Source organism: Hordeum vulgare, chromosome 6H (genome assembly GCF_904849725.1).
Source record: "Hordeum vulgare subsp. vulgare chromosome 6H, MorexV3_pseudomolecules_assembly, whole genome shotgun sequence".
Lineage (NCBI taxonomy): Eukaryota > Viridiplantae > Streptophyta > Magnoliopsida > Poales > Poaceae > Hordeum > Hordeum vulgare.
This window is the reverse complement of record NC_058523.1, coordinates 455,364,185-455,508,363: the sequence shown is the minus strand read 5'-3', so window position 1 is coordinate 455,508,363 and position 144,179 is coordinate 455,364,185. Positions and strand designations below refer to the sequence as shown.

General features: G+C 43.9%; 1 protein-coding gene across 1 annotated transcript; it reads left to right on the top strand.

Annotated features, from left to right (window-relative positions):
* The first annotated feature begins 77,090 nt into the window (after positions 1–77,090).
* Positions 77,091–79,387, top strand: LOC123401682 (pentatricopeptide repeat-containing protein At1g31920). Its single transcript, XM_045095531.1, has one exon. The coding sequence runs from the start codon at positions 77,216–77,218 to the stop codon at positions 79,292–79,294; it is 2,079 nt and encodes a 692-aa protein (XP_044951466.1). The 5' UTR covers positions 77,091–77,215; the 3' UTR covers positions 79,295–79,387.
* Positions 79,388–144,179: the final 64,792 nt, after the last annotated feature.

Genomic DNA, 144,179 nt, shown 5'->3' with positions numbered 1-144,179 from the left:
AAGACTTCAATTTTTGGATCTCTCGGATTCCTCATAGTGATCAGGAGGCGTAAATCCCAAGTGACTCAGAGAATAGAGCCATGCATCCCCGGCAACGGCGCCAGAAAATAGTCTTGATAACCCACAAGTATAGGGGATCGCAACAGTTTTCGAGGGTAGAGTATTCAACCAAAATTTGGTGATTCGGCACAAGGGGAAGCCAAAGAATATTCTCAAGTATTAGCAGTTGAGTTGTCAATTCAACCACACCTGAAAGACTTAGTATCTCCAGCAAAGTATCAGTAGCAAAGTAGTGTAATAGCAACAGTAGCTACGGAGTAACAGTAGCAGCAGCGACAACAATAGCGAGAGAGTAACAGTAGCAGTAGTGACAGCAGTAGCGACAGAGTAACGTAGAAAGCACCAGTAGGAAAAACTCATAGGCATTGGATCGGTGATGGATAATTATGCCGGATGACATTCATCATGCAACATTTATAACACGGAGAGATAATTAACTAGTTCCAGTTCGTCAATATAATGTAGGCATGTATTCCGTATGTAGTCATACGTGCTTAGGGAAAATAACTTGCGTGACATCTATTGTCCATCCCTCCCGTGGCAGCGGGGTCCTAATGGAAACTACGGGATATTAAGGTTCTCCTTTTAATAGAGAACCAGAACAACGCATTAACTCTTAGTGAATACATGAACTCCTCATACTACGGTCATCTCCGGGAGTGGTTCCGGCTATTGTCACTCTGGGTTGCCGGGTCATAACACATAGTAGGTGACTACAACTTGCAAGATAGGATCAAGAACACACATATATTGACGAGAACATAATAGGTTTAGATCTGAAATCATGGCACTCGGGCCCTAGTGACAAGCATTAAGCATGGAAAAGTAGTAGCAACATCAATCTCAAAACATAGTGGATACTAGGGATCAATCCCCATCAAAACTAATTCGATTACATGATAGATCTCATCCAACCCATCACCGTCCAGCAAGCCTATGATGAGATTACTCACGAACGGTGAAGAGCATCATGGAATTGGCGATGAAGGAAGGTTGGTGATGACGATGGCGATTATCTCCCCTCTCCGGAGCCCAGAACGGACTCTAGATCTGCCCTCCAGAGGAAGAACACGAGGTGGCGGCGCCTCTGTATCGTAAAATGCGATGAACTCTTCTCCTTGATTTTTTTCCGGACGAAAGGGACTAAATAGAGCTCGAGTTGGAGGCGGCGGAGCTCCGAGGGCCCCACTAGCCTGCTAGGCGCGGCCAGGGGGGGCGCCTCGTGGGTTTGTCGGCTCCTCGCTCCACCCCTCCGGTTGATTCTTGCGCCAGTATTTTTTATATATTCCACAAAAAATCCTCGTAAATTTCTAGGTCATTCCAAGAACTTTTATTTCTGCGCAAAAACAACACCATGGCAATTCTGCTGAAAATAGCGTTAGTCCGGGTTAGTTCCATTCAAATCATGCAAATTAGAGTCCAAAACAAGGGCAAAAGAGTTTAGAAAAGTAGATACGACGGAGACGTATCACCAGCCCAACTTGGGTGGCAAGGCACCCAAGTGGGAGGGGCCACCCCAACCCTAGTTGCCGCCCCATCTTGGCCGCCGGCCCCTAGGGGAAACCTAGGGCGCCTCCCCTCCCCCCCTATATATAGAGAGGGAGAGAGAGGGAAGCCGCACCACAACTTCCCACGGTGCTGCTCCTCCTTTCCCATGCAGTTCTTCACGTCTAAACATCACGCAGTGAAGCCTTGTTGAGCTGTCACCACCATCACCTCACCACGTCGTCGTGCTGGTGGATGACTCAGACTGCTACTTCACCATCGCTAGCTGGATCGAGGAGGTGAAGGCTTCATCAAGCTGTACGTGCGTTGAACGCAGAGGTGTCGTTTGTTCCACGCTTGATCGGGAGTTCGTGGGACGGATCGTGATCGGATTACGTAGACGTACCACTACATCAACCGCATTCTTGAATGCTTCCGCTTAGTGATCTACAAGGTATTAGATTCAATCTCTCCTCTCGTAGATGTGCATCTCCTAGACTGATCTTGGTGAGCATAGGATTTTTTTGTTTCCCATGCAATGTGCCCCAACAACCGGAGGGGGCAATCATTACCGGAGGCCATCTTCATCATCCCGGCGGTGTCCATGATGAGGAGGGAGTAGTTCACCCTCAAGACTAAGGGTATAAGCTTGGGGATGCCTCGGAAGGACTACCTCTTTCGTATCAATCCATTGGTATGTCACTTGGAGTTACATTTCTATTCATCACATGATATGAGTTTTGCGTATACTATGCAAATTTATTCTTGTGGACTCGTGTTGGACCTCCAAGCGCAGAGTTTTGTAGAATAGTAGCAATTTTCCCTCAAGTGGACGACCTTAGGTTTATCAATCTGTGGGAGGCATAGGATGAAGATGGTCTCTCTCAAACAATCCTCCAACCAAATAATAAAAAGTCTCTTGTGTCCCCAACACACCAAATAAAATGGTAAATTGAATAGGTGCACTAGTTCGGCGAAGAGATGGTGGTACAAGTGTAGTAATGATAGTAGATATTGATTTTTGTAATCTGAAAATATAAAAACAACAAGGTAGCAAGTGTAAAACAGCGAGCAAAACATTGTATAAATGCTTGGTAATAAGCCTAGGGTCCGTACTTTTGCTAGTGAAATCGCTCAACAATGCTAATATAATTGGATCACATAACAATCCCTCAACATGCGATGAAGAATCACTCCAAAGTTTCTACCTAGCGGAGAACATAAGAAGAAATTGTTTGTAGGGAAACCACCTCAAAGTTATTCTTTCTGATCAATCTTTCCAAGAGTTCATACTAAGATAACAAGTTATCCTTTCTGATTTATATATCAGGAGTCCGTACTAATATGACACCATAACAAAATCAGATTCATAATACTCAATCCAAAACAAAGAATTTCAAGTAGCACACCAAGATTTTTATCGGAGAACATGGTATGAAAACATGCAATGAACCCCTATGCATAGATTACCCCAATGTTACCTCGGGAATCCGCGACTTGATGCCATGACATATATCAAGTGAATCACTTGAATACCCCAATGTCACTACGGGTATCTGCATGCAAGACATATATTATGTGCTCTGAAACCTGAAAATTTAATCCAACATAACGAGATCTTAAAGTGAGAGATTCAATTCATCACAACAATAGTGTTAGACAAACACCATATGATCCAACTATATTAACAAGGCCCATAATATATCAACATCATGACATCTCAAGAACACGAGATAGAGAGAGATTAAACACATAGGTACTGGTACAAACCCTCAGCCCCGAGGATGGACTACTCCCTCCTCATCATGGCCTCTGCCGGGATGATGAAGATGGCCACCAGACATGATCTCCCACTTCAGCGAGGTGCTAGAACGAGGTCCCTTTGGTTTTTGATGTCTCTAGAGGATTGCGGCGGCGGAACTTCTAATCTAGGGTTATTTCTCGAGATTTCTATATTTACAAGATTTTTGGGCGTTCGATTCATGCCAAGATGGGCCACGAGATGCCCACTAGATACCGGATCACGCCAGGGGGGCCTGCGCGCCCTAGTGTATAGTCGGCACCAGTGTCGGGACCCCGATCCTAAGCCATAAGAATCCAGCATGTAACACATCGCATCTCTTTGTGGTCTCACGCACGGTTAACCCCACGTCTGCCACCTTACCTTAGCCGGGACCGTTTGCGCCTTTTGACTCACATATGCATTTGTGTCGCTAGCCTTCCAATGTAAAAGAACCTGGGTCGACATAACTAGTCATAAACTCAAGTGGCTCAAGTGTACAGAGACAGGCATACATGACCCAGCAAAGAAGGTGTCCGTCATCAGCGAGTGTAGACGAGTCGTAGCAAGCTACAAGGACTCCATTACAACACATGACATTTCTTCGTAGGGACACACACATCAGCTAAGAAGGATACATGCTGGTCAACCAATGTGTCCGGAGCAGTAGCGAACTACCAAGGCTCGTTGGAATCACAAAGGGGCATTTCTCTGTATAGAGAGCTACTAAGGGCATACGACTAGGTGTAGAATCCCATACACAGTGCATCACACGTACGCATGACATACTCGATATGCATAGATACAATAATGGCATCACAACATAACCATACAACATCACAACATTTATTTAGAAGACTAGGAAGAGTCTTGCATAATATGTTCATACAGGTAGGGGTCACATGACACGACACTCAAGTCATACAAGCAGAGTCATACAAACCAAGCGGAAGCATAAAAGCTGTCTGAGGACAGACAGTTGAAAGGAAAAGTCATAAAGCCTGACTATCTACAGATCCCTTCTGAAAGGGGCCAGGTCGTAGCTGGGACACCAGCTATTTGTCATCATCGATGTCTAGAAAGAACCCACATGTTGGCTCGTGGGTATCCTCTGCAACATTTATTAAGAAAACATGAGTACAAAAGTACTCAGCAAGACTTTAGAACAGATCTATCTACTCATGCACATGCATCAATAAAGGGGTTGTGGCGTTTCATGCAGCAAGCCAGCTTTGACTCTTGGCTAGACTAAACTACAATTTTACATAGTTTTAAACAACTTTGATAAGTCATACACGAGTCCACTACCACCACAACAATACACTATCATGAACTCCTTTCCGTCTCCCTACGGAAATGCCATACATGATACTCACACTTATCTTGATACTTTTATGAGCAGGCATTAAAGTTGTCTATGAACAACATATGTTTCCAAGTAGTCTATATCCGCGGACGCGACTATTCGAATAGATCATAACCCTGCAGGGGTGTACTTCTTCACACACGCTCTCGCCACTTATCGCCATGTGCACGTCATGCACCTCGGCAACCTTCAAGCGGAAGCCCAGCGAGGGAGTCAGCCACGACCGTTAACCACACTAATACCTAGTCCAGGTCTATCGCCTATTTGAGGGTGAACCCGCATGGAAGTCCGGCCGAGGTTTCCGCCACGGCCTCAAACAATGTGCACAGGGTTCCCAAGACCACCATTCGGGTGCCACTTGGTACACCATGCCACTGCCTACCGCATCATAGCCCGCCTCTAAGGTCAGCACTATGCACGGTCTCCAGCATGACTATAAACACCAGAAACTACTTGCAACTCCTGGACCGAGTACTAGGCGATTAATAAGTCGAGTGGGGTCATATTTCAGGGCCCAACATGTGGTAGTAACTAGTCTTGGATTACATACACGGAACTCAGTTCCTAAGGACGGTTCCAATGAAACAACCCGCCATTTACTCCTACATAGCCTTTCGTCGGTACCTTTACCAAACAGGTTCCACACTTATTCTTTGTCACTAGAACACATTCAACTATTCTGGTTCATCACCCACATGAAACACACCTGACACAACTCTAGGCATAGCAAGCATAGAAGGATAAAACACATCATAGCTCAAGCAACTACCAGGTATGCTAGGTTGCAAGGTTTGGCTATTTACTGTGACAATGACAGGTCATGCAAGGGAATAGGTTCAGCTACCGAAGTAAAGCATTTGAAATATTTTGTCCTAATGCAATAAGTGGGAGCAGGAGCAGGAACATGGGATTATATCGGGATGATCAAAAGGGTGTTTGCCTTGTTGCTCAGCAGAGGGATTAAATCCGTGAGTCGGATATTCGGACGTATCCGGAAGGGGAGAGCCTATCGAAACAATAACGACAATCAATAACAATCATATGCAACAATACGATGCATGATCATGGCATGAAATGAATGTAGCATGAGCTAGTGTGGCTATCAAACCTTTGGGTTGAAGCTGATTTGAATTCAAATTCAAATATTAGTTGAAATAGTATATTTATCATATTCATTTAATTGATTTGACTTGATGCTGTTTCATAACTTTATTTATCATGCATGAAAGTAGCACCTTTGTGTTCATTGGAATTTTCTGATCAATTTGCATATATTATTTGTCAAATTTGGAGTTATATTCAATTTTCTATGAATTTCCAAAGTTTTGCACCTATTCCGAAATTGATATAAAACAGAATTAGTATTACTGCATCAGCATGACATCAACAGGTCAATCTGGCCGTCGAAAGTCAAATTTGACCAGTGGGACCTAGTGGTCAATGACTCCCGCCAGATTTTAATTAAACTTTAAGTTAATTAGTTAGTTAACACGGGCTGGCCCACATGTCAGTGTCTGTTTAGTAATTAACATTTTCTTTAATTATTTTTAAATTAGTTTTATTTAACCAGGGGCTGGCCCCACCTGTCATAGACACAGGGGAGTCAACCCACCGGCGCTGGTGGTCAAACCCACCTGCCTTGAGCCGCCGGTGGCTCCATGGATGGCGGAGGCCATCGGAAATGCACCTCCGGCGACCAAATGAGCAGCGGATGGCACCATAGGAACAGCCACTGATCCGCGCATCCATTTTTGCAAGTCACACGGGGGGTGAAACGACCGGAGATGACGCCGGCGATGAGCTCGGCTGCTGCCGGAGCTCGGGCAACATCGAGGTCATCGATCCAGAGGGCAAAAGGGACGGGGCTTGGCTCCTACAACATCTACACGATGCACTGAAGCTAATGGTGGTCTTAGATGGACCAACCCATCATCGGAATATCACCAACGACGAGCTCCCACGGCAGATCTCATCGGGCTCCGGTGGAATCAGGCGCTAGGGCACGGGATTTATGGGGAAAAGAAGGGGGAAACCATCCTAAGCTCACAAGTGTTGCAGAGACGACGAGAGTGGGCTCGGGGACGCCTTGGAGAGGGAGAACGACTGCGGCGAGCTTCGGCGATCCGAGGAGGAAGACGATGGCGTCCGGGCAATGCAGGGCTCGAGGGCTTGCTTCCTTTGGCAGGGACGATGTGCTCGACGAGGCGGAGCGAACGGCGTGCTCAGGGAGGCTTGAGGTGGCCAGGGACGACGACGAGCTCGAGCTCAGGCCCGACTCTAATGGCGGCCGAGGGAAGAGAGACAGGAGAGCGAATGGGGAGAGGGAGAGAGCTGGAATGGGTGTGGGAGGCTTATCCCTCCGTGGCCAGCACGACGGGGAGGCCAGGCAGGCACCGAGGTGCGTGGCCGCGCCGGAGAGAGCGGCGGCCACCTCCTGCTGCCTACTGGCGCGAGGAAGACGACAGGGAGGAGGAGATGGGCTGGGCGAGGGTAAGCGCTAGATAGGTGTTTTCTCATTTTCTTTCCGTTTCAATTTCTGTTAAAACAATTCTAACATTTGTTTGATTTTATTTTTGGCTCCAAACTATTTCTATAGTAGTGAGAATAATGTTGGGGTGTTACTTGGAATATTTCCAAACCCAATTAAAGAATTCAACATTTTATGAAATTCTGAAATAATTGAAATCACATATATAATTGATTCTAGTGGCTTTTGTGTTTTAAATAAAATTCCAAAAGTATTTTTAAAAAGAAATACACCCGTGAATTGTTGTTTCCAATATTTGTCAAAAATGATGAACTTTTATGAAGGCCATTTTGAGTTCATTGATTTATCACAATTTTGAATTGGGTTGAATATAGAGTTGCTAGTGTTTTTCTCTTTGATTTCTATTTTCAATTTTAATGCAATAACAAACATGAGCACAATCTTTCTAGACTTCAAAGGGTAGCTAGGGATGTGACAACTGACCCCCCTCAAAAGAATCTCGTCCCGAGATTTGGAAGTCGTCGGGAATAGCACGGGATACTCAAGTCAAAGACGATCCTCTCTTTCCAATGTGCCTCTTTTTCAGAATGATTTGACCATTGAACTTTAAGAAACTTGAGGTTTCGACGTCGAGTGGTACGCTCAGCTTTCTCAAGAATACGAACAGGGTATTCTCGGTATGAAAGGTTATCTTGGAGATCAAGCGTTTCGTGGTCCACTTCACGGATAGGATCCGAAAAGCAATGCCTGAGTTGCGAGACATGGAAAACATCATGAACCTTGGAAAGATGCGGAGGAAGTTCCAACTGGTAGGCAACTGCTCCTCGTTTGGCAAGAATGCGAAAAGGACCAATGTAATGAGGAGCTAATTTGCCTTTGATACTGAAGCGATGGGTACCCTTCAAAGGTGTAACCCAAAGGTAAGCTTCTCGTCAACTTCAAAGGTCACAACCTTATGATGACGATCATATTGCCTCTTTTGACGAGATTGAGCTGTTTTCAACTTTTCACGAATAATGCGAACTTGCTCTTCTGCTTCCTGGATCATATCCCGACCAAAGAGTTGCCTCTCTCCGGTTTTTGACCAATTAAGAGGTGTTCGACATCTTCGTCCATAGAGAACTTCAAAAGGGGCTTTGCCCAAGCTTGATTGTTAACTATTGTTATAAGCAAATTCGGCGAATGGAAGGCATTTCTCCCAATTCATACCGAACGATATAACACAAGCTCGAAGCATATCCTCTAGGATTTCATTGACTCTTTCTACTTGACCACTTGATTGAGGATGGAAAGCAGTGCTAAAAGATAGGTGAGCCCCCATGGCATTCTGAAAACTTTCCCAGAAGCGAGAAGTAAAAATACTTCCACAATGTGAGTTAATCTCCACAGGGACACCATGAAGAGACACTATTCGAGAGAGATATAACTCCGCTAGCTGGCTCATACGTCTCCGTCGTATCTAATTTTCCGAACTCTTTTGACCTTGTTTTGGACTCTAATTTGCATGATTTGAATGGAACTAACCCGGACTGACGCTGTTTTCAGCAGAATTGCCATGGTGTTGTTTTTGTGCAGAAATAAAAGTTCTTGGAACGTCCTGAAAATTTACGGAGATTTTTCTGGAATAAAAGAAAAATACCTGCACAAAGATCCACCGGAGGAGGTGGACCAGTGGGCCACAAGCCCATAGGCCGCGACCACCCCCCTAGACCGCGTCATGCAGGCTTGTGGGGCCCACGTAGCACCAATGCCCCCAATCTCAGCTCTATATCTTCCGTTTCGCCTGGAAAAAAAATCAAAGAGAAGGTTTCATCGCGTTTTGCGATATGGAGGCGCCGCCACATCCTGTTCTTCATCTGGAGGGTAGATCTGGAGTCCGTTTCGGGCTCCGGAGAGGTGAAATCGTCGCCATCGTCATCATCAACCTTTCTCCATCGACAATTCCATGATGCTCTTCATCGTTCGTGAGTAATCTCATCATAGGCTTGCTGGACGGTGATGAGTTGGATGAGATCTATCATGTAATCATGTAATCCACTATGTTCTAGATTGATGTTGCTACTACTTGGCTATGCTTAATGCTTGTCACTAGGGCACGAGTGCCATGATTTCAGATCTGAACCTATTATGTTGTCGCCAATATATGTGTGTTTTAGATCTTATCTTGCAAGTTGTAGTCACCTACTATGTGTTATGACCCGGCAACCCCGGAGTGACAATAGCCGAAACCACTCCCGGAGATGACCATAGTATGAGGAGTTCATGTATTCACCGCGTGTTAATGCGTTGGTTCGGTTCTTTATTAAAAGGAGAACCTCAATATCCCGTAGTTTCCATTAGGACCCCGCTGCCACGGGAGGGATGGACAATAGATGTCATGCAAGTTCTTTTCCCTAAGCACGTATGACTACATACGGAATACATGCCTACATTAGATTGACGAACGGGAGCTAGTTACATATCTCTCCGTGTTATAGCTGTTACATGATGAATCACATCCGTCACACTCATCCATCACCGATCCACTGCCTACGAGTCTTTTACTACTGGTTCTCGCTACGTTACTTTGCCTAGGCTTGTCCCTTGCTACCAAAGGGATTGGGCCACTTTGCTGCTACTGTCACTAACTTTGCTGCTGCTGCTACTACTGTTCCATACTACTCCGCTGTTACTTGTTGCAAGATTTTGTTGGTGCTGTTGCCTCTCTAGGTAAGTGGCACTTACATCCTGTCAGCAAGGCTTTTTCTGGCACCGTTGCTATCGTACTACCTTGCTACTGATACTTTGCTTGCAGACACTACTCTTTTAGGTGTGGTTGAATTGACAACTGAACTGCTAATACTTGAGAATATTCTTTCGCTTCCCCTTGAGTCGAATCAATAAATTTGGGTTGAATACTCTACCCTCAAAAACTGCTGCGATCCCATACGCTTGTGGGACATCTCTGGCTAGCTGTTATACTCTCACGAATTGGAAGAAAATGAGCTACTTTGACAAGACGGTCAATGACCACAAAGATATCATTATTTCCTTTCTTGGTCCTGGGAAATCGAGTGATGAAATCCATACTAACTTTATCCCATTACCATTCAGGAATAGCTAAGGTTTGAAGGGTACCAGCAGGCCTTTGATGTTCCGCCTTAACTCGACGACAAACATCACAGTTAGCAACGAACTCAACAATTTCGCTCTTCATCCTAGTCCACCAAAATCTCTGGCGTAGGTCCTGATACATCTTAGTACTACCAGGATGAATGGTGAGAGGAGAATCATGAGCCTCCTTAAGGATCAACTGCCTCAGATGTGGATTCTTAGGAACCACTAGACGGTTCTGAAAAAACACAACATCTTGATCATTTATGGAGAATTCCTTAGCGTTTCCACTAAGAATATTCTCCTTGATGCATGATATACCCTTATCACGCTTTTGGCCAGCTATGATTTGATACCTAAGAGTATGTTTCGCCACCAGGTTAGAAAGGAATCCTTGAGGAAAAATGTGGAGGTTTAACTTCTGAAATTCCTCATAGAGATGTGGTTGACCTCATTGTAGCATCAGATTGTTACAATAAGACTTACGACTTAGTGCATCATCCATGATATTGGCCTTCCCCGGGGTGTAAGTTATCCCTAAGTCATAATCTGTGATCAACTCAACCCACCGTCTTTGCCTCAGATTCAAATCCTGCTGGGTGAAGATATATTTCAGACTTTGGTGATCAGTGAATATTTCACAACGATTACCTAGAAGGTAATGTCGCGAGGTTTTTAGTGCATGGACTACAGCTGCAAGCTCAAGGTCATGTGTGGGATAATTATCCTCATGTGGATGCAACTGTCGAGATGCATATGCAATCATTTGACGATTCTGCATGAGAATGCAACCTAATCCTTGTCGCGAGGCGTCGCAATAGATAACAAAGTCCTTAGAGAAATCTGGTGGTAGCAACACAGGTGCAGAAGTTAGGCATCTTTTCAGTTCCTGAAAGCTATGCTCACATCGTGGTGTCCACTCGAACTTTTTATCTTTCTTGAGGAGTTCAGTTAGAGGCTTTGCAACCTTGGAGAAGTTCTCGACAAAGGGGCGACAATAGCTCGCTAGTCCAAGAAAACTCCTAACTTGCTTAACCGATTCAGGTTGAGTCCAATCAAGGACAGTTTGAACTCTCTCGGGATTGACAGAAATACCCTTACCAGAGATTACGTGGCCTAGATAGGTCACTTCTGGTAACCAAAATTCACATTTTGAAAACTTGGCATAAAGGCGATGCTCTCGAAGTTTCATCAATACGAGCCTTAGATGCTCGACATGTTCTTGTCCGTTCTTCGAGTAGATGAGTATATCATCGAGGTATACCACGACGTATTTATTCAAATACTCCATGAAGATTGAATTCATCAAGCGAGAGAAGCTGGCTGGGGCATTGGTTAAACCGAAGGACATGACGGTGTACTCGTATTGGCCATAACGAGTGACAAAGTCCGTTTTTGGAATGTCCCCGTTCTTGATCTTGATTTGATGGTAACCCAACCTCAAATCCATTTTGGAGAAGACTAAGGATCCAGCGAGCTGATCATACAGATCGTTGATCAAGGGGAGCGGATACTTGTTCTTTATGGTGACCAGGTTAACTGGTCGATAATCTACAACCATCCGTCTATTCCATCCTTCTTATTAACGAAGAGGACGGGACAAGCCCAAGGAGAAGAGCTAGGACGAATGAAACCTTTATTCAAGGCCTCATCTAGTTGTTTCTTAAGTTCGGCTAGCTCCAAGGGTGCCATGTTATAAGGTCTTCTGGCTATTGGGACAGTTCCTGGAACAAGATCTATCACAAACTCTACATCCCTGTCAGGTGGAATTCCTTGCGGTTCTTCTGGAAAAACATCCGGGAAGTCACGGAATACCGGAATGTCTTCAAGTTCTAGAAGAGGACTACCATTGAGGGAATAGAGTTGACATTTGGCAACTTGAGTTGAGACATTAACTATCTCACACGAGGGATGGGTAAGCTGAACATTTCTAGTATGGGTATCAATCTTGGCATAATGAGCCGAGATCCAGTCCATACCCAAGATGATATTGATATCTGAGGATTTCAGGGCTATCAATGATGCTATAAAAACTAGCATGTTTACTAGGATTTCATTGTCATAACTTATCCTAGAAGTTTGCCATTTACTACCAGGGGTTTGGACAACTAATGGGATTGGCATATCACAAAAGGACATGTTATGCAACTGCGCATAACTTTCGGAAATGAAGGAATGAGATGACACAGTGACAAAAAGAACAGAGGCTCGGTGATGATTGACAAGGAACGTACCCAAAATGATGTCGGGATCCTCTGCAGCTTCTTCTGCTGAAACATAATTCATGCGACCATGCACAGAAGTTGGCTTTACATAATAAGCTTTGCCCGACTTGCCTTGCCCAACAGACTTCCCAGGTTGCTTGGCAGCTATATTCTGAGGACACTCTCGTGAATAGTGCCCTGGTTCTCCACACTTGTAATAGATCACCTGATTGGCACGTGGGGCAGCATTGCTGGCTGGACCACCATAGGTCTTTGCTGGAGGGTTGGTCTGGTTCGCCTGAGGCGCCACATAGGATGGCCTCGGGGTATATCTTGGCGGCGTAGAGCTATTCGGGACCCACAACCTGTGTTTCGGAAACGCGGAACCGGATGAGGAGCCCGAATCGCGAGAGTGCTTCTTCGTGGCCTCATAGTCGATACGACCAGTCTCGGCACTAATCGCCTTGTTGACAAGAGCTTGAAAACTTGTACATTCATGAAGGCGCAAGTCACGACGAAGTTCGGGGCTCAGACCCTTGCGGAATCTTGCTTGCTTCTTGGCATCAGTTGACACCTCTTGAGTTGCGTAGCGAGCAAGATTACCGAACTCACGGCTATAAGCATCCATGGTCAACTTTCCTTGGGTGAAGGCACATAATTCCTCTCTCTTACGGTCCACCAGACCCTCTGGAGTGTGGTGCAGACGGAAAGCTGCACTGAAATCTGCCCATGTCGCTGCTGGTCCGGCAGGACGCAGAGCTTCAAAATTCTCCCACCACAGATTGGCGGGGCCTTCTAGAAAATACGCAGCGAAGGTCACCTTGTGAGCCTCAGAAATATTGGCAGAGCGTATCTTGCGTGATATACTGCACAACCAGTCATCAGCGTCGAGAGGATCGATGGAGTGATGGAACTTCGGTGGATTCAGCTTGACAAAGTCATTGAGGGACACTACGTCATTTCGCGGCTGACAAGCTGTGATTTGCTCAATACGTTCTAGCAGGCGGTTGGTCTCGCGCTTGTTTCTTTCCGCCTCGAGCATAACCTCCGCCAGAGAAGGCGGGTGAGGCAGTTCCTCCTGTGTTGCCTGACTACCTTTTCCCTGCTCATGGCTAGGACACGGTTCTGTCTGGTGAACACCATCCTGGCAAACAAACTCACAACTTAGACTAATATCAACATCAATACTAACTATGGATTAAGAATGCACTGAACAGATGGAATGCGGAAATGAACATCCGAACAACATGGTAACAAGCAACTGCTATATATACACCATGGTTCATACACACCATTACATAGTTCAGTACAACCTCAAACTGAAGGGCAAACTACTGAAAAGATGATACTACTCATCAGAGGCTTACCAAGCTTCCTATACATTATTTATCTATGCCTCCGGAACTCATCTCACAACATAGTCATACTCCACAAGACACACAGGACTGTGGAAGTACAACTACTACCATACTACTCTTCCACTCACGGGTTCAAGCATCCGCATAAAACATCTCATAAAGGTTGCCTCCATGGCCTAGGAGCTCAACCTGCGGATCAGGAAATACTCGAGCCTGAGACCCCTGGGAACCGTAAGGACACGGGTGTGGCCTTGGTCCCCTGACTGGTGGTAGTAGAGGTCCCCGAAGAGGGGTGACTCCTCCTATAGCAGGCCAGTCAACATGAGCTCGAAGATGAGTCCTAACGGGGTTCAACATCTCCATATCCCCATACCCTATCTGAACTACAGGTGCCAGCTGTGTCAAGGCTGTCCACAAGCGGGCACGAGTAGCATAGAGCTCCATACGAAGGGCACGAGCATCTCTGTCTCTATTCTCTAACATCTCAGCGGTAGACTGCAGCAGTGGATCCTCCAAAGAGGAATCAAAGTAGACCCCAGTGAGATATCCTTCTTCTCCTGGCTGAGAAGCGGGAACATAGCAGAACTCTAAATTCTGCAGCAGTGCATGTCTGGCTCTCATGATGGTCAACATTGAATAGGCAGCATCTTGTATCGCCATGTCAACAGTAACCCCCAATCCATAAGACCAATGGATCGGCTCCTCGGCTCCAGGGTAATCTGGGAATACCTTAACAGTGCACATGTACTGACTCTGGTTGAAATCCCGGTACTGCTCCTCCACTGTATACTCTGGATACCAGCGGTAACCGGCTACTGACATCATCCTCACCAGCATGGCTGTGTGACCCGACACATCAATGCACCTAGTCAGACGGTCCACCTGACGAGAAGGACGGCCAGGCATATGAAAATATAGAGTAATGCAAAGGGCATTAGAGCTCTCGAGACAAAATTGGGCAGCATAACAGCTGTAAATGCTCAAAAACAATTTTGAGACAACCCACAAAAGATAGGATAGCATAACCACTCAACTATCAAGGTCAATTCCATGGTCATCAAAACTTATTTTCCTTTCCTTGGAACAAAAGAAACTCGGATTAACTCTCGAGCCGTTTTCCTACAATCTACCAAATGGTAACGCACGATCCTGAGAGATAGATAAGTAACCTAGTTCTTAATCCCCATAGAAAAGACGAGGATGACCAGAATAGAATGACTTGAGAAGAGAAGCAAGAAACTTACGTTCCCTTCCACAAACAATTCCCTTATATATAACTAAAGCAATTCTAGACTCAACTTTGACCAGTTTGGCTTGGTAATCCTACAGTCAGTCAGGCTCTGATACCAACGCTGTCGGGACCCCGATCCTAAGCCATAAGAATCCAGCCTGTAACACATCGCATCTCTTTGCGGTCACACGCACGGTTAACCCCACGGCTGCCACCTTACCTTAGTCGGGACCGTTTGCGCCTTTTGACTCACGTATGCATTTGTGTCACTAGCATTCCAATGTCAAAGAACCCGGGTCGACATAACTAGTCATAAACTCAAGTGGCTCAAGTGTACAGAGATAGGCATACATAACCCAGCAAAGCAGGTGTCGGTCATCAGCGAGTGTAGACGAGTCGTAGCAAGCTACAAGGACTCCATTACACCGTGTGACATTTCCGCGTACGGACATACACAACAGCTAAGAAGGATACATGCCGGTCAACCAATGTGTCCGGAGCAGTAGCGAACTACCAAGGCTCGTTGGAATCACAAAGGGGCATTTCTCTGTATAGAGAGCTACTAAGGGCATACGACTAGGTGTCGAATCCCATACATATCACAGTGCATCACACGTACGCATGACATACTCGATATGCATAGATACAATAATGGCATCACAACATAACCATACAACATCACAACATTTATTTAGAAGACTCGGAAGAGTCTTGCATAATATGTTCATACAGGTAGGGGTCACATGACCCGACACTCAAGTCATACAAACAGAGTCATGCAAACCAAGCGGAAGCATAAAAGCTGTCTGAGCACAGACAGTTGAAAGGGAAAGGCATAAAGCCTGACTATCTACAGATCCCTTCTGAAAGGGGCCAGGGTCATCATCGATGTATAGAAAGAACCCACCTGTTGGATCGTGGGTATCCCGTGCAACATTTATTAAGCAAACATGAGTACAAAAGTACTGAACAAGACTTTAGAACAGATCTATCTACTCATGCACAAGTATCAATAAAGGGGTTGTGGTGTTTCATGCAGCAAGCCAGCTTTGACTCTTGGCTAGACTAAACTACAATTTTAAATAGTTTTCAACAACTTTGATAAGTCGTACACGAGTCCAGTACCACCACAACAATACACTATCATGAACTCCTTTCCATCTCCCTACGGATATGCCATACATGATACTCATGCTTATCTTGATACTTTTATGAGCAACTATTAAAGTTGTCTATGAACAACATATGTTTCCAAGTAGTCCATATCCGTGGACGCGGCTATTCGAATAGCTCATAACCCTGCAGGGGTGTACTTTTTCACACACGCTCTCGCCACTTATTGCCATGTGCACGTCATGCACCTCGGCAACCTTCAAGCATCATAGCCCACCTCTAAGGTCAGCACTATGCACGGTCTCCAGCATGACTATAAACACCAGAAAGTACTTGCAACTCCTGGACAGAGTACTAGGCGATTAATAAGTCGAGCAGGGTCATATTTCAGGGCCCATCATGTGGTAGTAACTAGTCTTGGATTACATACACGGAACTCAGTTCCTAAGGACGGTTCCAATGAAACAACCCGCCATGTACTCCTACATAGCCTTTTGTCGGTACCTTTACCAAATAGGTTCCATGCTTATTCTTTGTCACTAGAACACATTCAACTATTCCAGTTCATCACCCAGATGAAACAGACCTGACACAACTCTAGGCATAGCAAGCATAGCAGGATAAAACACATCACAACTCAAGAAACTACCAGGTATGCTAGGTTGCAAAGTTTGGCTATTTAGTATGACAATGACACGTCATGTAAAGGAATAGGTTCAGCTACCGAAGTAAAGCATTTGAAATATTTTGTCCTAATGCAATAAGTGGGAGTAGGAGGAGGAACATGGGATTATATCGGGATGATCAAAAGGGTGCTTGCCTTGTTGCTCAGCACAGGGATTAAATCCGTTAGTCGGATAATCGGACGTATCCGGAAGGGTAGAGCCTACCGAAACAATAATGACAATCAATAACAATCATATGCAACAATATGATGCATGATCATGGCATGAAATGAATGTAGCATGAGCTAGTGTGGCTATCAAACCTTTGGGTTGATGCTGATTTGAATTCAAATTAAAATATTAGTTGAAATAGTATACTTATCATATTCATTTAATTGATTTGACCTGATGTTGTTTCATAACTTTGTTTGTCATGCATGAAAGTAGCACCATTTTGTTCATTGAATTTTTGTGATCAATTTGCATATATTATTTGTCAAATTTGGAGTTATATTCAGTTTTCTATGAATTTCCAAAGTTTTGCACTTATTGAGGAATTAATATAAAACAGAATTAGTATTATTGCATCAACATGACATGAGCAGGTCAATCTGGCCGTTGAAAGTCAAATCTGACCAGTGGGACCCATTGGTCAGTGACTCTGGCCAGATTTTAATTAAACATTAAGTTAATAGTTAGTTAACAGGGGCTGGCCCACATGTTAGTGTCTGTTTAGTAATTAACATTTTCTTTAATTCTTTTTAAATTAGTTTTATTTAACCAGGGGCTGGCCCCACCTGTCATAGACCCAGGGGAGTCAACCCACTCGTGCTGGGGGTCAAACCCACCGGCGTTGAGGTGCCAGTGGCTCCAGGGACGGCGGAGGGCATCGAAAATGCACCTCCAGCGACCAAATGAGCGGCGGACGGCACCAGAGGAACGACCACTCATCCGCACGTCCATTTTTGCAAGTCACACGGGGGTGAAACAACCAAAGATGACGCCGGCGACGAGCTCGGCGGCTGCCGAAGCTCGGGCAACATCGAGGTCATCGATCCAGAGGGCAAAAGGGACGGGGCTTGGCTCCTACAACATCTACACGACGCACTGAAGTTGATGGTGGTCTCAGATGGACCAACCCATCATCGAAACATCACCGGCGACGAGCTCCCGCGGCGGATCTCATCGGGCTCCGATGGAATTCTGTGCTTGGGCACGGGATCGATGGGAAAAGAAGGGGGAGATCATCCTGAGCTCACAGGGGTTGTAGAGAGGACGAGAGCAGGCTCGGGGATGGCCTGGAGAGGGAGAATGACGGCGGCGATCTTCGGCGATCCGAGGAGGAAGACGATGGCGTCCGGGCGATGTAGGGCTCGAGGGCTTGCTTCCTTTGGTAGGGACAATGTGCTCGATGAGGCGGAGCGAACGACATGCTGAGGGAGGCTTGAGGTGGCCAGGGACGACGGCGAGCTCAATCTTAGGCTCGGCTCTAATGGCGGCCGAGGGAAGAGAGGCGGGAGAGCGAATGGGGAGAGGGAGAGAGCTGTAATGGGTGCGGGAGGCTTATCCCTCTGTGGCTAGCACGACGGGGAGGCCAGGCACGCACCCAGGTGCGTGGCCATGCCGGAGAGAGCGGCGGCCACCTCCTGCTGCCTACTGGCGTGAGGAAGACGATAGGGAGGAGGAGATTGGCTGGGCCAGGGTAATCGCTAGATAGGTCTTTTCTCATTTTCTTTCCATTTCTATTTCTGTTAAAACAATTCTAACATTTGTTTGATTTTATTTTTGGCTCCAAACTATTTATATAATAGTGAAAATAATGTTGGGGCGTTATTCGGAATATTTCCAAACCCAATTAAAGAATTCAATATTTTACGAAATTCTCAAATAATTGAAATCACATATATAATTGATTCTAGTGGCTTTTGTATTTTAAATAAAATGCCAAAAGTATTTTTAAAAATAAATACACCCCTGAATTGTTGTTTCCAATATTTGTCAAAAATGATGAACTTTTATGAAGGCCATTTTGAGTTCATTGATTTATCACAATTTTGAATTGGGTTGAATATAGAGTTGCTAGTGTTTTTCTCTTTGATTTCTATTTCCACTTTTAATGCAATAACAAAAATGAGCACAATCTTGCTAGACTTCAAAGGGTAGCTAGGGTTGTGACAACCAGGGGGGCTCCTCTGGTGGTTCTTTTCTCTATTATTTCTCTTTTCCTAAAAAACCATCAAAAAGTTTTGTCCAATTTCGAGAACTTTTATTGCTGCACAAAAAACAACACCATGGTAGTTTTGCTGAAAAGAACGTCAGTACAGGTTAGTTCTAAATAAATCATATAAAGTGCATCAAAACCATATAAAAGTATTGTAAACTTAGGCAACCATGGCATGAAAACTTCATAAATTATCGATACGTTGGAGACGTATCAGCATCCCCAAGCTTAATACCTACTCGTCCTCAAGTAGGTAAACGGTAAAAGAAATAACTTATGAAGTGTGAATGCTAGCATAGTGCATAGTTTCGATCATTAATAGTTTCAATCACTTTTCCTAGCGTCATAACAACAACTCTTTCTCACAAAACTCATCATGATAAAGTAGCAATTGAAAACAGAACTTTTGTTGTGGAATGCTACCTATCATATTCATCATATACTCTTTTCTTTATAGCATGGACATATGGACCTGCAGAAGATTCAAATCAATAGTCTATAATTTTACATGAAAACTTTAATACTCAAGCAAATCAAAAAGCAACCAAGTCTTTCAGAATGTCAATGCTAAAGAACGATATCCCTAGCTCATCATGTTCAATCATTGATCCAAAAATGCAACACACCCAAATATTAGCTTCATCCAATGCTCAAGTAGTAAGATAATAGTGTTCCTTAGTTGGTGCTTTATAAGAGAATATGGAGACTCAAATTAAAAATTAATAATTGCATAAAGTAAATAGATAGGACCTTCGCAGAGGAAGCAGGGATTTGTAGAGGTGCGAGAGCTCAAAGTGAAAAATTTAGAGACAAAAATTATTTTGGGTGGCATGCTTTTCCTGTCAATGAAAACGACTAAGAGTTTCCAATATCTTCCATGCTAAAAATATAATAGGCGGTTCCCAATCTGAAAATAAAGTTTATTCCTTTTTCCACCATTCTTTCACACTCCACGGCTAGTTGCATCCACGGGTACCGTCCATACCAACACTTTCCAAGGAATTTATTATTTGAAAATATAAAGTAAATTTCTTTTCAATTTGGGACTAGGCATACCTATTACCGCCACACTCTCGTGTAATGACAAGTGAATAAACACTCATCTTTAGAATAACCTATTTAGCATGGAAGATACCGACCACCCCTCGCCGCTTCACGAGTGGTACGAGCACAGAAAACAAAAGTTTATTTTGAACATTAGAGTTGGCACATACAAATTTACTTGGAATGGAACTGAAATACCGCATATAGGTAGGTATGGTGGACTCATTTGGCACAACTTTGGGTTTAGGATTTGGATGCACAAGCAGCATTCCTGCGTAGTACAAGTGAAAGCTATCAAATAGACTGAGAAGCGCCAAACCAAGGAACGAAAACCATCATAGGCGAACATTAAACATAACTAACACCGAATAATCCAACACAAGTAGGATGCAATTTCATAGCATAACTATTGACTTCATGTGCATGCATAGGGAATCACAAACCTTAACACCAATATTCTTACTAAAGCATAATTACTCATCAACATAACTCACATATCACTATCTTCATATCGCAAAACTATTGCAATGAATCAAGTTTAACATCCAATAATTTTCATGAAAGTTTTTATTATATCTCCCCTGGATATCTATCACTTTGGGACCAATTTCATTTAAAGCAGAATTCAATTGCTAATAACAAGCTCTCGAACAAATATAAGTGAAGAACAGGAGCACAAGTTTCTTTAAAATTCTCAACTCTCAAAATAATATAAGTGGAGCAAGAGAGGATTTCTGCAAAGTTTCTAATAACTCTAAAATAATATAAGAGAAGCATGAGAGCATATTTCTTCAAAATAACAGCACCAATGTGCTCAAAAAGATATAAGTGAAGTACTAGAGCAATTCCATCAAACTACTCTCAAAAGATATAAGTGAAGATCAATGAGTAGTCAAACAATTAAGTAGCTATGTGAAGAATCTCTCACAATAAAGATTTTCATATCTGATATTTTATTTCAAACAATAAATAAAACAAAATACACTCCAATAATAGCACATATCATGTGGACAAATAAAAATTTAGGCTCAACATTGGTTAACCGATAGTTGTTGGTGAACAAAGGTGGGACACTAGCATACCCAAGCTTAGATGCTTGAGACTTCTTGAAATATTTACTTGGGGTCCCTTTGGCATACCCAAGATTTAGCTTTTGTATCTTGTTCAATCCTCTCATATCCCAGTTTCACCTAAGTCTATAAACTTCATCCACACAAAACTTGAAAAGAACTCGTGAGATAGGTTAGTACAAATAAAAGTAAATCGACACTTCATGTAATGCCAAGACAAGTTGCATAATAATTTTCAAACATTAGGTATTGTATACTATCATTTCCATAATTTATATTTACCAACATAAGCTATGGAAACTATAGGATAAGTAGATAACAAAACTATGACACCAATGTGTCTAAACAGAATAGTCTGTAGCAATCTATTTAAAATGTGAAGTTATGTAACTCCAACAATTCTAGAAATTTAGGATATGATAAATAATTTGTATGAAATCAGTGTGTAAAATTTCAGAAACTTTGCACGTTCGAGTAAAATCTGATAATTCAAATATTACAACATAAGTTTCTGTTTTTGTACAATACACATCACACATGTAATTCAAGCATTCGAAAGGCAATTCTTGGAAATTTTTGTTGAAAAACAAGATTATAAGTAACATCTAACATAGGAAAAAAATAAAATGATGCTCCAAGCAAAACACATATCATTTGATGAATAAAAATATAGCTCCAAGTAAGGTATACCGATAATGTTGGAGATGAAATAGAGGATGCCTTCCGGGGCCTCCCCAAGCTTAGATGCTTGAGTCTTCCTTGGAAATTTCCTTGGGGGTGCCTTCGGCATCCCCAATCTTAGGTTCTTGCTGCTCCTTATTCTCCTCATATTTGTATCTCACCCAAAACTTGAAAACTTCAATCACACAAAACTTAATGGAACTTCGTGAGATGGGTTAGTATGACAAATATAGATCATTCAATTAGATACTTACAAGACAACATTAATAATTGTTCTAACATAATACCTACTATATTCTATCATCCCATAATTTATATCACTCAATATAATTTATGGAAACACTAAAACAAGCAAACTATGCATGCAAAACAGAATCTGTCAAAAACAGAACAGTCTGTGAAGATACGCGTTAAAAGCATACTTACCTGACTCTAAAACTTCTGAAAAAATAGGAAAACATAGAGAATTTGCATACCAAAACTGTGTAAAAATTGTAGAATCTTATGAAGCTCCAGTAATACCAGAGAAATTCTGCACTGGACGTAAAAGTTTTTGTCTTTGCACAGAATCAAACAAGCAAGTATCCACACTATCCCAAAGGCTTTACTTGGCACTTTATTGAAATAAAAGGTATAAAACATGATTAATACAGTAGATTAATCATGCTAACACTGAAAAATAGAAAGCGTAACTATTGGGTTGTCTCCCAACAAGCGCTTTTCTTTAATGCATTTTAGCTAGGCATGATGGTTTAATGATGCTCGTATGGGAATAATAGTTGAAACATGCAAGAGAGCATCATGAATCACATGGAAAGCACATTTAAGTCTAACCCACTTCCTATGCATATTGATTTTTCAAGCAAACAATTTATTGTAGCAATAATCATCTTGCATAGGAAAGCAAAACAAGCATAACTTCAAAACTTTGAACACATAGAGAGGAAACTTGATATTTTGCAATTCCTACAAGTATATGTTCCTCCCTCATAATAATTTTCAGTAGCATCATGAAGGAATTCAACAATATAACTATCACATACTTCATTTTTTTCATGATTCACAAGCATATAATTTTTATTACTACCCAAACAAGCAAAATTCTTATCATTCATAGTAGTGAGAGCAAACTCAACAAAACAACTATCATGAGATACTTGATTGATATATTCCGTGTGAAAATTAAAATCATGATGACAAATTTTATGGTTATTATTACTCTTTATAGCATATATGGCATCGCAATAATCATCATAGATAACAATTTTTTTGTCATAGTCACTTGAAGCCTCTTCCAAAATAGTGGACTCATCACTAAATAAAATCATGACCTCTCCAAATCTAATTTTATCATTATGACAATAAGATTTAGCACCCTCCAAAGTAGTGGGATCATTGGTAACTAGAATTGACAATCTTCCAAACCCACTTTCATCAATATAATTATCTTAAATAGGAGGCATGCTTTCATCATAATAAATTTGCTCATCAAAACTTGGGGGGCTAAAAATATCATCTTCATCAAACATAATATCCCCAAGCTTGGGGCTTTGCATATAATTAGCATCATGGATATTCAGAGAATCCATACTAACAATATTGCTATCATGCTCATCATTCAAGTATTTTATGCCAAACATTTTATTGAATTCTTCTTCTATCAATTGAGCACAATTTTCCTTTCCATCATTTTGAAGAAAGCCATGATAAATATGAACAATACGAGACCACCTCAACTCCTTTTTTTATTTTTTTTGTAAATTCGAACTTGTGAACAACAACAAACTAAAAGATTTAATTGCAAGATCTAAAGATATAACTTCAAGCACTCACGTCCCCGGCAACGGCGCCAGAAAAGAGCTTGATGTATACTCTGAATTTTATTCTTGTAGACTCGTGCTGAGCCTCCAAGCATAGAGTTTTGTAGGACAATAGCAATTTTCTCTCAAGTGGATGACCTAAGGTTTATCAATCTGTGGGAGGCGTAGGATGAAGATGGTCTCTCTCAAACAACCCTACAACCAAATAATAAAAAGTATTGTGTCCCCAACACACCAATTACAATGGGAAATTGTATAGGTGCACTAGTTCGGTGAAGAAATGGTGATACAAGTGTAGTAATGATAGTAGATATTGATTTTTGTAATCTGAAAATACAAAACAGCAAGGTAGCAAGTGCAAAATAGCAAGCAAAATGTTGTGTAAATGCTTGGTAATGAGGCCTAGGGTCCATACTTTTGCTAGTGCAATCTATCAACAATGCTAATATAATTGGATCACATAACAATCCCTCAACATGCGATGAAGAATCACTCCAAATTCCTATCTAGCGGAGAACATAAGAAGAAATTGTTTGTAGGGTACGAAACCACCTCAAAGTTATTCTTTTCGATCAATATTCCCGAGAGTTCGTACTAAGATAACAAGTTATCCTTTCTGATCGCTCTATCAAGAGTTCGTATTAAAATAGCAGCATAACAAATTCAGATTCATAATACTCAATCCAACACAAAGAACTTCAAGGAGCACACCAAGATTTCTATCGGAGAACATAGTATGAAAACGTGCAATCAACCCTTATGCCTAGATTACCGTAATGTCACATCAGGAATTCGGGACTTGATGCCATAACATATATCAAATGAATGACTTGAATACCCCAATATCACTACGGGTATCCACATGGAAGACATATATTATGTGCTCTCAAACCTGAATATTCAATACAACATAACAAGATCTTAAAGTGAAAGATTCAATTCATCAAAACAATAGCATGGGACAAACACCATATGATCGAACTATATTAACAAGGCTCATGATATATCAAGATCATGACATCTCAAGGACACGAGAGAGAGAGAGAGAAAGAGATTAGACACATAGCTACTAGTACAAACCCTCAGCCCCGAGGGTGGACTACTCCTTCCTCGTCATTGTCTCCGGGGGGATGATGAAGATGGCCACCGAAGATGATCTCCCCCTTCGGCAGGGTGTTGGAACATGCTCCCGATTGTTTCTGCGTGGCTACACAGGCTTGCGGCGGGAAACTTCTCATCTAGGGTTATTAATGGAGGTTTCTATATTTATAGGATTTTGGGACATTGGAATCACGCCAAGATGGGCCACGAGGTACCCACTAGATATCAGGTTGCACTAGGGGGGCTGGTGTGCCTTGGTGTCTAGTGGGCACCAGGGGGGCCTCTAGTGCTTCTTTGCTCCAGTATTTCTCGTTTTTTTCCAAAAAATGTCAAAAAGTTTCGTCGAATTCTTAGAACTTTTATTTTGGCACAAAAACAACAACGTGGTAGTTCTACTGAAAACAACATCAGTCCGAGTTAGTTCTAAATAAATCATATAAAGTGCAGCAAAATATTATAGAAGTATTGTAAACATAGGCAAACATGGCATGAATACTTCATAAATTATCGATGCGTTGGAGACGTATCAAGTGTCATGTATCTTAGGTTATTTGTGTTTTTATTTTTCCATAATCATTATTTGCTGAAAACACCCATTTGAGAGAGACATAAGATCACCATGATTTATTTGAATACTCTTTGTGCTTCACTTATATCTTTTGAGCTAACCAGTTGCTCTAGTAATTCACTTATATCTTTTAGAGCATGATGGCGTATAGATTTTAAAGAAATAACTGCACTCTCATTATTCCCTTATATTTGTCTGAGAGTTAATATATAGTAATGGTAATTTGCATGGGTTATAAGACTAATATAAAAATAATAGGTATTCAATGGGTGCATACTCAAAACCTTCACGTAGCACATTAAAGAGAAATTGTGAGTTGTTGATATTAATGTGGTAAGGTGAATGAGCATGAGTGAATTATTATTGATTAGTAAGAGTATCGTGAATTAGAGGTTCTTTACATGTTGTTCATCTAAATATTTTTATTGCATGGTGATGATGTGTGGGCATTCTTATTCCATGTTGAAATCCTAGAGTTGTTTATGTCGGAGACGTGCGATGGTTAACTCCTACCAACCTCCTCTACGAGGGCATGCGTGTAGTACTTTGCTTCAAGAGAGTTAATAAAATCTTGCAATAAGTATGTGAGTTCTTTATGACTAATGTGAATGGGCATGCGAGTAGTACTTTGCTTAGAGAGAGTTAATAAAATCTTGCAATAAGTATGTGCGTTCTTTATGACTAACGTGATTCCATGGATATACGCACTCTCACCACCGCATGTTTTCTAGCCTCTTCGGTGTCGTGCATGGCCCATTCTCACCTCAAGGATCGGTGCAACCTTCGATGGTGCATCCAAACCCCGTGACATGATACGCTTTGTTGTACATAAGCCTCATTATATCTTCCTCAAAACAGCCACCATACCTATCTATCATGGCATTTCTATAGAAATTCCAAGATATATTTGTTGGAAATATGCCCTAGAGGCATTAATAAATTAGTTATTATCATATTTCCTTGATCATGAAAATTGTGTATTATCCATGCTATAATTGTAATAATTGGAAACTCAAATACATGTGTGGATACATAGACAAACACAGTGTCCCTAGTGAGCTTCTAGTAGACTAGCTCATTGATCAAAGATGGTTAAGGTTTCCTAACCATAGACAAGATTTCTATTTCGATAACGGGATCACATCATTAGGAGAATGATGTGATGGACAAGACCCAACCGTAAGCATAGCATATTATCGTGTCAGTTTATTGCTACTACTTTATTCATGTCAAAGTATCTATTCCTACGACCATGAGATCATGCAATTCACTGACACTGGAGGAATGCCTTGTGTGTATCAAACGCCACAACATAACTGGGTGACTATAAAGGTGCTCTACATGTATCTCTGAGGGTGTATGTTGGGTTGGCATGGATCGAGACTGGGATTTGTCAGTCCGTATGATGGAGAGATATCTCTAGGGCCACTTGGTAATACATCACAAGAAGCTTGCCAACAATGTGACTAAGAAGTTTGTCACTCGATCTTGTGTTATGCAATGAGTAAAGAGACTTGCCGGTAATGAGATTGAACTAGGTATGGTGATACCGACGAATGAATCTTGGGAAAGTAACATACCGATGGGCAAAGGGAACTTCATACGAGATTGGTTGAATCCTTGACATCGTGGTTCGACCGATAAAGATATTCATAGAATATGTAGGAGATAATATGGGTATTCAGGTCCCGCTATTGCTTATTGGCCGGAGAGTATCTTGTTCATGTCTGCATAGTTCTCGAACCCGCAGGGTATGTACACTTAACGTTCAGTGATGATTTGGTATTGTTGACTTATGTATGTTGCTAACCAAAGGATGTTTGGAGTCCCGGATAAGATCCCAGACGTCACGAGGAGCTCTGGAATGGTCCGAAGGTAAAGATTGATATATGGGAAGTTTGTATTCGAGGTCCGGAAAAGTTCACGAGGAGCTTACTTGCTTAGTCTTACTTTGATTCGACGGTATTGTGGGATGAAGAGGCCCGGACCAACCTTACTCGTCCACGTACGAGATGTTGGAAATATGCCCTAGAGGATATAATAAAGTGGTTACTATTATATTTCCTTGTTCATGAGAATCATTTATTATCCATGTTATAATTGTATTAATTGGAAACTCAAATACATATGTGGATACATAAACAACACACTGTCCCTAGTGAGACTCTATAGGACTAGCTCCTTGATCAAAGATGGTCAAGGTTTCCTAGCCATAGACATGAGTTGTCATTTGATAACGAGATCACATCATTAGGAGAATGATGTGATGGATGAGACCCAAACTATGGACGTAGCATATGATCATGTCAGCTTATTGCTATTGTTTTCTCCATGTCAAAGTATCTGTTCCTATGACCATGAGATCATGCAACTCCCGGACACTGGAGGAATGCCTTGTGTGTATCAAATGTCACAACGTAACTGGGTGACTATAATGGTGCTCTACAGGTATCTCCAAGGGTGCCTGTTGGGTTAGCATGGATCAAGACTGGGATTTGTCACTCCGTATGATGAGAGGTATCCCTAGGGCCCACTCGATAATACAACATCAAAAGAAGCTTGCAAGCAATGTGACTAATGAGTTAGTCACGGGATCTTGTATTACGGAACGAGTAAAGAGACTTGCGGGTAACGAGATTGAACTCGGTATGCAGATACCAACGATCGTATCTTGGGCAAGTAACATACCGATGGACAAAGGGAACAACATACGAGATTAACTGAATACTTGACAGAGAGGTTCAACCGATATAGATCTTTGTAGAATATGTAGGAACCAATATGGGTATCCAGGTCCCACTATTGGTTATTGACTGGAGGGTGTCTCGGTCATGTCTACATAGTTCTCGAACCCGTAGGGTCTGCACACTTAAGGTTCAGTGACGTTTCAGTATTATTGAGTTATGTATGTTGGTGACCGAAGGTTGATTGGAGTCCTGAATGAGATTACGCACGTCACGAGGAGCTCCGGAACGGTCCGGAGGTAAATATTTTATATATGGGAAAGTGGTATTCGGGTTCTAGAATAGTTTCGGGGATTTTCGGTATTGTATCGGGAGTGCCGAAAGGGTTTCGGGGGTCCATCGGTACCGGGAGGGTCACACCCACCTAGAGGGGGGCTCATGGGCCTAGGAGGTGGCGCACCAGCCCCAGTTGGGCTTGGACAGCCGACCCTAAGAGGCCCATTGTAGTGACCCGACTCAAGACGAGTCAAGCCTCTGTGTTTCTGTGCCATCCCTAGATCAGTATGCTGGCACACACAGTACATCAATGTATATATCAAAGTGCAATCACATGTAAATAGCATAAAACTGATATATACCTTAATTATTTCAGCGGAAGCAGTCAAGGGAGTGGAGTCCCAATAAACACCAACGGCAAGTTGAGTGTAGACCGTAACCCTGAATCGTACTCTTACTCGTCGAAGAAAAATATCTGCAACATAAGACGTTGCAGCCGTGTAGGTCAGCATATTGAATATGCCGGCAAGTCACATAAGAGAGGGGTGAAAAGTAATCATCTATACTATATGCATATATGGCAGGTGGGGCTATAAGTTTTTAGCGAAAAGCAAGTTTTCTCCTACATCAAGAGAGGGCTAAAAGCAAAATGTTACTACAAAGGTTGGTTGTTAATGAGATGGTTCCGCCAACCAGTTCTCGTACCCGAGTTGTCAATAATTACCCTCATCAAGTATATATAATGGTGTTGAGAAATCCAGATAACTTCAGTTCCTTTGGCTCAAGTTGTCCATGACCGTGGACACGGCTAATCGATTAGGTTTGAGTACTCTGCAGAGTTTTGCACACGTTCCCCACAAGATTTGATCGCCTCCGTGTATGTCCTCGCACTTCAGGGTGTTTGAAGACCGGATGATCAAAACATGGTCTTTCAACGGGTCCCTCTGAATCCCTGTCGGTGCCCATCCAATCCTACCGTTCTTCTACATCTGCTAGCACCGCCTGTCCAGAGTCGCCGCGTTGTCCAACCAAGCCAGAGCCCATAATGACTTGTGGCTGTGCAGGTAATCCTTGGGTCTTGAATATATCCGTCCGTCTCTTTGAGCCTGGGTGAAGCTTTCCGCAGGATGTCATGGCCGTCCCCAGCATCCCAGGTCATCCACTGGGTTCTCCAGGGAGCCGATCAACCGTCCTTCACCCAGAGTTGCATTGCATCCTGAGGTCTTGAAAATCTTGTCTTAACCGGTCTTGATTATTTAATCAACCTCGCATCACTCGTGTTATGCACTCAACCGAAATCCCGTCTACTCAAGCATAGCAATATGAAATTTGTCGTCCCGGGGCCAAGTATCGGGGTTGCTGTGTGCCTACCACATGATACTACAATCTATACTAAAATTTCCAAGTACCTACTCAACATGCAATTGGGCATAGGATGGTAGAACTACGATGCATAAAACATAGGTGATAGTATGATCAAAGTGACTTGCCTGGTGATGTTTGACGAAGAAGAATTTCTCGAGAAATAACTTGATAGACTACTCATCACTCTCCGATGAAATCTATATAACAAACATATCATTCACATAAGCACTCATACTAGTAATCATTCTAACAATCAAAACAAAAGAGAGAGCGAATAGGAATCCGAAAGAAACTTCAAATAAGACTAGGGAGTCTTCTACTATGTCAAACACTAAATAGTTTTGTCTAACAGAAAATAATAACAAGGAACTAAGATATAAGTTAAACTAAGATAAAATAAAATATTTTTCACAAAACTATTTGAAAGTATTCCCAAACGGGATTTGAAACAGTGCGGAAACCAATTGCAAGTTACTAAGGAACTAGAATTGATTTCATGAAAACAAATAAAAATAAAATAAAAACTTGTTGCAAAACTACTGTTTAACTAACAGAAACAAAACATAATATTTCTGAAATAATAAAGAAAATATTTTAAAACAAAGATAGAAAAGGAATTAGCCGATATCCTAAAAGAGGTGAAACAGAAATTGTTTCACATGAAACAGTGAGCTAAAATACTCAAACAAATCTGCAATTTTTACCACTGATAAATAAGATCACTAGTGATCAGTACCAAAAGGAATAAAATTAAAAGCTATTTTTAAACTCCTGGTATAGGCAAAACAAGGTTTAAACTAAATCTGATCTAACTTATATTTGAAAATTTCAAACATAGACAAATTATATGTTTTTAAAAACTACAGGAAATTTGTGAGCTACTGGAAACCGAATCAACATCATTGGACTTCGGGATCAAAAGGTATGGCCAAAACAAAACAGAAACTTTGTTGTTTTTGCAACTAGAGAGAAATAATTTGCTAACTGACAGGGGGGGTATACGTGGCGCGCTGTGATAGGCTAAGGGGTGTTTGTTGCTAACGTTAGGAGCAAACGGCCGAAGCCTAACAAAAACTTGCTGGCTAATAGTTAAGTGGAATAAAAGCCAGTGCGGTTTTTGTTTAAAAACCGAAGGGGTAAGTTACTCTAATCTACACCATTGAGAATAGATCTAAGGGCAGAACTACAAAATAAAAAAACAGAACAAGTAAAAGAAAAAAAATAGAAGGGAGGAGGGGTTACCTCGTGCTCCAGGGGAAAGCACGGCGAGGGCACTCTCCAGCGATGGGGAGCTCCGGCTGGGTGGGGAAGGGGCACTCCGGCGGGGTGGGGAAGGGGCCGGTGGAGGAGGTGGGGTGGCAGGGGGGCGGTGGGGCTCGAGGGAGGGGAGGGAGGCGAGGTGGAGGGGGGGGGCCTGCAGGGGGGGGCGACGGGAGGAGTTCTGGCGAGGGGAGGAGCAGCAGCTTCGTTGAGGTGCAGGGCGAGGGGGTGGGGTGGGGCGGCGGAGGAGGAGGGGCCGAAGGGGTGGGAGGCGTGGCATGGAGGGGAGGGTGCAGGGGGGCCGACGGGGAAAAAGCTCGTGGCGATGGGGAGGGGTGGCCGACGGGTTCTCTGGTGCCGACTCCGGCGAGGTGGCGCACGAGCTAGAGGCGAGGAGAGGCGGGGTTTTCAACGGGAATGGAACGAGGAGGCCTTGGGGGTTCTTATAGAGGCGACGGGAGGCTCTGGGAGGGAAGGTGCTTCGCGAATCCCGGAGGTGGAGATCCTCTGTCCATGGAAGGAAAACTTGCTGTGACGTGAGAGAGACAGAGGAAGAAGATGATTCTGTGTTGGGCCAGTTTGGAAAGTGTCTTAATGGGCCAGCAGGTGTTACCAAAATAAAGGGATTCCTTTCCTATTTTTAAAACTAGGAAACTAAAACGATAAAAAGGAAATCAAATCAATTCGGAATAAAGAGTTTATATATACTAAAATTATCAGAAAAATAAAATATAGATGATGGGCATTTTTCCACGACAAAAATAAAAACTTCAGAAAAAATTATTTTCATAAAATTGCCTAAAAGGTTTATTTTCTTTTGCAAATAATTTTCAAATGACCCTCTAAGTTTTTGGGTTCAAATAACTTTAAAAATGCCCGTGGGTTTGAGGGTCATGTTCCTCCTCTCTTTTCTGTTTGACAGAATGTATTTCCCGGCATTTCTTGCACGAAGAAAACGAATGGAAATGCAAAAGAATTCAATGCAAATATCTCCATTCAAATTATTTATAGTTGAAGAAGTCATGTCATCTTCTCTCTTTGCTTTTAAAAGATTGAATTTGAATTTACCGGAGATGGGGAAAGTCATTTTATTCCCTCTCATTCAAAAGTTTCGAAAAGTTTCAAATTTCACACAAGTTTCAATCACTCAAGCAAACAAACAAACAATCAATCTAATAATTATATTAACATTCCAAAATTTATAATTTTGGGATGTTACACCCATGCGCCAAGACTTGGTGAAGGAGGTGGAGGAGGAGTCCTCCCAAGGGTGTCCACCTCCCTTGTGGGTGGTGGACTCCTTACAACCCTCCTCCTTGGAGGAGGGGGCAAGGCCAACACTACCTACCCCTTCATCCTATATATAGTGGAGGTTTTGAGGGCAGCCACCACCTGAAAAGTCACGTGCTGCCCTATTCTCGATAGATCATCTTCTTCCTCTAGATTAATTCGCGAGAGTTCCGCGAAGTCATGCCGGATTAGTTCAACATCACCGGCACCACGCCATTGTGCTACCAGAGAACTCATCTACCTCTCCACCCTCGCTTGCTAGATCAAGGATGTGGAGATCGTCATCGAGCTGTACATGTGCTGAATGCGGAGGTGTCGTCCATTCAACACTAAATCATGATTGGATCGCGGGACGACTTGCGATTTGGATCGCAAAGACGTTCGACTACATCAACCGCGTTTCTGAACGATTCTTGCTTAGCAATCTACAAGGGTATGTGGATCCGATCTCTCCTCTCGTAGATGGTCATCACCATCGATAGATCTTGTATGTGCGTAGGAAATTTTTTGTTTCCCATGCAACGTTCCCCAAGTGTGTTCTCCCTCACTAAAATTTCAAGATAAAATTGTGTTCTCCCCAAGTGTGCACCGTTGTGAAGGATCGTCGTTTCGAAGCTCCCATGATGATCGGGTGTGATAGACTCTACATTCGCATACAACAGGTGTACGCTAGTTTTGCACATGCATAACACTTGGGTTAAGCTTGATGAGGCTAGCATGTACAGACATGGCCTCGAAACATAGGAGATCGAAAGGTCGAACATGAGTCATATAGTAGATATGATCAAATATGGAGACATTCACCATTGAAACCACCTAATATCACATGATGACCAGACTTGGGTTGGTGGATTTGGATCAAGTCACACTTAGACAACCTGAGGGATGTTGATTTGAGTGGGAGTTCTTAAGTAATATGATTAATTGAACTCGTTATCATGAACATAGTCCAAGTTGTCTTTACAAAATATGTTGTAGAACAATAGCTCACGATGTAGCTCCCCTGTATTTTTGATGCGTTCCTAGAGAAAACTAAGTTGAAAGATGATAGTAGCAATTATGCAGACTCGGTTCTTAAACTAAGGATTCTCCTCATTGCTGCATAGAAGGCTTATGTCCTTAATGCACCGCTCAGTGTGCTACCGCCTAGCATCGTCTATGGATGTTGCAAACATCTAACATGCACGTTTTGATGACTACATGTTACATGATAGTTCAGTGTGTCATGCTTTATGACTTAGAACTAAAGCTCCAAAAACGTTTGGAACGTCACGGAACATATGAGATTTTTCAAGATCTGAACTTAGGATTTCGGGCTTGTGCCGTGTTGAGAGGTAAGTGACCTCCGACAAGATTCTTTGCCTGAAAGATGAAGGAGAATAGCTCAATCGATGAGCATGTGCTCAAATTGTCTGGGTGCTACAATCGCTTGAATCAAGTGGAAGTTGATCTTCTAGATAAGATAGTGATTGACATAGTTCTCCAAAGTCACCGCCACCAAGATACTTGAGCTTCGTGATGAAATATACCATATCAGGGATGGATAAGATGATCCTTGAGCTATTCACGATGTTTGACACTGCGAAGGTAGAAATCAAGAAGGAGCATCAAGTGTTGATGGTTAGTAAAACCAGTAGTTTCAAGAAGGGTAATGGCAAGAAGGGAAACTTCGAGGATGACAAGCCAGTTGTTGCTCGAGTGAAGAAACCCAAGGTTGAACCCAAACTCGAGACTGAGTGCTTCTGTTATAAGGGGAGTGGTCACTGGAAGCGGAACTGCCCTAGATACTTGGCAGATAAGAAGGCTGGCAATGTTAACGAAGGTATATTTGATATATGTGTTATTGGCGTGTGCCTTACTAGTGCTTGTTGTGCCCCCTGGGTATTTCATACCAATTCAGTTGCTAATATTAGTAACTAATAAGAGGAGTTGCGGAATAAATGAAGACTAGCTAAGGGAGAGGTGTTGATATGTGCTGGCAGTGTTTCCAAGGATGATGTGATCACCATCACACGCTACATCTACCTTCGATATTAGTGGTAAACATAAATAAATGTTATTTGGTGTCTGTGTTGAGCATGAACCTTATATTGATTTTGTTTATTGCGAGATGATTATTCACGTAAGTTAGAGAATAATGGGTTATTGCGTTTACATCAATAATATCTTTCATGATCATGCACCCAATGTGAATGGTTTATTGAATCTCTATCGTAGTGATACACATGTTTGTATTATTTATCCCAAAAGATACAAAGTTAGTAATGATAGTACCACTTACTTGTGGCACTGCCACTTAGGTCATATTGGTATAAAACACATGAAGAAACTCCATGCTGATGGATCTTTGGACTCTCTCGATTTTGAATCATTTGAGACATGCGAACCATGCCTATTGGTGTACAACGGATGAAGAAACTACAAATTGATGGATCTTTTGGACTCATTTGATTTTGAATCTCTTGAGACATGCAAACCATGCCACATGGGCAAGATAACTGAAGGCCTCGTTTTCGAGTGAGATGGAACAGGCAAGTGACTCATTGGAAATAATACCTTTTGATGTATGGAGTCCAATAAGTGCTGAAGCATGAAGTGGATATCATTATGTTCTTACTTCACAGATGATTTGAGTAGATAGGGGTATATTTACTTGATGAATCACAAGTCTGAGATGTTGAAAAGTTCAAGAAATTTAAAAGTGAAGTTGAAGATCATTGTGACAAGAGGATTAAATGTCTACGATGTGATCGTAGAGGTGAATATCCGAGTTACGAGTTTGGTATACATTTACGACAATGTGGAAATTGTTTCACAACTCAAGCCACCTGGAACACCATAGTGTGATGGTGTGTCTGAATGTAATATCCGTGCCCTTATTGGATATGGTGCATACTATGATGTCTCTTACCATTTGCCACTATCATTTTGGGGTTATGCACTAGAGGCAACCACATTCACTTTAGATAGGGCACCATATAATTCTGTTGAGATGACACCGTATGAACTATGGTTTGGCAAGAAACCTAAGCTATCGTCTCTTAAAGATTGGGGTTGCGATGCTTATGTCAAAAGACTTCACGCTAATAAGCTCGAACCCAAAGCAGATAAATGCATCTTCATAGAATACCCAAAGGAAACAGTTGTGTGTACCTCCTATCTCAAATCCGAAGACAAAGTGTTTTGTTGTTAAGAATGGGTCATTTCTCGAGAAAAAGTTTCTCTCCAAATAATTGAGTGGGAGGATGGTGGAACTTGATGAGGTTATTGATCCGTCACTTCAACCACAGAGTAGGAGGGCACAGGAAGATGTTCGTGTGGCGCCTACCCCAGTTGTAGAGGAAGCTAATAATGGTGATCATAAAGCATCAGATCAAGTTACTACCAACCTCTTAGGTCGACAAGGACACGTATTACTCCAGAGTGGTACGATAATCCTGTCTTGGAGGTCATGTTGTTGGACAACAATGAACCTATGAGCTATGGAGAAGCGATGGTGGGCCCGGATTCCAACAAATGACTAGAGGCCATGAAATCCAAGAAAGGATCCATGTATGAAAGCAAAGTGTGGACTTTGGAAGAACTACTTGATGGTCGTAAGGCTATTAAGTACAAATGGATCTTTAAAAGGAAGACAGATGATGATGGTAAATGTCACCATTTAGAAAGCTCGACTTGTCGCAAAGAGGTTTACAACAAGTTCAAGGAGTTGAATACGATGAAATTTTCTCACCCATAGCAATGCTAAAGTTTGTTGAAATTATGTTAGCACTTTCTGCATTTTTCAATTGTGAAATGTGGTAGATGGATGTCAAAACATCGTTTCCTTAACGGTTTTCCTGAGGTAAGGTTGTATGTGATACAAGGAGAATGTTCTGTCGATCCTAAGGATGCTAAAAGTCATGTGAGTTCCAGAGATCCATTTATGTATATGTGCAAACATCTCAGAGTTCGAATAAGTGCTTTGATGAGTGATCAAAGCTTTTGGTTGATACAGAGTTTATGAAGAAACTTGTATTTACAAGAAAGTGAGTGGGAGGAGTATAGAATTTCTGATAAGTATACGTGGTTGACATATTGTTGATCGGAAATGATGTAGAATTTCTGGAAAGCATATAGGGTTGTTTGAAAGGAGTTTTTCAAAGGAAAACCTAGATTAAGCAACTTGAACATTGGTCATCAAGATCTATAGAGATAGATAAAGATGCTTGATAAAACTTTCAATGAATACATACCTTGAGAAGATTTTGAAGGAGTTCAAAAGGGATCAGTCAAAGAAGGAGTTCTTACATGTATTGTAAGGTGTGAATTTGAGTAAGACTCAAAGCCCGACCACACAAAAAAAGAGAAAGGACGAAGGTCGTCCCCTATGCCTTAGCCGTAGGCTCTATAGTGTGCCATGCTGTGTACCGCACCTGGTGTGTGCCTTGCCATGAGTCTGTCAAGGGGTACAAGAGTGATCGAGGAGTGAACCACTGGACATCGGTCAAAGTTATCCTTAGTAACTAGAAGACTAAGGAAATGTTTCTCGATTATGGAGGTGATAAAAGAATTCGTCGTAAAGGGTTACGTTGATGCATGCTTTGACACCAATTCGGATGACTCTGAATAGCAAACAGATTCATATAGTGGAGCAGTCATTTGGAATGTTCCAAGTGGGCGTGGTAGGAGCATCTACAGTATGACACAAAGGTTTCTAAAGTACACACGGATCTAAATGTTGTAGACCCATTGACTAAAATCTCTCTCACAAGCAAAACATGATCAAACCCCAGAATTTATTGGGTGTTAATCCCGTGGTGACGTGAACAAGATTATTGACTCTAGTGCAAGTGAGAGACTGTTGGAAATATGCCCTAGAGGTAATAATGAATTAGTTATTATCATATTTCCTTGTTTATGATAATCGTTTAGTATCCATGCTATAATTGTCTTAATTGGAAACTCAAATACATGTGTGGATACATGGACAAACACAATGTGCCTAGTGAGCTTCTAGTAGACTAGCTCGTTGATCAAAGATGGTCAAGGTTTCTTGACCATAGACAAGAGTTGTCATTTGATAATGGGATCACATCATTAGGAGAATGATGTGATGGACAAGACCCAACCGTAAGCATAGCATGTGATCGTGTCAGTTTATTGCCACTTCTTTATTCATGTCAAAGTATCTGTTCCTACGACCATGAGATCATGCAACTCACTCACACCGTATGAATGCCTTGTGTGTATAAAACGTCATAACATAACTGGGTGACTATAAAGGTGCTCTACTGGTATCTTCGAGTGAAAGCACAATTGCTCCTAGGGTGGTTTTGATAATTGATCACAACATATGCATGTTTATCCAAGTATATTTCAGAAAAGTTTGAAAGATGCTTTGGCTAAAGGCTTATGTGGAGATGCCCCTATATGCAAGAAAGGAATATGATTGGCTCAATGTTCAAGCTACAAGACTCTTCATTTTATATTTGTGAGAAATCACTTTTGAGTCCACAGGAAAGCCAATACTATTAAAAGGGGGTGAGGTATTAAAATGAACTAGTTTCTCAAGTGCTCAAAGTTAACCTCCAAAATACCCAGTCATTTTTCCCACATAACCATTATGTCCAATACCACACACTCAAAATCGGTGCCACAAACTTCCCAATTCGGCACCATCGAGTTTGATCTCAGACAGAACCCTAGCCATTCCCACCAAATCGGTGCAACCGAAACCATGTAGGTGCTACCGAGTTTAGGTGACCAACTTTCTGTTTCAGAATCTTCGAGTTTGGGAATCTGTGTCACTGAGTTGTGTCATCTGACCGTTAGCCAACTTCTCGGTGCCATCGAGTTGTGTATATCAGTTTCACTGAGATTCAAAAGTTGCTGCCTTTAGTGCAAGTCGGTACCACTTAGTTAATGACTTTGGTGTCACCGAGTTGGCTACTTTAGGTGTAACGGTTGGATTTTTGGGACTGCCTATATATACCCCTCCACCTACCTCTCATTCGCAGAGGAAGCACTCAGAACACACACTTCAGTCCCAGATCCATTTTTTTCAAGAGAGAGCCACCTACTCATGTGTTGACACCAAGATATTCCAATCCAATCATTTGAAACTTGATCTCTAACCTCCCCAAGTTGCTTTCCACCAAATCATTCTCTCCTACCCATGCCTATTCTTTGAAAGAGTGGTTTTGTGTTGAGGAGACTATCTTTAGAAGCACAAGAGCAAGGGGTTCATCCTTATCCCACATCTATTACCTTTTGGAGGCTGGAGCCTCCTAGATTGGTTAGTTGTCGCTTGGGAGCCTCCTACTTCGTGTTGTGGAGTTGAACCAAGATGTTTGTAAGGGCAAGGAGATCGCCTACTTCGTGAAGATCTACCATGAGTAAGGCTAGTCCTTCATGGGAGGAAGCTGTGGTAGAATAGACAAGGCCGCTCCTTCGTGGACCCCTTGTGGGTGGAGCTCTCCGTGGACTCTAGCAGCCGTTACCCTCCATGGGTTGAAATATCCACTAACATGGACGTACGGTAGCGCCACCTGTCAGAACCATGCCAAAAATCACCATGTCAACCTCATGTGTTTAATCTCCCTACCTTACTCCTTTTCTTTACACTTGCATGTTTTACATTCCGTTGCTACACTCTTAGAACTGCATGTGTAGGATGTACTTGATTTTCCATAACTGCCAAAACTGCCCCTCAACTAAAATGGGGAAAATGCTAAAAAAAATCTTGTCAACTAGTCTAATCACCCCCCCTCTAGACATACTTTCGATCCTACAAGTGGTATCAGAGCTTTGGTTTCATTGAATTGGTTTCACAACCTAGGAGAGTATGGCATCTAGCGAGGGAAATTAACATCGTAGAGGTCCATACTTTGATGGCACTAATTTTGCTAGTTGGAAGCATAAGATGAAGAAGACACATATTCTTTGTTTTAATCCTCACGTTTGGGCCGTTATTCATGTTGGTGTGCAAGGTGATTTCTACGGAGAAGGGCATGAACTGGATCGTGATGCGACAATTGATGAACTGAAGATGTTGCAACTTAATGCACAAGCCCGCGACATCATCTTCAATTGTCTATGCCCCGAAGAATTCAACAAAATCATCCACCTTGGGAATGCAAAAGAAATTTGGGATGCTTTGATCGATATGCACGAATGTACTGATTCAGTCAAGATATCTAAGTTGGATGTACTTCAGAGTCAGCTTGACAAGTTCAAGATCAAGGATGGTGAAGGTGTCGCTGAAATGTACTCTATGCTAGCTCTCATCACCAATGAGATTGTCGGCTTAGGAAGCAAAGAGATGACCGAAAAATTCATCATCATGAAGATACTAGAAGTTCTGGATGGAAAGTATGACTGTTGGGGAACGTCTCACGGGAAACAAAAAATTTCCTACACGCACGAAGACCTATCATGGTGATGTCCATCTACGAGAGGGGATTTCCGATCTACGTACCCTTGTAGATCGCACAACAGAAGCGTTGAAAAACGCGGTTGATGTAGTCGAACATCCTCACGTCCCTCGATCCGCCCCACGAACCATCCCACGGACTGTCCTGCAATCCGTCCCATGATCCGCTCCGATCTAGTGCCGAACGGACGACACCTCCGTGTTCAGCACACGTACAGCTCGACGATGATCTCGGCCTTCTTGATCCAGCAAGAGAGACTGAGAGGTAGATGAGTTCTCCGGCAGCATGACGGTGCTCCGGAGGTTGGTGGTGATCTATCTCAGCAGGGCTCCGCCTGAGCTCCGTAGAAACGCGATCTAGAGCAAAAACCGTGGAGGTATGTTGTCGGGCTGCCGTGGAAAAGTTGTCTCAAATCAGCCCTAAAACCTCCATATGTATAGGTGGGAGGGGAGGGGCCTTGCCTAGGGGCTCAAGGAGCCCCAAGGGGTTCGGCCGAAGCAAGGGGGGAAGTCCTCCCCTTCCAATCCTAGTCCAACTAGGATTGGAAGGTGGAGTCCTTCTCCACTTTCCCACTTCCCCCTTTTTTATTTTCTCTTTGATTTCTTTCTCTCCTGTGCATAGGGCCTCTTGGGGTGTCCCACCAGTCCACTAAGGGCTGGTGTTGCACCCCTAAGGCCTATGGGCTTCCCCCGGGTGGGCTGCCCCCCCCCCCCCCCCGGCGAACCTCCGGAACCCATTCGTCATTCCTGGTACATTCCCGGTAATTCTGAAAACCTTCTGGTAATCAAATGAGGTCATCATATATTGTTGGGGAACGTCGCATGGGAAACAAAAAATTTCCTACGCGCACGAAGTCCTATCATGGTGATGTCCATCTACGAGAGGGGATTTCCGATCTACGTACCCTTGTAGATTGCACAGCAGAAGCGTTAAGAAACGCGGTTGATGTAGTGGAACGTCCTCACGTCCCTCGATCCGCCCCGCGAACCGTCCCACGAACCGTCCCGCGATCCGTCCCACGATCCGCTCCGATCTAGTGCCGAACGGACGGCACCTCCGCGTTCAGCACACGTACAGCTCAACGATGATCTCGGCCTTCTTGATCCAGCAAGAGAGACGGAGAGGTAGATGAGTTCTCCGGCAGCGTGACGGCGCTCCGGAGGTTGGTGGTGATCTAATCTCAGCAGGGCTCCGCCCGAGCTCCGCGGAAACGTGATCTAGAGGTAAAACCGTGGAGATATGTGGTCGGGCTGCCGTGGCAAAGTTGTCTCAAATCAGCCCTAATACCTCAGTATATATAGGAGGGAAGGAGGGGAGGAGGCAGCCTCAAACCTTCAAGGTTTAGCCGAAATTTGAGGTGGAGGAGTCCTACTCCAATCCTACTTGGAGTAGGATTCCACCTTCCCACTTGGAAACTCTTTCCACCTTGTGTTTTTTCCTTCTCAAACCTTATGGGCCTTAGTGGGAACTTATTCCAGCCCACTAGGGGCTGGTTTATCTCTTCCCATATCCCATGAGACCCCTTGGGGCGTGACACCCCTCTCGATGGTCCCCGTCACCCCTCCCGGCACTCCCGGTACACTACCGATGAGCCCGAAACTTTTCCGGTAATGCCCGAAAACTTTCCGGTAACCAAATGAGGTCATCCTATATATCAATCTTCGTTTCCGGACCATTCCGGAAACCCTCGTGAAGTCCGTGATCTCATCCGGGACTCCGAACAACATTCGGTAACCAACCATATAACTCAAATACGCATAAAACAACGTCGAACCTTAAGTGTGCAGACCCTGCGGGTTCGAGAACTATGTAGACATGACCCGAGAGACTCCTCGGTCAATACCCAATAGCGGGACCTGGATGCCCATATTGGATCCTACATATTCTACGAACATCTTATCGTTTGAACCTAAGTGCCAAGGATTCATATAATCCCGTATGTCATTCCCTTTGTCCTTCGGTATGTTACTTGCCCGAGATTCAATCGTCAGTATCCGCATACCTATTTCAATCTCGTTTACCGGCAAGTATCTTTACTCGTTCCGTAATACAAGATCCCGCAACTTACACTAAGTCACATTGCTTGCAAGGCTTGTGTGTGATGTTGTATTACCGAGTGGGCCCCGAGATACCTCTCTGTCACACGGAGTGACAAATCCCAGTCTCGATCCATACTAACTCAACTAACACCTTCGGACATACCTGTAGAGCATCTTTATAGTCACACAGTTACGTTGCGACATTTGATACACACAAAGCATTCCTCCGGTGTCAGTGAGTTATATGATCTCATGGTCATAGGAACAAATATGACACGCAGAAAACAGTAGCAACAAAATGACACGATCAACATGCTACGTCTATTAGTTTGGGTCTAGTCCATCACATGATTCTCCTGATGATGTGATCCCGTTATCAAGTAACAACACTTGCCTATGGCCAGGAAACCTTGGCCATCTTTGATCAACGAGCTAGTCAACTAGAGGCTTACTAGGGACAGTGTTTTGTCTATGTATCCACACAAGTATTGTGTTTCCAATCAATACAATTATAGCATGGATAATAAACGATTATCATGAACAAAGAAATATAATAATAACTAATTTATTATTGCCTCTAGGGCATATTTCCAACAGTCTCCCACTTGCACTAGAGTCAATAATCTAGTTCACATCACCATGTGATTCCAACGAATCCAAAACCCATATAGTTATGGGGTCTGATCACGTCTTGCTCATGAGAGAGGTTTTAGTCAACGGTTCTGAAATTTTCAGATCCGTGTGTTCTTTACAAATCTTTATGTCATCTTATAGATGCTGCTACTATGTGCTATTCGGAAATACTCCAAATATCTACTCTACTATACGAATCCGTTTCACTACTCATAGTTATTCGGATTAGTGTCAAAGCTTACATCGACGTAACCCTTTACGACGAACTCTTTAACCACCTCCATAATCGAGAAAAATTTCTTAGTCCATCAGTTACTAAGGATAAATTTTTTGACCGCTGATCAGTGATTCAATCCTGGATCACTCTGTGTACCTCTTAACAGACTTGCTGCAAGTCACACATCAGGTGCGGTACTCAGCATGGCATACTTTAGAGTCTACAGCTAAGGCATAGAAGACGACCTTCGTCTATTCTCTTTATTCTGCCATGGTCGGGTTTTGAGTCTTACTCAAATTCACACCTTACAACGCAACCAAGAACTCCTTTTTTGTTGATCTATTTTGAACTCCTTCAAAAACTTGTCAAGGCATGCATCTTGTTGAAACTTCCATTAAGCGCTTTCGATCTATCTCCATAGATCTTTGATGCTCAACGTTCAAGTAGCGCAATCCAGGTACTCCTTTGAAAACTCCTTTCAAACAACCTTGTATGCTTTACAGAAATTCTACATTACTTCTGATCCACAATATGTCAACCACATATACACATCAGAAATTCTATAGTGCTCCCACTCACTTCTTTGGAAATACAAGTATCTCATAAACCTTGTACAAACCCAAAATCTTTGATCATCTCATCAAAGTGTATATTCCAACTCCGAGATGCTTGCACCAGTCCATTGAAGGATCGCTGGAGCTTGCATACTTGCTAGTATCTTTAGGATCGACAAAACCTCCTGGTTGTATCACATACAATGTTTGCTCAAGGAAACCATCGAGGAAACAATGTTTTGACATCCTATGTGCAATATTTCATAAATAATGCAGCAACTACTAACATAATTCTAACAGACTTTTAGCATCGCTACGAGTGAGAAAGTCTCATCATAGTCAACTATTTGATCTTGTCGGAAACATCTTTGCGACAAGTCGAGCTTTTCTTAATAGTGACTTATCACCATCATCGTCTGTCTTCCTTTTAAAGATCCATCATTAATCAATAGTCCTATGACCATCAAGTAGTTCTTCCAAAGTCTACACTTTGTTTTCATACATGGATCCTCTCTCGGATTTCATGGCCTCCAGCCATTTGTCGGAATGCGGGCCCACCATTGCTTTCTCCATAACTCGTAGGTTCACTATTGCTCAACAACATGACCTCCAAGACAGGGTTACCGTACCACTCTGTAGTAGTACGCGACCTTGTCAACCTACGAGGCTTGTAGTAACTTGATCCGATGCTCGACGATCACCATCATCAGCTTTCACTTCAATTGGTGTAGGCGCCACAGGAACAACATCCTGCGCCCTGCTACACACTGGTCGAAGTGATGGTTCAATAACCTCATCAAGTTCTACCACCCTCCCACTCAATTCTTTCGAGAGAAACCTTTCCTCGAGAAAGGATCCGTTTCTAGAAACAAACACTTTGCTTTCGGATCTGAGATAGGAGATGTACCCAACTGTTTTGGATATCCTATGAAGATGCATTTATCCGCTTTGGGTTCGAGCTTATCAGACTGAAACTTTTTCACATAAGTGTCGAAACCCCAAACTTTCAAGAAACGACAGTTTAGATTGCTCTAAACCTCAGTCTATACTGTGTCATCTCAACGGAAATACGTGGTGCCCTATTTAAAGTGAATGCGGTTGTCTCTAATGCTTAACCCATAAACGATAGTGGTAATTCGATAAGAGACATCATAGCATCCACCATACTAAATAGTGTGTGGCTATGACGTTCAGACACATCATCACACTATGATGTCCTAGGTGGCATGAACCGCGAAACAATTTCCACATTGTCTTAACTGCGTACCAAAACTCGTAACTCAGATATTCATTTCTATGATCATATCGTAGACAGTTTATGCTCTTGTTACGACGAACTTCACTCCGAAACAGAATTGAACTTTTCAATATTTCAAACTTCTGATTCATTAAGCAAATACTCTAGTATCTACTCAAATCGTCATTGAAGTAAGAACATAATGATATCCACTGCGTGCCTCAGCACCCATTGGACTGCATACATCAAAATGTATCACTTCCAACAAGTTACAATCTTATTTCATCTCAATGAAAAACAAGGCCTTGCTCATGTGGTATGATTTGCATGTCAGTAGTGATTCAAAATCAAGTGAGTATAAAGATCCATCAGCATGGAGCCTCTTCATGCAATTTATACCAACATGACTCAAGCGACAGTGCCACAAGTAAGTGGTACTATCATCATTACCTCGTATCTTTTGGCACCAATATCATGAACATGTGTAACACTGCGATCGAGATTCAGTAAACCATTGAAGGTGATTATTCAAGAAAATAGAGTAACCATTATTCCCTTTAAATGAATAATCGTATTGCAATAAACACGATCCAATCATGTTCATGCTTAATGCAAGCACCAAATAACAATTATTTAGGTTTAACACCAATCCCGATGGTAGAGGGAGCGTGCGACGTTTGATCATATCAACCTTGGAAACACTTCCAACACGTATCGTCACCTCGCCTTTAGCTAGTCTCCGTTTATGTCGTTGCTTTCATTTCGTGTTACTAATCACTTAGCAACCGAACCGGTATCCAATACCCTCGTGCTACTAGGAGTACTAGTAAAGTACACATCAACATCATGTATATCAAATATACTTCTTTCGACTTTTGCCAGCCTTCTTATCTACCAAGTATCTAGAGTTGCTCCGCCTCAGTGACTGTTCCCCTCATTACAGAAGCACTTAGTCTCGGGTTTGGGTTTAATCTTGGGTCTCTTCATTAGTGCAACAATAGTTTTGCCGTTTCACGAAGTATCCATTCTAGCCCTTGCCTTTCTTGAAACTTAGTGGTTTTACTAACCATCAACTATTGATGCTCCTTCTTGATTTCTACTTTCGCAGTGTCAAACATCGCGAATTGCTCAAGGATCATTGTATCTATCCTTGATATGTTATAGTTCATCACGAAGCTCTCACAGCTTGGTGGCAGTGACTTTGGAGAACCATCACTATCTCATCTGGAAGATTAACTCCCACTTGATTCAAGTGATTGTCGTACTCAGACAATCTGAGCACACGCTCAACGATTGAGCTATTCTCCTTTACTTTGTGGACAAAGAATCTTGTCGGAGGTCTCGTACCTCTCAACAAGGGCACGAGCATGAAATCACAATTTCATCTCTTTAGAACATCACTTATGTTCCGTGACGTTTCAAAACGTCTTCGATGCCTTGCTTCTAAGCCATTAAGTATTTTGCACTGAACTATCGTGTAGTCATCAGAAACGTGTATGTCGGATGTTCACAGCATCCACAGACGACGCTCGAGGTGCAGCACACCGAGTGGTGCATTAAGGACATAAGCCTTCTGCGCAGCAACGAGGACAATCCTCTTCAAAGTTTGCTACTATCAACTTTCAACTAAATTTTCTCTAGGACATATAAAAACAGTAGAGGTATAGCGCAAGCTACATCGTAATTCGCAAAGACCATTAGACTATGTTCATGACAATTAGTTCAATTAATCATATTACTTAAGAACTCCCACTCAAAAAGTACGTCTCTCTAGTCATTTGAGTGGTACATGATCCAAATCCACTATCTCAAGTCCGATCATCACGTGAGTCGAGAATAGTTTCAGTGGTAAGCATCTCTATGCTAATCATATCAACTATACCTATTTCAATCTCGCTTGCCAGCAAGTCTCTTTACTCGTTCCGTAATACAAGATCCCGTGACTTACATTAAGTCACATTGCTTGCAAGGCTTGTGTGTGATGTTGTATTACCGAGTGGGCCCCGAGATACCTCTTCGTCACACGGAGTGACATATCCCAGTCTTGATCCATAATAACTCAACGGACACCTTCGGAGATACTTGTAGAGCATCTTTATAGTCACCCAATTACGTTGCGACATTTTATACACACAAAGCATTCCTCCGGTGTTAGTGAGTTATATGATCTCATGATCATAGGAAAAATACTTGACATGCAGAAAAACAGTAGCAACAAAATGACACGATCAACATTCTACGTTCATTAGTTTGGGTCCAGTCCATCACACGATTCTCCTAATGATGTGATCCCGTTATCAAGTGACAACACTTGCCTATGGTCAGGAAACCTTGACCATCTTTGATCAACGAGCTAGTCAACTAGAGGCTTACTACGGACAGTGTTTTGTCTATGTATCCACACAAGTATTGTGTTTCCAATCAATACAATTATAGCATGGATAATAAACGATTATCATGAACAAAGAAATATAATAATAACCAATTTATTATTGCCTCTAGGGCATATTTCCAACAGTCTCCCACTTGCACTAGAGTCAATAATCTAGTTCACATCACCATGTGATTCTAACGAATCTAACACCCATATAGTACTGGGGTCTGATCACGTCTTGCTCGTGAGAGAAGTTTTAGTCAACGGTTCTGAAACTTTTAGATCCGTGTGTTCTTTACAAATCTTTATGTCATCTTATAGATGTTGCTACTACGTGCTATTCGGAAATACTCCAAATATCTACTCTACTATACGAATCCGTTTCACTACTCATAGTTATTTGGATTAGTGTCAAATCTTGCATCGATGTAACCCTTTACGACGAACTCTTTAACCACCTCCATAATCGAGAAAAATTCCTTAGTCCATTAGTTACAAAGGATAACTTTGACCGTTGTTCAGTGATCCAATCCTGGATCACTCTAAGTACCTCTTAACAGACTTGTAGCAAGGCACACATCAGGTGCGGTACTCAGCATGGCATACTTTAGATTCTACGGCCAAGGCATAGAAGACGACCTTCGTCTAGTCTCTTTATTCTGCCGGGGTCAGGTTTTGAGTCTTACTCAAATTCACACCTTACAACACAACCAAGAACTCCTTCTTTGCTGATCTATTTTGAACTCCTTCAAAAACTTGTCAAGGCATGCATCTTGTTGAAACTTCTATTAAGCGTTTCGATCTATCTCCATAGATCTTGATGCTCACTGTTCAAGTAGCTTAATCCAGGTATTCCTTTGAAAAACTCCTTTCAAACAACCTTTTATGCTTCACAAAAATTCTACATTACTTTTGATCAACAATATGTCAACCACATATACTTATCAGAAATTCTATAGTGCTCCCACTCACTTCTTTGGAAATACAAGTTTCTCATAAACCTTGTACAAACCCAAAATCGTTGATCATCTCATCAAAGTGTATATTCCAACTCCAAGATGCTTGCACTAGTCCATTGAAGGATCGCTGGAGCTTCCATACTTGTTAGTATCTTTAGGATCGACAAAACCTTCTGATTGTATCACATACAATCTTTCCTCAAGGAAACCGTCGAGGAAACAATGTTTTTTCTTCCTATGTGCAATATTTCACAAATAATGCAGCAACTACTAACATAATTCCAACAGACTTTTAGCATCGCTATGAGTGAGAAAGTCTCATCATAGTCAACTATTTGATCTTGTCGGAAAAATCTTTGCGACAAGTCGAGCTTTTCTTAATATTGACTTATCACCATCATCGTCTGTCTTCCTTTTAAAGATCCATCTTTACTTAATAGTCTCACTACCGTCAAGCAGTTCTTCCAAAGTCTACACTTTGTTTTATACATGGATTCTCTCTCGGATTTCATGACCTCCAGCCATTTGTCGGAATCCAGGCCCACCATTGCTTCTCCATAACTCGTAGGTTCATTGTTGCTCAACAACATGACCTCCAAGATAGAGTTACCGTACCACTCTGTAGTAGTACGCGACCTTTGTTGACCTACGAGGTTTGTAGTAACTTGATCCGAAGCTCTAATGATCACTATCATTAGCTTCCACTTCAATTGGTGTACGCGCCAGAGGAACAACTTCCTACGCCCTGCTACACACTGGTTATAGTGATGGTTCAATAGCCTCATCAAGTTCCACCACTCTCCCACTCAACTCTTTCGAGAGAAACCTTTCCTCGAGAAAGGATCCGTTTCTAGAAACAAACACTTTGCTTCCGGATCTGAGATAGGAGATGTATCCAACTGTTTTGGATATCCTATGAAGATGCTTTTATCCGTTTTGGGTTCGAGCTTATCAGACTGAAAGTTTTTCACATAAGCATCGCAGCCCCAAACTTTGAAGAAACGACAGCTTAGATTTCTCTAAACCTCACTCTATACTTTGTCATCTCAACGGAAATACGCGGTGCCCTATTTAAAGTGAATGTGGTTGTCTCTAATGCATAACCCACAAACGATAGTGGTAATTCGATAAGAGACATCATAGTATGCACCATATTAAATAGGGTGTGGCTATGACGTTCACACACATCATCACACTATGGTGTTCCAGGTGGCATGAACTGTGAAACAATTTCCACATTGTCTTAACTGCGTACCAAAACTCGTAACTCAGATATTCATCTCTATGATCATATTGTAGACAGTTTATCCTCTTGTCACGACGATCTTCACTCTGAAATTGTCTTGAACTTTTCAATATTTCAGACTTGTGATTCATCAAGTAAATACTCCTGTATCTACTCAAATCGCGAGTGAAGTAAGAACATAATGATATCCACTGCGTGCCTTAGCACTCATTGGACTGCACACATCAAAAATGCATTACTCCCAACAAGTTACTCTCTAGTTTCATGTGGCATGTTTTGCATGTCTCAAGTGATTCAAAATCAAGCGAGTCCAAACGATCCATCTCTATGGAGTTTCTTCATGTATTTTAACCAACAGGTATGGTTTGCATGTCTCAAACGTTTCAAAAATGAGTGAGTACAAAGATCCATCAACATGGAGCTTCTTCATGAATTTGACACCAACATGACTCAAGTGGCAGTGCCACAACTAAGTGGTACTATCATTATTACTTTGTATCTTTTGGCACTAATATTATGAATATGTGCAACACTATGATCGAGATTCAGTAAACCATTGAGGGTAATTATTCAAGCAAATAGAATAACTATTATTCTCTTTAAATGAATAATCGTATTGAAATAAACATGATCCAATCATGTTCATGCTCAACGCAAACACGAAATAACAACTATTTAGGTTTTACCACCAATCCCGATGATAGAGGGAGCGTGCGACGTTTGATCATATCAACCTTGGAAACACTTCCAAAACGTATCGTCACCTCGCCTTTAGCCAGTCTCTGTTTATTCCGTAGCTTTCATTTCGTGTTACTAATCACTTAGCAACCGAATCGGTATCCAATACCCTCGCGCTACTAGGAGTACTAGTAAAGTACACATCAACATCATGTATATCAAATTTACTTCTTTCGACTTTGCCAGACTTCTAATCTACCAAGCATCTAGGGTAGCTCCGCCTCAGTGACCGTTCCCCTCATAACAGAAGCACTTACTCTTGGGTTTGGGTTTAATCTAGGGTCCATTCATTAGTGCAGCAACTGTTTTTCCATTTCACAAAGTATCCCTTCTAGCCCTTGCCTTTTCTTGAAACTTAGTGGTTTTACTAACCATCAACTATTGATGCTCCTTCTTGATTTCTACTTTCGCAGTGTCAAACATCGCGAATCGCTCAAGGATCATTGTATCTATCCTTGATATGTTATAGTTCATCACGAAGCTCTCACAGCTTGGTGGCAGTGACTTTGGAGAACCATCACTATCTCATCTAGTCATTTGAGTGGTACATGATCCAAATCCACTAACTCAAGTCCGATCATCACGTGAGTTGAGAATAGTTTCAGTGGTAAGCATCTCTATGCTAATCATATCAACTATACGATTCATGCTTGACCTTTCGGTGTCATGTGTTCCGAGGCCATGTCTGCACATGCTAGGCTCGTCAAGCTTAACCCGAGTGTTCCGCGTGTGCAACTGTTTTGCACCCGTTTTATGTGAATGTTGAGTCTATCACACCCGATCATCACGTGGTGTCTCGAAACGACGAACTGTAGCAACGGTGCACAGTCGGGGAGAACACAATTTCGTCTTGAAATTTTAGTGAGAGATCACCTCATAATGCTACAGTCGTTCTAAGCAAAATAAGGTGCATAAAAGGATTAACATCACATGCAATTCAAAAGTGACATGATATGGCCATCATCATGTGCTTCTTGATCTCCATCACCAAAGCACCGACACGATCTTCTTGTCACCGGCACCACACCATGATCTCCATCAACGTGTCACCATCGGGGTTGTCGTGCTACTCATGCTATTACTACTAAAGCTACGTCCTAGCAATATAGTAAACGCATCTGCAAGCACAAACGTTAGTTTAAAGACAACCGTTTGGCTCCTGCCGGTTGCCGTACCATCGACGTGCAAGTCGATATTAACTATTACAACATGATCATCTCATACATCCAATATATCACATCACGTCGTTGGCCATATCACATCACAAGCATACCCTGCAAAAACAAGTTAGACGTCCTCTAATTGTTGTTGCATGTTTTACGTGGTTGCCATGGGTATCTAGTAGGATCGCATCTTACTTACGCAAACACCACAACGGGGATGTATGAATTGCTATTTAACCTCTCTCCAAGGACCTCCTTGGTCAAATCTGATTCAACTAAAGTTGGAGAAACCGACACTCGCTAGTCATCTTTGAGCAACGGGGTTGCTCGTAGCGATGAAACCAGTCTCTCGTAAGCGTACGAGTAATGTCGGTCCGAGCCGCTTCGATCCAACAATACCGCGGAATCAAGAAAAGACTAAGGAGGGCAGAAAATTGCACATCACCGCCCACAAAAACTTTTGTGTTCTACTCGAGATAACATCTACGCATGAACCTAGCTCATGATGCCACTGTTGGGGAACGTCGCACGGGAAACAAAAAATTTCCTACGCGCACGAAGACCTATCATGGTGATGTCCATCTACGAGAGGGGATTTCCGATCTACGTACCCTTGTAGATCGCACAGCAGAAGCGTTAATAAATGAGGTTGATGTAGTGGAACGTCCTCACGTCCCTCGATCCGCCCCACGAACCGTCCCACGAACCGTCCCACGATCCGCTCCGATCTAGTGCCGAACGGACAGCACCTCCGCGTTCAACACACGTACAGCTCGACGATGATCTCGGCCTTCTTGATCTAGCAAGAGAGACGGAGAGGTAGATGAGTACTACCGCAGCGTGACGGTGCTCCGGAGGTTGGTGGTGATCTATCTCAGTAGGGCTCCGCCTGAGCTCCGCAGAAACGCGATCTAGAGGAAAAACCGTGGAGGTATGTGGTCGGGCTGCCATGGAAAAGTTGTCTCAAATCAGCCCTATAACCTCCGTATATATAGGTGGGAGGGGAGGGGCCTTGCCTTGGGGCTCAAGGAGCCCCAAGGGGTTCGGCCGAAGCAAGGGGGGAAGTCCTCCCCTTCCAATCCTAGTCCAACTAGGATTGGAAGGTGGAGTCCTTCTCCACTTTCCCACTTCCCCCTTTTTTTCTTTTCTCTTTGATTTCTTTCTCTCCTGCGCATAGGGCCTCTTGGGGTGTCCCACCAGTCCACTAAGGGCTGGTGTAGCATCCCTAAGGCCTATGGGCTTCCCCCGGGTGGGCTCCCCCCGGTGAACCTCCAGAACCCATTCGTTATTCCCGGTACATTCCCGATAATTCCGAAATCCTTCCAATAATCAAATGAGGTCATCCTATATATCAATCTTCGTCTCCGGACCATTCCGGAAACCCTCATGACGTCCGTGATCTCATCTGGGACTCCGAACAACATTCGGTAACCAACCATATAACTCAAATTCGCATAAAACAACGTCGAACCTTAAGTGTGCAGACCCTGCGGGTTCGACAACTATGTAGACATGACCCGAGGGACTCCTCGGTCAATATCCAATAGCGGGACCTGGATGCCCATATTGTATCCTACATATTCTACGAAGATCTTATCGTTTGAACCTCAGTGCGAAGGACTCATATAATCTCGTATGTCATTCCCTTTGTCCTTCGGTATGTTACTTGCCCGAGATTCGATCGTCAGTATCCGCATACCTATTTCAATCTCGTTTACCGGCAAGTCTCTTTACTCATTCTGTAATACAAGATCCCGTGACTTACACTAAGTCACATTGCTTGCAAGGCTTTTGTGTGATGTTGTATAACCGAGTGGGCCCCGAGATACCTCTCCGTGACACGGAGTGACAAATCCCAGTCTTGATCCATACTAACTCAACGGACACCTTCGGAGATACCTGTAGAGCATCTTTATAGTCACCCAGTTACGTTGCGACGTTTGATACACACAAAGCGTTCCTCCGGTGTCAGTGAGTTATATGATCTCATGGTCATAGGAATAAATACTTGACACGCAGAAAAATAGTAGCAAAAAAATGACACGATCAACATGCTACGTTCATTAGCTTGGGTATAGTCCATCACATGATTCTCCTAATGATGTGATCCCGTTATGAAGTGACAAAACTTGCCTATGGTCCGGAAACCTTGACCGTCTTTGATCAACGAGCTAGTCAACTAGAGGCTTACTAGGGACAGTGTTTTGTCTATGTATCCACACAAGTATTGTGTTTCCAATCAATACAATTATAGCATGGATAATAAACGATTATCATGAACAAATAAATATAATAATAACCAATTTATTATTGCCTCTAGGGCATATTTCCAACAATGACACCGTGTGCACATTGAATCAAATGATGCCAAACTACAAAGATCTCAAGCCAACTGAAGTCGTTGGTAGGATTGTTGCTCATGAGATGTCACTCAAGGACAAAGATGAGATGCACAACAAGTCAAGCGGTGTTTACAATACTTCATGTGATGCTTGCTCTACTTCAAAGGACAATCTTGTCACTAATGAAGAGATAAGCCTCATGGTTAGAAAATTCCACAAGTTCTAGAAGACTAGAGGCATATAGAGAAGTTCAAGCTCAAGACATGATGAGAAGTGTTTGTCCAGTCGTGACAGAAACTGCTACAACTGTGGGAAGCCCGAACACTACTCCAATGAGTGCTTGGATCCCTTCAAACGAAGAGAAGAGTCACCTCGAAGACGACGCTCAAGAGATGAGTCACCTCGCATAGATAGAAGGAGTAGATAAGTTCGTTATAAACAAAGACACTCACGAAGAGGCAAGGAATCAGAGAAGAAGCACAAATACACCAAGAGCATCTCAAGAAGAAGACATCAAGCTCACGTTGGTGAATGGGCTTCTGTCTCCGAGTCTGACCACCAATCTGAGAGAGGCTACCACTCCAGCTCCGACTGTATTCAAGATGAAGGTGTTGCCGGCATTGCACTTGTTTCATCCAACTCCTATGACCTATTTAATTCACCAATTGAGGGGTTCGGAAACTGCTTCATGGCTAAAGGCCCCAAGGTATCACACCCTGAGTATCTTGATTTTAATAGTGATGAGGATGACTTGTTAGGAGAAGATGACTTGCTTTTTGATAAAACTAGTGATTGCACTAAAAATGAACTTGCTAATTATCATGCTAGTCAAAATAAATCGAGTGATGATGATAAGAAAGATATTGAACGACTAACCAAAGAATTAAACACTCTTAAATTATCTCATGAAACTACTCTAGAAGATCATAGAGAGCTTGCAAGAACTCATGAGAAGCTACGCTTCGAGGAGCTCAATTTGGAGCAAGAGCACAAGTTCCTAAAAGCAATCAATGATGATCTTCGAAACAAGAGCTCTTCTTACCTAGCCAAAAGATTACTCTTGTCTACTTTTGTTCCACAAGTTAAACCTAAGAACAATAGTAACAAAGGAAAGAAAGTTTCTTCATCTAGTAACAATAATGCTAAAGATAAATCTAATGATGTTGTTACTAGTAGCTCCCTTGTTTCCACTAATGGTTCTCTTATCCAAGTTACACTTGATCAAGAAAATGATTTATTGAAAGGGATTATAGAGTGAGGTGTCTTCAGGAGTCTTGCCGGAATTAAGCAATTTGAGGAAATTGTGCGCAAGCAAGGAGGGCATCCAAACAAACATGGTGTTGGCTACTTCAACGTCAACGGAGATGATTGGGAAGAAGGTCCATATCCCATTCCTAAGTTTTTACCTCAAGAGGAGAAGTATGATCCTACTCCTCCCAAGGGAACAAGCTCACAAGATGGCCTTCTACCACAAGACCACAAGGGAAAGGGAAAGATTCAATATGACATTGACTTATTTGAAGAAGAACCCAAAGTCAAGGTCAAGTGTATTCCCAAGGACACTACTAGCACTACCTCATCTAGTCAAAGTTGTCAGAATTGCGATTCTGAATCGGATCGGAGTTCGGCTGCTAGAATCGTGAATCATAGAATCATAACTATCAGGACCGTAGAAACTTAGATTCTATGAGCAAAACTGTAGAATCGGAGGGGGTAGTTTGGAACGTAAGATCGTAAGATCCTAAGACTTGACTCACGATTCTGACAACTTTGCATCCAGTGCTACCACGGCTCCAAGGATTCCCATCAAGTTGTTGTGGATCCCCAATAGGAAGAACTAGAAAGTTCTTGAGGGGTGACTCCGCCAATGAAATTAACTATCATTCATTTTGGCAAGAACTATATGCAATCAATCTCAACCATATGCATTAGTTCAAGGAGTCAGACATTCCCAAAGGTAAGCAAGGTACAAGTTAATTCACATATCTTTGGACATCATCCCGTGTGTGTCTCACTCATGTTCATAGATATTCTTGCATATGTTCCTTGTGCATTGGGACTAACCCTTGTAGGTGAGAAGAGTAAGAAACAACAAGGATTGCTCCCAACTCAAGATGATCTTCGTCAACATTGAGCATCCACCACTACTTCACCTACTTGAAGTCTTCTACGACAAAACCCAAGGTTAGTTTATCCCTCTTAGGGGGATGTCATATCAAGGGGGAGCTTTACTCTAAATCTTGAGTATAAGCATCTCCTAAGGATATGAACACATTAATGCTCTATGTAAAAGTGGTAGCCCCACTCGTGCTTAACAATGAGTATAACCTATGATCAAGTATTCTTACTTGGCTCCTAAGTTAATATACTCATATATAGATGACTTTGTGATAGCCCGAGTGCTTGATGGATGCTAGGATGGTTGTGCATGTTCACCATATTTTATCTATTAACTTATTGTGTGAGCATGTTGGTCTGCACATTTTTGCTCATTCGAGGGCGTCCAATTGTTGTTATTTTGCTCTTGATTTATCTTTTGTCAATTGGATGGACAAGAATTCCTAGGACCCTCTTCTAGATACCTATGCTATCTCATCTCAAGTTCTATTCATGCTTCATCACAAAACTTGAACAAGCACTTGTCGATCCCTGTGTGCGAAGGAGCACTCGGAGTTCCGTATCATCAAAGGCTGCCTTCCAAAACCTCTTTGTGAATCTCGGTGAAACCAACCCCACAAACTTGGTTCCACCGAATTCCCAAAGTTGATCTGGTTTTTCAATCTCGGTACCACCGGAATCACCAACTCCATTACACCGAGTATCCCTGTCAGCTGACAGCAGAGGAACTTGGTGACACCAATTTTGTAATCTCGGTGACACCGATAGCGTTGGGTATATAATCTCGCGGACCGAACGTCTTGAAATCCACTCCTCAAATGTTTCGTTCCCAAACCCTAAGCTGCCACCGAAGAACCCCTGGTCGTCGCCTTTGCCTCCCCGAGCACCTCCGCCGTTAGGATTCAGCATCGTCGACGGAATCTTCGCCGCCATCGCCGCCGTAGTCGGACCACCACCGAGCTAGGGTACGGTTCCGATATTCTCTTGCGCTCCTTTAATCCGACTCATGCGCATTAGGAATTTTTATCTGCAAGCCACCATGTGCAAACCCCTCCTTCCACCAGAAGTTCTCATAGATCAGTGAACGAGATAATTTTATGTTTAGTCATCCGCAGAACTCATCTCAGTGACACCGAATTGAAAAAATCGGTTCCATCGATTTTGAATCTAGGGTTTCTGAGAATGAACTCGGTGGGACCGAGTTGTCACTTTCAGTTCCACCAAAGTGATGGCCAAGTCTTTGTGAAGTATTTCATTTGTCTCGGTGACTCCAAAAATTCGGACTCGGTGCTAGTAAAATGTGATATGAAGAAAGCTAAAACTAAGGATTTCTTTGTTAAAATTTTTGAAAACCTTATGTATTTTGTGATGATCTATCCTTCTGCTCTTCTTTATCTGCTTCATAGGTCTGCTTGTCTGCTGGTCTGTATGTTGCTTGCTTTGTCTATCAGGATGTTAGGATTTGATGATATCTAGAATGATTTCAGAGAGAACAGTGTTGAGATGGACTCACGCACAAGTCCTGAGAAGATAGACTCTGACCCTGGTTCTTACAACTCCCATGGCTTTCCCAAGGCAACCACCAGGCAGTCGAAGAAGCTTAACTCAGATGAAGAGGACTCAGATTTTGTGCCAGAAGAAACTTCAGCTCCTTAGAAGCTGAAAGAGAAAGCTAGTGTTAAGAAGACTTTCACGAAAGAGTATGCTAGGCCTGCTGATCTTAGAGCCCCTAAATCTTCAAGGAAAGGGATGACACTTTCGCTTGACAATCCTCCTGAGAAGGCTGGTGCAAAGAGAGCCAAGAAGAGGGTGATCCATGTCATTGCAAGACAAACTTCTATGTATGAGGACCCAGAAGATGCTGCTGGAGAAGATGAGATCCCAGCTGATTCCCCTCCTCCTCCTCCTCCTCCTCAGAAGCTGATGGGTGATGCCATGCCCAAGAAATCTGATCCTAAGCCTGTTGCTAAGGCTAAAAAGGTTGTAGCTTCCAAAAGGACTACAAAGGACATTCGTGCAGCTGCTAAGAACAAAGGTCCTGTTTCTAGTACCTTTGTTGCAGAGTAAGAAGATGAGAATGCATATATTCTCAGAAAGCCCTGACCAAATCTGCCAGTGCACAATCCTGCTCATTCAGTAGCTGAAGATATGAAGAAGAGGAAAGATGCAGGTTTGTAGAAATGGAGAGCTGTAGATCCATATGCCATAAGGAGAAGAACTGTTGTTGATCCAAGGTTTCACACCAAGGAACAATAAGACTTTTATGAGACTGTCTTGTATGGCAAAAGTACAGTTGTTAGTGACATGAGATATATTAACTAGTCTTATATCAAAGCCAATGAAAATTTATTTCCCCATGTGCAAGAAAATTTCAAGTCTGTAGACATTGATGATTTGTTGGAAAAGAGATGACCCCATGGAATGATGAACTGATCATGCAATTCTACTCAACTGTTCATTTCTATGGAGATGGTTCTATTGTCTGGATGACTGATGATCACAAGTATGAGTCAACGATTGATGAATGGGCACTATCATTGGTGCCCCTAGCATAAAGAGAGCGATACCCTAAGCATAAAGAGAGTGATACTGATGTATACTCTGAGCCAAAGATGAGTCACAACTCTATGTCCAACATGTACAAGCCAATTCCTCGCAAGTTTTTGGCAACTCACAAGATGGGCTCACTATAATTCTTGCAAGCAGGGTTACCCACAACTAACACCATTCTGAGGCATACCTTGATGCCTAAATCAGGTGATGACAAAATGATTAGAGGTCACTCCATCAACTTGTTGCACCATCTGGACTGTCACACTAGATTCAGAGTGATGGACTTGATAGTAGAGAATATCCGGAGGACTGCTGTTGATCAGAAAAGATCTTGTGAATATGCCCCATACATTGAGATGCTTATCAATGTCAAGCTAGGAAAGCATGCATATCTCCTCAATTGTCCCCATTTACCTCTTCAGCTAGAATATGAAGACAATGAAGTGGTGATGGATGACAATGATACCAGCTCAGTTGTAGCTAGAATGGCAGCACAGGCAGCAGAAGCTGAGGCTGCTAGAAATGAGCCACCACCAGTTCCACAGCTCAGAACTCAAGCTGAGCAAATGACATTTGTAGTTAGCTCTGTCCAAGGTATGGAGAAGAACATCTCACAGATTGTACAAAATCAAAAAAGTTTGGAGAGGATCACGGAAATAAAGTTCCATGATTTGGATGTCAAAGTGACTGAAATATCTGCTAGTGTTGATCAGCTCAAGCATGAAGTTGACGGTGTGAAGACACACAGTTCTACTAGTGATGATGAAGAGTCGCCTCCTCACACTACCACTCGGTTCAACACCAAGCCTAGGTCAGCAGCTCTGCCAGTGTCAAAAGCAAGGCCAACTTCATCAGCTCAGGCATCTGCACCTTCAGCTTCAGCCCCAGCACCAGCACCTCCAGTATCCACTCCTCCAGGTCCAAGACTTTCAGCAGAAGCCTTCATGGATGCTCTTTTGTCGAATCTATCGTCAACTGCCCAGAGAGATGATTACCTCCATACTTTTTGAACTTTTTGGTAACTTGTTGCCAAAGGGGGAGAAATTTATAGATCATAGGGCTTCGAGAGAGAGCATTTGACTTTATTTGCTCTCATTTGGTCTTTTGGATGACATTACTCATTCGTGTGTTTGATCAACGCTTTGCTTGGCTAATGCTACGTTATTATCTTTTAGCTATCTATGTGACGATTATTCACTTATCTTGGTGGTGTCATGTGCACTATTATTCATTCTTATCTTGTATGTGCACCACCAAGATGTATGTGACATGGAAGAGTGACCCATGATCCTAACTGATTGTGCATTTGCATTCAAACACAAATTTTAAATAATGCACAAATCTAGGGGGAGCTCTTGCTTTTCACATACTTCTCAAAGCATCGATGCTAATCATTGATTATATCTTTTGTCGAATCTTTGATATATATGTTGTCATCAACTACCAAAAAGGGGGAGATTGAGAGCACAATTTCTCCCTAGGGTGGTTTTGATAATTGATCACAACATATGCATCATTGGACTAATATGTTTATCCAAGTATATTTCAGAAAAGTTCAAAAGATGCTTCATACGTCTCAAACGTATCTATAATTTTTGATGGTTTCATGTTGTTATCTTGTCAACTTTGGATGTTTTATATAACTTTTATATCTTTTTGGGGACTAACTTATTAATTCAGTGCCAAGTGCCAGTTCCTGTTTTTTCTGTGTTTTTGACTCTTTTCAGATCTAATTTGGAACGGAGTCCAAATGGAATAAAATCCCCGAAATAAATTTTTCCAGAACAGAAGAAGATCGGGGGACTTGAGGTCCAAGGTAGGAGAGCCACAGGGGGCCCACAAGCCGTGTAGCCACCACCAGGGGGCGGCGGCTACGAGGCTTGTGGCCTCCCTGGCGCTCCCCTGCCCTAGCTATTTGACCTATGAATTCCCTAAAATCCCAGAAAAAATCAGGGCATCCACGAAAACACTTTTCCGCCGCCGCAAGCTTCCGTTTCCGCGAGATCTAATCTGGAGACCCTTCTCGGTGACCTGCAGGAGGGGACTTTGGAGTTGGAGGGCTTCTACATCAACATCATCGCCTCTACAATGACTCGTGGTGTCCCCTAGATTTGTCCCACCCTGGGGAGCCCTAGGGCCGCCAGTCCCCTCCTCTCTTCCTATATCTATGTGAGGGGAGGGAGGGCTGCAGCACCACAAGCCATGATGCAGCCTCTCCCTCTCCCTCTAGACCAGTTTCTCCTCTAGTTCGTCACGGCAACGCTTAGCAAAGCCCTGCTGGGACAACTCCACCACCACTGTTGCCACGCAGGGGATCTTGATACGTTTCCAACGTATCTATAATTTTTTATGGTTTCATGCTATTATCTTGTCAAACTTTGGATGTTTTGCATGCCTTTTATATATTTTTTGGGACTAACTTATTAACTCAGTGCCAAGTGCCAGTTCCTGTTTTTCCATGTTTTTGACCCCTTTCAGAGGAGATTTTGAAACACAGTCCAAATGGAAGAAAATCCCCGAAAAGATTTTTTTCGTAACGGAAGAAGATCGGGAAGCTTGAGAGCCAAGGCAGGGAGCCTCAGGGGCCCCACAAGCCCCCACCCCACGGCCAGGGGGGAGGCCGCAGCCCATGGGCCTGTGGGCCCCCTGAGCGCCCTCTGCCCTAGGTTTTGCGCCTATATATTCCCTAAAAATCCCAAAAAAATTAGGAGATCATCGAAAGTACTTTTCTGCCGCCGCAAGCTTTTGTCTCCGCAAGATCCCATCTGGGGCACATTCTGGTGCCCTGCCGGAGGGGGATTCGGATATGGAGGGCTTCTTCATCAACACCATGACCTCTCTGATGATGCGTTAGTAGTTAACCATAGACCTACGGGTCCATAGCTAGTAACTAGATGGCTTCTTCTCTCTCTTGGATCTTCAATACAAAGTTCTCCATGATCTTCATGGAGATCTATCTGACGTAATATTCTTTTGCGGTGTGTTTGTCGAGATCCGATGAATTGTGGATTTATGATCAGATTATCTATGAATCTTATTTGAGTTTCTTCTGATCTCTCTTATGCATGATTTCATATCCTTGTAAATATCTTCGAGTTGTGGGTTTTGTCTGGCCAACTAGATCTATGATTCTTGCAATGGGAGAAGTACTTGGTTTTGGGTTCATACCGTGCGGTGACCTCACCCAGTGACAGAAGGGGTAGCGAGGCATGCATCGTGTTGTTGCCATCAAGGGTAAAAAGATGGGGTTTTCATCATTGGTTTGAGATTATCCCTCTAGATCATGTCATCTTGCTTAAGGCGTTACTCTGTTCGTCATGAACTCAATACACTAGATGCATGCTGGATAGCGGTCGATGTGTGGAGTAATAGTAGTAGATGCAGAAAGTATCGGTCTACTTGTCTCGGACGTGATGCCTATATGTATGATCATTGCCTTAGATACCGTCATGACTTTGCGCGGTTCTATCAATTGCTCGACAGTAATTTGTTCACCCACCGTGATATTTGCTATTTTGAGAGAAGCCTCTAGTGAACACTATGTCCCCCGGGTCTACCCCACACCATATTTTCAACTTTACACTTTTTACTTCGTTGCCTTTCCGCCTTCATATCTCACTTTGCAAACAATCTTGAAGGGATTGACAACCCCTTTGAAGCGTTGGGTGCAAGCTTGTTTGTGTTTGCGTAGGTACTCTGGACTTGTCGAGACCCTCCTTCTGGATCGATACCTTGGTTCTCAAACTGAGGGAAATACTTACTGCTCCTGTGCTGCATCACCCTTTCCTCTTCAAGGGAAAAACCGACGCAAACCAGAGAAGTAGCAAGAAGAATTCCTAGCGCCAAGGAAGGACTTTTGTTACCGTTGCAGAAGAATTTCTGGCACCGTTGCGGGGGAGGAAGATCAAGTCAAGAACTCATCCAAGTAGGTGTCGCAAACTCATCTCTTGCAATTACTTTGTTTGCCAGTTGCCTCTCGTTTTCCTCTCCCCCACTTCACAATTTTCCTTTTTCGTTCGCCCTTTTCTCTCGCTTACTTTATGTTCGTCTGTGTGGGATAGTCTATCCTGATGGATAGATCCACCACTTCGAATGATACTCCCGAGAGCGAAGTCCTCAATTTCGAACAAATTGAGGAAGAGAACTTAAAGGACGCTTGGTATAGGATTTGCAATGCTCAGAGTAGATCCACTCATAAGCAATCCACTACCGTCCTGCTTCGCAGTTTTTATGTGGGTGTTTCTCCTTGGAATAGGTATATTCTTGACACCATCGTAGGTGGAAATTTCTTGGGTAGCCATATCGTTGATTCTTATGGAGAGGTACTAAATTTGGTAGGCTCAACCCCACTCATGGTTAACGGAACCACCTTAACTCTGGAACATGTGATGCGTAGGCTAGACGTCATTGAAAATAAAGTTGCCACGATCGAACTCATTGAGAATTTGGATAAAAAGATCCACAATCAAATCACTCAGTACGGATCCAAGGTGGGAATGGTTTTGAAAAATTTAAAGGAGAAGGAACCCACAGTTAACGAAAATCTAGGTCATGATTCCGCTAGGATTGGCAAACTAGAGGATGTTATAACCAACTTGGGTTCCACTTTTGCCGCTGTGCAGAATACTCCAAACTTTGCCCACAATAAGGTCACCAAATCTGTTTTTGTTCCCAAAAGTAGTGGTTAATCATCTAGAAAGAAAGATAAAAACCTTAAGAGGATCAGTGATCACGCTACTTATGGTTTGAGCACCAAAGACGACGATACGTGATTCTATCACTTTTATGCCTAGCTAAGGGCGTTAAACAATAGCGCTTGTTGGGAGGCAACCCAATGAATTTATCTTTTTCTTTCTATTTTGTTGCATCCACACCATCACAATTCTGTTGTGATTGTGTTTTTTGTGTTTCTTTTTGTGTTTGAGCCAAGCAAAACCTTTATGACTAGTCTTGGTAATGGTTGTTTGATCCTGCTGGAAAAAGACAGAAACTTTTCGCTCACGAGATGATTTTTCATTTTTATTCAGAAAGAGCTTTTGAGTTTATTCTTTTTGCTGCTGGTTGATATTCTTTTTGCACAGACCTTCACAACATTTCAGATTTTTTGAGGAACTAGAAGTATACGAAGTATACATATTGCTACAGACTGGTCTGTTTTTGAAAAATTCTGTTTTTGTTGAGTTGGTTGCTTGTTTTGATGAAACTATGGTTAGTATCGGGGGGGTACTAGACATGGAAAAGTGAGAATACAGTATCCCAACACCAATATAGATAGAATTCAAGTTGCTACAGTACCAAAAGAAGTGGTAGTTTGTTTTCTTGTGCTAATGTTATCACGAGTTTCTGTTTAAGTTTTGTGTTGTGAAGTTTTCAAGTTTTGGGTGATGTTCTCATGGACAAAGAGGTAAGGAGTGGAAAGAGCTCAAGCTTGGGGATGCCCAAGGAATCCCAAGCCAAATTCAAGGACACCAAAAAGCCTAAGCTTGGGGATGCCCCGGGAAGGCATCCCCTCTTTCGTCTTCAATCCATCGGTAACATTACTTGGAGCTATATTTTTATTCACCACATGATATGTGTTTTTCTTGGAGCGTCTTGTATCGTAGGAGTCTTTTCCTTTTGTTGTGTCACAATCATCCTTGCTGCACACCTTTTTGAGAGAGAGAGACATGCACTCATCGTGATTTTGCTAGAATGCTCATAGTGCTTCACTTATATCTTTTGAGCTAGATAATATTTCTCTAGTGCTTCACTTATATCTTTTGAGCTAGATACTTCTACTCTAGTGCTTCACGTATATCTTTAGAGCACGGCGGTGCGTTACTTGGTAGTTGGCTTATGCTATGAAAGTAGTCCCAAATGTGATAGGTACCCAAAGAGGATGCAAAAACCTCCATCTTCATGTGCATTGAGTAGAAAGAGAAGTTTTGATTCCTCTCAATTAGTTTTGAGACGTGGATTTGGTAATATTAAAAGCTATGTTAGTAGGGTGTTGTGAATCTAGAAATACTTGTGTTGAAGTTAGTGATTCCCGTAGCATGCACGTATGGTGAACCACTATGTTAGGAAGTCGGAGCATAATTGATCTATTGATTGTCATCCTTTGTGTTGAGGTCGGGATCGCGCGATGGTTAACACCTACCAACCCTCCCCCTAGGAGTATGCGTTTAGCACTTTGTTTCGATTACTAATAAAAACTTCCGGAACAAGTATGTGAGTTCTTCATGACTAATGTGAGTCCATGGTATAGATGCACTTTCACCTTCCACCATTGCTAGCCTCTCTAGTACCGCGCAATTCTCGCCGGTGCACAAACCCACCATATTCCTTCCTCAAAACAGCCACCATACCTACCTACTATGGCATTTTCATAGCCATTCCAAGATATATTGCCATGCAACTCCCATCGTTCCGTCTCATGACTTGTGCCGTCACTCTCATATTGCTTTTGCATGATCGTAAGATAGCTAGCGAGATATTTCAACGTCATACGCCATGCTAGATCGTTGCACATCCCGGTACACTGCCGGAGGCATTTCCTATGGAGTCATCATTGTGAGTTTTGATCTGTGAGTAAATAAAAGTGTGATGATCATCATTATTATAGCATTGTCCCATGTGAGAAAAAAGAGGCCAAAGAGCCCAAAAAAAAAGAGGCCTAAGAGCCCAAATGAAAAAAAACAAAAGAGAGAAAAAGAGAAAAGGGACAATGCTACTATCTTTTTCCACACTTGTGCTTCATAATAGCACCATGTTCTTCATGATTGAGAGTTTCTTGCTTTGTCACTACCATATGCTAGTGGGAATCTTCATTATATAACTTGGCTTGTATATTCCAATGATGGGCTTCCTCAAAAATTGCCCTAGGTCTTCGTGAGCAAGCAAGTTGGATGCACACCCACTAGTTTTCCTTTTGAGCTTTCACATACTTATAGCTCTAGTGCATCTCTTGTATGGTAATCCCTACTCATTCACATTGATATCTATTAATGGGCATCTCCACAGCCCTTTGATATGCCGAGTCAATGTGACCATCTCCTCCTTTTTGTCTCACAACCACCACACTCTATTCCACCTATAGTGCTATATCCATGGCTCACGCTCATGTATTGCGTGATAGTTATAAAAAGTTTGAGAAAGTAAGAGTGCGAAAACAATTACTTGCCAATTCCGGGGTTGTGCATGATTTGTATTAGTTGTGTGAGGATGATGGAGCATAGCCAGACTATATGATTTTGTAGGGATAACTTTCCTTGGACTTGTTATTTTGAAAGTTCATGATTACTTTGCTAGTTTGCTTGAAGTATTATTGTTTTCATGTCAATAGCAAACTATTGTTTTGAATCTTATGGATCTAAACATTCATGTCATGTGAAAGAAGTTGCAAAGGACAACTATGCTAGGTAGCATTCCACATCAAAAATTCATTCTTTATCACTTCCCTACTCGAGGACGAGCAGGAGTTGAGCTTGGGGAAGCTTGATACGTCTCCAACGTATTTATAATTTTTGATGGTTTCATGCTATTATCTTGTCAAACTTTGGATGTTTTGCATGCCTTTTATATATTTTTTGGGACTAACTTATTAACTCAGTGCCAAGTGCGAGTTCCTATTTTTTCCATGTTTTTGACCCCTTTCAGAGGAGATTTTGAAACAAAGTCCAAACGGAAGAAAATCCCCGAAAAGATTTTTTTCGTAACGGAAGAAGATCGGGAAGCTTGAGAGCCAAGGCAGGGGAGCCTCAGGGGCCCCACAATCCCCCACCCCGCGGCCAGGGGGGAGGTCGCGGCCCACGGGCTTGTGGGCCCCCTGAGCGCCCTCTGCCCTAGGGGTTGCGCCTATATATTCCCTAAAAATCCCAAAAAAATCAGCAGATCATCGAAAGTACTTTTCCGCCGCCGCAAGCTTATGTCTCCGCAAGATCCCATCTAGGCCACATTCTGTGCCCTCCGGAGGGGGGATTCGGACACGGATGGCTTCTTCATCAACACCATGACCTCTCCGATGATGCGTGAGTAGTTCACCATAGACCTACGGGTCCATAGCTAGTAACTAGATGGCTTCTTCTCTCTCTTGGATCTTCAATACAAAGTTCTCCATGATCTTCATGGAGATCTATCCGATGTAATATTCTTTTGCGGTGTGTTTGTCCAGATCTGATGAATTGTGGATTTATGATCAGATTAGCTCTAAATCTTATTTGAGTTTCTTCTGATCTCTCTTATGCATGATTTCATATCCTGGTAATTCTCTTCGAGTTGTGGGTTTTGTCTGGCCAACTAGATCTATGATTCTTGCAATGGGAGAAGTGCTTGGTTTTGGGTTCATAACGTGTGGTGACCTCACCGAGTGACAGAAGGGGTAGCAAGGCACGCATCGTGTTGTTGCCATCAAGGGTAAAAATATGGGGTTTTCATCATTGGTTTGAGATTATCCCTCTACATCATGTCATCTTGCTTAAGGCGTTACTCTGTTCGTCATGAACTCAATACACTAGATGCATGTTGGATAGCGGTCAATGTGTGGACTAATAGTAGTAGATGCAGAAAGTATCGGTCTATTTGTCTCGGACGTGATGCCTATATGTATGATCATTGCCTTAGATATCGTCATGACTTTGCGCGGTTCTATCAATTGCTTAACAGTAATTTGTTCACCCACCGTGATATTTGCTATTTTGAGAGAAGCCTCTAGTGAACACTATGGCCCCCGGGTCTACTCCACACCATATTTTCAGCTTTACACTTTTTACTTCGTTGCACTTTCCGCCTTCAGATCTCACTTTGCAAACAATCTTGAAGGGATTGACAACCCCTTTGAAGCGTTGGGTGCAAGCTTGTTTGTGTTTGCGCAGGTACTCTGGACTTGACGAGACCCTCCTTCTGGATCGATACCTTGGTCCTCAAACTAAGGGAAATACTTATTGCTCCTGTGCTGCATCACCCTTTCCTCTTCAAGGGAAAAACCGACGCAAACCAGAGAAGTAGCAAGAAGAATTCCTAGCGCCAAGAAAGGACTTTTGTTACCGTAGCAGATCTCACCTACCTCTCCACCCTCGTTTGCCAAGGAGGCAGAAACATCATTGATGAAAGGAGCAGATCTCACCTACCTCCCCTTAATTCTTCATTATGTATCCAGGTCTCTAATGTCCTCCACAAAAACCTATTGATCAAGTTCGAGCTTGTTGGTCCCCAACCACGTTGGGTCCTAAGAGGTTAGTCACAATAGGCTTGGCAACCCAAATTGTACTTTTCTTGACACCACTTTGAGTACCAACAAACTTGGCAAACACATTGCCAACCTTATCCTTCCCAAGTGAATAGATATCATCAATAATGATTGGGTTGGATAAATTACCTCTCATGCAAGAAGAAGCGAAGTGACCCTTCTCACGACATAAGTAGCAACGTCTACCGTTTAATTTCTTCCCTATTGATTTCTCAACATGAGGAGTGTTTTCTTGGGTCTTCTTGGGAAGGGGCCTTTCTTCAACTTGTAGTTGAGTATGTGAGTGCACTTGTGGCCTCTTCCCTTGTTGCTTGTGACTTTGGGGCTTCTTCTTTAGTGGGCAAGATCTAACATGGTGCCCTTCAATTTTGCACTTGAAGCAAATAATCTTGGCCGAATTATTGACTTGTTCTTGGCCCTTCTTCTTGAAGCTTTTGGACTTATTCTTCTTGTTGGAGTTGAATCCAAGTCCATATTTGTCATTTGGGGATTTTTGCCCACACAAGACATTGTTGAGTGTGGACATTCCTTCATGACTCTTTTCCAAGTCTTTCTTCAAGGAAGTGACTTGGGCCTTGGGCTCTTTGATTTCCTCTACATGGTTAGTATCAACACAAGTACTAGAGGAAGTATAAGCTTCATTGTTAGAGCAACAAGGCATGGAAAGTAATTCATCACAAGATGTAGCAACATTGTGAGTAGATGAATTACGAGGACTAGCACATGGCAATATAGCTTTTTGACTAGAAGTAGTGCTAATGTCCACATGAGGCTCACTCGATGTTACCTTGGTAGTAATAGCCTCATGAGCTAATTTTAGCACATTATGGGATACTAGAAGATCATCATGAGAGCTTGTGAGCATTACATGACTTTCTTCCTATTTCCCATAATTGCTAGATAGCAACTCAAGTTGAGTCCTTAGCTCAACATTCTCCTTTAAAATGGATGCTTCACAAGAAGTGGAATTAGCAGCACAAGCATCATTATTAACAATAGGAGGAGAAGGCAACTTGGCAAGCTCTTTAGCATATGAAGCTTCAAGTTGAGCATGAGACTCGGTGAGTTCGATGAGCGAACTCTTAATAGCCTTTGAGCCATTTTCGAGGTGCTCATAGTCCTCAACGAGTTTAGCATGTGCAACTTCAAGCTTATCGTTTTTAGTTCTAAAATCATTAGCCACCTCGAGAGCTCTATCATGGGATTCCTTTAATCTAGATAATTCTATAGCAAAGGTTTCCTCAAGAGATTCCTTGGTGGTTTGTTCATTTTCAAGAGCTTGAGATAGCTCCGCGATCTCGTTAGCGTATTCACGCTCATGACCTTCCATTGTCTCAATGGTGGCCTCGTGCTCCTCGAGTTGAGATTCCAACTCCTCAATGTATTTCTTGCCCTCAATGGCAATAGACATGATTTCCAAGAAGTTGGAACAAGCAAGTTTATTATTATAAAGAGATTTAAAAATCATTTCACCCTTAATTTTTAAGGATGCAATATTATCACTCTCTTCATCATTATTCTCATCCCCATTATCATCAATATCATCATCATGAGATATATTGGGATTCAAAGTAGGAGATACCTTTGAAGCCTTAGACATAAGGCAAAAGTGAGTCACAATAGATGATGATGTAGGATCCCTTGAAGCATCATTCAAGGCCACATCTTGTTACATGGAGTGATGAATTTCCTCTACATTGTTAGCACAACAACTCGAGGAAATATATACATTTTGATCATGGCAACAAGATATAGGAAGCATATCATCACGAGCTTTAGTCAAGCAGTTTTTACATGATATGCAAGGACTATCAACACAAGCATGTAAAACATTTAGAGTGCTCGAAGTGCTAATTCCCAAAGATGAAGCATTGCAATAATATAGTGATGAAGGATCATCAACAATAAACCCACTATCATCGTTGCAATGATCACCACTACTCACCATATCATTACCTTGTGGCAATCCACATGTAGGTGAAGTAGATGAAGTTGAGAAGACCGCACGACCGGAGGTGGAGGGAGAACAATCATTCCCACAAATCTTGGACATACCATATTTATCTTGAAGCTTTGTCCACAACTCATGAGCATCCCAGAATGGCATGAGTTGAAATATGACTACATTACTCAAAGCATCGAAGAGCACATTAGAAGCTTGAGCATTGAGATAAGAGTTTTTCTCATCCTCTAAAGATATATTTTGAGAATCCTTTGGAGGAGAAAAACCCATATCTACAATACGCTCTAAATTTGGGTCCAAGACCCGAAAGTGATTAAGCATGCGAATTACCCAAACATCAAAATTTGTGCCATCGAAACTACGTGAAAGGACGTGGATGTCGCCTAGAGGGGGGGGGTGAATAGGCGCTTTAAAATAATTAAGGTTTAGGCTTGAACAAATGCAGAATAAAACTAATGTTTAATATGTCAAGCACAAAACCTACAAACAACTAGGCTCACCTATGTGCACCAACAACTTATGCTAAGCAAGATAAACAACTAAGTGATAGCAAGATATATGACAATAAACAATATGGCTATCACAAAGTAAAGTGCATAAGTAAAGGGTTCGGGTAAGAGATAACCGAGGCACGCGGAGACGATGACATATCCCGAAGTTCACACCCTTGCGGATGCTAATCTCCGTTGGAGCGGTGTGGAGGCACAATGCTCCCCAAGATGCCACTAAGGCCACCATAATCTCCTCACGCTCTCGCATAATGCAAGATGTCGTGATTCCACTAAGGGACCCTTGAGGGCGGTCACCGAACCCGTACAAATGGCAAACCTTGGGGCGGTCACCGATACCCGTACAAATTGCTCGGGGCAATCTCCACAACCTAATTGGAGACCCCGACACTTTCCCGGAGCTTTACACCACAATTATTGGGCTCCAAGACACCACAAAGCTTCTAGGACGCCAAAGCATCCACGAAGAACAATATCTAGGGTACTAAGTACCAAAGGTAATAAGCTTCTCAAACTTCACTTCCACGTATCACCGTGGAGAACTCAAACGATGCAACTAATGCAATGGCAAGGGCACACGAAGTGCCCAAGTCCTTCTCTCCCAAATCCCACCAAAGAAACTAATGCTAGGGAGGAAAAATGAGAGGAAGAACGAAGAAGAACACGAAGAACTCCAAGATATAGACCCAAGGGGTTCCCCTCACTTAGAGGAGAAAGTGATTGGTGGAAATGTGGATCTAGATCTCCTCTCTCTTTTCCCTCAAGAACTAGCAAGAATCATTGGAGGGATTGAGAGTTAACAACCTCGAAGAAGGTCAACAATGGGGGAAGAACACGAGCTAAAGAGATAAGGTTCAATGGGGAAGAAGACCCCCTTTTATAGGTGGGGAAAAATCCAACCGTTAAGCCTCACAGCCCGCACAGAGCGGTACTACCGCTCGGTAGGTTCACCAACCATGCTGATGCCAAAAAGGATGCAAAAACAGTCCGTCGGAGCGGTACTACCGCTCCGGGGGCGGTACTACCGCTGGCACGAGGAGCGGTATTACCGCTGGATACTGAAACTACTGTAACTTTCGCATATGGACTCCGAATTCAACGAAACCAAGTTTGTTGGAAAGCTAACGACATGGGCTAACACAATATTGATATAAATATCAATAAGAAGCAAGTGAGAAAAGTCCCATAAGAAAATGGTGAGAACCCTTCTTCGAATAAGACCGGTAAAAACTCCCAACATCGAAAACATCATAGAAGATGCATATGGACTCCGTTTTCGATGAACTCGAGCGTGTCATGAAGATGACCATAAGCTCTAAAACTGACAAAGATAAATACCAAACAAGAACCAAGAAGTATGATGCAAGGATGCAAATGGTTTGAGCTCTCAACGAACGATACGATCAAGCTACTCACTTGAGAGCCCCCTTGATAGTATGACAATCTATCCTAAAACAGAAAAACCTATCAAGGGAAAACCTATACCTTGCACCTCGTCCTCTTGAGCTATATGACGATGATCTTGGCTTCCTCAAGATGGACCACCTTTCTTGCTTGCGTTGGCTTGATGAAGACTAGTTGATTGCTCCCGCATACACACTATGGGTGAGCCGCTCTTCAGCATATCTTCACAAGTCCATTGCCACCATCCTCCATCACTTGACGTTATCCTCCATGGGTTGTATGAGATATTCCTCTTGACGCAAGCCCATGGAAACACACCTAACCCCATATAGAACTCTCAAGAAGACCATGGGTTAGTACACAAACACGTAATGGATAATGCTTACCATACCATGGGATCACTTGATCCCTCTCGGTACATCTTGTACGCTTTGTGTGTGGATCATCTTGATTTACTCTTTGTTTGACGATCTTGATCAACCTTGTGTCTCTATGACCATTCTTTGGATAATACCTTGAATACCACCTTGGTCATCATATAAACTCCTTGAACCCAGCAGATGGACTTCGAGAAGTGCCTATGGACAAATCCTATAAATATAACTTAAGGCAACCGTTAGTCCATAGGAATTGTCATCAATTACCAAAACCACATATGGAGATATATGCTCTAACAATTGAGCTATACGTGTGATGAACACGGAGGTGTCGTCCGTTCAATGCTAGATCAGGACAGATCATGATTGGATCATGAAGATGTACGACTACATCAACCACGTTATATAGACTTCCACTTAGCGATCTACAAGGGTACATAGATGCAATCCCCCTCTCGTAAATGTTAGTATCCATAGGTTGATCTTTATGAGCGTAGGAATTTTTTTGTTTCCCATGCAACGTTCCCCAACGCTATTGCCATGCAACTTCCATCGTTACACCATATGACTAGTACTGTCATTGTCATATTGCTTTGCATGATCATATAAGCTGATATAGTATTTGTGGTAGAGTCACTGTTCATCATATTTATACATGTTACGCTTGATCATTGCACATCCTGATACACTGCCAGAGGCATTCATACAGAGTCATATTATCTTATCACTTTTTCATACCGACTAGTAAGTAAATAAAAGTGTAATGATCATCATTTTAGGGCACTATCTTAGTAAGGAAAGGATTATGGAGAAAATGACTCCCCGACAAGTCGGGATGAGACTCCATTTGAAAAATAAAAGAAATAAAGTAGAAAAAGGAGAAAAAAGAGAAAAAAAGAAAAATGGAAAAATAAATAAATGAGAGAAAAGAAAGAAGGGACAATGCTACTACGTGTTTTTCCACACTTGTGCCTCAAAGTGGCACCATGTTCTTCATGTAGAGAATCTCTTGTTTTGTCACTTCCATATGCTAGTGGGAATTTTTCATTATAGAACTTGCCTAGTATATTCCGATGGCGGGCTTTCTCAAATGCTCGAGGTCTTCATGATCAAGCAAGTTGGATGCACACCCACTTAGCTTCAGTTGAGCTTTCATACACTTATAGCCCTAGTGCATATGTTGCATGACAATCCCTACTCCTCGCATTGATATATATTGATGGACATCTCCATAGCCCGTTGATACGCCTAGTTAATGTGAGACTTTCTTCTCCACTTAGATACATTTGAAACCTACCATCATATTTTGTTCCACCTTTATGCTATATCCATGGTTCATGCTCATATGTTGCGCAAGTAATAAAAAGCTGAAGCGTGTTAAAAAGTATGATCTGGTTGCGTGACTTAACACCATGGAGATTGACATTTGTATTTACGGGGTGAAGACGGAGCCATGTCATACTTACATGATAAAATGAATAGGGGGATGACCATTCTTTAAGGATCGTATATTTTTAAAATTGATGATTATGTTGCTTATGTTTATGAATATTTGCATGTTGATGTTCATCAACTCATCATTTCCCAATGGTCATACCTACAATAGATTACATGTCCAGTAGCATGACACATCAATTTTTTTTGTTTTTATCATTTACCTACTCGAGGACGAGCATGAATTAAGCTTGGGGATGTTGATATGTCTCCCACATATCTATACTTTTTTTTATTGTTCCTTGCTATAATATTGTTATTCTAGGATACTTTTTGTGTATTTATGTATTGACTTATATTGGTTTCGAGCACTAACCTATTAACCCAGTGCAAAGTGCCATTTGTTGTTTTCTGCGTGTTCTTAGCTTTTTAGGTTTATAGTGCTGGAAATATGCCCTAGAGGCAATAATAAATTGGTTATTATTATATTTCCTTGTTCATGATAATCGTTTATTATCCATGCTATAATTGTATTGATTGGAAACTCAGATACACGTGTGGATACATAGACAAACAAAATGTCCCTAGTGAGCCTCTAATGGACTAGCTCGTTGATCAAAAGATGGTCGAGGTTTTCTGGCCATAGACATCAGTTGTCATTTGATAACGGGATCACATCATTAGGAGAATGATGTGATGGACAAGACCAAACTATGGATGTAGCATATGACCGTGTTAGTTTATTGCTATCGTTTTTTGCATGTCAAGTATCTCTTCCTATGACCATGACATCATGTAACTCACTATCATCGGAGGAGTACCTTGTGTGTATCAAACGTCGCAACGTAACTGAGTGACTATAAATGTGCTCTACAAGTATCTCCGAGGGTGTCTATTGAGTTGGCATGGATCAAGACTGGGATTTGTCACTCCGTGTGATAGTGAGGTATCTCACGGCCCACTCAATAATACAACATCACAAGAAGCTTGCAAGCAATGTGACTAAAGAGTTAGCCACGAGATCTTGTATTAAGGAACGAGTAAAGAGACTTGCCGGTAACAACATTGAACTAGGTATGGAGATACCGACGATTGAATCTCGGGCAAGTAATATACCGATGGACAAAGGGCACAATGTACGTGATTGAATCGGTGACATCGTGGTTCGACCGATAAAGATCTTCGTAGAATATGTAGGAGCCAATATGGGCATCCAGGTCCCGCTATAGGTTATTGACCGGAGAGTGTCTCGGTCATGTGTGCATAGTTCTCGAACCTGCAGGGTCTGCACACTTAAGGTTCGATGACAATTTAGTATTAGTGAGTTATGTATCGTGGTAACCGAAAGTTGTTCGGAGTCCCTGATGATATCCTGGACGTCACGATGAGCTACAGAATCGTCCAGAGGTAAAGATTGATATATGTCAAGTTCGTATTCGGTTTTCGGAAAAGTTCCGAGACTTACCGATTTTGTGATGGAGATTCCGGAAGTGTTCCAGGGGTCCACCGGGAGGGTCCACCTGCCCCAGAGGGCCCCATGGGTTGTGAGAGGTCGCACACCAGCCCATGGTTGGTTGGGCGCCCTCCCACCTGAAGGCCCATGCGGCCAAAGGACTAGGGCAGCCCAAGGTGAGGCGCCACCCCTTGCCTTGGGCGGCAAGGAACCCCACCCTTGGTTGCCGCCCCTCTTAGGGAAACCCTAGGTCGGCCACCTCTCCACCCTCCCCTTATATATATGAGAGGAGAGGGAGGGCCGCAACACACAAGCCGTGTCGTAGCCTCTCCCTCTTCCTCTAAATCAGCCTTTCCTCTAGTTCATCGCGGTAGTGCTTGGCGAAGCCTTGCCGGGACAGCTCCACCACCATCGCCGCCACGTCGTCGTGCTATCGGAGAACTCATCTACCTCTCTATCCTAGCTTGTTGGATCAAGGAGGCAAAGACGTCATCGAGCTGTACATGTGCTGAACGCGGAGGTGCCATCCGTTCGACGCTAGATCAGGACGGATCGTGATGGAATCGCGGGACTGATCGTGATTGGATCGCGAAGACGTTCGACTACATCAACCGCGTTTTATACGCTTCCACTAAGAGATCTACAAGGGTATGTAGATACAATCGCTCCTCTCGTGGATGTGCATCTCCTAGAATGAACTTGTGAGTGTAGGAAATTTTTTGTTTCCCATGCAACGTTCCCAACATATAGTACCAAACGAAGTCCAATTGCCACGAAACTTTTTGACGATTTTTTCTGGACCAAAACAAGACTTGGAAGCTTTGGGAGGAGACCGATGGATGCACGAGGGAGGCAACACACAACATGGCGTGCTAGGGGGGCATGCCCTGATGTGTGTTGCCCCCCTCGGGCGTCTCCCGACGTCCCTCTCTAGCCTATAAATTCTAATATATTCCAAAAAACCTAAGGAGTCTCTCGAAACACTTTTTCCGCCGCCAAAAGCTTATGTTCCGCCGTGTGCCCATCTGGAGCCCTATTCCGGTGCTGTGTCTGAGGGGGGTCGATCATGGAGGGCCTCTACATCATCCTTACTGCTTCCATGGTGATGTGTGAGTAGTTCACCATAGCCCTATGGGTCCGTAGTTGGTACCTAGATGACTATCTCCCTCTCTTGATCTTCAATACAATGATCATCACAACTCCTCTTTGATCTATTCGACGTAATCACTTTGTGCGATGCGTTTGTTGAGATTCAATGAATTATGGATTTATGTTCAGATTGTTCATGATATTATATTGAATTCCTTGCTCGTATTTCTTTACATATGCATGATTATATGATAGCTTCATAATTCTCTCCGATCTATTGAAATAGTTTGAGTAACTAGATTGATATTTCTTCAGTAGGATAGGTGCGTTGTAGTGGGTTCAACCTGGCAATTCTCTATGTCCCATTGACATAGTAGGGGACAAGACACGTCTTTGTATTGCTGTCACTAAGGGTAAAACGATGGGGTTTATTCATATTGATTGAATCTACTTTGTCTACATCATGTTAATGTTCTTCAAACATTACTCTGTTTTATTTAATACTCTAGATGCATGCTTGATAGCCGTCTATGGATGAAGTAATAGTAATAAGTGCACACGGGAGTCGGTCTATTTGCTTATGGACGTGGTGCCTATATACAACTACTGGTGTGGTCAATTTATACATATTTTTCTGTGTTTTATGATTAATAATAAAATACTTTTACTTTCTAAAAATGTTACAAATTTTGAGATTAATAATGAATAAAATATATTTATAAAAATTAAATATGCATGCACCAAAATCTAAAAAGGTCTCACGTATACCAAAAATGTTTGCCTCATTTTTTTGAACCATGAACCATAGAACAATTGTTTGCCACATATTTAAAAATATAGTCCTACATACGAAAGAATGTTCATATTTTTAAAATTCACATGTACGAGTGAATTGTTCGTCTATGTTAGAATATGTGTTTATATAATTTCAGAATGTTTACATATATTCCTCCGAAAGGCAAATAAAAAACAAATAAAAATAAGAGTGTGTCTATGACTTAAATAGATGTGACATTACTATATCACATATAAATAAAACATGAATGAGCAGCATTTCACTGTATGGCACAGTAAGATATTTTCAAAAAGGAGTTGATGTATGTTTTTTTGGAAATAATGATCTTAGTTGATGTTCATAGCCGTTAGATAGATATATCCACTTCCTGTATAAACAAACATAAGACATTTTGTTTACAAAGGTAGTATTTTTCTTGTGACTTTGGTTTCGCACGGAATCTTTAAAGTTAGCCCACATGGTTCTTGGCGTCGAGCACACCTGGACATGAAAGTAGCATTAAACTAATATAAGAATATTTCAAAAAATTATGAAATTTTGGGATATCAAACCTGGTTATCCGCTGTACACCTGTGTCCATTTTGTTGAGTAAACATTGTCCGTGGTACTCCCTGCACTGGAATTACGATATGACCGACAATACATTCAACTTTTTTTTCTCTACATATGGATTTTTCTTGTCTTTTCTACTAGTATTACCATGGGCATCCATTTCCCACGAAACTAAACAGTGTACAACGGACAACATGTTTCATTTTTCAAAATTTCACAAAATTTTGAAATTTTCTAATACTTTTTAGTGCTACATTCATACAGGGGTGTGTGGCACCGAGAGCCACAAATCCTCTTCCCCTGCTTGGTAAGCTACCGAAAATTTGCTACTCATATTAATGACAATGTACTGAAAAACTGAAATAATCATGAAAGATCCAAATCCAAAATCTATTCCAAGGATAGATCTGAGTCCTAAGTAACACGAGCTATTAATCAGACCTTGAGAGTATGGCCCCGGCTGCCATCCTGTCGCAGCGTCGCTGCTTGCCCAGTTGGCCGGGCAATGGACCTTATCCTCTGCCTAATGATGCCGTGACAGCATCGATTCTGCCCATCTGCCATTTGTCCGCTCCATACCCTGGATGACACTCCACAGCCCATGAAAATCCCACCACCGCTTCCCAGCCACGAAATCCTTCCACCCCGCGCAGTTCCATCCCCGCATCGAGTGAACAACGAGGAATCTCGAGAGGGACGTGGGATTTTCACTCTTCGCGGTAACCAATTCGTGTGGACGCCCGAGCTCCATGTTAGCCACTCGTTCGCTGTTCGGCGATGGTACGGTCTCACTCTCATCGCCCGCGCTGTCCCGCACGCCGATGGTAGTGCCATGGTGGGAGGTCTAGTGCTCCCCCAGCCGCAGCACCACGCCGCCACGCCAAGAACCGCCGCCCCGGCGCCGGCCACGACGACGCAGCCGCTGGAGCCGGCGCCATGCTGCGCCACGGTCTCGGCGCGGCCCGTGCGTGGCCTGGACGAGGTCAGGAAGGCGCACGTGGCGAACATCAAGCTCGGCCTCGACCGCTCCCCTCCGCACCTGCGGCCGCTCCTCGCCGCGTGCGCGCTCGGGGAGTGGCCGGGCAGCATGGAGTACGCGGCGGCCATCTTCGCCACGCTCGACGAGCCGGAGGCGTTCGACTACAACACACTGATGCGCGGCCACGTCGTCGGTGGCCGCGACCCCGCGGCCGCTCTGCGGCTGTACGTCGACATGCTGCACAACGACGTCGTGCCCGACGGCTACACGTTCCCGTTCGTCCTCAAGGCGTGCGCGCAGCTCTTGGCATTTCGGCAAGGGAGGCAGCTGCAGGGACATGCCATGAAGCTCGGGTTCCTCGAGCACGACGAGCACGCGCAGAACAGCCTCATCAGCTTCTACGGCAAGTGCGGCGAGCCGGAGCTGGCGCGCCGGGCGTTCGAGCAGATGGAGGCCGGGGAGAGGACGGCGGCGTCCTGGAGCGCGCTGCTCGCGGCGTACACGAAGGCGGGGCGGTGGGCTGATTGCCTCGAGTCGTTTGGCGCGATGGTGCGCGACGGGTGGAGGCCCGATGAGAGCTCCATGGTGAGCGCGCTCTCGGCGTGCGCGCACCTGGGCGCCTACGACGTCGGCCGGAGCGTCCACGGCGCGCTGCTCAGGAATACCGTGACGCTGAACACGTTCATGGAGACCTCCCTGGTGGATATGTACGCCAAGTGCGGCTGCATCGAGAAGGCGACGGCTGTGTTCGACGGCATGGACGGCAAGAAGAACGAGTGGACGTACAGCGCCATGGTGTCCGGCTTGGCGTTGCACGGGGACGGGCGTAAAGCGCTGAAGGTGTTCGACGCGATGATCAGTGAGGGACACAAGCCCGACGAGGCCGTGTACGTCGGCGTGCTGAACGCGTGCAGCCGCTCGGGGCTACTCGAGGAAGGCCTCCGGTGCTTCGACCGGATGCGGCTTGAGCGCAAGGTGGCTCCCAACGCGCAGCACTACGGCTGCATGGTGGACCTCATGGCCCGCGCCGGGAGGATGGACGAGGCGCGCGAGCTCATCGGGAGCATGCCCACGGGTCCCACGGACACGGCCTGGCGGAGCCTGCTGAACGCCTGCCGGATCCACGGCGACATCGAGCTCGCCGATCGCGCGCTGCAGGAGCTGGCGCGCCTTGGCGGCGCCGTCAACGCCGGCGACTACATAATCCTCGCGGATATGCACGCCAAGGCCAAGAACTGGGAAGAGGCGGTCGCGCTCCGGACGGAGGCGGTGCACAGGGGCCTAGCACAGGCGCCGGGGTTCAGCGCCGTGGAGGTGCACGGCAAGATGCACCGGTTCACGTCGCAGGACCGGTCGCACCCCCGGACGGCCGACATCTACGAGATGCTCCACCAGATGGAGTGGCAGCTGCGGTTCGAGGGCTACAAGCCCGACACGTCGGAGGTGGCGCTGGAAGCCGACGACGAGGAGAAGCGGCGCGCCGTCGCCGCGCACAGCCAGAAGCTGGCCATGGCGTTCGGGCTGCTCAGCACGCCGGAGGGGACTCCGGTGAGGGTCGTCACCAACCTCCGTATGAGCAAGGAGTGCCACGCCTACAGCGCGCTGATATCAGAGATCTTCGGGAGGGAGGTCGTCGTCAGGGACCGGAACCGTTTCCACCGGTTCAGGCGTGGCGGCTGCAGCTGCGGGAACTACTGGTAGCGCCAGGCATTAGCTGTGAACTGTATCAGATTCAGATGGGATGGTGTAAATATGAGCAATCGAATTTTCATGCAAGCGTATGCGATTGATTTATTTGTTGTGAATGGATTATATGGTGTAGATCAGTGCAGCAACGTGTGTGATGCTAACATGTTTTATTTGCACACAGGTTAGTTTTCCGGATTCGCTATTCCACGTGCAATTGAAAATCATTTTAGGGTGTGTTACAAAAATAATACCTCCAATCCGTAATAAGTTTATAGTTTTAAACTAATCTCAGTTCAAAACAATGACAATTCTTTTGAATCGAGGGAAGTATATTTTTCTGTGTCAGTCGATTTTGCCTAGCGCCCAAGGCCAAGGCGGTGCCCCTAGCTAGGCTGGCAAGCTAGCCTTCACCACGAGCGAGAAGGATCAGCAACAACATGGCTTGCCACGGTGTTGCGGTTGGAGGCGAGCCGGAGGTTGGTTGGTTGAAAGTGGGTGGCGAGCAGTATGAGAGGTCGAGGGTGATAGAGATCATGTCACGGGATAGAGGGGAAATTCTAAACACACGGAGTAACACGGGGTGGTTTACGGACTCCTTCGTTAACTGATCTTCACCGCCCCTGATTCTAAGGAGGTGTGGGCCCCCTCGCCCTTATTTCTTCCAATCATCTTAGCCCACCTAATCTTTCCGTAAATTTCCGTAAAAAATGTCCGTACTTGTAGCGTCGCTCGGATGGAGGGATGGTCGAGGCCCCAGGGTGGCGTCGGCACGAAGAAACTTGGACTATTAAATAGAAAATATTTAAAAATCATGGCATGGATTTCCTCTTCTCCATTATGTAGAGTGTTTCGATGCCTTGTTTATGCGCCGAGAAAGGTCGTAATACATAGGAAGACCTATTATGCAGCAACGACGACCCCTTCTCTCTACCTTTGTTGTCTCATAGCTTTGTCATGTCCATTGCCAACTTGAATGGTGACGACGACGAGGCTGTACACAACATGCGAGAGGTTCGGCCCGGTATTCGGAGGTGGGTGGGTGAGAGAAAAAAGATGGGATGTAAGAGGAAGAAGATAAACATTGGAAGAGATATTATAAAAAAGCCCACACAAAGATCTAGAGAACATGGGGTGCTAAGTTCATCAGTTATTTTTCTCGTATTCTCTTTAGAGTTGGGGGACAGGGAGAGTTTTCAGCAAGATTATCGACTAGATTTTTAGATAGATTTGGAGATTGGAGGAAATTAAGTCCAAGCAGAGATCTAGAGAGAGATACATCCTCGAAAGGGCCAGAAATACTACTTGCTTTCACGCTCTCGCAGAAGAAGGAAGAAGCAAATTTCTGTCCTTAAATGACCTAGGAGTTAATTGCAAAATACCACCATATTGAAGCGTGGGATTGTAGAAATCACTCTTCTACAAATTCTTTGCATAAAACGCTCATTCTATGCCTAATCTTGTGCAACAATCACTGACCCGTCTGTTTGGGCATTTTAAGTTGGATTTACAGGTGGGGCCCGGTTTTGATGACGTGGCGTAACTGCAGCAACTAACACCGTCCAACGTGCTATAGTGTCCATCGACACGCTAGCTCGGTCAAAACCGATTCGGATCGGGACTTGGTCGCTATCTTTTCTCACTCTCTCGGTCGTCGCCCTCTCTCTGTTCTTCTCTGTCGCCGCAGCCTCATCCGCCGGCTACCGACCGCTCCTCCGTCCCACCATGATGTCGTGGAATGACCGCGAGACGAGTGAAGATATGATATGTCTCCAATGTCTCTATAATTTTCTATTGTTCCATGCTATTATGTTATCGTTCTAGGATACTTTTTTGGTGTTTATTCACCAATTAATATTATTTTTGAGCACTAACCTATTAATCCGGTTCCTAGTGCTAGTTGTTGTTTCCTGCATGTTTTTAGCTTTTCAGGTTTACAGTACCAAACATAGTCCAATTGTCACGAAACTTTAATATGATTTTTTTGGACCGTAAGAAGACTTGGAAACTTCGGGAGGAGACCAGAGGCCTCACGACGGAGGCACGAGCCAACAGGGCGCGACCAGGGGTAGGGTGCGCCCTGTTGCCTTGTGCTCCCCTCGGTTGCCTCCCCGCGCCCCTCTGTGGCCTATAAATTCACATATATTCCAAAAACCCTAGAGAGTAACCCAAAACATTTTCCTCCGTCGCAAGCTTCTGTTCCGCCGTGTGCCTATCTAGAGCCCTGTTCCGATGCCTTCCCGGAGGGAGGGATCAATCACGGAGGGCCTCTACATCATCCTTGTTGCTCCCATGGTGATGTGTGAGTAGTTCACCACAGACCTAGAGTCCGTAGTTAGTACCTAGATCTCTCTATCTCTCTCTCTCGATCTTCAATACGATGATCATCGCATCTTCGCTTTGATCTACTGATGTAGTTCTTTTGTGCGATGCGTTTGTTGGGATCCGATGAATTGTGGGTTTATGTTCAGATTATTCATGATAAAAAATTGAGCCTTCTTTGAATTCTAAATATGATTCTTATGTGCATGATCATCATAGCTTCGTAAATCTCTCTGATCTATTGATTTGCTTTGCCCAAGTAGATTGATCTTCCTTTAGTGAATGGGGTGCGTTGTAGTGGGTTCAATATGCCGGGTTTCTATATCCCAGTGACAGAAAGGGACAGGATAGATCTTTGTATTGTTGCCACTATGGATAAAACTATGTGGTTAGTTCATATTAATTGAATTATATTTGTCTACATTAGGTCATTGTTCTCCAAGCATTACTCTGTTTTAATACTCTAGATGCATGCTGGATAGCAGTCGATGGTGGAGTAATAGTAATAGGTCCAGGCAGTAGTCGGCCTATTTTCTTATGGATGTGATGCATATACACACATGACCATTGCCGTGAATATCACATAACTATGTGCTTTTATATCAATTGCCCAACAGTAATTTGTTTACCCACGGTATGCTTACTTCCATGAGAGGTGCCACTAGGGAAAACTATGGCCCCCAGGTCTATTCACTTATAAGTTTACAAACGCTACAATACCTTGTTGTTCTTATTAACTTTTTATTTTATTTTACAATTTATAATTATCTACTACCAAGCACACTACTTACAAGCTTGCAAATAACGAGTCCACGGGGATTGACAACCCTCTTTCATGCGTTGGGTGCAAGTGTTTGCTCTTTTGTGCGTAGCCGCTGAAGACGAGGGTTGGTTGTTACTCCTATTGGTTCGATAAACCTTGGTTCTCTATTGAGGGAATTATTTACCTATATTGTGTTGCATCACCCGTTCCCCTTCACGCAAAACCCAAATCACATCACAAGTATCAGGAAGGATTTCTCTTGCCATTGCCGGGGAGTATCATCAACCTACTATCAAGTTGTTGGAGAACGTTGCATGGGAAACAAAAAATTTCCTACGCACACGAAGACCTATCATGGTGATGTCCATCTACGACAGGAGATTTGGATCTACGTACCCTTGTAGATCGCACATCAAGAAGCGTTAAGAAACGTGGTTGATGTAGTGGAACGTCCTCACTTCCCTCGATCCGCCCCACGAACCGTCCCACGAACCGTCCCGTGATCCGTCCGAGGACCCGTTCCGATCTAGTGCCGAACGAACGACACCTCCGCGTTCAACACACGTACAGCTCGACGATGATCTCGACCTTCTTGATCCAGCAAGCAAGACAGAGAAGTAGATGAGTTCTTCGGCAGCGTGACGGTGCTCCGGTGATGGTGACGATCTACTCCTGCAGGGCTCCGCCCGAGCTCTGCAGAAATACGATCTAGAGGAAGAACTATGGTGTCTAGATGTGAGTTGCATGTGGCAAAAGTTGTCTCAAATCAGCCCTAAATCACCACTATATATATGAGGGAGGGGGAGGAGGCTTGCCTTGAGGACCAAGTCCCCAAGGGTGCCCCGCCAGGAAGGAGAGGAGGATTCCTACACCAATTAGGATTCGAAAGTGGAGTCCTTCTCTTCCTTCCCACCTCCCCCTTTTTTTTCTCTTTGGTTTTCCTTCTCTTGGCACCAAGGCCCTCTTGGGCTGTTCCACAGCCCACTAAGGGCTGGTGCGCCACCCTAAGGCCATTGGGCTTCCCCCGGGTGGGTTGCCCCCCCTCCCGGTGAACTTCTCGGACCCATTCGTCACTCCCGGTACAATGTCGGTAATGCCCGAAAACCTTCTGGTAACCAAATGAAACCATCCTATATATCAATCTTCGTTTCCGGACCATTCTGGAAACCCTCGTGACATCCATGATCTCATCCTGGACTACAAACAACATTCGGTAACCACAGATATAACTCAACTATCCTAAAACATCATCGAAACTTAAGTGTGCAGACCCTGTGGGTTCGAGAACTATGTAGACATGCCCCGAGGTACTCCTCGTTCAATATCCAATAGCGGGACCTGGATGCCCATATTGGATCCTACATATTATCCAAAGATCTTATCGGTTGAACCTTAGTGCCAAGGATCCATATACTCCCGTATGTCATTCCCTTTGTCCTTCGGTATGTTAATTGCCCGAGATTTGACCGTCGGTATCCGCATACCTATTTCAATCTCGTTACCGGCAAGTCTCTTTACTCGTTCCGTAATACAAGATCCCGTGACTTACACTTAGTCACATTTCTTGCAAGGCTTGTGTGTGATGTTGTATTACCGAGTGGGCCCCGAGATACCTCTCCATCACACGAAGTGACAAATCCCAGTCTTGATCCATACTAACTCAACGGAAACCTTCGGAGATACATGTAGAGCACCTTTACAGTCACCTAGTTACATTGCGACGTTTGATGCACACAAGGTATTCCTTCGGTGCCCGTGAGTTATATGATCTCATGGTCATAGGAACAAATACTTGACACGCAGAAAATAATAGCAACAAAACGACATGATCAATATGCTACGTTCATAGTTTGGGTCTTGTCCATCACATGATTCTCCTAATGATGTGATCCCGTTATCAAGTGACAACACTTGTCTATGGTCGGGAAACCTTGACCATCTTTGATCAACGAGCTAGTCAACTAGAGGCTTACTAGGGACAATGTTCTGTCTATGTATCCACACATGTATTTGAGTTTCCAATCAATACAATTATAGCATGGATAATAAACGATTATCAAGAACAAAGAAATATAATAATAACTAATTTATTATTGCCTCTAGGGCTTATTTCCAACAGTCTCCCACTTGCACTAGAGTAAATAATCTAGTTCACATCACTATGTGATTTTAACGAATCCAACACCCATATAGTTCTGGGGTTTGATCACGTCTTTCTCATGAGAGAGGTTTTAGTCAAGAGTTCTGAATCTTTAGAATCCGTGTGTGCTTTATAAATCTTTATGTCATCTTATAGATGCTGCTACTACGTGCTATTCGGAAATACTCCAAATATCTAGTCTACTATACGAATCCGTTTACTACTGAGAGTTATTCCGATTAGTGTCAAAGCTTGCATCAATGTAACCCTTTACGATGAACTCTTTAACCACCTCCATAATCGAGAAAAAATCCTAGTCCATTAGTTACTAAGGATAACTTTGACCGCTGTTTAGTGATTCAATCCTGGATCACCTTTTTGTACCCCTTGACAGACTCATGGCAAGGCACACATCAGGTGCGGTACACAGCTTGGCATACTTCTAGAGCCTACGGCTAAGGCATAGGGGACGACCTTCATCCTTTCTCTTTCTTCTGCCGTGGTCGGGCTTTTGAGTCTTACTCGTATTCACACCTTACAACACAGCCAAGAACTCCTTCTTTGCCGATCTATTTTGAACTCCTTCAAAAACTTGTCAAGGCATGCATTTCATTTGAATGTTCTATTAAGTGTTTTGATCTATCTCTATAGATCTTGATGCTCAATGTTCAAATAGCTCTATCCAGGTCTTCCTTTGAAAAACTCCTTTCAAACAACCTTTTATGCTTCACAGAAATTCTACATTACTTCCGATCAACAATATGTAAACCACATATACTTATGAGAAATTCTATAGTGCTCCCACTCACTTCTTTGGAAATACAAGTTTCTCATAAACCTTGTACAAACCCAAAAGCTTTGATCATCTCATCAAAGTGTATATTCCAACTCCGAGATGCTTGCACCAGTACATTGAAGGATTGCTCGAGCTTCCATACTTGTTAGTATCCTTAGGATCGACAAAACATTCTGGTTGTATCACATACAACCTTTCCTCAAGGTAACCGTCGAGGAAACAATATTTTGACATCCTATGTGCAATATTCCATAAATAATGCAGCAACCACTAACATAATTCCAACAGACTTTTAGCATCGCTACGAGTGAGAAAGTCTCATCATAGTCAACTCTTTGAACTTGTCGGAAACATCTTTGCGACAAGTCGAGCTTTTCTTAATGGTGACTTTTCACCATCATCGTCCGTCTTTCTTTTAAAGATCCATCTTTACTTAATAGTCCTATGACCATCAAGTAGTTCTTCCAAAGTCTACACTTCGTCTTCATACATGGATTCTCTCTCGGATTTCATGGCCTCTAGCCATTTGTCGGAATCCGGGCCCACCATCGCTTCTCCATAGCTCGCAGGTTTATTGTTGTTCAACAACATGACCTCCAAGATAGGGTTACCGTACCACTCTGTAGTAGTACGTGACCTTGTCGACTTACGAGGTTTTGTAGTAACTTGATCCGAAGCTTAATGATCACCATCATAAGTTTCCACTTCAATTGGTGTAGGCGCCACAGGAACATCTTCCCGCGCGCTGCTACACACTGGTTGAAGCGATGGTTCACTAACCTCATCAAGTTTCACCACCCTCCCACTCAATTCTTTCGAGAGAAACCTTTCCTTAAGAAAGGACCCGTTTGTAGAAACAAACACTTTGCTTCTGGATCTGAGATAGGAGTTGTATCCAACTGTTTTGGATATCCTATGAAGATGCATTTATCCGCTTTGGGTTTGAGCTTATCAGACTGAAACTTTTTCACATAAGCGTCGCAGCCCCAAACTTTCAAGAAACGATAGCTTAGGTTTCTCCAAACCATAGTCTATACTGTGTCATCTCAACGGAAATACGCGGTGCCCTATTTAAAGTGAATGCGGTTGTATCTAATGCATAACCCATAAACGATAGTGGTAATATGATAAGAGACATCATAGTATGCACCATATCAAATAGGGCGTGGCTATGACGTCCGGACACACCATCACACTATGGTGTTCCAGGTGGCATGAATTGCGAAACAATTTCCACATTGTCTAAACTGTGTGCCAAAACTCGCAAACAGATATTCATCTCTATGATCATATCATAGACAATTTATCCTCTTGTCACGACGATCTTCACTCTGAAATAGATTTGAACTTTTCAATACTTCAGACTCGTGATTCATCAAGTAAATACTCCTGTATCCACTCAAGTCGTCAGTGAAGTAAGTATATAACGATATCCACTGCGTGCCTCAGCACTTATTGGACTGCACACATCAAAAATGCATTACTCCCAACAAGTTACTCTCTTGTTCCGTGTGGTATGAATTTTGCATGTCTCAAGTGATTCAAAAATCAAGTGAGTCCAAACGATCCATCTACATGGAGTTTTTTCATGCGTTTATACCAACATGTATGGTTTGCATGTCTCAAACGTTTCAAAAATGAGTGAGTACAAAGATCCATCAGCATGGAGCTTCTTCATGCATTTTACACCAACATGACTCAAGCGGCAGTGCCACAAGTAAGTGGTACTATAATTATTACTTTGTATCTTTTGGCACCAATATTATGAACATGTGTAACACTACGATCGAGATTCAATAAACCATTGAAGGTAATTATTCAAGCAAATAGAATAACCATTATTCTCTTTAAATGAATAATCGTATTGCAATAAACACGATCTAATCATGTTCATGCTCAACGCAAACACCAAATAACAATTATTTAGGTTTAACACCAATCCCGATGGTAGAGGGAGCGTGCGATGTTTGATCACATCAACCTTGGAAACACTTCCAACACGCATCGTCACCTCTTCTTTAGCTAGTCTCCATTTATTCCGTAGCTTTTATTTCGAGTTACTAATCACTTAGCAATTGAGCCGGTATATAATACCCTTGTGCTACTAGGAGTACTAGTAAAGTACACATCAATATCATGTATATCAAACATATATCTGTCGACTTTGCCAGCCTTCTTATCTACCAAGTATCTAGTGTAGCTCCGCCACAATGACCGTTCCCCTCATAACAGAAGCACTTAGTCTCGGGTTTGGGTTCAATCTTGGGTTTCTTCATTAGAGCAGCAACTGGTTTGCCGTTTCATGAAGTGTCCCTTGTAGCCCTTGCCCTTCTTGAAACTAGTGGTTTTACTAACCATCAACTATTGATGATCCTTCTTGATTTCTACTTTCGCAGTGTCAAACAGTGCGAATCGCTCAAGGATTATCATATCTATCCTTGATATGTTCTAGTTCTTCACGAAGCTCCAGCAGCTTAGTGGCAGTGACTTTGGAGAAGCATCACTATCTCATATGGAAGATTAACTCCCACTTGATTCAAGCGATTGTTGTACTCAGACAATCTGAGAACATGCTCAATGATTTCAGCTTTTCTCCTTTACTTTGTAGACAAAGAATCTTGTCGGAGGTCTCATACCTCTTAACAAGGGGACAAGCATGAAATCTCAATTTCATCTCTTAGAACATCTCATATGTTCCGCGACATTTCAAAACGTCTTCGGTGTCTTGCTTCTAAGCTATTAAGTATTATGCACTGAACTATCATGTAGTCATCAAAAACGTGTATGTCAGATGTTCGCAACATCCACAGACGACGCTCGAGGTGCAGCACACCGAGTAGTGCATTAAGGACATAAGCCTTCTGCGCAGCAATGAGGGCAATCCTCAGTTTTACGGACTCAGTCCGCAAAGTTGCTACTATCAACTTTCGACCAAATTTTCTCTAGGAACATATAAAAATAGTAGAGCTATAGCGCAAGCTACATCTTAATTCGCAAAGACCATTAGAATATGTTCATGATAATTAGTTCAATTAATCATATTACTTAAGAACTCCCACTCAAAACGTACATCTCTCTAGTCATTTGAGTGGTACATGATCCAAATCCACTAACTCAAGTCCGATCATCACGTGAGTTGAGAATAGTTTCAGTGGTAAGCATCTCTATGCTAATCATATCAACTATACGATTCATGCTTGACCTTTCGGTGTCATGTGTTCCGAGGCCATGTCTGCACATGCTAGGCTCGTCAAGCTTAACCCGAGTGTTCCGCGTGTGCAACTGTTTTGCACCCGTTTTATGTGAACGTTGAGTCTATCACACCCGATCATCACGTGGTGTCTTGAAACGACGAACTGTAGCAACGGTGCACAGTTGGGGAGAACACAATTTCGTCTTGAAATTTTAGTGAGAGATCACCTCATAGTGCTACATTCGTTCTAAGCAAAATAAGGTGCATAAAAGGATTAACATCACATGCAATTCAAAAGTGACATGATATGGCCATCATCTTGTGCTTCTTGATCTCCATCACCAAAGCACCGACACGATCTTCTTGTCACCGGTGCCACACCATGATCTCCATCAACGTGTCGCCATGGAGGTTGTCGTGCTACTTATGCTATTACTACTAAAGCTACGTCCTAGCAATATAGTAAACGTATCTGCAAACACAAACGTTAGTTTAAAGACAACCCTATGGCTCCTGCCGGTTGCCATACCATCGACGTGCAAGTCAATATTAATTATTGCAACATGATCATCTCATACATCCAATATATCACATCATGTCATTGACCATATCGTATCACAAGCATACCCTGCAAAAACAAGTTAGACGTCCTCTAATTTGTTGTTGCATGTTTTATGTGGCTGCTATGGGTATCTAGTATGATCGTATCTTACTTACGCAAAAACCACAACGGAGATGTGCAAATTGCTATTTAACCTCTCCAAGGACCGACTCGATCAAAACCAATTCAACTAAAGTTGAAGAAACCGACACCCGCCAGTCATCTTTATGCAACGAGGTTGCATGTCAATCGATGAAACCAGTCTTTCGTAAGCATACGAATAATGTCGGTCCGGGCCGCTTCAATCCAACAATACCGCCGAATCGAGAAAAGACTAAGTAGGGCAGCAAATCAAACATCACCGTCCACAAAATCCTTTGTGTTCTACTCGATATAACATCTACGCATGAACCTAGCTCATGATGCCACTGTTGGAGAACGTTGCATGGGAAACAAAAAATTTCCTACGCACACGAAGACCTATCATGGTGAAGTCCATCTACGAGAAGAGATTTGGATCTACGTACCCTTGTAGATCGCACAGCAGGAAGCGTTAAGAAACGCGGTTGATGTAGTGGAATGTCCTCACGTCCCTCGATCCGCCCCACGAACCATCCCACAAACCGTCCAGTGATCCCTCCCACGACCCGTTCCGATCTAGTGCCGAACGGACGACACCTCCGCATCCAGCACACGTACAGCTCGACGATGATCTCGGCCTTCTTGATCCAGCAAGCAAGACGGAGAAGTAGATGAGTTCTCCGGCAGAGTGACGGCGCTCCGGTGATGGTGACGATCTACTCCTGCAGGGCTCCACCCGAGATCCGCAAAAATACGATCTAGAGGAAGAACTATCGTGTCTAGATCTGAGTTGCACGTGGCAAAAGTTGTCTAATATCAGCCCTAAATCACCACTACACATAGGAGGGAGGGGGAGGAGGCTTGCCTTGAGGACCAAGTCCCCAAGAGTGCGCCGACCAGGAATGAGAGGAGGATTCCTACTCCAATTAGGATTGGAAAGTGCAGTCCTTCTCTTCCTTCCCACCTCCCCCTTTTTTTTCTTTCTCTTTGGTTTTCCTTCTCTTGGCGCCAATGCCCTCTTGGGCTGTCCCACCAGCCCACTAAGGGTTGGTGCGCCACCCTAAGGCCATTGGGCTTCCCCCGGGTGGGTTGCCCCCCCTCCCGGTGAACTTCAGGAACCCATTCGTCACTCCCGGTACAATGTCGGTAATGCCTGAAAACCTTCCGGTAACCAAATGAAATCATCCTATATAGCAATCTTCGTTTCCGGACCATTCCGGAAACCCTCGTGACGTCCGTGATCTCATCCGGCACTCCGAACAACATTCGGTAACCACAAATATAACGCAACTATACTAAAACATCATCGAACCTTAAGTGTGCAGACCCTGCGGGTTCGAGAACTATGTAGACATGCCCCGAGGTACTCCTCGATCAATATCCAATAGCGAGACCTGGATGCCCATATTGGATCCTACATATTCTCCCAAGATCTTATCGGTTGAACCTCAGTGCCAAGGATTCGTATAATCTCGTATGTCAGTCCCTTTGTCCTTCGGTATGTTACGTGCCCGAGATTTGATCGTCGGTATCAGCATACCTATTTCAATCTCGTTACGGGCAAGTCTCTTTACTCGTTCTATAATACAAGATCCCGTGACTTACACTTACTCACATTGCTTGCAAGGCTTGTGTGTGATGTTGTATTACCGAGTGGGCCCTGAGATACCTCTCTCTCACACGAAGTGACAAATCCCACTCTTGATCCATACTAACTCAACGGACACCTTCGGAGATACCTTTAGAGCACCTTTATAGTCATCCAGTTACGTTGCGACATTTGATGCACACAAGGTATTCCTCCGGTGCCAATGAGGTATATGATCTCATGGTCATAGGAACAAATACTTGACACGCAGAAAACAATAGCAATAAAACGACATGATCAGTATGCTAGTTCATAGTTTCGGTCTTGTCCATCACATGATTCTCCTAATGATGTGATCCCGTTATCAAGTGACAACACTTGTCTATGGTCAGGAAACCTTGGCCATCTTTGATCAACGATCTAGTCAACTAGAGGCTTACTAGGGACAGTGTTTTGTCTATGTATCCACACATGTATTTGAGTTTCCAATCAATACAATTATAGCATGGATAATAAACGATTATCACGAACAAAGAAATATAATACTAACTAATTTATCATTGCCTCTAGGGCATTATTCCAACACAAGTAACTTCACACAAATTATCATTCACTTGTTCTTCTTTTTGTTTTCTCTTATATTTTTCTTGCTTCATAAAAATATAAAATACAAAGAAATTTATATTTGCTAGTTGCTAGTTTACTTCTTAGCTGGCTTAAAGTTGCTATCATGTGTGAGTTTGAAATTAGTGGTGTTTTTGCCTCTAGCGTGGAAGCCGTTGAAACTCCGACTTCACCTTGTGATGAGAATGCTAAAAGAAATTTAGATGAAGTTGCTAAAGAAAAACTTGATAATCTTGGGGATGATGATCCAACTAAGGGAGAACCTATTATTCAAACAAAGAAACTCCGCATAGGTAGTGGTAATATTATTGGGAAGAGTGTGATTCAAGATTCTTTTCACTTGTGCGGGATTGGTTCCCTTGATAGGAGGCTCTATTGTTGCTAGAACTACAAGTTATGCGGATGCTATATCTTTAGTTATAGTACAATTGGAAAGGAAATTTGTGCACGTGTATCCTTTCATGCAATGGCTGTTTCTAGAATTCTCTAATACTCGGGAAGCTTCTACCAAACGTCTAGACACTATATTTCTGGTTGAAGAATTTAGTAATATCATGCAAGAGGCCAGAAATGCTTTTGCTCGTTATGGGGCTAACAGTGAGTTCCCACCCATAGAAAGGATTCTTTATGTGTTGGAATAAATAAGAGAACTAAGATCCACAAACTATGTAGCTTATGATGAAAAACTTAGAAAGAAGGTTCCATTTAATATCCTAGTTGTAAGTTTATGAACATAATGATCAATTTTCTATACCAAAACTTGGATTGGTTTATGAGCTTGAGAGAGAATTAAGAAAATACCTCTATGCAAACATATACAATGAGGAGTTGACCATCACTTACGAAAAACCTAAAGAAAAGCCTACTATTCCTCCTAAGGTAGACCTCATGGATCCTTGTGTTGTGCAATTTAGCCTTTTAAATTATTTTTGCTTACCAATTATAAACTTGCTGCTGGAAGGAGGTAATATGATTATAGCATGATGGGTCATCTTCAAGATGATAACACTTGATCATAGGCATTATGCCTAGCTAGGGGATGAAACAATAGCGCTAGTTGGGAGGCAACCCAATAGTTAACTTTATATTTTTATTTTTACTTTCTGTTTGTGTGTCATAACGTGATTTTTTTGCCTCTGTAATGATTGTGTTTTTGTGTTTAAATTAGTGTTTGGGCCAAGTAAAGCCTTTGCGATGACTTGCATGAATAGTAGAATTGATGTGGTGCAATAACAAAAACTTTAACGTCCAGTCCATAATTTCTCTGATTTTACTAGAACGTCTTTTTGATCTGAAATTTTTACACAGTATTTCTATAAAAATTCTCCAGGTCGTCCAAATTGTTGAGCATGTTTGGAGTTAGATAACTATGGTACTTAACTATATCTTTACAGATTGTTCTGTTTTAGACAGATTCTGTTTTTGCTTCCATAGTTTGCTTGTTTTGATGATGCTATGGATTATATCGGGGGGTATAAGTCATGGAGAAGTTAGAATACAGTACATTATGTAATGGTAAAATACGAATCAATTTGTAAGATTACCTAAAGTATTTGATATGTTTATTATACTAACAGATCTCATGAAGTTTCTGTTGAGTTTTGTGTGCTGAAGTTTTCAAGTTTTGGGTGTTATCGTGATGGACGAAGGAATAAGGAGCGGCAAGAGCCTAAACTTGGGGATGCCCAAGGGACCCCAAGGTAATATTCTAGGAAGACTCAAGGGCCTAAGCTTGGGGATTCCCGAAAGGCATCCCCTCTTTCGTCTTAATCCATGGGTATGCCACTTGGAGCTATATTTTTATTCATCACAAGATATGAGTTTTGCTTGGAGCGTCATTTTCTTTAGTTTGTTTATGTTTTAGTTTCCAATAATTATTGTTCTCTAAATACACCTACTTCATAGAGACACACTATGTGTTTCACTTATATATTTTGATCTTATCACTTGTTTCATAACCCACAAGTATAGGGGATCAATTGTAGCCTTTCTCGATAAGTAAGAGTGTCGAACCCAACGAGGAGCTAAAGGTAGAACAAATATTCCCTCAAGGTCTATCGACCACCGATACAAATCTACACACGCTTAACGTTTAACGTTCACTTTACGCATTCTTAACGTTCGCTTTACCCACAAGTATGAAACTAGAAGTACTTTGTAGGCATGATAGGATAGGTTTGCAAGAAAATAAAGAACACGTAAATAAAAACTAGGGGCAGCTAAGATGAAGAAACAACTAAGTTGGTCTTAGTAGAGATCTTTTTGTCACAAGAAGGTTATTTGTCCCTAGGAAATCGATAACTAGACCGGTAATCATTATTGCAATTTATATGAGGGAGAGGCATAATCTAACATAGTTTGTCTAATTGGATCAATTGCACTTATGATTGGAACTCTAGCAAGCATTTGCAACTACTAAAGATCATTAACGTAAAACCCAACCATGGAATTATAAGGTATCAAGTCCTCTTTACTCCCATATGCAACAACCCACCTACTCGGGTTTATGCTTCTGGCACTCAAGAAACCCACCATAGGCAAATCATGAACACATTGCAACACCCTACAACGGGGACCCCTCACGCTTGTGCGACATGGAGAGCACCATAGACATCACCAATAATAAAACATGCAACTCAAACCAATCATGATCATCAATCAACTCATAGGACAAAACGAAGATACTCGAACATCATAAGATAGCCATACATCATTGGAAAATAATATATAGCGTTGAGAACCATGTTTAAGTAGAGATTACAGCAGTGAGAAGAGGTGTTGAACCGCTGCATAGAGGGGGAGAGTTGGTTATGACGACGGTGAAGTTGTTGGTGTCGATCGCCATCACGATGATGGCCCCGACGGTGTTCGGTGCCACCGGGAGAGAGTGGGAGAGAGCCCCCCTCCTTCTTTTTATTCCTTGGCCTCCCCACTAGATGGGAGGAGGACTTCCCCTCTGGTCATTGGCCTCCATGGAGGCGGAGGGGCGAGAGCTCCTTCGAGATTGGATCTCTCTATTTGTTTCTTTCTGTTTCCGCGTTCTTCTGCCCTCCAGATTCTGGCGTTTCACCTTTTCTTATATTCCCGGAGATCCGCAACTCCGATTGGGCTAAAATTTTAACACGATTTTTATCAGAATATTAACTTTCTTGCGGCTAAAGAAGGTCACCAACCGCCTTACGAGGTGGCCACAAGACAGCCTGGCGCGCCCTACCCCCTAGGCTGCGCCCCTCTGGCTTGTGGGCCCCTCGGGCACCGCCTTCTGTTGATTCCACTTCCCAAAATTCACATATATTCCAAAAAAATCTTTGTAATTTTTTATCCCATTTAGATTTCGTTTGATATGGATTTTCTGCAAAACAGAAAACATGCAACAAACAGGAACTGACACTCGGCACTGGATCAATATGTTAGTTCCAAAAATAGTATAAAAAGTTGCCAAAAGTATATGAAAGTTGTAGAAATTGGCATGAAACAATCAAAAATTATAGATACGACAGAGACGTATCAACATCCCCAAGCTTAATTCCTCCTCGTCCTCGAGTAGGTAAATGATGAAAAAGATAATTTTTGATGTGGAATGCTACCTAGCATAATCTTGATCATATAATCTAATCATAGCATGAATATTAAGACACGAGTGATTCAAAGCAATAGTCTATCATTTGACATTAAGACAATAATACTTCAAGCATACTAATAAAGCAATCATGTCTTTTATAAATATCCTGGCTAAAAGAAAGTTATCCCTACAAAATTGTATAGTCTGGCTATGCTCCATCTTCATCACACAAAGTATTAAATCATGCACAACCTCGGTTTTAGCCAAGAATTTGTTTCATACTTTAATATTCTCAAACTTTTCAACTTTCACGCAATACAAGAGCGCGTGCCATGGGCATAACACTATAGGTGGAATAGATTATGGTGGAGGTTGTGGAGAAGACAAAAAGAAGGAGATAGTCTCACATCAAGTAGGCGTATCAAAGGGCTATGGAGATGCCCATCAATAGATATCAATGTGAGTGAGTAGGGATTGCCATGCAACGGATACACTAGAGCTATATGTGTATGAAAGCTCAAAAAGAAACTAAGTGGGTGTGCATCCAACTCGCTTGCTCACGAAGACCTAGGGAAGTTTGAGGAAGCCCATCATTGGAATATACAATCCAAGTTCTATAATGAAAAATTACCACTAGTATATGAAAGTGACAATATAGGAGACTCTCTATCATGAAGATCATGGTGCTACTTTGAAGCACAAGTGTGGAAAAAGGAATAGTAGCATTGTCCCTTCTCTCTTTTCTCTCATTTTTTTGTTTTCTTAATTTATTTTCTCCTTTTTGGTGGGCTTCTTTGGCCTATTTTTTATTTGGGCTTGATACGTCCATTTTGCATCATGCTTTCATGTTGATATTTATTGCTTTTTGGGCTGTTATATTACTTGTGGTACCATATTCAAGCCTTTTTCTGTCTTATTTTTCAAGGTTTATTTGAAGAGGGAGAATTCAGGCAGCTGGAATTCTGGACTGGAAAAGGAGCAAATCCTAGTCCACTATTCTGCACATCTCCAAATGCCCTGAAAATTTACGTGGAATTTTTTGGGAATATATAAAAAATAGTGGGCGAAAGAACTACCGGAGGGGGGCCACCAGGGCTCCACAAGCTTGCCCACCGCCACCACCCCCCTCGTGGTGCAGGGCAAGCTTGTGGGCTTCCTGACGGCCCACAAGCCCCCCTCTTTTGCTATATGAAGTGTCCTAGTCCAGAAAAAATCAATAGGGAGCTTTTTCGTGGTTTCACCGCCACCACGAGGCGGAACTTGCGCAGATCCAATCTAGAGCTCCGGCAGGACGATCCTGCCAGGGAAACTTCCCTCCCGGAGGGGGAAATCGTCGCCATTGTCATCACCAACGCTCCTCTCGTCGGAGGGGAGGCATCTTCATCAGCACCATCTCCTCTCCAATCCCTAGTTCATCTCTTGTAACCAATCTCCGTCTCACGACTCCGATTGGTACTTGTAAGGTTGCTAGTAGTGTTGATTACTCTTTGTAGTTGATGCTAGTTGGATTACTTGCTGGAAGAGTTTATGTTCAGATCCTTGATGCTATTCATTACACCTCTGATCATGATTATGATTATGTTTTGTGAGTAGTTACTTTTGTTCCTGAGGACATGGGATAAGTCATGTTAATAATAGTCATGTGAATTTGATATTCGTTCGGTATTTTGATATGATGTATGTTGTTTTTCCTCTAGTGGTGTTATGTGAACGTCGACTACATAACACTTCACCATATTTGGGACTAGAGGAAGACATTGGGAAGTAGTAAGTAGATGATGGGTTGCTGGAGTGACAGAAGCTTAAATCCCAGTCTATGTGTTGCTTCGTGAGGGGCTAATTTGGATCCACTAGTTTAATGCTATGGTTAGACTTTGTCTTAATTCTTCTTTTGTAGTTGCGGATGCTTGCTATAGAGGTTAATCATAAGTGGGATGCTTGTCCAAGTAAGGAAAGTACCAAAGCGCCGGTCCACCCACATATCAAACTATCAAAGTAACGAACGCGAATCATATGAACATGATGAAACTAGCATGACAGAAATTCCCGTGTGTCCTCGGGAGCGTTTTTCCTCCTATAAGGCTTTGTTCAGGCTTGTCCCTTGGTACAAAATGGATTGGGACACTTGCTGCACCATTGCTACTACTTGTTACTTGTTACTCTTTGCTTGCTACGTTTCACCTCGCTACACAATCACTTGTTACCGCTACTTTCAGTGCTTGCAGTTATTACCTTGTTGAAATCCGTTTACCAGAGCCTTCTGCTCCTCGTTGGGTTCGACACTCTTACTTATCGAAAGGACTACGATTGATCCCCTATACTTGTGGGTCGTCGAGACTCTTTTCTGGCGCCGTTGCCGGGGAGTGAAGCGCCTTTGGTAAGTGGAAATTGGTAGGGAAACATTTATATACTGTGCTGAATTTTATTGTCACTTGTCACTATGGAAACTGTTCCTTTGAGGAGTTTGTTCGGGGTATCTTCACCATGAACGGAAGCACGAGGAGTTGCTCCTCAACCTGAGGTACCTACTGAAAATATATTTTATGAAATTCCTTCGGGTATGCTTGAGAAACTGCTGGCTAATCCTTTCACAGGAGATGGATCTTCACATCCAGACTTGCATCTAATCTATGTAGATGAAGTTTGTGGTTTATTTAAGCTTGCAGGTTTGCCCGAGGATGAGGTAAAGAAGAAATTGTTTCCTTTCTCTTTGAAGGATAAGGCGTTGACATGGTATAGGCTATGTGATGATGCTGGATCATGGGGCTACAATCGGTTGAAATTGGAATTTCATCAAAAGTTCTATCCTATGCATTTAGTACATCATGATCGGAACTTTATTTATAACTTTTGGCCTCGTGACAGGGAAAGCTTAGCTCAAGGTTGGGGGAGGCTTAAATCAATGCTATATTCATGCCCCAATCATGAGCTCTCGAGAGAAATCATCACTCAAAACTTTTATGCTCGGCTTTCTCATGAAGATCGTACCATGCTTGACACTTCTTGTGCAGGTTCTTTTATGAAGAAGGATATTGATCACAAGTGGAATTTATTGGAGAGAATCAAACGCAACTCTAAAGATTGGGAGCTGGAGGATGGTAAGGAGTCAGGTATGAATTTCCAGTTTGATTGCGTTAAATCTTTTGTTGAGACAAACACTTTTAGAGATTTTAGCGCTAAGTATGGACTTGACTCTGAGATAGTAGCTTCTCTATGTGGTTCTTTTGCTGCTCATGTTGATCTTCCCAAGGAGAAGTGGTTTAAATATCATCCTCCTGTAGAAAGCAACATAGCCAAAACCAATCTAGTTGAGGAGAAAGTCATTGCTTTTAGTGATCCTGTTGTTCCTTGTGCTTACATTGAGAAGCCACCATACCCTGCTAGGATAAAGGATTATTCTAAAGCTCCAACTGTGATCCGTAGGGGTTACATTAGACCACTTTCACCCGCTGAGGAGATTAGAGTTGAACCTAGTGTTGCTATTATCAAAGATCTCTGAGCCGAAGACATAGATGGGCATGTTATCAAATTCTATGAGGACTCCGCTAGAATTGCTAAACCTCACGCAAAAGACAAAAACAGACCTGTAGTTGGCTTGCCCGTTGTTTCTGTTAAGATAGGAGATCACTGTTACCATGGTTTATGTGATATGGGAGCTAGTGTTAGTGCAATACCCCGTTCTCTATATGATGAAATCAAAGATGAGATTGCACCTGCTTAGTTAGAACCCATTGATGTCACTATTACGCTAGCTAATAGAGACACTATCTACCCTCTGGGAATTGTGAGAGACGTAGAAGTCCTGTGTGGTAAGACAAAGTATCCTACTGATTTCCTCGTCCTTGGTACTGCATAAGATAGCTTTTGTCCCATCATATTTGGTAGACCCTTTCTCAACACTGTCAATGCTCACATTGATTGCATTAAGCAGACTGTCACAGTAAGTTTCGAGGGTGTGTCTCATGAATATAACTACTCCAAGTTTGGAAGACAAACCCATGAAAGAGAGTCGTCTGGTAGGGATGAAATCATTGCTCTTGCCTCTATTGTCGTACCTCCTACGGACCCCTAGAGCAATATCTGCTTGAGCATGAAAATGATATGCATATGGAGGAGAGAGATGAGATAGACAAAATTGTCTTAGAACAATATCCTATTCTCAAGAATAATCTGCCTGTTGAACTGCTTGGGGATTCTCCCCCACCAAAGGGTGATCCTGTGTTCGAGCTTAAACAGTTGCCTGATACTCTTAAGTATGCCTATCTTGATGAGAAGGAGATATATCCTGTCATTATTAGTGCTCTCCTCTCAGAGCGCGAAGAGAAGAAGTTAGTAAAAACTCCGAGGAAGCACCGCGCTGCTATTGGATATACTCTTGATGATCCTAAGGGTATTAGTCCTACTCTATGTCAGCACAAGATTAAAACCGATCATGACTTTAAACCAGTTGCTGATCATCAAAGGAGATTAAATCCTAAGATGAAAGAGGTCGTTAGAAAAGAAATATTAAAGCTTTTGGAAGCAGGAATCATTTATCCTGTTGCTCATAGTGATTGGGTAAGTCCAGTACATTGCGTACCTAAGAAGGGAGGTATCACCGTCGTTCCTAATGATAAGGATGAACTAATCCCACAAAGGATTATTATCGGCTATAGGATGGTGATAGACTTCCGGAAAGTGAACAAGGCAACCAGGAAAGATCATTATCCTTTGTCGTTCATCAACCAAATGCTAGAAAGGCTATCAAAACACACACGCTTCTGCTTTCTAGACGGTTATTCAGGTTTCTCGCAAATACCTGTTGCACAATCTGATCAAGAGAAAACCACTTTCACCTGCCCTTTCGGTACCTTTGCCTATAGACGTATGCCTTTTGGCTTATGTAATGCACCTGCCACCTTCCAAAGATGTATGATGGCTATATTCTTTGACTTTTGTGAAAAGATCGTCGAGGTTTTCATCGATGACTTCTCTGTTTACGGGTCTTCCTTTGATGATTGCCTCAACAACCTTGATCGAGTCTTACAGAGATGCGAAGAAACCAACCTCGTCTTGAATTGGGAGAAGTGCCACTTTATGGTTAATGAAGGTATGGTCTTAGGACACAAAATCTGTGAAAGAGGCATTGAAGTTGATAAGGCTAAGGTTGATGCAATTGAGAAAATGCCTTGCCCCACAGATATCAGAGGTATACAAAGTTTCCTAGGTCATGCTGGTTTCTATAGAAGGTTGATTAAAGACTTCTCTAAGATTTCTAGGCCTCTTACCAACCTCTTGCAGAAGGATGTTCCTTTTGTTTTTGATGAGGAATGTGAGGAAGCTTTCGAAATACTTAAGAAGGCTTTGATAACCGCACCTATTGTTCAACCACCTGACTGGAACTTGCCCTTTGAAATCATGTGTGACGCTAGTGATTATGCTGTTGGTGCTGTTCTAGGACAAAGAGTTGACAAGAAGTTGAATGTCATTCACTACGCTAGTAAAACTCTAGACAGTGCCCAAAGAAACTATGCCCCTATGGAGAAGGAATTTTTAGGAGTCGTGTTTGCATGTGAAAAGTTCATATCTTACATAGTTGACTCCAAAGTCACTATTCACTCTGATCATGCTGCTATTAAGTACCTCATGGAGAAGAAGGACGCTAAGCCTAGACTGATCAGATGGGTTCTCCTGCTACAGGAATTTGATTTGCACGTCGTTGACCGAAAGGGTGCTAATAACCCTGTAGCAGATAACTTGTCTAGGCTAGAGAATGTCCTTGATGACCCACTACCTATTGATGACAGCTTTCCTGATGAGCAATTAAATGTTATACGCACTTCACTTAGTGCACCGTGGTATGCCGATTATGCAAACTATATCGTAGCCAAATACATACCACCCAGTTTCTCCTATCAACAAAAGAAGAAATTCTTCTTTGATTTGAGACACTACTTTTGGGATGATCCTCACCTTTATAAGGAAGGAGTAGATGGTGTTATTAGACGTTGTGTGCCTGAACATGAACAGGGACAGATCTTGCAGAAGTGTCATTCCGAAGCCTACGGAGGACACCATGCTGGAGATAGAACTGCCCATAAGGTATTGCAATCAGGTATCTATTGGCCCACTCTCTTCAAGGATGCCCGTAAGTTTGTCTTGTCTTGTGACGAATGCCAAAGGATAGGGAACATCAGTAAGCGTCAAGAGATGCCTATGAACTATTCACTTGTCATTGAACCATTTGATGTCTGGGGCTTTGATTATATGGGACCCTTCCCGAGTTCCAATGGGTACACTCACATCTTAGTTGCTGTGGATTACGTTACTAAGAGCAAGTCTAGTAGAGCCCTCAAACCCTCAAACCCTTAAAAATAACCGTTTTTTACAGTTTTCGTCGAAAAACGGCATAGACTAGAACCCTTAAACCCATAAACCCGTAAAAAAATTTAGAGGTCCAACCCTCAAACGCCATCGTAGCCTGTAGAAGTGAGGGTTGGGGGGAGAAACTCCCCCCAACCTGCACTCCTCTTCCTCTCCAGCGCGGGAGGGAAGTTTCAGCTCCCTCCCCTCGATCCGCCACCGCCGCTCTGCTTCGGCCGCCCCGGCCGCCCATCCGCCGCCCCGGCCGCCCCTCCGCCGCCCCGCCCCAGCTGCCCTCCACCGCCCCGCCCCGGCCGTCCCGCCTCGGCTGCCCCGTCCGCAGCGCCGCCCCGCCCCCGCCGCCCCTCCGCAGCGCCGCCCCGCCGCAGCCCCGGCCGCCCTCCGCAGCGCCGCCCCGTCCCCGCCAGCCCTCCGCAGCGCCGCCGCCCCGGCCGGCCCTCCGCAGCCCCGGCCTCCCCTCCGCCGCCGCCAGCCGGCCCTCCGCAGCCCCGGCCGGCCCTCCGCAGCGCTGCCCCGTCCCGGCCGCCCCTCCCAGCGCCGCCGCCCCGGCCGACCCTCCGCAGCACCGAAGATTGAGGTTTACATTTTTTCTTTTTTGCTTCATTTTTACATTTTTGCTTCATTGGCACTCACAATTGTTGCCACTCACATTGTAGATGGAGGTGAACAACGACGACATGGACTCGTTGTCCGATGCGTCGGATTGGTCGTCATCCGACGATTCGGACATTGACGAGTTGTTGCAAGACGACGACGTTGAGATGATGAGCCTCCTCGTCGACGTGCAAGCGTTTGAAGACCGCGTGAAGCTTATGGATCAGAGGAGAGGGTCGACGATGGGGCGACTCACCATCTACCGGAACCGTGCTCTCGGACACGAGCATTTGATGCAAGACTACTTCGCGGAGGTACCTACATACCCTCCTCGTCTCTTTCACAGAAGGTACCGAATGCGTCGTAGTTTTTTTGGTGAACATCATGAAATGTTGTGTGATTCTACACAACATGATCCTAGAGGATGAGAGAGGGTTAAACCTCCCTTGTTTCTATGACAATATTGGTACCCGTGTGCAACCGGAAAGAAACCCTTCTCGCATACACGCCTTTCTTCAAGCACATCGTGAGATTGAGGATGCAACCACTCATGGTCGTCTCCGGGATGATCTAGTAGAGCACCACTGGCAGTTGGATGGGCGGCGTATTGGCCCATGATGTATCTTTGTTTTACTTTTCTATGTCCTATTCGATTCGAACAATTGTTGTAATTTGCTCGAACATTGTTTTATGTTGTAATTTGCTCAAACATTGTTGTAATAATTTGAATGATTATTGTTTTATTCGGTGCTGTAATAATAACTAGAATGATTATTGTTTTATGTCAAATGTGATTGAATTTGTGATATGTCATATGATGAAATGTGTGATATATGAAATGACAGTTTTAAGGTTTGGGGTTGGGGCAAAGACTAGAACCCTCAAACCCAACCCTTATAATGGAATATTCCGTTATAAGGGTTGGGTTTGAGGGTTCTAGTCTTTGCCCCTGTTTTTCAACCCTTAAAAGTGTCAAAAATGGGCAATTCTCAACCCTTAAAACTGATTTTACATTTAAGGGTTTGAGCGTTCTACTAGAGATGCTCTAAGTGGGTAGAAGCTATCCCCACTAAAAATGCTGATCACCACACCTCTATTAAGATGCTTAAAGAAGTCATATTCCCAAGATTTGGAGTCCCTAGATACTTGATGAATGATGGCGGTTCACACTTCATTCATGGTGTTTTCCGCAAGATGCTAGCTAAGTATGATGTCAACCGTAGAGTTGCATCTCCTGATCATCCTCAGTCTAATGGTCAAGTGGAGTTGAGTAATAGGGAGATCAAGTTGCTCCTACAAAAGACCGGCAATAGATCTCGAAAGAACTGGTCTAGCAAACTTGACGATGCACTATGGGCTTATAGGACTGCTTATAAGAATCCCATGGGCATGTCACCGTATAAAATGGTTTACGGTAAGGCATGTCATTTACCTCTTGAGCTGGAACACAAAGCTTATTGGGCAATCAAAGAGCTCAACTTTGATTTCAAACTTGCCGGTGAGAAGCGGTTGTTTGATATCATCTCGTTAGATGAATATAACGGAAGAGCATCACCAAAGAAGTTAGTATGAAGAATGTGAGGAGTCTGATGCCAAGACCCCAGAGGATGGTTAAAGGATTTGAGGGATTGGTAACTCTCATTTTAAGTGTGGTAGCACCCCACTTTGCAGGAGATTGGATTTGTTAAAAGACCCCCAAACCCTAACCTTTTCTTTCTAACCTCTTCGAATCTCGAGGACGAGATTCATTTTAAGTGTGGTAGGTTTGTAACATCCCAAATTTTGGAATGTTAATATAATTATTAGATTGATTGTTTGTTTGTTTGAGTGATTGAAACTTGATTGGAATTTGAAACTTCTTAAAAATAAAATAATGAGAGGGAATAAAATGACTTTCCTATTTTTTAATTATTTTGAATCCCTTTTCAATTTTGAGTTTGAATATTTTCAACACCCTTTGATTAACAACAAAATCAAATGAGAGGAGGAAAATGACATTCCAAAATCAGAGACAATGTCTTGATTCAAATTTTATGTATTTGCAATTTATTTGAAATTCAAATTTCTTTTCGTTTTAAAGTTATTGCCAAAAAATAATGTTTTAGAAAAGTATTTCATCTGGTCTTGAAAATATGTTCATGTTATAGGAAATTTTATTCTGAAAATTTTGATATATAATATACCTATATAAAATATCCTCTTAATTTCATTTATATTTGTTTTCGCTGTTTATTTTCAAAAAAACAAAAAAGACACTTTTCGTACTGTTCATCCGAGGAGAAAAAAACAAAAAGTTGGCCGAGTTTTCCCATGCGGCTGGCCGATTCCTTTTGGCCCATGCGGCTCCTCTCCCTCCTTTTCTCCTCTTTTCGTCTATGTTTAGTCCCACATTGCCTACCTAATGACTTTGAGACCTTCTTTCCACCTATAAATATAGATACATAGGAGCATCCAATTATCATCTACTTCGGGTTAAATCAATCTTTTGGTTTGACTAGATTTATTAAATAAAAATGTTTTCTTCTCTTCGGCGGGATTTCTCGAAGTCGTCTCCTCTTTGGAATAGTATTTCTCTTCGTATTTTTGTTTTATACTCCCGTAGTTTATTATTTTTAGAATAGTATTCCTACACTAGTATACGGTAGAGTAATTAGATTTATCAATTAGTCTATATAATTACACATAAGTCCTAAAATTCTTTTAGACATAGCACTTTTCTTCCGTAAAACAGCTTGGCCTTGATTTTACAAATAGACATAACTTTTTACTCGTTTATCCGAATTAGATGAAACCAATGCCTAGAGTTTCGTCTTGATCCCACCTATCCGGTGAACCTATCATCTCAGATTTTTGCAATTTTCAAATTTCGAAATTTGTTCACACTCATATTCAAGCTTCTTTTGATCATATCTTTTTTATCCGTAACTCCGTTTTAGATGAATACAATTGAATCGGATTCGTATCAAAGTAATCTTTTTGTTTGTATCAATTAGTGTTATCTTTCCAACATATAATTTTGATCATAGTCATTACTCCACTAGTCCAAAGTAGGGTTGCCACACCGTGTTCTAATTCGATTCAATGCCATATTGAATTACTTATATCTTTTGGTCCGTTATTCGAAATCTAGTAATTCTTTTTTCGACATGTTCACATTGACCTCCCATTTGTAGTAGCTTCATTAGTTTCAACCTTTTAACCTTTCAAATTTGAGCGATCCAAATTTGAATTCGAACCTTCGTTTGATCATACCTTGCAAACCGTAGCACCTTTTTCCCTTGATTCCTTTTGCCCCTAAACACTTGTCTTATGTACTTTCTATTCATAACAACCATGCTCCAATTCAAATACTTTTTACCTTTATGGAATTCAAATTATATTCATACTTCAATTCGTTATAACTTGCTTTGTAGTGCTCCATTTCAATTAATTTTTTTTTTGCAAATGGATTCTTATGCCCTATGCTATTTGTCACCCATGTTGCTCTTCGCATAGTTGGGATCATCTTTCATAGTGTCTCCACCCTAAGCGTATATAGAAATAGTTCTTCGTCCATTAACTCTTTTGATCTCATTCCCGCACCTTCACTTTACAACACACTTAGAACCTTTTTTTAAACCTTAGTGTGTTTTTATTTTGCACCAAGACATGTTTTGTTCCTATGTTATTTTCGTTCTTCCTTTTGGCATGGATGTTTATTGAATGTTATTCATTTACGATAGATTGCTCGGAGTGTGACGAGTAGAATTATCAGGATTATGAGGGCGACTATCTTCATCAAGTAATACCAGGCAAGTTCACATTGATCATATTTTTACCTATGGTTTTATTGCATTAGTTTCAACCTTCTTCACCCATTGCATGCAAGTGGGTACTTGGAAACTTTGGTTATTAAGTAGTATATTATGATAGGCACCCCTAAACCCTTGTTACTTTGGTCGGGACGTTATTTTGCTATGCTCCTAATAGAGGGGGTTTGGTTGAGTGTTTATCATGAGTGTTGTGAGAAACTTAATAATCAAGACCTGAAGACTCCAAGACTTGCAAGACCTCAGAACAAAATATACCTCTGGGTGAAGGACGGTTTAGATGGGCTCCCTGGGAAAACCAGCGGAGGACCCGGGATGCATGGAGAAGCGCCATGACATCTTGCGGAAAGCTTCACCCAGGGTCAAAGAAATGGATGGATATTTCAAGACCCAAGGCTTACCTGCACAGCCACAAGTCATTATGGGCTCTGGCTTGGTTGGACAACATGGTGACTCTGGACGGGCGGTGCTACGAGATGTAGAAGAACGGTAGGATTGGATGGGCACCGACAGAGTCTTAGAGGAACCCGTTGACAGACCATGTTTTGATCATCCGGTTCTCAAACACCCTGAAGTGCGAGGACTTCAACGGAGGCAATCAAATCTTGTGGGGAACGTGTGCAATACTATGCAGAGTACGCAAACCTAATTGATTAGCCGTGTCCACGGACATGGACAACTTGAGCCGAAGGAATTGAAGTTATCAGGAATTCTCAACACCATTAACTTATTGATGTGGGTAATATTATTAACTTTGGTATGAGAAATGGTTGGTGGAACCTTCTCCTTAACAAGCAACAACGTTGTAAATTTTGCTTTTACCCTCTCTCTCGTTGTAGGAAAATTTGCTTTACGAAAAACTTAAACTACAGCCCCACCTGCCATATATGCATGTAGTATAGATGATGTTTTCACCCCTCTTTTGTGACTTGCCGGCATATTCAATATGCTGACCTACACGGTTGCAACGTCTTATGTTGCAGATACTTTGTTCGACGAGTAAGAGTACGATTCAGGGTGACGGTCTGCACTCAACCTGCCGTTGGTGTTTATTGGGACTCCACTCCCTTTGGCTGTTTCCGCTGAGATTTTGGGGTATATATCAACTTTACGTTATGTACATGTGATTACACTTTGATATATACATTGATGTATTGTGTGTGCCAGCATACTGATCCAGGGATGGCACAGATACACAGAGTCTTGACTCGTTTTGAGTCGGGTCGCTAAATTGTTGGAATCACGGCCCACCATCACTTCTTCATAGCTCGTTGGTTCATCGTTGTCTAACAACATGACTCACAAGACACGGTTACTGTACCACTCATGAGTAGTACGTGCCCTTCACTACATGAATCTGAGACTTTGCCGTCTGCCATGGCACACGGCAAAGGGGGGCACCCCGGACGGCAAAGCCTTTGTCGCCCGTCAGCAGACGACAAACTAGATGGTAAAGATTTATCCGGTGAATAGGTTATTCGCCATCTGCCTTTAGAAGGCGGATTGCAAATAATCTTTGCCATGCGGGGCAGACGGCAAAGAATATGGGACGGTAGATCCGCAAGGTGCTCCGTTAAGTGCTAACGACAACTTGCTGGGCTCACATGTCCTTTTCCGTCTGCCCTACTCCCCTTTGTCGTCTGCCCTCCCCACTTTGTCGTCAGCCATGTCTAAGGCCGACGGCAAAGGGGGGCACCCAGCCCCTCTCTCCCTCCACCTATGCCGTCAGCCCTACTCCCCTTTTCCGTCTGCCCTCCCCCTTTGTTGTCAGCCATGTTTGAGGCAGACGGCAAAGAGGGCACCCCCAGCGTGTTTCAACCCAGGTTGTGGAGCCTTTGCCGTCTGCTGCAAGCACTTTGCCGTCGGTGGGCGGACGACAAAGGCTCAAAACAGCCCCTATTTATTTTATTTTCTATAATATCCAGCAATTTTCACACAAATCAGGAATAATTTTCACAATAATCAGGATATATATATATATATGTATATATTTGACATAAATAATTTTGTTTCCATACTCATAACCATATTAAAATAACTTTCATCCATAATACATACATATTATGCAAGTTGCATCCGTACCAAACCATATATTACACTAGTTTCATCCATGCATACAAAGTTTCATATATATCCATATACTACAATAGTTTCAATCCAAGCTTCCGTGAAGCAATAGTAGAAGAAACCATATTCAAGCACTCCCTCAATATAATCCAAGCTTCCCGTGAAGTGAATGTAATCTGCAAAATGGCAAATAAGAAAGTTAGAAGAAGAAGACTAGATGAAGAAGAGAAGTATAGGTCATTTCGGAGAGAACTTAGCTAAGTATAGGTAATTTAATAGCTAAGTTAGGGGGAATAAGTCATCTTGGATCTACATAACCTTATTATGTCACTTAGGAGAGAACTTAGCTAAGTATATGTCATTTTGGAGTTACTTAGGGAAAAATATGTCATTTTGGAGCCAACTATGCTTATTAAGCTATTTTGGAGATGTATATAGGCCATTTCATAGCTAAGTTAGGCGGAATAGGTCATGTTGGAACTACAGAGCCTTATTATGTCATTTAGGAGAGAACTTAGCTAAGTATAGGCCATTCTAGAGCTAACTTGGATAAAATATGTCATTTTGGAGCCAACTATGATTATTAAGCCATTTTGGAGCTAGCTAAGCTAATTATAGGCCATTTAATAGCTAAGTTAGGTGGAATATGTCATCTTGGAGCTACATAGCCTTATTATGTCATTTAGAAGAGAACTTAGGTAAGTATAGGTCATTTTTATTATTAAATAGGCCATTTTGGAGCTAACTAAGCTTATTATGTCATTAAGGCGGAAGCCAAGCTAATTATAGGCCATTCTAGAGCTAACTTATGTAAAATATGTCATTTTGGAGCGAACTATGATTATTAAGGCATTTTGGAGCTAGCTAAGCTAATTATAGTCTATTTATAGCTGATTATTAGCTAAGTATGTCTTTTTGGAGCTAAATGGGCTAACTATGTCATTTTGGAGGAAAACAAGCTAAGTATATAATATTCATGAGCTAACCAAGGTTCTTGTGCCATTTTGAGCTTATTATGTCATTTTGGAGCTAAATTACTCATTTTAATGAGCTAACCAAGGTTCTTATGATGTTTTTACCTAACTAAGCTAATTATGTCATTTTGGAGCATAATTAGCTAAGTGTGTCTTTGTTGGGGAAAATAAGCTACGTAGAAGAAGAAAGAGAAGAAGCAAGAAGAGAAGAAGAAGGAGAAGAAAAAGAAGGAGGAGGAGGAGAAGGAGAAGGAGAAGGAAGAGGAGAAGAAGAAGAAAAGAAGAAGAGAAGAAGAAGGAGAAGAAGAAGGAGAAGAAGGAGGAGAGAAGAAGAAGGATGGCTCCTTCTCATTATTCTCCTCCTTATCCTTCTCCTTCTCCTTCTTCTTATCTTCTTCTTCTCTTCTTCTTCTTCTTCTTCCTTCTTTTCATTTTCCTCTCCTCTTGTCCTCTTCTTCGAGCTAAATAAGCTAAGTATGCCTTTTTGGAGCAAATTATGTCAATTTGGAGGATAATTAGCTAAGTATAGGTCATTCTTTATTAAATAGGCCATTTTGGAGCTAACTAAGCTAATTATGTCATTTAGGTGGAAGGCAAGCTAATTATAGGCCATTCTAGAGCTAACTTGGGTAGAATATGTCATTTTAGAACCAACTATGATTATGAAGGCATTTTGGAGCTAGCTAAGCTAATTATAGGCGATTTAATAGCTGATTATTACCTAAGTATGTCTTTTTGGAGCTAAATGGGCTAATTATGTCATTTTAGAGAAAAACAAGCTAAGTATATAATATTCATGAGCTAACCAAGGTTCTTATGCCATTTTGAGCTTATTATGTCATTTTGGAGCTAAATTAGTCATTTTAATGAGCTAACCAAGGTTCTTATGATGTTTTTACCTAACTAAGCTTATTATGTCATTTTGGAGGATAATTAGCTAAGTATGTCTTTATTGGGGAAAATAAGCTACGTAGAAGAAGAAAGAGAAGAAGCAAGAAGAGAAGAACAAGGAGAAGAAAAAGAAGGAGGAGGAGGAGGAGGAGGAGGAGAAGGAGAAGGAGAAGGAGAAGAAAGAGAAGAAGAAGAAGAAAAGAAGAAGAGAAGAAGAAGGAGAAGAAGGAGAAGAAGGAGAAGAAGGAGAGAAGAAAAAGGAGGGCTCCTTCTCCTCCTTCTTCTTCTTCTTCTTCTTCTTCCTTCTTTTCATTTTTCCTCTTACTTCTCCTATTGTCCTCTTCTTCGAGCTAAATTAGCTAAGTATGCCTTTTTGGAGCTAATTATGTCATTTTGGAGGATAATTAGCTAAGTATAGGTCATTTTTTTTATTAAATAGGTCATTTGGGAGCTAACTAAGCTAATTATGTCATTTAGGTGGAAGACAAGCTAAGTATAGGCCATTCTAGAGCTAACTTGGGTAAAATATGTCATTTTGGAGCCAACTATGATTATTAAGGCATTTTGGAGCAAGCTAAGCTAATTATAGGATATTTAATAGATGATTATTAGCTAAGTATGTCTTTTTGGAGCTAAATGGGCTAATTATGTCATTTTAGAGGAAAACAAGCTAAGTATATAATATTCATGAGCTAACCAAGGTTCTTATGCCATTTTGAGCGTATTATGTCATTTTGGAGCCAATTGATCATTTTAATGAGCTAACCAAGGTCTTATGATGTTTTTACCTAACTAAGCTAACTGTGTCATTTTGGAGGATAATTAGCTAAGTATGTCTTTGTTGGGGAAAATAAGCTACGTATAAGAAGAAATAGAAGAAGCAAGAAGAGGAAGGATAAGAAAAGGAAGAAGAAGAAGAAGGAGGGGAGGAGGAGGAGGAGGAGAAGGAGAAGGAAGAGGAGAAGAAGAAGAAAAGAAGAAGAGAAGAAGGAGAAGAAGGAGGAGAGAAGGAGAAGAGGGCTCCTTCTCCTTCTTCTCCTCCTTCTCCTTCTCGTTCTCCTTCTTCTTCTCTTCTTGTTTTATTCTTATTCTTCCTTCTTTTCATTTTTCCTCTTTCTTCTCCTCTTGTCCTCTTCTTCGAGCTTAATTAGCTAAGTATGCCTTTTTGGAGCTAATTATGTCATTTTGTAGGATAATTAGCTAAGTATAGGTCATTTTTTATTAAATAGACCATTTTGGAGCTAACTAAGCTAATTATGTCATTTTGGTGGAAGCCAAGCTAAGTATAGGCCATTCTAGAGCTAACTTGTGTAAAATATATCATTTTGGAGCCAACTATGATTATTAAGGCATTTTGCAGCTAGCTAAGCTAATTATAGGCTATTTAATAGCTAAGTTAGGTGGAATAGGTCATTTTGGAGCTACATAGGCTTATTATGTCATTTAGAAGAGAACTTAGGTAAGTATAGGTCATTTTTTTTATTAAATAGGTCATTTTGGAGCTAACTAAGCTAATTATGTCATTTAGGTGGAAGCCAAGCTAACTATATGTCGGTTTGGAGCTAACTTGGGTTAAATATGTCATTTTGGAGCTAAGTATGCTTAATTAACAATATGGGACCATTATGCGGTTGTTAAGCAAAACACTAGAAATAACATACCATTATCGTCATCACGACGGTGAAGCACGGTGGCTCTGGCTTGCTTCACCTGGAGAAGGCTCCACTGTAGAAGGGTCTTGCGATGCGTTTCGGGAGATATTCTGCACCAAACATCGTTTGCAATGTGTCGTTAGCATGATGATACTCTTGAGATCACTGCATTGAAATCAAACTCACCTTCCCCGCCATGTTAATGACTCGCATAGCTGGAGGGACGTGGCCGATCTTCTCGCACATAGACTATACATTTGGTTTCGACAAGTCAAACTTTTTAGTTATTAATGAAACGGACATTAAAATGCAAGATTTGAAATAATATGAAGAAGAAACTTACCACGAAGAGCTCGTACATGGCCCTGTTAGACGCATCATTCCGTGCCCTCTCCGCCTCCACCAATGCAGCCGTCCTCTCCTCTAGCTCCTTCATCTCATCCTTAAGCGGCTGCATGCACACATTCATATTCTTCCCCGGATAGTTGGGCCCTGGAATTATCAAATTCGGGAAAATGTTCTTTCTTTTCATAATCTCTCCGGGTGGGAAATTGAGTGGAATGACAAATACACGCCAACAATTGTATTGTGTTGCCGTCACACCATACACATTGAACCCATCCGTTCTGATGGAAACTCTAGGGTGCCTTGGATCTTCCGATTTATCCTTATGTAATGCATCGAAGTTTGTCAGTTTTATTACGTCCATGCAACCTACACGCTAATAGGTAAAGATAGGTCCTAATCCCACCCGAGTATGTGTAGATTGGGTTCGTTTTCCCATGCTCTGCTCCAGATGCGACGCTGAATTTCGGTAGCACCGCCCCGCTGTTCTCCTGATACACGTCTCGGCAATAAGCAGAGAGGATGTGTACCCGGAGAACAACAGGGAGGCACTGACGAAATTTCGCATCAGATCCGGAGCACAACATACAGGAAAACGAACCCAATCTACACATACTCGGGTTGTCCATGGATAATGTTGGACAATTCGAAAGGATGGCGGTTATAAATATGCAAAGACATGCATATTTATAGATGTCGCCCTTTCGAACTGGAGATGCATATTGGTCACACATACTCATGATTGAAGAAACCTAGCTAGCAAGTTTCATCAGCACGAAGACCGGAACAGAGCAAATTAAGGGGGTACGAGGAGAAGTCATTTGTGCTCACCAACAAACACACGGGCGGAGCTCGTCCAACGCACGTGGAGGTCGTCGAACAACTGCACATTGAAATTCACCCGATAAACACAAATATGATGTTCTTATAGTTAACATAATCGGAAAATATGTGACCTAACTCATAATTTACAAAACTATGACCTCGTCGGCCTCTAGAAGGCCGAAAAGCACCTTCTCGTTCAAAAGTAGGCAGAAGAGGTGTCGGGGGTCGGGGCTTAGTGGCGTCGAGGGTCGGTGTTGTCGGGTGTCGATGGCGTCGGGGGTCGGGGGTTAATTGTGTCGGCGGTCGGGGGTCAGTGTCGTCGGGGGTCGAGGGTCGCTGGCATCGGGGGTTGGGGTCTTTTCAGTCAACAAGAGGACGAAGAGGTGTCGGGGTCGGGGGTTGGGGGTCACTGGCGTCGGGGGTCACGGGTAGGGGGTCGGGGGTCGAGGGTCGAGGGTTAGTGGTGTTGGGGGTCGGGGTCGGGGGTCGAGGGTCAGTGGCATCGGGAGTCGAGGGTCAGTGGCGTCGGGCGTCGGGGGTCGGGGGTCAGTGGTGTCGGGAGTCGAGGGTCAGTGGCATCGGGCGTCGGGGGTTATTGGAGTCGGGGGTCGGGACTCGGGGGTCGGGCGTCGGGGGTTAGTGGTGTTGGGCGTCGAGGGTCGGGAGTCGGGTGTCAGTGGCGTTGGGGGTCGGGGGTCGGGGGTTGGTGGCGTCGGGCATCGGGCGTCGGGGGTCGTGGGCCGGGGGTCGGGGTCCTCTTCTTTCTTCTTCTCCTCTCTCCTCTTTTTCTTCTTCTTCTTCTTCTTGATCATAAGTTTATTATTCTCTTATTTTCTTCTAAGTTTTTTCTATCTATTCTTTTTTCTTTTCTATCTACTTTTTCTACCTAATAAACTAACTATCTAATTTAACATAAAAAATAGAAAAAAAAAACTAACTATCCAATTTAAGAGAAAACAGAAAATGAACTAACTATCTAAATTAACTATCTAATTTAAAATAAAAATGGGAAATAAAGCCAAAAAGGAAAAAAAACTCACGTGCAGGGGCAGTGGGTAACCGGGGTAGTTGGTGTCGGGGCAGTGGGGGCCTGGCCAGTGTGGCGCCGGGGACGGCAGGGTCGTCGGGCGGGGGCAGGGTGCCGGCTGCGATGGTGGTGGAGGAGAGGGGGTCGAGGTGGTGGTGGTGGAGAGGGGTCGACGTCGGGGTCGGAGGGGAGGGGTTCGACGACGGGGGCGGCTGTGGAGGGGGCGCGCCGAGGCGGAGGTGCGGCAGGGGCGCGTCGAGGCGGAGGAGAGGGTCACGGCAGAGGCGGTTGTGGATGGGGTGCGCCGAGGCGGGGTGGTGGGCCGGAGCAGCTCCGGCGGCGGTGGGTGGGCAGGGCGCGATGAGAGAGAGGGGTTGTGCATGGCAAGAGAGAGAGAGGGGTGGGCAGGGACAACCGTTAGGGGAGCGGGCGGGGACAGGGCAAGCCGTTAGGGAAACATCCGCTTTGTCGTTTGCAAAGGCTGGGTGGCCTACGGCAAAGGGGTGGGGTGGGTGGGGTGGGTTTCGGCTGTTTGGGGGGCTTTGCCGTCTGCCCACCCTTTACCGTCCGCCTTTGGGGCCTTTGCCGTCTACTGGCAGACGGCAAAAAGGTGGCCGACGACAAATAGAACCTTTGCCATCAGCCACCTCTTTGCCGTCAGCTATTTTCCAGCTAACGGCAAAGAGTATCTTTGCCATGCGTTAGCAGACAGCAAAGGCATGGCAGGCGACAAATTTCTCAATTCCAGTAGTGCTTGTCGACCTACGAGGTTCAAAAATAACTTAATCTGAAACTACATGATCATCATCATCAACTTGCTCTTCAACTGATGAAGGCTCCACACAAACATCTTTCTCCGCTGCTCTATTCTCTGGTCGAAGTAAAGGTTCTATAAACTCATCAATCTTTATCTTCCTCCCACTCAATTCTTTTGAGAGAAACTCTTTCTCAAGAAAAGTTCTGTTTTTAGTGACAAAAACTTTGCCTCCGGATCTGAGATGGAAGGTATACCCAACTGTCACTTTTGGGTATCCTATGAAGACGCATTTCTCTGCTTTGGGTTGCAACGTTTTAGGCTGTAGCTTTTTGACATAAGCATCGCATCCCCAAACTTTAAGAAATGTCAACCTTGGTTTCTTGCCAAACCATAGTTCATAAGGCGTCGTATCAACGGATTTTGATGGTGCCCTATTTAAAGTGAATGCAACTGTCTATAATGCATAACGCCAAAATGATAATGGCAAATTTGTAAGAGACATCATAGAACACACCATCTCTACTATTAAAGGGGGATTTGCCGTTGTCGTGATGGTTCGACCCGCGCTTCCTGCCCCTATCGATACACCTCCCACCCTTACGTGCATCCCACAGATTTTTTTCCTGTTGGTGTAGGTTCCACTCCCACGTCCGGTTTACACCGATTTAAATAAACGAAATAAACTGAAACAACCTACCCACGACGCGAGTCTCCCCTATGTAACACCAACCGTTGAACCTAGACCCAACATAGGCACGCATGTCACCCCTTACCCTTCCCACTCGATCAGGCGGCAAAATGGCGAGGCACCGATTTGCTAGCCCAAAGGCGCATCCCACTCCACGAGCAAGGCTTCCCATGGCCTCTTCGCGGTTGTCGTCGCCGACGAGCAGTTCATGCACCGGTTTCTTGAACAGGTTTGGCGCACCACGATTCGTGTTGAGCTCCAATGGTTCGGCACCGTGATGGACCCGACCTCAACCCAACACAGATCGCGCCTCCCCCACCCAACCAATGTCGGCCATGTGCCACACGAAGACAAGCCTCTCGAGCTCGGCCAGCACCACCGTACACTGCCTTCACCATCACGAGCCTACACATCCACAGGTTCCTCTACCATTCCATCTACAACCAATAAGTTGTCGGCAACGAATGTCTTGGTGCACGCCTGATAGGTCCAAAACGTATTTATAATATCTGCTTGTTCCATAATCTTTTGGGTGACATTGTTATATATTTTGCTACACTTTTATCTCACTTTACACATATTTGGACTAACCTACTAACTGAGTGCACACAGCGCCAGTTTCTGTCTCCTGATGTCTATTTTGCACGGGCTTTTACCAAATTTTCCGAAGCCCGGAAAATCCCAAGAAAAATATTTAAAAAAATCAGCGTAACAGAAGCTTCCGGATCACCGAAGATGGGCCAGAGGGGGGCCAGGGGCCTCCCAGGCGACCTGTGGGTGCGGCCCACCCCTAGGACGCCTGGGTGGGGCCCACGCCCTCTGGTGCCCTCCTTTCGCCTATATTTACTCCTCCGAGATAAAACCCTTCCATCACATCCAGAATCATAAATTTCTCCATCGTTCCGCCGCCGCAGCGCTTCCGAGATTGGGAGCGTTAGGAGACCTCTTCCCGGCACGCTGCCGGAGGGAGGATTGACCTCCGAGAGCTTCTCCACCGCCATGGATGTTTCGCGGACGTGTCGTGAGTAGTCTTCCTTGGACCATGAGACCATGACCAATAGCTATGTTATATCTTCTCTCCAATCTTGTGCTTCAATGGTTAGTCCTTATGAGCTGCCCTACATGATCAAGGCATCTATGTAATTCTCTTGCTATTGCTACGCTTGGCTTGTTGGGATCCGATGGATTATTAGATTATGCTCAGATTGTTATGAGTTATATATTTGATTATCCTTTTATATTATGTTCCTTAGTTATTCATGCATGTTCTCCCGTTGTTATTTATTACTTTGGCCGAGTAGTAGATTGTAACTCCAAGAGGGAGTGTTATGCATGATTGTGGGTTCATGGCCCTCGATGTCTAGCTTGAGTGAAAGAAACATGAGACTAGAAGATGTGTTGTTGCCACCAGGGATAAAACAATGGTGCGTGTGACCGCGGTTGCAAGGATTGTTTACCTTACGCATAGTTTGTCAATGCAGTTGTCCGTTGCTTTGAGTTTACACTTTCGGTGGGGCTCGCAACTTAATACCGGCGAGATGTTCTGGATAGATATCTCAAGGTGGATGATTAGTGATACGTCCATTTTGCATCATGCTTTCATGTTGATATTTATCTCTTTATGGACTGTTATTATACTTTGTGGTACCATACTTATGCCTTTTCTCTCTTATTTTGCAAGGTTTATTTGAAGAGGGAGAATACCGGTAGCTGGAATTCTGGACTGGAAAAGGAGCAAGTTTGAGTCCTCTATTCTACGCAACTCCAAATGCCGTGAAAATAAACGTGGAATTTTTTGGGAATATATAAAAATACTGGGCGAAAGAAGTGCCACAGGGGATCTGCCAGGGGCCCACAAGCCTGGTGGTCGTGGCAACCGGGCTTGTGGGCACCCTAGTGGCCCACTGCCCCCCCCCCCCCCTCTTCTGCTATATGAAGGGTTTCGTCCAGAAAAAAATCAGGGGGGAGCTTTTTCGTGGATTCTCTGCCGCCACGACGCGGAACTTGAGCAGAACCAATCTAGAGCTCCGGTAGGACGATCCTGCCGGGGAAACTTCCCTCCCGGAGGGGGAAATCATCGGCATCGTCATCACCAACACTCCTCTCATCGGAGGGGACTCATCTCCATCAACATCTTCATCAGCACCATCTCATCTCCAAACCCTAGTTCATCACTTGTAACCAATCTCCATCTCGCGACTCCGATTGGTACTTGTAAGGTTGCTAGTAGTGTTGATTACTCTTTGTAGTTGATGCTAGTTGGATTACTTGGTGGAAGAGTTTATGTTCAGATCCTTGATGGTACTGATTACACCTCTGATCATGATTATGATTATACTTTGTGAGTAGTTACTTTTGTTCCTGAGGACATGGGATAAGTCATGCTAATAATAGTCATGTGAATTTTGTATTCGTTCGGTATTTTGATATGTCGTATGTTGTTTTTCCTCTAGTGGTGTTATGTGACCGTCAACTACATAACACTTCACCATTATTTGGGCCTAGAGGAAGGCATTGGGGAGTAGTGAGTAGATGATGGGTTGCTAGAGTGACAGAAGCTTAAACCCCAGTCTATGTGTTGCTTCGTAAGGGGCTGATTTGGATCCACTAGTTTAATGCTATGGTTAGACGTTGTCTTAATTCTTCTTTCGTAGTAGCGGATGCTTCCGAGAGGGGTTAATCATAAGTGGGATTATTTTCCAAGTAAGGGGAGTACCCAAGTGCCGGTCCACCCACATGTCAAACTATCAAAGTAACGAACGCGAATCATTTGAACATAATGAAACTAGCATGACAGAAATTCCCGTGTGTCCTCGGGAACGTTTTTCCTCCTATAACACTTTGTTCAGGCTTGTCCCTTGCTACAAAAGGGATTGGGCCACTTTTCTGCACCGTTTCTACTACTTGTCACTTGTTACTTTTCACCTGCTACGTTTCACCTCACTACACCATCACTTGTTACCGCTACTTTTAGTGCTTGCAGTTATTACCTTGCTGAAAACCGTTTATCACATCCTTCTGCTCCTCGTTGGGTTCGACACTCTTACTTATCTAAAGGACTACAATTGATACCCTATACTTGTGGGTCATCAAGACTCTTTTCTGGCGCCGTTGCCGGGGAGTGAAGCGCCTTTGGTAAGTGGAATTTGGTAAGGAAACATTTATATACTGTGCTGAAATTTATTGTCACTTGTCAGTATTGAAACTATTCCTTTGAGGAATTTGTTCGGGGTATCTTCACCACGAACGGAAGCACGAGGAGTTTCTCCTCAACCTAAGGTACCTATTGAAAATATCTTCTATGAAATTCCTTCGGGTATGCTTGAGAAACTGCTGGCTAATCCTTTTACAGGAGATGGATCATCACATCCAGACTTGCATCTAATCTATGTAGATGAAGTTTGTGGTTTATTTAAGCTTGCATGTTTTCCCGAGGATGAGGTAAAGAAGAAAGTATTTCCTTTATCTTTGAAGGATAATGCGTTGACATGGAATGGGCTATGTGATGCTACTGGATCATGGGAATACAATCGGTTGAAATTGGAATTTCATCAAAAGTTTTATCCTATACATTTAGTACATCGTGATCGGAATTATATTTATAACTTTTGGCCTCGTGACAGGGAAAGCATAGCTCAAGCTTGGGGGAGGCTTAAATCAATGCTATATTCATGCCCCAATCATGAGCTTTCGAGAGAAATTATCACTCAAGACTTTTATGCTCGGCTTTCTCATGAAGATCGTACCATGCTTGACACTTCTTGTACCGGTTCTTTTATGAAGAAGGATATTGACCACAAGTGAAATTTATTGGAAAGAATCAAACGTAACTCTGAAGATTGGGAGCTTGAAGAAGGTAAGGAGTCAGGTATGAATTTCCAATTTGATTGTGTTAAATCTTTTGTTGAAACAAACCCTTCTAGAGAATTTAGCGCTAAGTATGGACTTGACTCTGAGATAGCAGCTTCTCTATGTGAATCTTTTGTTGCTCATGTTGATCTTCCCAAAGAGAAGTGGTTTAAGTATCATCCTCCTGTAGAAGTCAACATAGTTAAACCCAATCTAGTTGAAGAGAAAGTCATTGCCTATAATGATCCTATTGTTCCTTGTGCCTACACTGAGAAACCACCTTACCCTGCTAGGAAAAAGGATTATTCTAAAGCTCCAACTGTGATACATAGGGGTTACATTAGACCACTTGCACCCCCTGAGAAAATTAGAGTTGAACCTAGTGTTGCTATTATCAAAGATCTCTTAGCTGAAGACATAGACAGGCATGTTATCAAATTCTGTGAGGACTCCGCTAGAATTGCTAAACCTCATATGAAAGACAAATACGGACATGTAGTTGGCCTGCCCGTTGTTTCTGTCAAGATAGGAGATCACTGTCATCATGGTTTATGTGATATGTGTGCTAGTGTTAGTGCAATACCCCGGTCCCTATATGATGAAATCAAAGATGAGATTGCACCTGCTGAGTTAGAACCCATTGATGTCACTATTACGCTAGCTAATAGAGACACCATCTGCCCTGTGGGAATAGTGAGAGACGTAGAAGTCATGTGTAGTAAGACGAAGTATCCTATTGATTTCCTCGTCCTTGCTATTGCACAAGATAGCTTTTGTCCCGTCATATTTGGTAGACCCTTTCTCAACACTGTCAATGCTCATATTGATTGTGTTAAACAGACTGTCAGTGTTAGTTCCAAGGGTGTGTCTCATGAATTTAACTTCTCCAAGTTTGGAAGACAACCCCATGAAAAAGAGTCGTCTGATAGGGATGAAATCATTGCTCTTGCCTCTATTGTCGTGCCTCCTATGGATCCTTTAGAGCAATATCTGCTTGAGCATGAAAATGATATGCATATGGATGAAAGGGATGAGATAGATAAAATTGTTTTAGAACAATATCCTATTCTTAAGAATAATCTTCTTGTTGAACTGTTTGGGGATCCTCCCCCACCAAAGGGTGATCATGTGTTCGAGCTAAAACAGTTACCAGATACACTTAAGTATGCCTATCTTGATGAGAAGGAGATATATCCTGTTATTATTTGTGCTCACCTCTCGAATCACGAAGAGAAGAAGTTATTAAAAACTTTGAGGAAGCACCGTGCTACTATTGGATATACTCTTGATGATCTTAAGGGTATTAGTCTCACTCTATGTCAGCACAAGATTAAAACCGATCCTGATTCTAAGCCAGTTGCTGATCATCAACGGAGATTAAATCCTAGGATGAAAGAGGTCGTGAGAAAAGAAATATTAAAGCTTCTGGAAGAAGGAATCATTTATCATGTTGCTCATAGCGATTGGGTAAGTCTAGTGCATTGTGTGCCCAAGAAGGGAGGTATCACCGTCGTTCCTAATGATAAGAATGAACTAATCCCACACAGGATTATTACTGGCTATAGGATGGTGATAGACTTCCAGAAAGTGAACAAGGCAACCAGGAAAGACCATTATCCTTTGTCGTTTATCGACCAAATGCTAGAAAGGCTATCTAAACACACACACTTCTGCTTTCTAGACGGTTAATTAGGTTTCTCGCAAATACCTATTGCACAATCTGATCAGGAGAAAACCATTTTCACCTGCCCCTTCGGTACCTTTGCTTATAGACGTATGCCTTTTGGCTTATGCAAAGCACCTGCCACCTTTCAAAGATGTATGATGGCTATATTCTCTGACTTTTGTGAAAAGATTGTTGAGGTTTTCATGGATGATTTCTCCATTTAGGGTTCTTCCTTTGACGATTGCCTCAGCAACCTTGATCGAGTTTTACAGAGATGCAAAGATGCCAACCTCGTCTTGAACTGGGAGAAGTGCCACTTCATGGTTAATGAAGGCATCGTCTTAGGACACAAAATCTCCGAGAAAGGCATTGAAGTTGATAAGGCTAAGGTTGATGCAATTGAGAAAATGCCTTGCCCCACAGATATCAGAGGTATACGAAGTTTCCTTGGTCATGTTGGTTTCTATAGAAGGTTCATTAAAGACTACTCTAAGATTTCTAGGCCTCTTACCAACCTCTTGGAGAAGGATGTTCCTTTTGTTTTAGATGAGGATTGTGAGGAAGCTTTCGAAATACTTAAGAGGGCCTTGATAACCGCACCTATTGTTCAACCACCTGATTGGAACTTGCCCTTTGAAATCATGTGTGATGCTAGTGATTATGCTGTTGGTGCTATTCTAGGACAAAGAGTTGACAAGAAGTTGAATGTTATTCAGTACGCTAGTAAAAGTCTAGACAGTGCCCAAAGAAACTATGCTACTACGGAGAAGGAATTTTTAGCAGTCGTGTTTGCATGTGAAAAGTTCAGATCTTATATAGTTGACTCCAAAGTCATTATTCACTCTGATCATCCTGCTATTAAGTACCTTATGGAGAACAAGGACGCTAAACCTAGGCTAATCAGATGGGTTCTCCTGCTATAGGAATTTGATTTGCACGTTGTTGACCGAAAGGGTGCTGATAACCATGTAGCAGATAACTTGTCTAGGCTAAAGAATGTCCTTGATGACCCATGACCTATTGATGACAACTTTCCTGGTGAGCAATTGAATGTCATTCGTACTTCACATAGTGCACCGTGGTATGCTGATTACGCAAACTACATCGTAGCCAAATACATACCACCAGTTTCACCTACTGACAAAAGAAGAAATTCTTCTTTGATTTGAGACACTACTTTTGGGATGATCCTCACCTTTATAAGGAAGGAGTAGATGGTGTTATTATACATTGTGTGCCTGAACATGAACAGGAACAGATCCTATAGAAGTGTCATTCCGAAGCCTACGGACGACACCATGCTGGAGATAGAACTGCTCATAAGGTATTGCAATCATGTTTCTATTGGCGCACTCTCTTCAAGGATGCCCGTAAGTTCGTCTTGTCTTGTGACGAATGCCAAAGAATAGGGAACATCAGTAAACGTCAGGAAATGCCTATGAACTATTCGCTTGTCATTGAACCATTTGATGTCTGGGGCTTTGATTATATGGGACCCTTCCCGAGCTCCAATGGGTATACTCACATCTTAATTGTTGTTGATTACGTCACTAAGTGGGTAGAAGCTATCCCCACTAGAAATGTTGATCACCACACCTCTATTAAGATGCTTAAAGGAGTCATTTTCCCAAGATTTGGAGCCCCTAGATATCTGATGACTGATGGCGGTTCACACTTCATGCATGGTGTTTTCCGCAAGATGCTCGCTAAGTATGATGTCAACCATAGAGTTGCATCTCCTTATCATCCCCAGTCTAGTGGTCAAGTGGAGTTGAGTAATAGGGAGATCAAATTGATTTTACAAAAGACCGTCAATAGATCTCGAAAGAATTGGTCTAGCAAACTTGACGATGCACTATGGGCTTATAGGACTGCTTATAAGAATCCCATGGGCATGTCACCATATAAAATGGTTTACGGTAAGGCATGTCATTTACCTCTTGAGCTAGAACACAAAGCTTATTGGGCAATCAAAGAGCTCAACTTCGATTTCAAACTTGTCGGTGAGAAGTGGTTGTTTGATATCAACTCATTAGATGAATGGAGGGCCCGGGCATATGAGAATGCCAAGTTGTTCAAGGAAAAGGTTAAGAGATGGCACGATAAAAGAATACAAAAACGTGAGTTCAATGTAGGTGATTATGTCCTGCTATACAATTCTCGCTTAAGATTCTTCGCACGCAAACTTCTCTCTAAATGGGAAGGTCCCTACGTTGTCGAGGAAGTATATCGTTCCGGTGCCATGAAAATCAATAACACGGAAGGTAATTTTCCTACAGTGGTAAATGGGGAAAGAATCAAGCATTATATCTCTGGTACTCCCATAAATGTTGAGAGAAATATCATCAATATCATAACTCTAGAGGAGTACATAAGGGATGTTTATCAGCCTGTTTCAGACTCTGAAAACGAAGAGGTATGTGTTTTGGTAAGTAATTGGACTCCAAAACTTCTCCAGTAGGAAATTTTCTCCGTTTTGGAATTTATGTAAAAATAGAAAAATAAAAAGCAGTCTGGAGAGCGCACGAGGCGGCCACAAGCTTGGTCGCCATGGCCTGCCCCCCTGGCCGCGGCGACAAGGCTTGTGGGCACCTCGTGTGCCTCCCGGACTCCGTTTTCTTGCGGAGCACTCCTTCTGGTCCAGAAAAAAATCATTATATATACGCCCGAGGGTTTTGATCTCCGTATCACGCAGTTTTCCTCTGTTTTCGTTTCGAGCCTGTTTCTGCTGCAGATCTAGACTGCTATGGTGTCCCCAAAAGCTCCGAAGGACAAGGTATTCGAGAAGGTTATCAATCCTTACCTCGCGGAAGTGTTTCAGCACCCTCAATCTATCAAGATGAGTGAGGGGATGTTGCACATCCGTGATGTTGAGGGGCTTAAGAAGACCGGAAGCGTGGAGACGAGGCTCGCAGCAATGAAGCAACAAGTCTTCAAGTGCCAAGGGATGGTGGAGCGTGGACTCAACGCCAACCACATGATGATCACGGAGTTCACCAACAAGCACAAGAGGGATGCCAATGGCATTGGGAAGCACCTCTCCAGGCTCTTTGACAGGGTTGATCAACTCTAGGGCCAAATCTATGACCTGCAGAACCAAAACTGTGAGTATGAGTATAGATTTAAATCAATACGGTTGGCTGCAGATTTGAGGATTCCGGTGACTCGTTCATCCTGCCATGATGGAGCACCTATGCCTTGGAAGACGGAGGATCATACTCATGTTGCAACTCCTCCACCACCACCAAAGGAAGACAACTGAACATTGGTATGGGCAATCCCCTTGGCTTTTTGCCAAGCTTGGGGGAGTTGCACTGGTATCGTATCACCTTTATATCTTTTGCTTTTACCTTTGTTTTAGTTCTTTCTTTTTCAGTTTTTACTTTCTTCTCTTAGTGGGATAAGTCTTTAGTGTTTAGTTTGAGTCTTTTGCCTTGTGTCTCCCCCGATGTATTCGATCTTGCGAGCCATATAATAAAGAGTATCTTAGTCAAGGGCTTTGTTTTGTGTCGTGATCAAAAGTATGAAAAGAACGATATCATGAAAGATCATGAGATGATCTTGTGGAAAGTGATAGCTTCACATATAACAAGTATGATGATTGAAACTTGTAGTGAATAGACCAACATAGACCCCAGTCATTGTTGCAATTAATAAGAAGTAATAAGGAAAGAGAAGTTCACATATAAATATATCATCTTAGACACTTTCTATAATTGTGAGCACTCACCAAACTATTACATGCTTAGAAGTAGATGTTGGACAAGGAAGACAACATATGATTCCAAACAATGTTATATGCTTAGAGATCCCTTAGCATGTGACGATTGCTTCCACCTCATATTAGCCAAAACTCCCGCACCAAGTAGAGATACTACTTGTGCATCCATAAACCCTCAACCCAGTTTTGTCATGAGTGTCCACCATACCTACCTATGGATTGAATAAGATCCCTCAAGTAAGTTGTCATCGGTGCAAGCAATAAAAATTGTTGTCTAATATGTATGATCTATTAGTGTGTGGAAAATAAGCTTTATACGAGCCTGTGATGAGGAAGACATAAAAGCGACAAACTGCATAATAAAGTTCTTTATCACAGGAGGCAATATAAAGTGACGTTCCTCTGCACTAAGAGGACACGCATCCAAACCTCAAAAGCGCATGACAACCTCTGCTTCCCTTTGCGAAGGGCCTATCTTGTACCTTTACTTTTGTCCTTGTGAAAGTCTTGGTGATCAACACCAATTCCCTATTCCGTCTTCATCTTGGTGAACGTCATATGCTAGGGAAAGATCTATATTCATATATCAACTTGGAGATGAGTACTTATGCTTTATTATTGTTGACTTTACCCTTGAGGTAAATGGTTGGGAGGCAAAATTATAAGCCCCTATCTTTCTCTGTGTCCAACTGAAACTTTGACACCATGAGTACTGTCGTGGGTATAAGCCTGACAGTAGATGTGTAGGGTACGAATGAGATGGGCAGAGTCCTAGCTACGGCGAGGTTGTATGAGTTCAGGCCCCTCTGCGGTGGAGGTAACAGCCCTACGTCTCAGTGCTCTCTCGGAGCTTGTTACCGAGTGTAATATGGAGTACAATAATGTGCTAACCCCTTGACCAGTGGGGGAGGGCGGCTTATATAGAGTGCGCTGCCCTCCACAACGGTTCTGACTCAGGGGTGGAGTAGTGGCGATTGAATGCATACGTTACAGGTAACGTATGCTCTATATGCTAATAAACGCACCCGGAAACGTACGGCAGTTTACCTCCGGATAGGTTACGACGTACCGAGTGTATCTAGTCGGTTGGCCTGGTGCTCTCCGAATGTTAGTCTCTGACTGGATGATTCTGGGCCTGTTACCGACTGGATGATGGGGACACCTTAATTCAGTCGGGGCAGACTTAAGGTCCTGTCCCTTGTGTGGGGTAGTCCTTGGGTAGGACAAGTAGGGCAGGCCTATGACCCTACCCTAGGACTATGACCCCATCATTAGTCCCCGAATGGATTGGGGTTGAAACGCCGAAGCGGTGCTTGATGTTCAGAACCGACTGGACTAGGTTCGGCTTGGGCGTTGCTTGCCTCTATCCATTTTATCTCTCCTGACCAGCGTTCCGAGAGGAAGTGCTTGCGAAACGGACTGTCGGAAACCGAGTGCTTTCGCAGCATCTTTTGACGCGACTGGTCAACTGACAGCGGCGGATTTTTCCGGGATCTCAAATTTCGGGTTCCGCGCGCTCAGCGGGGACGACGTCAGCGCGCTCGAATAGCGCCTAACTCCTCGATTCCCGCGCCTTCAACTCTTCCACTGATATCGCCGTGGCCGGTTGGGCGGATAAGATTTCGGGCCCGCTCGACAGCGACCCAGTCGGTGCTCTATTTAACTCTGGGCGGCGAGACACCTTGGTTACGCTCGCCGAATCTTTCGCTCCCACCTGCTCCGTCTTCCACGCCACCCCCTGCGCACCTATGCTTCTTCCTCCTCCTCCTCCTCGAGGACTCGCCGTCACCTCCATGACCAAGGGTCAGACCAACAAGATGGAGGCGAGGAAGAAGAAGAGCAAGGCGGCGGCTGCTCAACGGCGACAGCGGCCGCTGCCGGCGGGGTGGATCCAAGGAGATTTCCTCCCCTCCACGGTGACGGAGGGGGACCTGCTGGAGCTGGTGGAGCAAGCATGCTCGTGCATAAGTCCTGGAGGCTGCCGGCGGTCGACGAGGTCGAGCCGGCGCCACTGGAGGGGGAGCATGTCTTGCTCCTCAGCCATGTTCACAGAGGTTTTTCTCTGCCCCCGCATCCCTTCTTCAAAGGCATCATGAACCACTTTGGTGCTCAACTCCATCACTTCCCTCCGAATGCCATCGCCCATCTTTCTGCCTTCATTGTTTTGTGCGAGTGCTTTATCGGTTGCCCCCCCCCCTCATTGGGGTTTATTCAAACATATATTCTCCGCCCGCTCTCAAACCATCAAAAGTCTTAGTCAGTCGGACGACAAGACGCATCTCCTCCAGCTCTGCGGGGGTTTAGGGTTCCAGAAGAAGAGTCGGAGCAGCTATCCGGCTCTCCAGTTGAGCGAGTCGGTCAACTACTGGCAGTCGACGTGGTTCTACTGCCAGGACATAGCCTGTCCGAATGCGTCGACTGGGCTGCCTCCGTTTAGTCTAGACCGTCCCGCTCCGCCCAAACAACTCGCGCTCTCTAAGGCCGAGAAGAACGATATCCAGCCTTTGGTTGAGGCACTCGTGGATGTTGTCAGGAGAGGGGTCACCGGTATAGACCTGCTGGAAGTCTTCCTCGGTCGGCGGATCCAGCCTCTGCAGGCTCGGGACCACACTATGTGGCACTACACAGGGCCTGAGGATTCCACTCGGACCAACGTGGTGGGCATACTCGAGGAGAAGGTGACCTCGTTGGTGCTCCAAATCACGGCTCCTTGTGAGAACCCCAAAGGAGCCCGCCGAGTGGCGCCTTACAGCGCGGACAACCCTCCACCGAATCAGGTGAGTGGCATCAGCCGAGTGCATTGAATCGTCTTTATTCCAGTCATTTACTTATATCTCCGTGTGATGCTTAATGTTTCCGACTGAAATTCATCCAGGCGTGGACCAACTGGTTCTCCCCCGTCTCGAACGGGAATCCGGAGGAGGAGGAGGAAGAAGGCAGCCAGGAGGGGAGTGTGGACAGCGCTGAATACGTCTCCGACAGCGGGGAGTCGGAGGAGGAGGACAACGAGGAAGAGGAAGAGGATGAAGAGCCAGACTCGCCACCTCCGCGGCCAGAGCATCGGCATGAGCCCGCCGTCCCTTCAGCTCCTCCTGCGTCGTCGAGTGCTCCGCCTGCTGCCCCGGTGGTACTGAGTGTTCGAGTCACCAAGAGGGCCAGGGACGCAGCCGTTGAGCCCGCAGGCCAGTCCTCCAGGGCGCCCAAGCCGAGTGGGCCCAAACCTCGGAAGGCTCTGCCGCGGATGAGGATGGCCATCCCCGTCACCTCCACGTAAGTGAATCTAACTTTCGGCTCTTTCTGTTGACCGAATGAACTCCTGCTTTATATGTCGAATGGACTTCACTCGACAGGGTTGCCACTTCTGCAACCTCTCCGGCCCGCCAAGGGGACGACCCCATGGACACGGACAACGTTGTTTCGTCCCAGCCAGGTATGTTGTAGGAGAGTCAGGTATTTTATTCCTGCGGACTGCACCATTCTTTCTTTTTCTGAGACGTCATGTCACTCGGCTTGTCATTGTCAGGGGCGATTCACCTGGACGAGGCCGACCCCGTTGTGGAGCCCGTCCTCGAGCCAGTTCCTGAGGCTGCTCCTCCTGCTGCTGCCCTCGTCGCCGACGCTCCACTGACCGAAGTGCCACCACCGACTGAACCGGTGCCAGTGAAGGAGGAACCGACTGGGGTGAACCTTGGGATGCCCCAGGAACTTCCCACGATTCCCGGTTCGTCGAATGCTGAATTCAGCATCTGGTGTGTCCCAGAGGAGCAGGTGGGAGCGGCCAAGGGGGCCATGGTGCAGGCGGAGCTCATGGCTGGAGAAGCCAAGAGGGCTTATGACTCCGTCGCGGCCTTGTACCAGCGGAGCTTGGAGCTGCGCGATGACATCCAAGTAAGTAGTCTAGTAAGTATTTACTTTTTCTCCTGTAACCCACTGGGTGGTATTGTTTTTGCAATGGGTTCACTCCAAGTGAACCCAGTGGGTGTAGTCCCCGAGACTTCTGTCGAGTGCTTGCACCGACAGTTGTCTTTATACATTTTGTCTCTAGTTTGGTTGTGTCCGTAGACAGGATTTCCGAGTGCGAGTACTTATTGCAGTCGGAGTGCTCTTGCGGTAAGAATCTCTGAGAGTAAGTTGCACGCAGGTCGAGTAGTATTGGTCTTGGAGGAGTAGTATTTCCGAGTGCACCTCAATAGGGCGGGCCTGTTTGAGGTGCATGCCAGTGGGGTCACTCTTAGTGAACCCACTGGGTGTAGTCACCGAGACCGCTGTCGACTGCTTGCGTCGGCAGGGGTCTGAAGAACTTAGTGTGTGAACTGATAAATTTGCTGATTACCCTTTGTTTGTTGGTGCAGAAAACTTGTGAAATGGGAACGGCTTATGAAGCCTTGAGAGCGGAGAGGAACCGGTATGCTGGTGAACTGGAAGCTGCAATGCTCGCCATGGCCGGCATGAAGGACGCGCTGGAAGTTCGAGAGAAGTCCTTGGAGCAGGCGCTGGAGGCAAACAGGGTGTTGACGGCGGAGGTGGAGAGGACGGGGAAACAGAGGACTGAGCTGCACAAACAAATGGGCATCCTGAACAGACGATGCATAGCCCAAGAGAAGTATGTCACCGACTGGGCTGCGCAGATGATGACTCGTCTGGCTGGTAAGTCTTATGCTTTGTCGAGTGGTTGGACCGTGTGACGAACACTCGGTTTTTACTGTCTGCTTGCTCGTTTGGTGCAGACTTTTGCGGAGACGCTGAAGCTGAAGCAGCAGCTGTGGAGCGGTCCATGAAAGACAAGGTGCGAGTCGGCGATGACGCCAACCGGGATCTGCTCTGGGCACATATCCGCGTAGGCAAAGTAGGTCCTTTCATCGGTCGACTGAGAGAAATCGTCGGCCGAATTAACAAGGAACTTTGGCCGGAAGACGAGTCGCGGCAGGAGATGGAGACCCTGACAGGGCGACTGGAGGAGGTTCCGAGCCGAGTGCAATCCTGGAAGAAATCGGCAGCGCGTTGCAGTGCTGATGTTGCGCTGTCCTTGAGAAGATTCGATTCGAAGACTTCATGGAGACGTTCCTTGAGACTGCTACCCGCATCGCTGATGGAATCGACTTGGACACTTTTGTGGGGCCCTCCAGTCCTGACGCCAGCCCAGCTGACGCGTGATCAAACTTTATCCTCGGTATGCCGAGTGTTTACCTCTAAGATACTCTGGCCACTTCTGTTGGCCGTCATACTTTTAAATTGGCGCGGGTAATCTTGATCCGCACTGAGTCAGCTATCGTTTTTGGACTTATGTTGTCGGAATGAAAACATTTAATCTTTTGTTTGAATGCTGTTTCGAGTGCAACACTTAGTGCGTACTCGGAGAAGACTAATACTTAGGTGATTCTTGGTCACGTCTAAGTCCCCGAGTGCGACTTGTAGTGCACACTCGGAGGAGATTAAGACTTAGGCGATTCAGGATCACAGCTAAGTCCCCGAGTGTGACGTATAGTTCACACTCGAAGGAAGTTATTACTTAGGTGATTCTTGATCACAGCTAAATCCCCGAGTGCGACGTATAGTGCACACTCGGAGGAGGTTGTTACCTAGGTGATTCATGATCACAACTAAGTCCCCGAGTGCGACGTATAGTGCACACTCGGAGGAGGTTAGTACTTAGGCGATCCAGGATCGCGGCTAAGTTCCCGAGTGCGACGTATAGTGCACACTCGAAGGAGGTTAGTACTTAGGCGATCCAGGATCACGGCTAAGTCGCCGAGTGCGACATATAGTGCACACTCGAAGGAGGTTAGTACTTAGGTGATTCTTGATCACAGCTAAGTCCTCAAGTGCGACGTATAGTGCACACTCGAAGGAGGTTAATACTTAGGCGATTCAGGATCGCAGCTAAGTCCCCAAGTGCGACGTATAGTGCACACTCGAAGGAGGTTAGTACTTAGGTGATTCTTGATCACATCTAAGTCCCCGAGTGCGGCGTATAGTGCACACTCGAAGGAGGTTAATACTTAGGTGATTCTTGATCACAGCTAAGTCCCCGAATGTGACGTATAGTGCACACTTGGAGGAAGTGCGTACTTAGGTGATTCTTGATCACAGCTAAGTCCCCGAGTGCGACGTATAGTGCACACTCGGAGGAGGTTAGTACTTAGGCAATTCAGGATCGCAGCTAAGTCCCCGAGTGTGACGTATAGTGCACACTCGGAGGAGGTTAGTACTTAGGCAATTCAGGATCGCATCTAAGTCCCCGAGTGCGACGTATAGTGCACACTCGAAGGAGGTTAATACTTAGGCGATTCAGGATCGCAGCTAAGTCCCCGAGTGCGACGTATAGTACACACTCGAAGGAGGTTAGTACTTAGGTGATTCTTGATCACATCTAAGTCCCCGAGTGCGACGTATAGTGCACACTCGAAGGAGGTTAACACTTAGGCGATTCAGGATCGCAGCTAAGTCCCCGAGTGCGACGTGTAGTGCACACTCGAAGGAGGTTAGTACTTAGGTGATTCTTGATCACATCTAAGTCCCCGAGTGCGACGTATAGTGCACACTCGAAGGAGGTTAATACTTAGGCGATTCAGGATCACAGCTAAGTCCCCGAGTGCGACGTATAGTGCACACTCGAAGGAGGTTAGTACTTAGGCGATTCAGGATCGCAGCTAAGTCCTCAAGTGCGACGTATAGTGCACACTCGAAGGAGGTTAATACTTAGGCGATTCAGGATCACAACTAAGTCTCCGAGTGCGACGTATAGTGCACACTCGAAGGAGGTTAACACTTAGGCGATTCAGGATCGCAGCTAAGTCCCCGAGTGCGACGTGTAGTGCACACTCGAAGGAGGTTAGTACTTAGGTGATTCTTGATCACATCTAAGTCCCCGAGTGCGACGTATAGTGCACACTCGAAGGAGGTTAATACTTAGGCGATTCAGGATCGCAGCTAAGTCCCCGAGTGTGACGTATAGTGCACACTCGAAGGAGGTTAGTACTTAGGCGATTCAGGATCGCAGCTAAGTCCCCGAGTGCGACGTATAGTGCACACTCGGAGGAAGTGAGTACTTAGGCGATGCAGGACCGCAGCTAAGTTTTTTTTTGTGTGTGTGGGAGAACTCTGAATCTGCACAAAACCTAATCTGCTGAATATATTATTTCTTCAAACTTGTTCGTTACACTGCTTCAGTCGACGATCACGTATAAAAACGCTTGAGGAGATCTCCGTTCCATGCGCGCGGCTCGTCTGTCTCCCTCTGAATATTGTAGAGTCTGTATGCTCCGTTGTTCAGCACCTTGGAAATGATGAAAGGCCCTTCCCAGGCCGGAGCCAACTTGTGTGGTCTTTGCTGATCCACTCGGAGCACCAAATCGCCAGCTTGGAATGTGCGACTCCTGACGTGACGTGCGTGAAAGCGTCGCAGATCTTGCTGGTAAATTGTTGAGCGAGTGAGTGCCATCTCGCGCTCCTCCTCTAGAAGATCAACTCCATCTTGCCTTGCTTGTTCTGCTTCGGCTTCGGAGAAGAGTTCAACTCTCGGGGCGTTGTGAAGCAGGTCACTCGGAAGGACTGCTTCTGCTCCATAAACGAGGAAGAACGGTGGTCGCCCTGTTGATCTATTCGGAGTGGTGCGGAGGCCCCAAAGCACCAAAGGTAACTCGGTAACCCAAGCGCCAGCAGCGTGTCCTACCTCTCGCAGGAGTCGGGGCTTCAAACCTTGAAGAATAAGCCCATTCGCCCTCTCAGCTTGCCCATTGGATTGAGGGTGTTCTACGGAAGAAAAATCCACTCGGATACCCTGACTCGCACAGAAGCCTTTGAATTTGTCCGAGTCGAAGTTTGTCCCATTGTCTGTGATTATGCTGTGAGGCACCCCGAATCTGGAAATGATGTCCCTGACAAACTTGACAGCTGTTGAGGCATCGAGTTTCTTGATGGGCTTAGCTTCTATCCATTTTGTAAACTTGTCGACTGCCACCAACAGATGTGTGTAGCCTCCTTGGCCTGTCTTGAATGGTCCGACTGTGTATAAACCCTAAACTACAAATGGCCATACAAGTGGGATTGTCTTTAATGCAGATGTTGGCTTGTGGGATTTGTTGGAGTAGAACTGACAGCCTTCACATCGGTCGACCATATCTTTAGCCATCTCGTTGGCCTGCAGCCAAAAGAAACCGGCTCTGAATGCCTTGGCGACAATCGCTCTTGAAGAAGCGTGATGGCCGCAGGTTCCCGAGTGAATATCTTCTAAGATCAACTGCCCTTCCTCAGGGGAAATGCAGCGTTGAAGAACGCCCGAAACACTCTCCTTGTATAATTGACCATCAATGACAGTGAATGCCTTCGACCTGCGAACTATTTTCCTGGCTTGGACTTCATCTTCTGGAAGTTCTTGCCTTAATATATATGCGATGATCGGTACAGTCCAATCGGGAGTGACAACCAGAATCTCCATGACCAAATCAACCACAGCAGGTACATCGACTTCAGTCGGATCTGTTGTGCTCTTGGGTTGTACCAGTTCTTCTGTGAAGGGATCTTCTTTGACTGAGGGAAGATGGAGGTGCTCGAGGCAGACATCACTCGGGACTGGTCTCCGAGTGGATCCGAGTTTCGCCAACTCATCAGCCGCTTGGTTCTTCAGTCTCGGAACATGATGGAGCTCCAGACCTTCAAACTTCTTCTCCAGCTTCCTCACTGCATTGCAGTACACTGTCATGGTGGGGTTCCTTACGTCCCACTCTTTCATCACTTGGTTGACTACCAAATCCGAATCGCCGTAGACCATCAGGCGACGGACGCCGAGTGAGATGGCCATGCGCAGTCCGTAGAGAAGAGCTGCATACTCCGCCTCGTTGTTGGAGGAATCGAAGTGTATCTGAAGCACGTATTTGAGCTTGTCGCCTTTGGGTGATATGATCACAACGCCAGCGCCGGAGCCATTCAACATCTTAGACCCATCAAAGAACATTGTCCAATGAGCCGAGTAGATGTGGGTCGGTTGTTGTTGTTCTACCCATTCTTCTATAAAGTCAGCCAGGGCTTGAGACTTAATAGCTTTCTTGGCCTCGAACTTGATGTCGCAGTACAACATCTCCATTGCCCACGTTGCCACTCGGCCTGATGCGTCACGATTGTGGAGAATTTCCGACAATGGAGCATCCGACACGACAGATACCGAGTGGTCTTGGAAATAATGGGCCACCTTCTTGGCAGTCATATAAATCCCATAGATAAGTTTCTGATAATGGGGGTACCTCTGCTTGGAAGGGGTCAGGACTTCGGAGACATAGTACACTGGCCGCAGAACTTTGTATGCTTTGCCTTCTTCTTCTCGCTCGACTGTAAGAACAATACTGACGACTTGATTTGTAGTCGCGATATATAGAAGAAGGGGCTCTTTACTGAGCGGAGCAGTAAGAACCGGCTGGGTGGAAAGTAGGACTTTGAGGTCGTCGAATGCGACTTGGGCTTCGTCTGTCCACACGAAGGCATCTGACTTCTTCATGAGTCGGTACAGAGGAAGTGCTTTTTCGCCGAGTCGACTGATAAACCTGCTCAAAGCCGCTAGGCAACCTGTGAGCCGTTGAACATCGTGTATTCTGACCGGCCTCTCCATTCGGACGATGGTCCCAATCTTTTCGGGGTTGACGTCGATCCCTCGTTCGGAAACGAAGAAACCGAGTAACTTTCCGCTGGGAACACCGAATGAACATTTGGCTGGGTTGAGCTTGATATCGTACCTACGAAGGTTGGCGAATGTTTCTGCAAGTCAGTGAGCAGGTCGGAACCTTTGCGTGACTTGACTACGATATCATCCATGTATGCCTCCACATTGCGACCGATCTGGTCGAGGAGACATTTTTGGATCATGCGCATAAAGGTAGCTCCTGCATTCTTCAGACCGAAAGGCATAGTGATGTAGCAGAAGCACCCAAACGGGGTGATGAAGGCTGTTTTCAACTCATCGGGACCATACAGACGGATCTGATGATAGCCCGAATAGGCATCAAGAAATGACAAACGCTCGCATCCCGCAGTCGAATCAACAATTTGATATATGCGGGGGAGCGGAAAATGATCTTTCGGGCAGACCTTATTGAGGTGCTTGAAGTCAATGCACATTCGGAGTGACTTGTCCTTCTTGGGCACCATGACGACATTGGCGAGCCACTCGGAGTGGTGAACCTCGCGAATGAAGTTGGCCGCCAACATCTTGGCCACCTCTTCTCCGATTGCCTTCCTCTTGTGCGCGGCGGACCGACGCAGGCGCTCCCGGACGGGCCGAGCAGCGGGATCCACATGCAGTCGGTGCTCAGCCAACTCCCTGGGTACACCTGGCATGTCAGATGGTTTCCGTGCGAAGACGTCCCAGTTCTCACGGAGGAATTGGGTGAGCTCGGCTTCCTATTTAGGATCGAGGGTGGTGGAGATATTCGTCGGGGCGGCAGAATCATCCGTCGGGTGGATGCTGACTTTTTCGTCTCTCCCGCCGACTGGAACGCGGACTCAGAAGCTGGTTTCTTCGAGCGCATCAGGTCGGCAGGGTCGACTGTCTTCTTGTATTCGTCGAGCTTGAGTACCGCCATCTGATGGTCGGCGATTCTTGATCCCTCTTGCAGACACTCCTCGGCTCGCTGGCGGTTGCCGGTGATGGTGATAATGCCTTTTGGGCCCGGCATCTTCAACTTCAAGTACACATAGCATGGACGTGCCATGAAGCTCACGTATGTCAGGCGACCCACAATTGCATGGTAAGCGCTCTGGAAATCCACCACCTCAAATGTGAGCTTCTCCTTGCGAAAGTTTTTGTCGGAGCTGAAGGTGACGTCCAACGCGATCTGGCCGAGTGACCTGGCCTTCCGTCCAGGGACGACTCCGTGAAACTGCATACTGCTCTCGTTGAGTCTGGACATCGGAATGCCCATTCCCTTGAGAGTGTCAGCGCACATGATGTTCAGTCCGCTACCACCGTCCATGAGGACTTTGCGTAGTCGGACTCCTTCCACCACCGGGTCGACGACCAGAGCCTGTCTTCCTGGGGTGGGGACATGCGTTGGATGATCTGACTAATCAAAGGTGATCGCAGTCTGAGACCATTTAAGGAACTTGGGAGCAGTCGGAACGGCCATGTTGACCTCTCTGTTCACCAACTTTAGTCGACTCTTGCTTTCGACGTCAGCAAAAATCATGAGGTTTGCATGGACTTGGGGGAACGTATCCTCTTTATCCTCCTCATCTTGTTCATGATTCTTCTCACTCGGTTGCCCTTCGCTGAACCCCTGGATCAGGAGACGACATTGTCGAGTGGTGTGCTTCGCGTATATGGGGTTGCCTTCTTCGTCCATCTTCGTGTGAACCGGACAAGGCTGGTCCAGGATGGGATTGTTGAACGGCTTCTTCTTGGGAGAAGACTGCGCTTTCCCTTTACCCTTGAACTTGGTGCTGGTGACAGCTGCAGCTTCTGCCTGCGGTGTGGGCGGAACTTTCTGTTTTTGCTTCCGAGTGTTACCTTCGTCGACATCACCGACTGTATTGTGTTTGCCACTCCGAATGCGGTCTTCTTCCTCGCCATTTGCATAGCGAGCTGCTATCTCCATCATCTTGCTCATGGAGATGTCGCCTGTCCGGTCGAACTTTAGGTACAGCTCCCTATACCGTACGCCTGCCTTGAATGCGCAACCGCTTGATGTTTGGTGACGTTCTCCACCGTGTGGTAGAGAGTTGTCCATCGCTGGATGAAGTCGCGCAAGGGCTCGTTCGGCTTCTGGACACAGTGCTGAAGCTCCACAAGACCTGCAGGGCGTTTGCATGTCCCTTCGAAGGTCCTGATGAACACTCGGGCCAGATCTGCCCAACTGTAAATGCTGGAGGGAGCCAACTGGTTCAACCAGGCTCGCGCCGAGCCGTCGAGCATCAGAGGGAGGTGCTTCATAGCGACATGGTCATCCCCTCCTCCGATCTGGACTGCCACTCGGTAATCGTCTAGCCATGTTTCACACTTGGACTCCCCCGTAAATTTACCGATTCCCGCTGCCAATCGGAAGTTGGGCGGGATGTCAGCCGAGCGGATGGCTCGACTAAAACACTCGGGGCCGGACACGATGGTCCTGCTTCCACTCGGACGATCCATATCGCGACCATCGCGGTGGGCTCGACCCCTGTCGACTCTTCGCTGGGTGATTCGCCCTCTCGCGTCGGGTCTCGGGTCGTAAGTGTCGTCGACCGAACGCCGATCATCATGATGTCGGGACCCATATGGCCCACCCCGCGGAGGAGTGCGTGAGCGGCGGCGATGCTGATGAGAACGAGGGCTGTGAACCGACCGATGCGTGTTTGCATGGACGGAACTATTGTGGATCCGATTGTGTGACTGGGAGACTGCCGAATTATGCTGCTGCGCCGTGCGCAACAGGGCTCGGATCTGCTCGATTCCCCTTCCTGCCTCTGAATCAGTCGGCTGGAGGGAATCGGCAATCTGGGCAGCCGCAGCCAAGTTGAGGAGAGGTGTGCGGAACAACTCCACGTTGCTCCACCGAGTGTGCCGACTGGCGGATCGGTGAGGTGGACGGCGTGCACCGGATGCTTCGTCGATTTTGTCCCGGCCGGCTTGACGGGGATCTTCGTGGGAGTTGGCCATGTGTACTTCTTCTGCAGGCCCACGACCCGCGTACTCGGAAGGGAGCTCAGTCGGAACCGGGCCCGAGCACTAGGAACGCGGGGCAACCACAACAGACTCCAGAACTGCCACCTGGGAGGACGCGATCTGACGCGCTCGGGCATGATGTACCCATCGTTGGAGACGTGGAATGCGAGACCGCTTGCTGCGGCGCATGACGGAGGTGCAAGTCGATAATGGAGTCGATTGTTGGAGAAGGAGAACGCCGCGAGCGCCAGCACAGAAGTGCGTGGCCCCACGACGGGGAAGCGTCTCGACGCCGAGAGGCGCCTCCCGAAGTCACGCCGAGTCGTCGATGGTGAAGGAGAGAACGCCGAAGAGGATCTGGCGACCCATGCTCGAATCTCCACCAGACGACATGACGAAAGGAAGTAGTCGCAAACTCGCCGGAAGTCGCTTAGACGCCTGCCCCACGGTGGGCACCAACTGTCGTGGGTATAAGCCTGACAGTAGATGTGTAGGGTACGAATGAGATGGGCAGAGTCCTAGCTACGGCGAGGTTGTATGAGTTCAGGCCCCTCTGCGGTGGAGGTAACAGCCCTACGTCTCAGTGCTCTCTCGGAGCTTGTTATCGAGTGTAATATGGAGTACAATAATGTGCTAACCCCTTGACCAGTGGGGGAAGGCGGCTTATATAGAGTGCGCTGCCCTCCACAACGGTTCTGACTCAGGGGTGGAGTAGTGGCGATTGAATGCATACGTTACAGGTAACGTATGCTCTAAATGCTAATAAACGCACCCGGAAACGTACGGCAGTTTACCTCCGGAGAGATTACGACGTACCGAATGTATCCAGTTGGTTGGCCTGGTGCTCTCCGAATGTTAGTCTCCGACTGGATGATTCTGGGCATGTTACCGACTGGATGATGGGGACACCTTAATTCAGTCGGGGCAGACTTAAGGTCCTGTCCCTTGTGTGGCGTAGTCCTTGGGTAGGACATGTAGGGCAGGCCTATGACACTACCCTAGGACTATGACCCCATCAAGTACCACGTGAGTTGTAACAATTGTGGAAAACAAAAGTGATGATTGAGTATGTGGATTTACTTTACAAGCTCTTACTTGGCTCATTCTCATGTTATGATAAATTGCAATTGCTTCAATGACTATGGACTATTGTTGGCTACTTCTCGGGTAAGGTTTTTGTTTCATACGTTGCTTTGTGAAGGAATTGTTACTTTCCCATAAGAATCTTTATGATATATTGATGTTCTATGTGTGATCATGATGCCCTCATGTCCGTATTATGTTTTATCGACACCTTCATCCCTAAACATGTGGACATGTTTATGGATATTGGTTTTCGCTTGAGGACAAGCGAGGTCTAAGCTTGGGGGAGTTGATACGTCCATTTTGCATCATGATTTCATGTTGATATTTATCGCTTTATGGACTATTATTATACTTTGTGGTACCATACTTATGCCTTTTCTCTCTTATTTTGCAAGGTTTATTTGAAGAGGGAGAATACCGGCAGCTCGAATTCTGGAATGGAAAAGGAGCAAGTTTGAGTCCTCTATTCTGTGCAACTCCAAATTCCCTGAAAATCAACATGGAATTTTTTGGGAATATATAAAAATACTATGCGAATGAAGTGACAGAGGGGAGCTGCCAGGGGCCCACAAGCCTGGTGGCCGCGGCGTGCCCCCCTGGCCGCCGTAACAGGGCTTGTGGGCACCCTCGTGGCCCACTGGCCCCCCTCTTCTGCTATATGAAGGGTTTCGTCCGGAAAAAATTAGGGGGAGCTTTTTCGTGGATTCTCCGCCGCCACGAGGCGGAACTTGAGCAGAACCAATCTAGAGCTCTGGCAGGACGATCCTGCCGGGGAAACTTCCCTCCCAGAGGGGGAAATCATTGCCATCGTCATCACCAACACTCCTCTCATCGGAGGGGACTCGTCTCCATCAACATCTTCATCACCACCATCTCATCTCCAAACCCTAGTTCATCACTTGTAACCAACCTCCGTCTCGCGACTCCGATTGGTACTTGTAAGGTTGCTAGTAGTGTTGATTACTCTTTGTAGTTGATGCTAGTTGGATTACTTGGTGGAAGAGTTTATGTTAAGATCCTTGATGCTACTCATTACACCTCTGATCATGATTATGATTATGCTTTGTGAGTAGTTACTTTTGTTCCTGAGGACATGGGATAAGTCATCCTAATAATAGTCATGTGAATTTGGTATTCGTTCGGTATTTTGATATGTTGTATGTTGTTTTTCCTCTAGTGGTGTTATGTGAACGTCGACTACATAACACTTCACCATTATTTGGGCCTAGAGGAAGGCATTGGGGAGTACTGAGTAGATGATGGGTTGCTAGAGTGAGAGAAGCTTAAACCCCAATCTATGTGTTGCTTCGTAAGGGGCTGATTTGGATCCACTAGTTTAATGCTATGGTTAGACGTTGTCTTAATTCTTCTTTCATAGTTGCGGATGCTTGTGAGAGGGGTTAATCATAAGTGGGATGCTTGTCCAAGTAAGGGCAATACCCAAGCGCCGGTCCAGCCACATGTCAAACTATCAAAGTAACGAACGTGAATCATATGAACATGATGAAACTAGCATGACAGAAATTCCCGTGTGTCCTCGGGAGCGTTTTTCCTCCTATAAGACTTTGTTCAGGCTTGTCCCTTGCTACAAAAGGGATTGGGCCACTTTGTTGCACCGTTGCTACTACTTGTCACTTGTTACTTTTCACCTGCTACATTTCACCTCACTACACCATCACTTGTTACCGCTACTTTCAATGCTTGCAGTTTTTACCTTGCTGAAAACTATTTATCAGAGCCTTCTGCTCCTCGTTGGGTTCGACACTCTTACTTATCGAAAGGACTACGATTGATCTCCTATACTTGTGGGTCATCAATTAGTAAGTAGATGCTGATGAATAAACGGACTACTTGTCTTGGCGTACTGTCCATTACTATTGAGCCTCTAAACTTCAAGTAGCATAATTAGCATTGCAGTGCGTTCATAATTCTGTCAATTGCCCAGTTGTAATTTGTTTACCCAAGCATAGTTGTTTATCGTATTTTGGGAGAGAGACATCACTAGTGAACATCTTGTGACTCCAGTCCATATCATCATTGTTTACACCTCCACCATTTACCGTTTTCATTTACTTTTCCGTTGCAACCACTATTACTATTCCCGCTTGTGTTTTGATCCTTTGCAAACTACAAGACCGGAGAGATTGACAACCTCTCTGTACTCATTGGGAGCAACGTTATTTGTTGTGTGTGCAGGTCCACGTCTTCTGCTAGCCAGGACATGAGACACCTACTTGTTGAGCCTAGAAGTCCTTCTGGTTTGATAAACCTTACAGTCTCCGTGTAGGGGAAAACTTTCTGCTTACTACATCTCAACCTTCCACTTGGGGTAACCAACGAGGTGTGAGAAGTATATTCATCATCTCATCATCAAGCAAAGTTTTCTGGCGCCGTTGTCGGGGACTCCAGTCTTCAAGATAGGGGAGTTGCACGCTATCTTTCACTTTTGCTTTTTAGTCTTGTTAGTTTGCTTTCTATTTTTTTGCTTTAGAGTCTTATACCAAAAACCACAAAAAAAATTAGTTACTTTGCTTTTAGTTGTCAAGCATGTTAGGATTTGGTGCTTTGAGGGAATCTGAGGTCCTAGATTTCCATCAAAAGGTTGGATAAGATGTGATGAAAGCGTGGGATAGAATTTCTCAAGCACATAAAAGAATTATGCCTTGGATCCCTATCAAAATTGTGCTTAGAAATTTTTATCATGGTCTTTTTAGGTGATGTCAACACTCTCTTGATATTAAAGTTGAAGGAAATTTTTTAGAGTGTGATGAGGCTAGAGCTCTTGATATTATACATGGTCTACCTAACTACTTTGTTCATGATCATGGATTTGACACTATTATAGATAAACTTGCTATCACTGAAAGAATAATAGATGCTCTAGACTGAAGAGAAAGAGAGAAACCCATGTAGGAGAACGTCGCATGGGAAACAAAAAATTTCCTACGCACACGAAGACCTATCATGGTGATGTCCATCTACGAGAGGGGATGAGTGATCTACGTACCCTTGTAGACCGTACAGCAGAAGCGTTATAGAACGCGGTTGATGTAGTGGAACGTCCTCACGTCCCTCGATCCGCCCCGCGAACAATCCCGCGATCAGTCCCACGATCTAGTACCGAACGGACGGCACCTCCGCGTTCAGCACACGTACAGCTCGACGATGATCTCGGCCTTCTTGATCCAGCAAGAGAGATGGAGAGGTAGAAGAGTTCTCCGGCAGCGTGACGGCGCTCCGGAGGTTGGTGATGACCTTGTCTCAGCAGGGCTCCGCCCGAGCTCCGCAGAAACGCGATCTAGAGGAAAAACCGTGGAGGTATGTGGTCGGGCAGCCGTGAGAAAGTCGTCTCAAATCAGCCCTAATTGCTCCATATATATAGGAGGATTGAGGGGGGCCTTGCCTTGGGGTCCAAGGACCCCCAAGGAGTCGGCCGAGCCAAGGGGGGAGGACTCCCCCCCCCAAACCGAGTTGGACTTGGTTTGGTGGGAGGAGTCCCCCTCCCTTCCCACCTCCTTCCTTTTTTTTTCTTTCCTCTTGATTTTTCTTCTCTTGGCGCATTGGGCACTTGTGGGCTGTCCCACCAGCCCACTAAGGGCTGGTGTGGCTCCCCCAATGCCTATGGGCTTCCCCGGGGTGGGCTGCCCCCTCCCCCCCCGGTGAACTCCCGGAACCCATTCGTCATTCCCGGTACACTCCCGGTAACTCCGAAAACCTTCCGGTAATCAAATGAGGTCATCCTATATATCAATCTTCATTTCCGGACCATTCCGGAAACCCTCGTGACGTCCGTGATCTCATCCGGGACTCCGAACAACATTCGGTAACCAACCATATAACTCAAAATACGCATAAAACAACGTCGAACCTTAAGTGTGCAGACCCTGCGGGTTCGAGAACTATGTAGACATGACCCGAGAGACTCCTCGGTCAATATCCAATAGCGGGACCTGGATGCCCATATTGGATCCTACATATTCTACGAAGATCTTATCGTTTGAACCTCAGTGCCAAGGATTCGTATAATCCCGTATGTCATTCCCTTTGTCCTTCGGTATGTTACTTGCCCGAGATTCGATCGTCAGTATCCGCATACCTATTTCAATCTCGTTTACCGGCAAGTCTCTTTACTCATTCCGTAATACAAGATCCCGCAACTTACACTAAGTTACATTGCTTGCAAGGCTAGTGTGTGATGTTGTATTACCGAGTGGGCCCCGAGATACCTCTCCGTCATACGGAGTGACAAATCCCAGTCTTGATCCATACTAACTCAACTAACACCTTCGGAAATACCTGTAGAGCATCTTTATAGTCACCCAATTACGTTGCGACGTTTGATACACACAAAGCATTCCTCCGGCGTCAGTGAGTTATATGATCTCATGGTCATAGGAATAAATACTTGACACGCAGAAAAACAGTAGCAACAAAATGACACGATCAACATGCTACGTCTATTAGTTTGGGTCTAGTCCATCACGTGATTCTCCCAATGACGTGATCCAGTTATCAAGCAACAACACCTTGTTCATAATCAGAAGACACTGACTATCATTGATCAACTGGCTAGCCAACTAGAGGCATGCTAGGGACGGTGTTTTGTCTATGTATCCACACATGTAAATGAGTCTTCATTCAATACAATTATAGCATGGATAATAAACTATTATCTTGATACAGGAATTATAATAATAACTATACTTTTATTATTGCCTCTAGGGCATAATTCCAACAGTCTCCCACTTGCACTAGAGTCAATAATCTAGCCCTCACATCACCATGTGAATTACATTGTAATAAATCTAACACCCATACAGTTCTGGTGTCGATCATGTTTTGTCCGTGGAAGAGGTTTAGTCAGCGGGTCTGCTACATTCAGATCCGTGTGCACCTTGCGTATATTTACGTCCTCCTCCTCGACGTAGTCGCGGATGAGGTTGAAGCGTCGTTTGATGTGTCTGGTCATCTTGTGAAACCTTGGTTCCTTTGCTAAGGCAATGGCACCAGTGTTGTCACAGAACAAGGTTATTGGATCCAGTGCACTTGGCACCACTCCAAGATCCGTCATGAACTGCTTCATCCAGACACCCTCCTTAGCCGCCTCCGAGGCAGCCATGTACTCTGCTTCACATGTAGAATCTGCTACGACGCTTTGCTTGGAACTGCACCAGCTTACCGCACCCCCATTAAGAATTAATACGTATCCGGTCTGCGACTTAGAGTCGTCCGGATCTGTGTCAAAGCTTGCATCGACGTAACCTTTTACGGCGAGCTCTTCGTCACCTCCATACACGAGAAACATCTCCTTAGTCCTTTTCAGGTACTTCAGGATATTCTTGACCGCTGTCCAGTGATCCACTCCTGGATTACTCTGGAACCTACCTACCATACTTATGGCCAGGCTAACATCCGGTCTAGTGCACAGCATTGCATACATGATAGAACCTATGGCTGAAGCATAGGGGACGGAGCGCATATGCTCTCTATCTTCATCAGTTGCTGGGCACTGAGTCTTACTCAATCTCGTACCTTGTAACACTGGCAAGAACCCTTTCTTGGACTGTTCCATTTTGAACCTCTTCAAAACTTTATCAAGGTATGTGCTTTGTGAAAGTCCTATCAGGCGTTTTGATCTATCCCTATAGATCTTAATGCCTAGAATGTAAGCAGCTTCTCCTAGGTCCTTCATAGAGAAACTTTTATTCAAGTAACCTTTTATGCTCTCCAAAAGCTCTACGTTGTTTCCAATCAGTAATATGTCATCCACATATAATATTAGAAACGCCACAGAGCTCCCACTCACTTTCTTTTAAATACAGGATTCTCCAACCACTTGTATAAACCCAAATGCTTTGATCACCTCATCAAAGCGTTTGTTCCAACTCCGAGATGCTTGCACCAGTCCATAAATGGATCGCTGGAGCTTGCACACCTTGTCAGCATTTTTAGGATCGACAAAACCTTCGGGTTGCATCATATACAACTCTTCCTTAAGGAAACCATTAAGGAACGCCGTTTTGACATCCATCTGCCAGATTTCATAATCGAAAAATGCAGCTATTGCTAACATGATTCTGACGGACTTAAGCATCGCTACGGGTGAGAAAGTCTCATCCTCCTGGAACTTGTGAAAAACCCTTTGCCACAAGTCGAGCTTTATAAATGGTCACATTACCGTCGGCGTCCGTCTTCTTCTTAAAGATCCATTTGTTCTGAATAGCCTTGCGGCCCTCAGGCAGTATCTCCAAAGTCCACACTTTGTTCTCATACATGGATCCTATCTCG

Excerpts from the sequence above, each read along its gene's own strand:
- LOC123401682 (XM_045095531.1), top strand. The coding sequence starts at position 77,216 with ATGAAAATCCCACCACCGCTTCCCAGCCACGAAATCCTTCCACCCCGC.